General features: G+C 39.0%; 11 protein-coding genes and 1 long non-coding RNA gene across 23 annotated transcripts; 2 read left to right on the top strand and 10 right to left on the bottom strand.

Moving 5' to 3' along the window:
• The first annotated feature begins 1,753 nt into the window (after positions 1 to 1,753).
• On the top strand, positions 1,754 to 7,653 carry LOC122660574 (kinesin-like protein KIN-14R). 4 transcript variants are annotated; one of them, XM_043855943.1, is made up of 20 exons: positions 1,754 to 2,131; positions 2,434 to 2,732; positions 2,834 to 3,005; positions 3,091 to 3,161; positions 3,277 to 3,460; positions 3,766 to 3,875; positions 3,988 to 4,087; positions 4,170 to 4,256; positions 4,371 to 4,547; positions 4,629 to 4,902; positions 5,096 to 5,257; positions 5,348 to 5,563; positions 5,654 to 5,691; positions 5,824 to 5,987; positions 6,117 to 6,368; positions 6,465 to 6,530; positions 6,640 to 6,714; positions 6,806 to 6,874; positions 7,089 to 7,104; positions 7,147 to 7,653. In XM_043855943.1, the coding sequence occupies exons 1-20, from the start codon at positions 1,891 to 1,893 to the stop codon at positions 7,617 to 7,619; spliced, it is 3,246 nt and encodes a 1,081-aa protein (XP_043711878.1). In that variant the 5' UTR covers positions 1,754 to 1,890; the 3' UTR covers positions 7,620 to 7,653. The 4 variants fall into 4 exon arrangements, with proteins under 4 accessions (XP_043711878.1, XP_043711876.1, XP_043711877.1 ...); XM_043855941.1 differs by having other exon boundaries at positions 2,437 to 2,732; positions 7,089 to 7,653; XM_043855942.1 differs by having other exon boundaries at positions 3,280 to 3,460; positions 7,089 to 7,653.
• Positions 7,654 to 13,024: 5,371 nt separating this feature from the next.
• On the bottom strand, positions 13,025 to 14,465 carry LOC122658181 (dof zinc finger protein DOF5.7-like). Its single transcript, XM_043853092.1, has 2 exons — positions 13,345 to 14,465; positions 13,025 to 13,039 (listed from the first exon to the last, which is right to left on the bottom strand). Coding segments are annotated over exons 1-2 (1,122 nt in total). The 3' UTR covers positions 13,025 to 13,038.
• Positions 14,466 to 20,229: 5,764 nt separating this feature from the next.
• On the bottom strand, positions 20,230 to 39,893 carry LOC122660573 (E3 ubiquitin-protein ligase UPL2-like). The gene is made up of 17 exons (XM_043855939.1): positions 39,720 to 39,893; positions 39,425 to 39,548; positions 35,861 to 35,956; positions 35,572 to 35,778; positions 28,914 to 35,484; positions 27,724 to 28,820; positions 27,331 to 27,636; positions 27,015 to 27,222; positions 26,399 to 26,667; positions 26,005 to 26,294; positions 23,043 to 24,159; positions 22,812 to 22,958; positions 22,135 to 22,215; positions 21,828 to 22,053; positions 21,557 to 21,696; positions 20,717 to 20,823; positions 20,230 to 20,384 (listed from the first exon to the last, which is right to left on the bottom strand). Exons 2-17 carry the CDS (start codon positions 39,518 to 39,520, stop codon positions 20,282 to 20,284), a joined length of 11,061 nt encoding a protein of 3,686 aa, XP_043711874.1. The 5' UTR covers positions 39,521 to 39,548; positions 39,720 to 39,893; the 3' UTR covers positions 20,230 to 20,281.
• Positions 39,894 to 46,117: 6,224 nt separating this feature from the next.
• On the bottom strand, positions 46,118 to 47,241 carry LOC122659835 (probable myosin-binding protein 5). Its single transcript, XM_043854975.1, has one exon. It carries the CDS (start codon positions 47,086 to 47,088, stop codon positions 46,189 to 46,191), a length of 900 nt encoding a protein of 299 aa, XP_043710910.1. The 5' UTR covers positions 47,089 to 47,241; the 3' UTR covers positions 46,118 to 46,188.
• A 4,888-nt stretch (positions 47,242 to 52,129) lies between these two features.
• LOC122660522 (probable mannitol dehydrogenase) lies at positions 52,130 to 76,970 on the bottom strand. 7 transcript variants are annotated; one of them, XM_043855865.1, is made up of 6 exons: positions 76,950 to 76,970; positions 54,513 to 54,622; positions 53,966 to 54,079; positions 52,944 to 53,460; positions 52,718 to 52,871; positions 52,130 to 52,566 (listed from the first exon to the last, which is right to left on the bottom strand). In XM_043855865.1, exons 2-6 carry the CDS (start codon positions 54,608 to 54,610, stop codon positions 52,367 to 52,369), a joined length of 1,083 nt encoding a protein of 360 aa, XP_043711800.1. In that variant the 5' UTR covers positions 54,611 to 54,622; positions 76,950 to 76,970; the 3' UTR covers positions 52,130 to 52,366. The 7 variants fall into 7 exon arrangements, with proteins under 7 accessions (XP_043711800.1, XP_043711795.1, XP_043711797.1 ...); XM_043855860.1 differs by lacking the exon at positions 76,950 to 76,970 and adding an exon at positions 73,038 to 73,070; XM_043855862.1 differs by lacking the exon at positions 76,950 to 76,970 and adding an exon at positions 73,031 to 73,060 and having other exon boundaries at positions 54,513 to 54,625.
• On the bottom strand, positions 61,911 to 73,060 carry LOC122660523 (probable mannitol dehydrogenase). 2 transcript variants are annotated; one of them, XM_043855867.1, is made up of 6 exons: positions 73,031 to 73,060; positions 63,704 to 63,816; positions 63,343 to 63,456; positions 62,656 to 63,169; positions 62,411 to 62,564; positions 61,911 to 62,264 (listed from the first exon to the last, which is right to left on the bottom strand). In XM_043855867.1, exons 2-6 carry the CDS (start codon positions 63,799 to 63,801, stop codon positions 62,065 to 62,067), a joined length of 1,080 nt encoding a protein of 359 aa, XP_043711802.1. In that variant the 5' UTR covers positions 63,802 to 63,816; positions 73,031 to 73,060; the 3' UTR covers positions 61,911 to 62,064. The 2 variants fall into 2 exon arrangements, with proteins under 2 accessions (XP_043711802.1, XP_043711801.1); XM_043855866.1 differs by having other exon boundaries at positions 63,704 to 63,813; positions 73,036 to 73,060.
• On the top strand, positions 68,092 to 80,429 carry LOC122660525. Its single transcript, XR_006332705.1, has 3 exons — positions 68,092 to 68,205; positions 76,271 to 76,277; positions 80,365 to 80,429. It is a non-coding gene; the product is annotated as an uncharacterized LOC122660525 (long non-coding RNA).
• On the bottom strand, positions 68,195 to 75,911 carry LOC122660519 (probable mannitol dehydrogenase). The gene is made up of 6 exons (XM_043855855.1): positions 75,856 to 75,911; positions 70,975 to 71,073; positions 70,219 to 70,332; positions 69,286 to 69,799; positions 68,553 to 68,706; positions 68,195 to 68,418 (listed from the first exon to the last, which is right to left on the bottom strand). The coding sequence occupies exons 2-6, from the start codon at positions 71,070 to 71,072 to the stop codon at positions 68,216 to 68,218; spliced, it is 1,083 nt and encodes a 360-aa protein (XP_043711790.1). The 5' UTR covers position 71,073; positions 75,856 to 75,911; the 3' UTR covers positions 68,195 to 68,215.
• On the bottom strand, positions 73,166 to 75,905 carry LOC122660521 (probable mannitol dehydrogenase). The gene is made up of 5 exons (XM_043855858.1): positions 75,759 to 75,905; positions 75,458 to 75,571; positions 74,672 to 75,185; positions 73,497 to 73,650; positions 73,166 to 73,371 (listed from the first exon to the last, which is right to left on the bottom strand). Exons 1-5 carry the CDS (start codon positions 75,854 to 75,856, stop codon positions 73,169 to 73,171), a joined length of 1,083 nt encoding a protein of 360 aa, XP_043711793.1. The 5' UTR covers positions 75,857 to 75,905; the 3' UTR covers positions 73,166 to 73,168.
• Positions 80,328 to 82,006, bottom strand: LOC122660520 (probable mannitol dehydrogenase). The gene is made up of 5 exons (XM_043855856.1): positions 81,881 to 82,006; positions 81,648 to 81,761; positions 81,036 to 81,549; positions 80,664 to 80,817; positions 80,328 to 80,568 (listed from the first exon to the last, which is right to left on the bottom strand). Exons 1-5 carry the CDS (start codon positions 81,976 to 81,978, stop codon positions 80,366 to 80,368), a joined length of 1,083 nt encoding a protein of 360 aa, XP_043711791.1. The 5' UTR covers positions 81,979 to 82,006; the 3' UTR covers positions 80,328 to 80,365.
• Positions 82,007 to 90,033: 8,027 nt separating this feature from the next.
• On the bottom strand, positions 90,034 to 97,628 carry LOC122657529 (probable rhamnogalacturonate lyase B). Its single transcript, XM_043852258.1, has 17 exons — positions 97,551 to 97,628; positions 97,326 to 97,435; positions 97,101 to 97,176; positions 95,252 to 95,373; positions 95,107 to 95,163; positions 94,869 to 94,988; positions 94,644 to 94,763; positions 94,181 to 94,316; positions 93,571 to 93,741; positions 92,649 to 92,804; positions 92,341 to 92,447; positions 92,146 to 92,236; positions 91,915 to 92,056; positions 91,376 to 91,532; positions 91,118 to 91,264; positions 90,442 to 90,574; positions 90,034 to 90,334 (listed from the first exon to the last, which is right to left on the bottom strand). The coding sequence occupies exons 1-17, from the start codon at positions 97,596 to 97,598 to the stop codon at positions 90,098 to 90,100; spliced, it is 2,130 nt and encodes a 709-aa protein (XP_043708193.1). The 5' UTR covers positions 97,599 to 97,628; the 3' UTR covers positions 90,034 to 90,097.
• A 6,344-nt stretch (positions 97,629 to 103,972) lies between these two features.
• Positions 103,973 to 113,498, bottom strand: LOC122657548 (XIAP-associated factor 1-like). 2 transcript variants are annotated; one of them, XM_043852282.1, is made up of 6 exons: positions 113,336 to 113,498; positions 112,396 to 112,531; positions 108,835 to 108,972; positions 108,579 to 108,700; positions 104,614 to 104,795; positions 103,973 to 104,252 (listed from the first exon to the last, which is right to left on the bottom strand). In XM_043852282.1, the coding sequence occupies exons 1-5, from the start codon at positions 113,434 to 113,436 to the stop codon at positions 104,630 to 104,632; spliced, it is 663 nt and encodes a 220-aa protein (XP_043708217.1). In that variant the 5' UTR covers positions 113,437 to 113,498; the 3' UTR covers positions 103,973 to 104,252; positions 104,614 to 104,629. The 2 variants fall into 2 exon arrangements, with proteins under 2 accessions (XP_043708217.1, XP_043708218.1); XM_043852283.1 differs by having other exon boundaries at positions 103,973 to 104,311; positions 104,619 to 104,795.
• Between the last annotated feature and the right edge of the window lie 13,402 nt (positions 113,499 to 126,900).

Here is a 126,900-nt window from a genome sequence, read left to right as displayed (position 1 = left end):
TAGCCCTAATTCACCACCATGTGAATCTAGATTGGTCCCATACATGGACCGGTTGATGTAGATCGGTCAGAATCGGGATCAGTCTCGGTCCATTCTGATCCTAATTGGTCAATCCGATCCTGATATCCAAAATCACTACCCCAATCCGTAGGAAGACCTGTGTAGACTATTTTTTTGTTTTTTCGGTGTAGTAGGCCTGGCTAGAATCAGCCTATGCTCTTACTGGTTTTGTTAGCCAACAACTGTCCAGCAGGAGCGTGTAACATGTAGTGTTGTTATATCCTCAACTTAAAGCCGTTGAGATGGAATCTTCTATCATCACCAAGATGGTACACGATCAGGATTGCGACTCTTATTGTGTGATTTTTATGTAAGTCCCCTTTGTTACCCACCTATTTCATATTGCAGGACCATCGTAGCCCCCGTTCCAGCATATTTGATATAAATGGGGTATCGTGTAACCCCGCCATCAAATGGGTTCGGGTTCTTTTAGACCAATTCATACAAACGCAGTGGTCTAGAATATCCCAATTCTTTTTTTTTTTTCATTTTTTTTTTTTTGGTAAATAGAATATCTCATTTTTTTTTTTAAACTATTCATTCATGTGCGTCCAACGCAAACAAAAGAAATCAAGATACATAAAACAGATAGAGAGCATGATAAACACAAAGTATGGATATACAATATCCAAAACCAATGAGCGAAAATTGACCTGATCTCAAATGTCATTGACTGGTTCATCCAGACTGGGGGATGGATCACAACTACTTCCCTAGATAAAAAGTTATAGACATAGCTAAAATTGAACGCATGCACATGCGTGCCAATAGAGGGAGCCCCATACGTGGCAAACATGGTTAATAAAATGCAGTTTCAGGGTTACATCATTTGTGGCTCCGGATTTTTTTTTTTGTAATCTATGGCACTAAAATTAAAACTCCCCCAATAAGCAATGGCATAAGAAGAGGTACTTGATATTATCTACCCCCTCAGGTTTCTCAAGGTGTTAATTCAGATACCATGCGCTCGACACACATAAATAAATAGTCTTTCTTCATACCAAAAAAAAAAAAAATTTTTTTGGTGATGATGATCTAGAAGTATGAAATTCTTAGAAATTAAATTAATTTTTCAATTACCTAAAACCATCGTGCTTGACACCTTAAATTTTAGGACAGAGAAATGTCAAAGTCAAGACCACTACCACTAGTGAATTTTCATAAGGCTCCATTTGGTTGCAAGGAGAGGAAAGGGAAAGGAAGTAAAATTAGTTTAAAAAAAATTGTAATAATGATCTCAACCTACCTAAAACTCACATCATATTTGGTAATTTTTCTTTTCATGTGTAATATATTTTTTTGATTTTCAAATAAATTTTTTTTTTTATTGCAATGTAAAATAAAATTGAAAAATAAATTTAAAATGTTTTTAAATCATGATAACAATTACAAAAATAATATTGATTTGATTCCACTTCCTTTCCCTATATTTCACAGAAGTCTTTGAAGGTTCAAGGGTCATCAAAGATACCCTAGTCCCATTCCTACCAAATCGTCCAAAGAGTTCCCCTTACTACTGCTGCTGCACACGCTACCGCTTATAATGGATACTAAAAAAAGTCACCAAGACTAGGTATGTAATAAATGACGCTACGCCACCAAAAGACCAATTAACGGTCCAATGCTCAACGGTCATATAAAATTTGAAATTTGAACACTCTCAAGACCATAACGAAAGAAAAAAGGGAAAAGGAAAAGAAAATGCGATTATCAGCTTCTACTCTTTCCTAAGCCTAACACGATAATCTTGCAGGACAATACATCCGCGCCATTGCCGAATTTCAAGATCTTGACGTTTTCAGAGTTCAGATTAGCCGAGAGGTCAGCCCAATGGAAGAAATGCGAGCCTACACATCGCATCGCGATCCAGAGGCCCCAATTTCCTTATCTAGGGATCTCGATCGTGAGCAAGAACTACCTATGGTTAACTCCTCGTTTGGAAACGATGATGAACCTTCCAGTGCTGGAACTCAAAATTGCAGTGTTGATGATGCAGATCCGGTAGATTCAATGCTCTGTTTTTGGGGTTCAAGGCTTGTCCACGTGGGGCTTGAGCGGGTTAACTGCACAGGTTAGTTTATGGTTTCTTAGTCTATATTTTGGGAACTAAGATTTTGAATGAGTTTTCCCCATCTTGGGTTTCCAGATTTGCTCAGTCCTGGTTCAGGATTTATGGGTTAATGGTATTGTTTTAGTGTTTCTTATCCTGGTTATCTCCAGCCATCTCCCTCTCTCTTATTGATGGCACTGCCCATATAAACACGTGGAAACCAGACCTAAGCATTTCTGAGACTGCAATTTGATCCGTCTTTCATAACTTGGATTACTAGTTAGAGAGAATTAAGTGTTTATTTTACATTTCTCTTGTACCAGAAGATTTTGTGATGTTTGTGAATGCTGGTGGTGGGACATTAAGGGAAGAAGATGCCAATAACATATTCAAGCCAGACATCTGCTTCCAAGGAGGGGATGATTTTGGGACAGAAGAGAGTATAATAGATGGGGGAGACTATCCGTCAATTTACCAGTCTGCACGGCTTGGAAATTTCTGTTACCGTTTTGACAATCTTCCACCTGGAGATTATTTTGTTGATCTACATTTTGCGGAGATTATAAACACAAATGGACCTCAAGGAATGAGAGTTTTCAATGTCTATGTGCAGGAAGAGAAGGCAAGATACATTCAACCAAAGAAAGATTTACTGAAAATATCCATACTTCCATAAATCCATTGATCAGTTTGTGAACTTCCCATATTGTGTGTATGTGACAGGTTCTATCTGAACTTGATATCTATTCCATTGTTGGATCCAATAGACCATTGCAGCTGGTTGATGCCAAGGTCTCTGTGGGTGAGGATGCTGCAATTGTAATAAGGTTCGAAGGAGTTCATGGAAGCCCACTGGTTAGTGGGATATGCATTAGGAGAGCACCAAAATCATCTGGTACTTATTTTTCCTATAAAATTTATTATTGACAGATCCTAATTCTTCTAAAACTTAGTTCAGGTCTGTTGCAAAATGAATGCAGATAGTCAGGAGAAATCTGAGCACCTCATCTGCAAGAACTGTGCTGCTGATATTGAAGTTCCTTCAGATCAGGTCAGTTGTCAACTCAACATACTTGATACAAATTAGAAATTTGAAGTTTCTGAAATGTTTGTATCTCTATTATTTTTATCTATTTTTGTGGATTATAATAGTTATTGTATTGCAGAAGAAACTTATTCGGATGAAATCTACTACCAAGTATGAGAAAAAGATAGAAGAATTGACTACCCAATGCAAGCTCAAGACAAATGAGTGCTATGAGGCTTGGATGTCTCTGACAGCTGCAAATGACCAGCTACAGAAGGTTAGGATGGAGCTTGACAATAAGTGCTTCCAAACTCTCTCCTTAGGTAAGGGCTTTTCCACAAGTTGTTTGTATTTGTCATGTGGAAAATAAAGATGGTGTAACAGTGTGTCTACATCTAAAGAGTTTTATTGTCAAAAAATCAACTTAAATGGTGATCATAATAGTTGATTATCTAATTATAATCTATATTTTCAGGTGATATGAAAAAAAAAATGAGTCATTAAGCGTAAAAATCTGTAACTAAAATGTTAATATGTTCATGCTAATTCTTACACATGTTGTCTATCAATTGGCAACTGAGATTTTCTATTTTTTGAAATATCCTCATTGTGTTTTCTATACTTCTAGACCAAGCTATGAAAAAGCAAGGGACAGAACTGAGGGATGTTTGTAGTAGATATGAACAAGATAAGAAGTTCTGGATTGCTGCTGTTAATGATTTAGAAGGAAAATTAAAGGTGAAACAATTATCTTTACAGAACGCCTACAGAAATCATCTCTCTATGTACCTATTTTTAGATCAATTCAGAACTCATTTTGCACAAGGTAATTTACTATTTTCATTTGCAGATTCTGAAACAGGACCATTCTAAACTCTCCTGTGAAGCTCATGAGTGTGCTGATTCAATTCCGGAATTGAATCAAATGGTCTTTGCAGTTCGGGCTTTGGGTAAGTTGGATTCTGCTTCTAATTGAAAATTGGTAATGGAACTTTTCTGCATGTTATGATCCTACATCAAATATCTTTACAGTTGCACAGTGTGAGGATCTTAAAGTGAAGTACAGTGAAGAGCAGGTACAGAGAAAAAAGCTCTTCAACCAAATTCAAGATGCAAAAGGTATGCTTTCTTGATCTTTAACCCTTTTTCTATAGTAGGTGGGGTTCCCTGCTTTACTTCCCGCCAGAGAATTGGAATGAATCTCACTTTTTTCCCGTGCCAACTACATTTCAGGGAATATTAGGGTCTTCTGCCGGTGCCGTCCATTAAGTAAGGCGGAAGTTTCTGCAGGATATGCAACGGTTGCAGACTTTGATGCAGCTAAGGATGGAGAATTAGGGATTTTGACTGGTGGTGCTGCGAAGAAGACCTTCAAATTTGACAGAGTTTATACACCAAAGGATGATCAGGGTATCTACATCTTGTGATTAATAGTGGCTTTAAAAAACACATCCGAAGATTATTAATGTTGGTTTTCTTTGACAACAACAGCTGCTGTGTTTGCGGATGCCTCACCTTTGGTGACTTCAGTGTTAGATGGATACAATGTATGTATATTTGCATATGGGCAAACAGGGACAGGAAAGACTTTTACAATGGAGGGTATCGAGCTGAACCGAGGAGTCAATTACAGGACTCTGGATCAGTTGTTCAAAATAGCCAAAGAAAGGAATGAGACTTTTACATACAACATATCTGTTAGTGTGCTTGAAGTCTACAATGAGCAGATCAGGGACTTGCTTGCCACATCACCAACATCCAAAAAGTAAGATCAAGATCAAATAGTCAGGTTTTCATGTAATTATTTAGGTGGTCTTCATTCAGTTGGTATATTATTGTGTTTAAACCATATGGAGTCATGATATTGTTTGAGTGAGTGGGCAACAAGACTCTTTCAGCGGGGTGGGGGAGATGGGCCAAATCATGGATATTGAGAATTTTGTTTACACTATGTTTAGGTTGGAGATACGGCAAGCTTCTGAAGGGGTTCATCATGTTCCAGGAATTGTGGAAGCCAAGGTTGAGAATATAAAGGAGGTCTGGGATGTGCTGCAGGCTGGAAGTAATGCTAGAGCTGTTGGATCCAACAATGTCAATGAGCATAGCAGTCGCTCCCATTGGTTGGTGTCCTGTCAGATTTCTTCTGGTTTTGATTAGTTATGAAATAAAGTAGCTTCTTTGTCTTGTTTTTTCTTTTTTACTTTTTTCAGCATGCTTTGTATAATGGTAAGAGCAAAGAATCTGTTGAATGGGGAGTCTACCAAGAGCAAGCTTTGGCTTGTGGACTTAGCTGGCAGTGAAAGGCTTGCAAAAACCGATGTACAAGGTGAGCGGCTCAAGGAAGCTCAGAATATCAACAGATCACTTTCAGCCCTTGGGGATGTCATATCTGCTCTAGCAACCAAAAACAGTCATATTCCATATAGGTAATACTGATCTTGCTTGTATGGCCAGACTAATCCAAAGCCTTGCCATTGTGTACTGATTCTGTCCTTAACTCCTTGGGACTTTTGCAGGAATTCCAAATTGACGCATCTGCTCCAAGATTCATTAGGTAAAGTGTTTATTTTGGGTTGAGATTTTGTATCAGCTAGATCTGTCGTATTGTGTCGGGTGCATCTATTTTCTATGAAAAATCTTTTATCAACCACTTAAATATATCTTTAAAATGACTTACAAATTACAGGGGGTGAATCCAAAACTCTGATGTTTGTGCAAATAAGCCCTTCAGAATACGACTTAGGCGAGACTCTAAGTTCATTGAATTTTGCAACTCGGGTTCGGGGGATTGAGTTGGGTCCTGCAAAGAAGCAGATTGACGCGGGTGAACTTCAAAAGTTGAAAATGTTGGTATGTGTCAATGTGGTTAACTATGATGCCCTTAATATATTCTCCTTTTTAATTTCAGATCACTTTCTTACATTGACAAGCCAAGTGCTGCCTAGTTAGTTACTTATTCTTTAAAAAAATTCCTTGTAGCTTGAAAAAGCAAAGCAGGAATCTAGATCAAAAGATGATTCACTGCGGAAGTTGCAAGATGACATTCAAAACTTGGAAAATAAGGCTACAAGCAAAGATCACCTTTGCAAAAGCCAACACGAAAAAGTAAAAGAACTTGAAAACCAGCTTGAGTTGAAGATAGAGTTACACAGCCAGATGGAGAAGCAATGTCGGCATCTTGTAGAGATAATGAAGGGAAGTGAAGAAACTTGCATGGCCCTTCAACAAAAGGTTGCTCTTCAAAAGAGAGTTTTTTGAGTTTCTTTTTATGTTTATGAAATAAAGCAGCTATCTCTGATATTTGACTTCTTTTGTAATATTTACAAGGTTAAGGAGCTTGAAAACAAGTTGAAAGAGAGAGAGCGCATGGAGTCCCTCAGTCTTCAACAGAAGGTTTTTGTATTAGCATTCCCCTACTAACTAAATTGTCCCCAGAATTAAACACAAGAGAAGATAACAATCATATAAATTATTATTAATGGAGTTTTCTGGGTTTACACAGGTCAAAGACCTTGAAGACAAGCTCAAAGAGAGAGACCTTCAGTTTGAATCCAATTCTATGACCCTTAGAAGAAAGGTTGTTGTAACTAGAGAAGGCATTTGTACTCTGACCAGCTAAAGGGATGCTACAAATTACTAATTTTTGTTCTGCCATGTTACCCACCCAGGTCAAGGAATTGGAGAGCAAGCTGAGAGAGCAAGAACAAAACTCAGAGTCTGTTTACCTTCAGCAGAAGGTGAATGTTTTTTCTAGTGATTCTTTTTTACTTGGACTTTTTACAAGAATGTACCTGAAAAATGGAACTCTTGAGCAATTAAAAATTGGGATGGGAAGTGCATTGTCAAGGGGGATTGGATGGAGGAGTCTTTGAGTTGGAACTCAAAGCTGATGCCTGTATATGAACATAAGAGAAGCTACTATGCTAACTTCAACTTTAAATGTTATGGCAGGTTAAGGAGGTTGAAGACAAATTGAAAGAGCGAGAACAACAAGTGGAGTCTATGATATACAAACTGAAAGAACGAGAACAACAAGTGGAGTCTATGCTACTACTAAGTTCAACAAGTAAGTCAGGAGCAGCTAGCCCAAACCAAGGAAAAGCCATGTCCAGAGAGGAATCCATGTGTGAAACTGATCCCATGATTCTAAGGAGCTCAAGTTCAATCAATCGCGCAATGAATCAGGAGTCTGTTTTGCTACGCGGCACTGAATCTCTCCGTGAGATTAGAAGGAAAAGAGATATCAGAAGTGGTGAAACGGAAAATATTTACTTCCAACCAAATCCTTCACTTGAGAAGAAGATAGTGCCAACAGTGGTTGGCAGAGTTAGAAAAATTGATCCAGTTAAACCATTGACAAGAGTTGTAAGAACAACCAAACCAGTTAATACTGCTCCAAAGATGTTTTCTCATGGCAGGATCAACAGAGATCAGGTCCAAGGAATCAAGGAGAAAGATAAGACAAGGGGATGGTCAAGATAGCGAAACAAAAGAAGTCAAAGCAAGTGAAGCAGGTGGTGGCAATGCTTTTGCTTCTAGTATGAGCAGCAGTGCTTGGTGTATTCTGGTGCTGGGAAAACACTGGCATCAATTGTTTTTGCTGCTATAATCTGTTTCTACTTTGATTTTTCTTCTTTGTTTAGATCCTAACCTGCCGTGATATTGAAAGGCCCTTGTATATGTATTTCAATTCAAATTGGAAAATCTTTATTTTCCATTTTCATATTAAGTTACTTTCTCCCTGTGTATGTGTAAATGGTATCGGAGCAGTTTCTGGAAATGTACCACATGAAACAGAGATATCTTGAGCACTTTGTGTCTGGACTGAGGAGATGTGAGATGCTAGTGATTGATGCATGCATATGATTCTTGAAAGTTCTCACAGTTTAATTTGAATCTAAAATGAGTTTTATAACTCAATATTGAGAATAGATGAACTAAAATCATGGTGATGAAAGACCCAGTTTGGCATCTCAATAATCTGTGTGTGTTATATTTCTTTTGTATCAAACAAGTAAATCATTGTGGTGGCCTCGTTTGGGGGGATAAGTCCAGATCAGACATCCAGCGATACAAGGGAGAGGGGGGTTAGGCATGGACTGTGAGAACATAATCTGATTTCTATGAATCCACAGAAAATTACAAAGTAATAGCAAGAACACTGAATAACCACTTTCACTCAGAGACATAAGAACTGTCGTCAATCATAAAAATGACTAAATTAATAAGGGAAGAGTTAGAAAAAAACCTCGCAGTTCAAAGTCCCAACACCTCTCTAGCCCAAATTTTCTTAGAAAAGTCACAAGCAAAGCAGATATACCATAGAGAGATGGTTTTAGAAAGAATCAATGAGCAAAGAGAAGGTGAGGTTTATTATGAACGCTAACCGGTCGTTTAGCCTTGCACCAGTGCGGAGCCAATGAGAATACATACAAAGGAATTGGTTTGGTTAGGATTTTCGATTTCACTAGGGGTTGATCGCGACCGTTTAGCATTCTTTTGTCCTTTCATCCCATTGTTTTATTAAGGGTTGGCGAGACACTGGATCTGGAGAAAATATTTGGGGAATGGGCCTGGGCCCTTGGACCAATTTAAACTATTATGTCCATGTAAGGAACTGAAGAGTAGACATTAAGAAGAAGCAGCGTGGGACTTGTTTGGAAGTTGGAAATTTGGAACTAAAGAGTGAAATAAGAAGAAGCGGAAGATAAGGAGATATGGCAGGAGGCATTTTCGTCGTTGTGGGCTGTCTCTGTCTCTTCCTCTACCGTTGAAACTCGTCATCATCACTTCACGAACACCACCAAAAATCAAACCAGGAAACGGAAACTACAGTTACATCACCACCACCATCACCACCACCATCTCTCTCTCTCGTGCTCGCCTATCTACTAAAAATTTCTTCTCAACTGCGACTAAACGACACAGAGAAAGAAGAGAGAGAGAGGCTGAGGAGGTCGATGCCTGTTTCTCACAAACTCTTTTTGATTCAAGTCAAGGCAACCACGCTTAGACACAAAAAGCGCCTTGGGTGCCTGGAAACTGCATTACCCCCACGTAAAAGCAAAATTTCCAGGCCCAAGACGCATTTTGTGTCTAGGTGTGGTCGCCACGTCTTGTGCACGACCGATTGGGTAGTGTTCTATCACCCTTTAAAAAATTAATAAAATTTAAAAAAAAAAAAAAAAGGCTACTTGATTGTGTGGCCAGTGTGGCTCTTGCACCTAGATATAGTTTCACCCTGCATCCATGGAAACGCGAAAATCTTGTTTAAATCAATGCTTGCATGCATTCTCCCATTGACTAACTTGTGCATGCAGGCTCTAGAGGCCCAGGCAGCGTTCTCTCGGAACAATATTAGTACCAAAACTGATAAAAACCATTTTTTTGGGGAGTAAGAATTTAACTAAAACCATTTGAAAACCGCTTAATTGGAACCAATTATTAATTATTTTTTATTTGGGATATTGAAACTGAATACTACTTGGTCATGTGGCTCGTGGCCAGTACGGGGGCCAATGCGGGAGCGAATGCTCATGCATCTAACATGGGGTGGGGGAGGTCATTTCTCTACTTAATATGTGCATAGAGATTTCATTTTGTGCAATTAATGATACCATAAATGGCTACCCTTTTAGGATCACACCATATGATATGATCCTAACCACTGATTTGCTCCTAATAAAGGCTTTTCTTATTTAAAGGAATGTTTGGTTAAAACTGTAGTGTTGGTTTTCTTTAATTGCACAATTAGCCACTTTGGCCCATGTTTTAGAAAAATCCCATATATGTTGGAGCCCATGTACATGTTACTTATTGGTCCCCTGTGCAGACGCTACACGACCAGACAGCTTTGTCTTGCCCTAATTTATTAACCTGCTTCTTGATGCATACAAATTAGAATACTCAATTAATCATATGAAATATCAAATTCAAAAAAACCAAAAGAAAAAAGGGGAAAATCTAATTTTAAAATATGGGGGTTTTATGGTTTCTGTTAATTTTCTTTTAAGTTTTTGATGGTTAATTTGGTGGTTGTAATATTATGTATCATGAGGTTCTCATAGTTTGATCATTGACACTTTGACCAGAGGTATTATCTCCCGAAAAAGATCCTGTTAATCTGGGTAGCATGCAGCCGTGTGCAGCACCTGAGATGAGGCGGGCTCATTGACCACCTTACCCCTGTTCGGACAAGGTGATTGGGCACAAGTAAGACGGTAAATGCGTATCGCCTCATCTCAGGTGCTGCACATGCAGCACTGCTGCCCGGACAAAACCCCCCTCTTCTTTGCTCAACAAAACTTTCTTCCTCAAGTAACCCCCACCCACACAAATCCTTTACGTAAATCACGCGTTCATCTCTCTCTCTCTCTCTCGCTGTGTGTGTCTCTTCCTAACCTTTAACTTCAATAATAGCGTGCTGTACGACTTTCCCATTATCAAAGAAAGTTTCAATATTAGAAAACTGACCATTTTTCCAGTGTTTTCCACAGGAATTTAGAAAAGAAAAGACAGAGAGTATTAGTTTCTGGGGACAGCTAAACATGTAACATAAGTCCCATTGCCTCTGAGAGTGAGAGAGAGAGATGAATACGTTGTTTGTTACCTAGTCATGCACCTCACATAGTACATGGGTGTGAGACCCATCACCCAAAGGAGAAGAAGTTAGACACATGCAATGCAGGAGAGAATAAAAGAGCTGAAGTAGCTTAATTTGGTAGTAAAACAGTCTACATTGATCGAGAAAAAGATAAAAAGAACCCAACAACAAGAGGAACTAAACCGTGATTTGAGACTTCTTGTGTGTTTCTTGGTGTTAATTTGTTTCCATGTTAATAAACAAAAAAAGGGATCAGAAAATTCTTAAAACAAAAAAGCTAAAACCTTTCCTAGGATCCGCTTAATCATCACAACCATCACCAACAAGCCAACCACCGCGACCACCACCAAACAAAAAGAACAAAATAATAAAAAGTAAGTAGTAGTACCTACCTGAGGAGATGCATGCGAGAATGAAGAATTCACACCATTAATATCCTTTTAAGTCCTTTTGTATCATTGTATGTAGGGGAAATATCATCTCCCTCCTCTCTAAGTATCCATAATATCAATCCAATCCCAAAGTTTTGAATAATGATAATATCCTCTCCTACTTTCCCAAGATTATATCAACCGTACCTTAACCGTTAAAAAATGCCATTAAGTGATGATGTGGCATGTACAAAATTTGTAAAACCCCAAAATACCCTTAACCCAACCCAACCCTAACCTAACCTAACATTCTCTCTCCTCTCTCACTCCTCCCTATCCCTCGTTCGTCGGAGAAGAAAGAAAGAAAGAGAAACGAGGGATGGGAAGGAGTGAGAGAGGAGAGAGAATATTAGGTTAGGGTTAGGTTGGTTTGGGTTAAGGGTATTTTGGGGTTTTATAAATTTTGTACATGCCACATCATCACTTCATGACCTTTTTTCATGGTTAGGGTACGGTTGATAGAATCTTAGAAAAGTAGGGGAGGGGATTATCATTATTCAAAATTTGAGGATTGAATTGATATTATGGATACTTAGAAGGGAGGGAGATGATATTTCCCCTTGTATATATGTATGTGTGTGTATGTATGTATGTATGTATGTATGTATGTATGAGAAAGTCAATTGAGAGAGTGAAAAAGTAAACAAAACTTACGATCCAGATCTTCTAAGGCGTAGGTTGCCCGTCCTACCGTGCTGCACAGACATAAGGCAGTGTGCAATGACCATCTTACCCCTGCCCGAGCACCTTGTCTGAGCTGGATAAGGCGGTCAATACACGCCACCTTGTATCTGCACAGCACAGGCAATTCAGAGCAGCATGCCGTAAAAGATTTGTGTTCTTTTTTGGGTTCCTCAATCTCACCACTGTTTTCGATCAGCACGTACGTACGACTCTCTCTCTTCTCGGTGGAGGAGACAGTAGATACGTTACTATCTTATCTATCTATCGCAGCAGCCACAGTACCAGTAGTAGTATTACTACTCATTCTCAGAGAGCGAGCGAGAGATGCTTCATGCTGCTGCTATTACTGGCCACCACTGCAAAGCTCTTTGCTGGATGCCCTTTCAGATCTCAAAAGAAAAAACATGTTGAGGCCATGCAGTAGTAATAGCACTAAACAAGCCCATGACTCTCTTTCCCTTCCTCTCTCTCTCTCTCTCTCCTCCGTAATAATTAGTTGCAGTGTAATATGATTTGGTGTCTGTGTCAAAGATAACCCCCTTTGTTTTAAGACTGTTTTGAATGCAATTCCTGTCAAACGCTCAACATTTGAATCAAGGAATAATAGAGAGAGACAAGAATCGGGTGTGCATGCTTCTTGGCAGGACTAGGGTCTAGGCCTAATCAGGTGCCGTTTTGGACGGACTGAGGTAGATGAAGAGTCCTGAGCCCCTGACCCACCCACAAGGAGGGAGAGAGAGAGAGAGAGAGAGAGAGAGAGAGAGAGAGGGTTTTCTGAAAGACTGAACATAAAACAAATCAAAGATAGAAACAGATGACATGACATGACATTAAACCTATTCAACTTTTTTTTGAAAAAAAAGGTCTCGATTCCATAACGGATGATGAAACATTACTGCAGATCCTAAAAACAGATTTCTTCCTCACAGAAACGTCTGTGAATACTGAGTAATCTAAGATGAGTTATTGAGGTTTCACATTCAATACCACCTTCATATCTGTTCCTCCCCCTATAATATTTGTATCGATTCATACTACCATATTGTAAGAACGAAGGAGAGAGAGCAAAACTACAGTTTAATTACATATTTCTACTTTAAACCTGAATTTCATTATTTCAAGTTCTACCATTAACACCATACACAGCAATCTCTCTCTCTCTCTCTCTCTCTCTCTCTCTCTCTCTGCTTCTTTATAGGAACTGGGGGAAAAAAGAAGAAGAAAAAGAAGACAGAGAAACATACATTAACAAATAAGTAGAATATAGTAAACTACAATTCCATCAGTCCATTACTCACCTTCCCAATCCCTCTTTCCACTACTTAATAAAATAAGATCAAATAGACCTTCAGAAAAAAAGTTAGAACAAAAGAAGAAAAGAATATTATCTTTCATGGGTTTCCTTTGACTTTTTTTTTTTTTGGTGGAGGGGGGGGGGGGTGGTTCTTTTCAGTTTCTTATATCTTTGGTATCTCTCTCCATCCTCTACTAGGGCAACTCACTATACTGATGCAAATCCGTCCACGCTTGAATTCCATTCCAGTTGCTCGTATTATCGTTTTCGTTGCTTCCACTGTTGTTGTTCTTCGTGGTGGTAGTGGAGGTTGGAGTACTGTAAGAGTTCTCAAAGAACCACTCGGTAGTGGTTGTCGTGGTACCACCACTCATACCTCTTTCCTTGTTCGTGGGATTATTAATGGCTGAAACCTCTTGTTTTGAGATCCCGAGATTCTGAAATGAAATGGGCTCTGGTTTTTGTGTCTGGATTTCAGGTACAACATTTACAGGAAGAGCTGAAACGCCTTCTCCATCTTTAGGCGATTCTCCACTGAAAAGCATAGCTAATCTCTGTTGCTGTAATTTCCAGTGGAGATCTTGATTGATACAACTCAAAGACTCAATCGAAGATGCGAGTCTACTGTGAACATTCATCGAATTGGAACCCATTTCCCTAATCCCACCTTCGGATTTGAAATCTCCATCCCCAATCCCAATCGGATAGCTGCTTAGGTTAAAACCCATCAAAGACCCAGAAGTAGCTGTGGCGGCAGCAGCAGCATCATCGATATCGAAACAGGAAGGATTAATGGTTGCATTTGCTGCAGCAGCAGCAGCAGCAACTGATGATGGTAAGTCTCCCCCCAAAGAGACGAAGTGATGATTGTTATTAGTATTATAAACAGGGGAAGAATGAAGTATGGAGAAAGGGAGCCCACCACCACCCATACCAACACCACCAAGTTGGAAATCCATGGCTGGAGAAAGTCCCTGAAAGAGCTTAAATCCACCGGAGTGAGATGATGTGGCGGAATCCTTTGAATCACCACAAGAAAGCCTAGCAGTCGATTTAGTACTCCTCTTGTTCTTGCGACAACCGCCGCCGATAGGAACGTTTCGTAGAGCGCCTCCTTTGGTCCAGTACCTCCTGCAAGTCTTGCAGAAATGCCGTGGCTGTGTGAGGCTGTAATTGTTGTAATAGCAGAATTTGGTGTTGGGCGAATCACATCTAGGGCATTTCATGGGTGGCTCCGGTGGTTTCACGGATACTGTCTTCCGGCCTCCACCGGATATCTGGTTATCGTCACTCGTCGGAATATTATCTGCCGACATAATTCCACCTCTAATTCTATACTTTCTACTGAGGAGGGTGGAGGAGGAGGGGAGAGGTTAGAGGAGATGAAGAAGGTTAAGTAGAACCAGAAGGGAAGAGAAGCAGAAAACAGAAGGCACAGAGAAGTGGTGGGATTAGGCTGTCCAATACCAGTGTCGTCTGGAAGAAGCAAAGAGAAAGCTAATCAATTCAATTCAATTCAATAGGTCTCCTGCATGTGGCTGAGAGGTAAAGGGTTGTTGATGGCTGCCTGTGATCTCCATCAAAGAGGGGCTTTGAAATTGACAAAAACCAAAAAATTATATATATTTTTTGCTTTAAGAGATTGTCTAGCTCTCATAGAATACATAAAGACAAAAGAGGAACAGCAGAGAGAGAGAGAGAGAGAGAGAGAGAGAGAGAGATATGCCTGGATTATTATCTGATCATGCACTGGCGGCATAACAGATCAGAATCATAACAAAATAAATAGGCTATATAAATGGATGAGTGTATGATTAACAAAACCAGATTTGAGATAGTTTCTTTGATCTATTGATAAATGAAGAGAAACCAATCAAATCACACCTAATGCATCTCCTAAATCTATCATTTTTATACTACATAAAAAGGGCAACATGCATACATGCATGGTTGCAGCTATGTTCCTGCTGCCCCAATTGTAAGTGTCGATTTAGAATCTAGAAGGGTATTTTGAAAAATACAAAAACCTAAGAAGGTATTTGTGAACTTAAATGAAAAAGGGATTATTCCAATTTTGCGCCTACGATTGGGGGTAGGAGAAACATGGTTATAAAACATGGTACTGGTGCCCATATTGGTCTCCGTTGATATCGATACAAATACAATATGGATCGAGTCCTATCGGGGATCCAATCTCAACAAATCACTTTTTTTTATCTAAAAAATCATTTTTGGGTGTTTCACCAATATTTGTATCGATCTGATGTTGGTAGGATCAAGTGTGATACATCAACAACAATAACAGTAACAACAAAGCTTTATCCCAATTAAATGGGGTCGATTACATGGATCTGAAAAAAGCCAAAGAATATAAAAAAAACAAGTATACAGAAAAGGACTACAACAACTCAGCGATTACCCACCAAAATGGGGTCGGCTACATGATCCTTGTCCTCTTATTAATTATATTACAAATCATAATTGAAACAAGACCTAAACTATACATGTCTTTCCTCACTATACTACTCCTACGGCCGATACACCAACACGGGTACCATATTTTAGAACCAAGACTTAATTAATGACTTAAAAATTCAAATCAAGGGGGTAATGACTAATGAGGAGATTTAAAGCATATTGGATAGAATAATAGCATTGATGAATGGAAGATAGCATTGATGAATGGAAGAATGAGGATTGATGAGATGGATGGATGTGGTTTTCAATGGATACAAGATGGTCAGTAGAGGATCAGAAGAGAGGCAGACAGAAGCCACTACTGACAGAGAATAGTAGAAGCAGGATGTACTACGTACTACTATTACTAAGTAGACTAAAGTAGTAGAGGGAGAGGGGGACTGGAGAAGGGAGAGGGGTTTCACAATGAGGGAACAGCAACAGTACTGTCACTGAGCTTTGTCTAATCTTCTTCTCTGTTACGTCTCTTTTAACATTTGGAACCCTCCTGTCCTCCACAATTACTTACAAGTTCGACCCCAGAAACAAACAGACAGTAACAACAAACAAAAAGGAATTCTTCAAACCACACCCCCCACCAAAGAAAAAAGTATTAAAACTTAGATAATACCATTTTGACTCTTTCTCTCTAACAAGGAAGTTTAGTGGGCAAAGTATAGTAAAGGGTAGTTCATAGAGTGGATGAGTAGGTGGGATCCAGATCTTCTACGGTGTGCGGGGTGCGTGCCCTGCCATGCTTTGCAGACACAAGGCGACATGCATTGATTGCCTTACCTTTGCCCGAATGCCTTGCCCGAGCAAGAGTAAAATAGACATTGTGCACGGCCTTGTGTCTGTGCAGCACAGACAAGACAGGGCAGCACGCCGTAGGAGATATGTGTTGGAGTAGGTGGGGTATGATTTTGGAAGCATATTTGGATCTCGATCAGTTCATTTCTAAATTAGGTCTAGGTTTAGTCATTCAAAGCTAGAGAGTAACGAAGACTACATGAGAATAAACAAGAGTTAGAGGGGGGGGGGGCGTGAGAGATGGATGCAGGGAAATTAATGGAGGGCTTGATTAGATTAATTGTTTACTTTATTTTAGAAATGAAGAAATAGAAAGAGGAGGGGAGAGGAGCACTTCTAAAAACGGAAGTCTTAATGGTCCTGATCATCCTCCATTTAATTTCCCTTTATATTTGTCTTGGCTTTTAAGGTCTTAAACTCATGTATCTGTAGAGAGAGAAAGGATCTGTGAGAAGCCAATATATTGCAGAAGTAGCCAATAAGAGTAGAATGAAGCAGAGTTGGATGTAGATGGTTCAGGGTGCATCCGTCGTCGTCCTGCTCTAGTAGTACTCACTGCTCACACCACCAAGGAGGGCAAGTCTCTCTCACTTTTGTCACATGCATGCATGCATGACAGATAGACTGACCGTTCATCTTCAATTGGTTATTAATTAATGAGCAAACACTAAGGGAGAGAGAGAGAGAGAGAGAGAGAGAGGACCTCCCCAACCCCAAGGGAGTCTTCTGATTGCATGACCTCCTGGGTGATTACACTTCTTAACTGGACTCCATGTTAAGAACTGTAATCACCAAAACGTATAGGTATAGTAACTCGATCAAGACTCTCTCTCTCTCTCTCTCTCAATCAACCTAGCTATCGTGAATCGTGATAGTTCTTTCTTCCAGTCCATTGACTCTCTGTGTATGAGATATGAGAGAGAGCGAGAGAAATGGAGAGAGAGAGAAGGAAGATGGACCCGTGAAGGTGGAGGGATAATGGATGGATTCCCGTGAGATCATAACCAGAAAACACCTGACTAGTATCACGAATTCACGATTCAATACTAAAATTCACAACAACTTGATCGAAAGCGTTTTGCTTGCTTGCTTGGAGTTTGGCATAGCGAGTATGCGGTGGGATCTTAAGCTTTCCATAGAATACAAGTTTCAGGTGAAAAGGACGTTGTGCCCTTGTGTCGATCTGCGTCTTTCTCTTTCTGTACAACATTTAAAGAAGGGTATTAGGGTAACATGACAGATAAGTTGTCAATTTAGGATCAGAACCGAGAACTAGGGGTGTCAATGGGTCGGGTTGGGCCTGCCCTGCCCTAAACCCTGACCCGACCCTGCCAGGGTTGGGCCGGGTTGGGTCGGTCTTGATTTATGGCACCGTCCATGTGTCTCATTAGACCATGTTTTTGTAACATAAGATCTCAACCTGTGGGATAGCTAATGAATATGTTGAAAAAAACAGCGTGTGTATAGACTCTCTCTACAATTGTAACGGTGTCCCCTCAATAGGCCTAGAAGCTTATAGGGGCTACAACTAAATAACAATCATGTCAGTGACTCTTTTTATGGCCCTGATCAAAATAGTAGATGATCTACTTTTTTTATGGGTTCCCACTTCATGATGATGATAAAGCTAGTAGTTATCTCTCTACAATTTTCTTCTGTTTTTTGTTCCTGTTTTTTTTTTTTGTTAAAAAAAAACTTATATTAAGTATGTAATATATATATATATAATTAATACAGGGTCGGGTCGGGCCGGGCCGGACTAGGCCTAGGATCTAAACCCTGACCCGACCCAACCTTGCCAAGGTCAAACTATAACTAAACCCAAACCCGCCCTCAGGGTTGAAAAATCAAGGTTGGGCCTGGGCTGGGCTCAGGGCGGATTCGGACGGGTTCGGCCAGCCGGGCTTTATTGACACCCCTACGAGAACCCGACCGGAACCCGACCCGCCCATTCCAGAACTGCTAGACCCGATATACATTGTGTAGAAGCCTTGAATTTGGAACCTGTTTCTGTTGGGAGTTTCAGATAGAATAGTGATATTGGCTGAGTGCTTCCTGGCTGAGGTTATCAAATGGCCTATATTATATTCTCATAGAGTTGGCTTGACAAACCTGCCGAAGATCAGCATATAGTAATAATCAGCTGCAATGAACTACAGTCGCAAAATACAAGATCTCATCTCCAAGCCATAAACCATGATTCAGCTATCATCCGTCTTTTTTATTTATCTTCTACATATATTCTTTATATCTATATATGCTTTTATCCCATTTTATATCTAAAAGATCCATTTCTTTTTTTGCTTTGATTTGGGATATTTGATTATCTTTATGCTTAATGAAAAAATGAAAATGACAAATGCAAGATGCACAACCCAGAACATCACATCAGGAGAATCTCAATTAAATGGGATCTACTACATAGATCCTTGCCCTCTAATAGACTCTATCCAAAGTCATACTTAATAAAAGACCTAGACTATACATGTCATTTCTCACCACTTCTCCTATAATCATGTTATTCCTAATCCTAACTAACTCTTTTTTCTTCCTTTCATATTTTTGGGTAACTACGATGGGTTTGAGATACGACTTAAGAGACGCATTTTGACGTTGATTGGTTCCTATATAAGGATGTAAACGGATCAAATTTGATTAGATAGTGGCATTATCATATTCTTATTCGATCATATTCGGACGAATTCGGATAATATCGTATTAGTTTTTGGACAGATTTGGATAATTTTCAGATAGTGATTTTTTGAATAAAATTTCTCCTAAATGGATAATAACGTAAACCGAATATGAATTTTCGACTATCCATTGCTAACTTTACCTTTTTGTTGACAAGGGTTAAGGTTATGACTTGAGAGTTCAACAACTATCCTTCTACTCTTCTAATCCTTAATCTCATATGCTTAAAACAGTATGCCATATATACCATCACCCGAACATTGGTCGATGATAACCTACTTGTCTTATGTTAGTAACTGGAGTAAAATCATTGAATTAAACAAAATCAGATTCCATTATGTGAAGAACGAACTGCTCTTTAGACAAAATTTCTTTTAGCTACAGAAATGCCATTTCATTATCATAGAATCTCATGTCCTTTCTGTAATATATATTCACTTGAATTCAGTTTCTACACCCTTCCCCTACTTGTTTCAAACTGAAATTGGACCAAATTTAACAAATAGGACAACTATGGAACTCGGTCTTCTATCAATATTGACTCACCAATCTCTCCCAATGTTAAATAGTTTTAACCATCCAAAATGGGGAAATTTCTCAAACTTCAAAATGTTTTCAATTTCAGTTTGTTAACCGTCAGTAAGAACACGAGGCCCATTAAATTGCCACAGCAATAGGGAGCCTGGCTGCTCAGTTGTTAGATCATCCACTGTAGTCCGTCTTCACTCATGCCTGCTTGCTCAGTAAAATCGTTTATGTCATCTGTACTCTGTTTGCATTCTCGGAATATATTTCAGGTCAAGAATGCATTCTGAAAATGATTCTCTGTTTTGTCACTTCAAAATACATAATAGATGCAGAATCTATTCTAAGAACCAAACAAGAGCCTTCATCCCCAAATTTGGTACGACTATCAACAAGATTAATACACTCCAGGAAGCATAACAATAGGAGAAATGGTACATTGGCGAATACAAAACCGCCAAAAGCATTACCAAAGTAATTAATAAATACACAAGAAGAAAAAAATACTGTACAATTAAATTAACACTTATCAGCTCTATTTGCTCTTACCCTTCCCCCCCCCCCCCCAATTCTCCCCCTTTTTTTCTCCTTTTCTTTTCTATGTAAACACAATATATCTACAGGACACATTGATACCCAAATGTTCTCAACCAAACCCAAACCCTTCGTTGGCCTCATGAATTGCCAGAAGTAGTCTCCCCTCCAGATGTTGTTTAGATGGATACTCTGGTAGGTCTAATTGGTTGAAACTGCAGTGACCACAGAAAATACAGCAGTTAAGTCATCAAAAGTAGACTGTCTGAAGCATCTTATAAAACAAAAGTCATCACCTAGGCATGCACATTAATGTGGCCCATTTGTCATATGAGCAAGGTTTTAAGAATCAGAATCAGACCGGATTCTGGTCGAATTGGATCCTGATTCAAAAAATAGGCTTTTTTTAGGGTTCAGGCAGATTCCACTTGCTTGAACCTTGAGTGTGGGGTGTGGGCATGTTTACATGCATGCATGAGACAGGAATATACATTTAAAATTGATTGCTCAACTACACTTTACACAAAACTTGAAGAGGAATGATTACCATGTATGAGCTGAAGGCAAGTGGTCAGGGCTCCCGTAAGCTTTATGAATTTGAAATCTTTGCGAGCCTGAAATTCCTTGAAGTGCACTGAAACCTTCTAAGGGCACCTGCAAGGAATTGTACCATTAGCTACTTGTGCAGTGAATCATTACTGGCAAGGAATAAAAAATTGGCATGGTAAACCTTGGGTTTCAATATGAAATAAGGTTACAATACGGACAAAGCTACGTCTCAGACGTATTTGTAAACTTTCAAGCATGTATCCTATATTTGTTGTTGTGTTCGCCAGAAAGCGAGGAAATTATTGCTAAAGCAAAGGGAAATTTTTATTATAATTATTTTTTTCCCCTTTTAGTAAATATACATATTAAATGTGAGACTCGAGGACAATATAAAACAGGTCAACGGGCATGCTCAGAAAGAGCTTACAAAAAATTATCAAGCCAGAAGAAAAAAATGATATAAATCATTTCTCCACCCCCCCCCCTCCCCCTCCCCCTCCCCCTTTTTTTTGTAACCTTCTGAGGGCTATTGTTTCTCTTTTATTTCTGTTGCTTATTTGTGCTGTTTCATTGTATTTTTTGGGTACCATTTGTATCTTATCAATCACCTTTAATGCTCGAAATTGGTAATACGAATAGAAAATCCATCACCCAAACAGTATCACAACAGTAGTTTATTGCCAAATGCAGAACCTAGAAATCATATGCATTAATGGGCTAGACATACCATGGGAGAACTACCCTCATAGGACTTATTTCAAGAAATTGATTGCTCACTAAAACAGTGGCCATTTATAAGGACTGCTACAGGTATAGAGTTTCCAGACAACAAAGGTACCTTTGAGGTGCCAGTCACAAACTGTAAGAGACGAGCCTTATCCTCCTTGCTGAAACCCTGAACAACCTCCCAAAACCACTGAATAACAGGAGATGCAGCACTGTATCCAGAATACTCAGTATTTGCCCGTAGGTCATCCACTGAAAGAAATGAAGCAGAAAAAACATAGGAATAGCACTCATTAGTTCTCAAGGGTATTGATGGAGAGGATGGTCCACAAAATTGACATTATATCCAGCATGAGTACTAAATTGGCAATTAAGGAACTCACAGTCTATATCTGGAAGCCCACTTATCAATAACTCCAGTTCTTTATCATTAAAAATAGATATTAGATCCCGAGGTATCAGTTCACTGAAACCTTCCAAAAATGCATTGATTTGAGGACGAATAGCCGTGGTCAACCGATGTTCAGCAACAAGACCGACATATTCATGCTTGTTCTCCTCGGTAACTCGAATATTCCGACCACCGGGGATCAGCTCACAGTCAGTGACCTGAAATTTCATCATGACTGAGATTGACTATGGAGTATTATATCATTAAATAAGGTTTCAGAGACAGGTGGCAGCAATTACCTCTGCCCTTTCATACAATATCAACTTCTCCTCGTCAGCATCAATGCTGAAAGTAAGGTCTAAAACATCACTTATATCATTCTGCAGAAGTTAAGCAGAAAATTAATATGTGCCCAGCAAAGAAATACATGTGCGTGGACATGTACATATATACATAAATACAAAGGTGACCGCATGCATGCACATTTAAATACACAGCAAGTATATTAGACGGCTAATCTAGCTTGTCGGCACCTAGATAGATAGGGCACTATCTCCACTGGTCTGTTCAAAATTTTGGAACCAAATCCAATCTTATTCCCCGATCCTCGTCCCCCAACTGAGCAAAAACAATTGCAGCAGCTTTTCTCTCCCCCACCCCACCCCCCGCTGGATAGGCAATTTTTTCTTTGTATTTTCATCCATCTATTTGTTTTCAACACTTTTTTATTAGGATATAAAGCTTCATATCCAACCACATGGCCAACTCCATTTTGTCAAAGGTCTGAAACTTAACAAGATGAATAGAAGACCCAGTACCCTATTTCTATATAAAATTTAGGCCCCACTTGATCTGCCCAGATTCTAGGGCAGTGCAATAAGTCCTGAGCAGGCAGACTAGGAAATCAGTTCGGCATGCACAAAAACGTGTGTGTGTGTGTGTGTGTGTGTGAGAGAGAGAGAGAGATGCAACACACCTCAAGCATCCACTTCAGGTTTTTGAAGTAATCAGGATCTATGGCTTCAATGTCATGATATGTTACTTTAACCCCAAGGATATGCTTGTAAAAAGATCGAGTGAAATGGACATCCAGAAGTTGACCATCAAATTGAGCTTTACCAACCTGCAACACATAGAAGAAATAAGTGCAAAAAATATAATTAAGTAATAAAAAACAACAGGAACCAGTAGAGGAGAAATCACACACCACTCGCCCAACAAACTTGAAATATGAGAGATGCTCTGTTTGGTAGACAGAGTTGGGATTTGGCTGAAATGTTGATTCATTGCCCACTGTTGTAAAAAGTAGTGCTCCTTTGTCAAATATAACCCTAGACAACAACTGATACCATTCCCTTGTCAGTCCACCAGCATCAATACCTTCCTCCCCTTGAAAATGAACAGTTAACCTCCCCTTCAAGTCTTGAGTTGAACGCATGCGCAGTTGGTTATATGAATCTTCAAGAATGTATGCTCTCCTTACTGATATTCTCAAAGGACTATGATGATGATCATGCTGATGCTTTATCTTGGACCGGAAGTGAGCACGCTTATTATCAAAATCAATGAAGCGTGGAACCTTCAGCATGAGAGAAAATGACTTCTCAAGCAAACCAGGGTTCTGCCTGATGAAAGCATTTAATAGCTTCCTATGCTTATCTGAGAACTTGACAAAAGCAACATGTTTTTCATCAACTTTTGCAAGGGAACATGAAGTCTTCTGTTGGGCAGCAGATGAAGCATCTTCAACATCAGAAGTTGCAGCAATGCTGAAGTCATGACCAGCACCAGACTGGGCAGGATGCAACTTCTCACAAGTCACAAAGAAAGATTCTACATATGGCAAGATGTTTTGGGTACCCGCAGGAAGTGGAGGCATTACACCAGTGGCTGTGGATGTGATGGTTGTAGATGATGCAGACAGATCAGTTACTGAATCTGAATAACTCTCAATTTTGGCTATGCAAGTGCTCAACTCCAGCCACAAGGGCTCCAAGGCAGCATTAATTTCCCCTACCTGACAGAGAGGATCATTTTGCTCCCTTTTAGAAGGGGTTTGTTGATCCTTCTCTTTCTCATGTAGGGATGAAATAAGAGAGCTTAATGCCTGCAGAACCCGCAGGATTGCAGTCCCACTAGTAGAAGTTGTACTCAAGAGTGTATTTTCTGCTTCTCCAAATACACGCAACTCATCCATTGCAAATCTACTTAATTGTTGAACAGAATCAGCTAGCTCAGTAATAAATAAATGACAATGAGTTGGCGCAATAGCCACCAACTTTCTTAATACCTCAGCGACAAGAACATAAGCATTATCTGACAATCTGAGAAGAAAGAAATGTCAAACTACCATTTAGCTTGCAATTCAAAACTCAAGAGAAATAGCTTCAACATAACTATGACGAAAAATTAATGCAACCTAAGATAGCAGAACCATCATATACATCTGTGAAAAGATCTATGGAGCCTAGGAGAACGAGTGAAGCATGCTAATCCAGTCAAGTAAACAATGAAACAGATCAAAAACAAATAAATGAACAAGTTTATTTGTGAAACCTGAGAAAGTCAAATAGAAAGGTTCAAATTCACGACAGTAAGAATTCTAAGTATAAGCATTGTAAAATGACTACAATAAAAAAAAAAAAGGAACACAGCAGAAAGTTCATAACTATCCAACCAATTAAAATAATGCACAAAAGGTACATCTGCTTCTGTTGCTGTGGTACAAATTTGCAAAGAAACAAAGTTTCAGTGAAGTGGGGAGAGAAAGATTAAAGGCACCCTAGTATTTAGGTTAGATTATATAACCATTTTTAGACATTGGAAGTTAATCCAACATTTTGCACTATTTTTGTCAAGAAATTAGTACATATTAATCATTCAATCCTCCATGTTACTTTCTGAATTGGAAAGCATTGTTTAGGGCAATACCATTACTTTCTTCTTCTTCCATTGCTTAAGGTAATGGCTTTGACGGTGATAGTTCAAAATCCAAATATTACTAGAGGAGGTATTTGGAGGTTCAAATAAGGGTTAGAGGAAGTTTTTTTGGGTTATGCCATAATTTCAACCAGAACATATTCCAATACAGCTATCAAATTGTTCAAGGTCAAATCATTTTGACAGGATGATGAGGGCGCTTCTGATACACTTACCACGTGTGTCTTATGCATGAACATAGTTGGATAATTTCTTAAGAGATTAAAAACAAAAAATCAACTCTTTCAAAGTTGAGATATCAGAATTCAGAAGAAAGCTATCTCAGAACATATGATGTAATTATTTGCACAGTATACAACAAACAAGACAATGATCTGTTGCATAATTAAGAACTTGAAAACCATTAGGATTCATTAAACATGCATGTATAACACTTTAATGAATTGCATAAAAGTTTTTCTTATTGCTTACGTTGTCAAATCACTGATTATACTCCTACATATATTGATAATTGGGTTTACTCCGAAAGAGAAATATGTCTCATGCATGAACATAGTTGAATAATTTCTTAAGAGACCAAAAAAAGAGTCTTGGAAAGTTAAGATATCAGAATTCAGAAGAAAGTAAAACCAGGGCAACATATGACGTAATTTTTTGCAGTGTTAAACAGTATAGCGTAGTCTTTTCTGTTATGTCTTCATCATTTGGTTGGGTTCACCACTTGTCACTTGTAATTATGTTAGACTGTCTCTGTCCTTGTAATTTTCTATTTATCAAGTTATAATTATGTGGACCTAGGCTTATGGTGGCCTCTTCTGAATCAGCTCTAGGGTTTCTCTTCCCCCCATCGAGTTCTCTTTGCCCTCTCTCTTCCTTTCTTCTTCCCTCTCTTCTTCTTCCTCTTTACACTTGTAGGTACTGTTTTCGTGGTTCTTATATCGTTGTACACAGTCCACAAGAAACAAGACAAAGATCTGTCGCATAATTAAGAACTTGAAAACCATGAAGATGATACATCAGGCATGCATGTCTAAAACTTTAATGAATTGGATACAAGTTTAAATTGATACAGCATCCATAAATCAACTATATTGAAAAAATACAGCCAATCTTACCAAGCTAAAAAAGGATTTGAGTAAATAAGGGTAAACCAACCATTAAACTAATCCAAAGAAAGGCTCACATTCTAAAAACTGAATGAATTAGAGGTTGATAAAAGTTACACATACCCCTCCCGTGCAAGCAAAGAGCATAGGAGCTTAAGTTCTGCTCGTGGTAGGCTGAATAATAGAGCTTGAGTATCACATTCATTACTTGTACCAGAACCTGAGGATTTGAGGCATTCATCAGTCTTGGATGATATAACATCACCAACAGAAGATGAACCACCAGTGACATTTAGCTCAGCTTCTTGCATCTGAGAACCAGATGCATGCTCTACAGGTGATTCCCCAGACTTGTTGGATGAATTGGAGTTGTTTTCAGCATTATCAATGACTACGTCCAAAAGATTTAGCAACTGAAACAGGAAAGTAAAGAACTCACTAATATTTGAAACAAAATTCAGGAGCCCTTAAAAAAAATCAAGTAAATAAATAAACACCAAAATCAAGTGAGCATTACCTGTTCAAGATGAGCAATGCTTCTCAAATAAAGTGGTTGATTCAAGAGACTTAGAAGTAAGACAATGGAGAAATCTCCATTTTGATGTTGCTTGCTTTCAATTTCATCCCTCATAACAGCTTTTCCACGAGCCTGTTCAGAGCTATCCGACTCATTAACCGGTGGCTGTGGAAGCTCAAGCTGAAGCAGAAGCTTTGCAACAAAAAGATGGTTCCGAGCCAAGTAAGTCAGAGTTTCCAGAACACGCCGAGACACCAGGGGAGGGACACCTAGACAAGAACAAGAGGAGAGTAGTAAGTGTATCAGTTACTATTGCTAGATGTTCCTCTTGCTTGCCAATCCCCACACCTAATAGCATAACCTCATCATATATTATATACATTATTAACATCTACACATAAAAATTAAAGAAAAAGATCAGATATAGCTTGTAGAACGAAAATGGCAATTAATGAACCTTCCAAGGTACTTGCTAAAATGAACCCTGTAAAAATATTCAAAAATACTTCACGATTCCCGAAAACCCCAAAAAGAACAGGAATAAACACAAAGAGAGATGAATGAGGGGAAGAGGGGGAAATCGAAAGAGTCCTACAGGACCAGAGTAAAACTTTACCATCCAGATACTGAGGACGAGAATACATAACATGACTCTGGCAAGCATAAAGCCGATAGGATGGCTCTGCAGTACTGCTCAAATGATTGACGGACCCCCGCATATCAAGCATCAGCATATCCATCAGAATTTGCACCAGAGTGGTCCTTGTTTCATGATGAGCACAGAGATTCAGGAGAAGCCTCTGTAATTGGCCCTTATACAATGGCTGCATAAATTTACGCATCAATGTATCATAGATCAGAAAACAAGTGTTGCTTCACTGTGTGAACACATGAGAGTGTGTGTGAAAGCAAGAGAGAGAATATCCGATAACCTGAACCACACGAAGCAATCGAATCATGGCTTTTAGAGCTTCTGTATCCACCAGAGGAGCACCATCAGCTTCAAGTAGTTTACCTCCCATTGATCTACGCGAAGCAATTCCTCCTCCAGCTCTGTCAAGAGAGGCTCCAACAGCTTCACCACGTCTGGAGGATTCACCTCTCCGACTTCTAGGGTACATGCCAAAAAGAGTACGACTATGATACCGATGTGCAAACCTCTCACGCAACATGTTTGCTTCTGCTACAAGAGCTGGTGTTAAATTGGCCAGAATAGCATCGGAGGATGTTAAGAGCACCTGAGAATGCAAAATATGTTACTAATCGTACCAAGAAACAAACTCTTCAAAATTTTGCAAATTGCAGCGGAATAAATAATACGCAACCTCTTCTCGTAAGTCTGAAGGGAATGTTGCAATTATTGAGACAGCATCCATTTCAACCGGTTGCCCTTCCAATTCCTGCGACTGTTGTAGTCTCTGAGCTTGTTGTTGCGCTAGAACTTCTGCTCTGATATCTGAGGGAAGCGCTGCAAGGAATTCAGGATCAATATCTCCAGCAGACTGAGGTTGATCATTTGAAGGCTGTGCTGCTTGACCCTGTTGAGCTGAAAGTACTTCAGCACGCAAATCCTCAGGAAGAGCATCCAGGAAAGCAGGGTCAATTGATCCAGACTCAGCTTCCCGGTTGATCTGCTGCTCATCAGGACCACTCTGATCTGCTCCTTCACCAGGATTTTCTGACACTTCAGTAACACTCTGAAGAGATAAATCTCGGCAGCTCACTGGATTGGAATTTCCCAACGATATATTTGTTCTTCTAACTCGAGTTGATTGGAGATCACCTAAAGGCAGTCTATCCGTTGAGGCTTGCCTTTCTCCCCCATCATCATGGCCATCAGCACTTCCTATTTCCACCTCCAAGCTTCGAAGGCTTTCCCCCAAAGTTGCACCACTTCCACTGCTTTCTTGGCTCACTGCTTCAACATCCCGCACAACTACATCATTGTGCTCATACTGCATGTCAACAGCTTGAGTATGTGCACTTGATCCCTCCCTTCCATGAAAATCATTTGCTGTTGATCTGCCATCAGAATTTTCTATACCATCCACTCCTGTGGAATCAGATGGCAGTGCAGAAATGCTACCATTGTTTACAATTGTCTCTACAGGTGCATCTGTCCTTACTCCTGTTTCAGATTCTTCTAGATGACTTGGCTCCCCTTCACCTTGAGGTTCCGCCGTAGTTGTATTCTGATCCGAAGGTTTATCAGATGTAGGCCGTCTCAACTGGGAGACAAGCAACTCTTCTAGGCCTTGGGGTATTGCAGTTGCACTTGATCCACCACGCTGCTGGCTATCATCTACCCACATGTTAAAACGATGTCCATGCCGTCCATTCCTAAGTGACCGGAAAATAGTGTCTAACCTTGATGATGAGTTGTCCAAGTTTCTATCAGAGAAGACCATATCAGCCGAACTCTCTGAAAAATTTTACAGTTGATTATCAGTATAATTCAAATATTGGAGGATCAATTACAGAATCTGAAACCAGACCACGGAAATCAACTACTCACCTGATTGTCTAGGAGGCGCTGGATGCAGTACAGAAGGTGGCTCCATCAGAAGAGGATGCTGGGAAGGAACACCATGGTCTGCAGATCTTCCTAGAAGATTGTATATTGATGTTGTACGCCCTTGGCGCCTTGATCCAAAAACTTCAACAGGCATCACATGGAGAGTATCATTAGGAAAACTATTTTCTCTGCCAAAAACTTCAATGTGATCAAAAACATTTATTCCATTAATGCCCTCCTCTAGCCTCAGAATAACTCCTTCGTCATCCTCATCTTCTTCATCCTCTTCCTCTAACACATCTTCATCAAACTCATCTTCATCAATCTCATGATCATCCTGATCAGTGTCCTCCTGCGACATATGATGAACTTCATCCTCCTCCAGATCATTATGCTCCTCATCCTCTTCATCTTCATCTTCATCACCTTCGTCTCCATCATCCCCAGACATCTCTTCGTCATCATCTTCATCACCAATATTAGCTGGCACATTGTGAGAGAATTCGAATCTTATCGCCACAGAATCCATTCCATTTTCAATACCCCCAGCCTCCTCGGAATTTTCATTCATATAATCGTCTTCAGCTCCAGGAGCAAAACCACCATCCATATCCCGATCATGCTCCATATCATCTCTAATTGACTCTGAGCTGCCAGAGGCTTGGACTGTTGTAAAAGGTTCAATTTGGTCAATAACTGCTTCACTACGATCAGGCTGGGAATTAGTTTCCAAAGACTGAAATCTATCACCCCCAGTATCAGTTCTTCCAGGTTGGCTCTGCTCAGGAGGCTTATAAGTGTTCTCGCCCTTTCCTGAATTAGGATCAGCAGAAATGGCATGTTCTTTTGTAACTGCCTCCAGAGCCTTGACTAGTCCAGTAACAACTTTAGGAGAATCAGCATGATCCAGGTCCAAAACTTCGAGAATTCGAGTCAGAGACAGAACCAATCCAACATCTAGAAAAGTTGCTGAAGCTTCTGCTGAAATATATGCCCCAGTGGGAGACCGAGCAGCTAAGACATCATTGAGCAGATCAATAAAAGCATGAATATTGCCATCTGGTGGCCTGAAACCATTAGACGAATCAACAAAGTCATTGAGGACATGGCTAATCTCGGTAAAAACCCTTCTCCGCGCCTCTGTAGAGCGAACACAGGATGCAACCAAGAACTGGCTCGCCCTTGTTGCTAGTTTCTGCCTCCAATCACCATCTACTTTCTTTTCCTTCTTATGATTTCCAGAGTACGGTAGGAACTTCTGAAGAATATGATGAAATATTCCGCCACTGTAGTTCCCACTAGTACCCCTCTGGGGAGGACCTCTACAGCTACTGACTTCAGCATCTCTTCGGAGAAGGATATGAACAGATGAAGCATAAGTAAGCATTATCTCAGTCAAAAGCTTTAAAATGAAAACAGTTTTCGCAAGAGATGCAGAAGTTTCCTGGTTATTGGTTTCACTCTCTTCAGAAACAGTAGCAATGGCTTTCCCCTTGCCCTTATTTGCAGCACCATCAATGTCCATGTCTGCTATTGATGGCCCATCTACCACACCATCATCTCTCTGTGAAGGAACAAAGGTTATCACAGAATCTAACAGAAGCTCAATTACACTTATAAAACTCTGAGGAGATTTCCGATGGACTTTGGCACTCTTGGAATTTGAATCTGACAATTTGCCTTGCGCAGGAGCCACTGAGTTTGCATCACCCAAAGAGGTCTTCCCATCGGCAAGCTGGTGCTTGTCTTTCTCCGATGCCTTCTCCTTCTCTTTCTCCTTGGACTTATCTTTCTCACGATCTTTCAAGAGTATAACATATGGCCTTTCACCAACCATTTCAATTTGACACACAGACTGAGCAGCTCGCATGAAGACCACTGGATCCCTAGAGATGACAGAGGCCAGATTTAGAAGGAAATTGCGTGGAGTAAGCCTTCCATTAGAGTGCCTATTAGTGGCAGATACAAGGCTGTGTCTGATCTCAGATTCCATTGCTTGCTGTAGAGTATGGGGATCTTCAAGAATATGACGAACTATAGTAGCAGCAACATTGTCAAATCCAGAAAACAGGCTAGTTGTTGGCAAAGACAATAGAGATGGCAAACCACCAGCATCAAGGAAAGCAACAGCAACAGAATGAGTTCTTGTAAGCGTAGCACATAACTGAAGGACAACATGCATCGTCTCAGAAGGTAGCTGATTCTTTATACATCTACATGCAATCTCAATAAGTTGCTTCTGGTCATGCTCATCTATATATCGTGACATTAACCCAAAGGTAGACTGCAAGTTGTTCTGCTTATCCTCATCAATGGTTACACTAGCCTGCTGGTTACTAACATCATCTATTTTCAACTGCTCAGAAATATCTGGATTTAGTTTCGGATCCAACTGCAGCAGTCTATCAATTGCAAGAAAAGCTGTGGTCACCCACTTTGGAACTTGGCCTTTATGTCCATCATGCATACTAGGATCCCACTGAGAAAGCAAATCAGAAGCAATCTTAATCAGCCCATTTTGGAAGGCAGCTTCTTGAGCCGCTGTATCTTCATGAAGAACTAGCGCCAGCACATGAAACAGAGCAGATAGCATGCAACTGTTTCCACTATCCAAAATTGAACTGCAAACCCTAACATGTTCAATGACAAAGGAAATAACTTTCGACCTGTATTGACCATCATTTTGGGAGCATAACATCACAAGCAGGTCCCTAACTGGAAAAGCTAGCTGCTCCTTCATCTGCAGAAGCCTGGTAGATGTCATTAACAAATCGTCAACAGGGGGAAGCTGGACAATTTCTTCTTCCTGATCTAGGTTACTTGCATTTCCATCAACTTCATCTTTCTGGGATGTCCCAGAGTTGCCTAGGGACATGGCAAGAGCTCGGGCAAGCTCATCATCTTCTTGGGCTTCCTCTGGATGTGAGAATAGCCACTCCATTGCCATTTCCACACTATTTGCTCCCACTTGCCTCAAAGCTTCTTCAGCCCTAGACCTTGAAAAGCCCATCTCTACAATCGTTGAAATAACAGATTCATTTAGAGGAGGGCCTATCATACGGGCTCCACTGTTGTTATTTACATTTTTCACTTCAACTCCATAATAGACATGCCGCATGATAGAGATAACTGTTGTGATAAACTCGTAACTACACTCGGTAAATTGAGGATGAGTCCAAATGGGAAGCACCGTCTTCAGTACCTTGGACTGCAGAACCTTTACAAATGCTTCAGCATCTCGAGGAAAAGGAACATTTCCATTTGTGAGAGGCTGACCAAGCAAGTGTTTTGTAAAAGGAGAGATGATAAAAGATGAAGTCACTAGGTGGTCCATTAGTGTACCATAGCTAGCCAAGGGCCCATAAATCCATGAATTATCTGTTTCTTCTTTCTCACCTTGCACCGAACTCCCGTCATCAGTGTCCATAGGGGATGCAGGTGCTCTATTAACTGTAAAAAGCAACTGACTGGTAGCTTCGAAAGTGGTCAGGACTGCTTGAACAACCTCGTGCCCATAAAAGCAATTCAACAATATAGGATTGCAGGAATCAGGTCTGTCCAGTAGAATGTTGTCAATGAAATCAATGACCTTACCAAAGTACCGACACTTTGATGATATAGGTGTCTCTGAACCAGAAGAGTCTGTGTATCCTCCAAAATTCAAATGGTCCAATATAATGGAGGAAAAAGTAGAAACCACAGATTTTGCTGCTGGAGACACATTCATAGTATCATCCCGTCGACGTGAAGGAAGCAACATTACTTTTCCCAACTCCAAAAATAGATAGCTAATATGAAAAGCAAGTGATCTCATCATATCGCTGCAGGATGAATAGTAAGTTCTCTGGGTATCGCCTTCCATTGAACTTACAGGCCCTGAAGCATCAGAAGAACCAGAACCATGCAAGTGCTGACTAGATCCAAGCCGCAGGTTTGATGGACCATCCATAACAAGTCTCGGCTGAACTCCAGCAGCACGACCAAGATCACGGTAAAGGCTTATAAGATCAAAAAACTGGGATTCAACACTCCATCCTGACATCCTTCGTCTCAGCAATGGATCAAGAAACTGCCTAAATGAGTTGAACCTTTGCTCTTCAGTATCACCAGCATTTGAGTCCGATTTCTGTGGATCTGAACTAGGACCAGAACTGGAACCTTTATCTCCTACGTCCAGCTTGGCATCTTCAAGGAGAGAAATCTGCCATAGAAGTTCCCGGTGCACACGCCCAATATCTTCCAAGACATCCTCACTACCATTTCCAAATTCCGCAAGCAATGCAGTCACCCAACGATTATCTTTAGAGGCAGCAAGAAACAAAAGGAACTCAACAACAAAAAGTGAGGAAAAGATTCCCTTATCTGGTGTAATCCTCGGATCCAGCAAAAATGAACCGGTCACTGAATTGAATCCGTCTAAAGTTTTCTTCAAACGATCCCTTAGAGAAGAACAAAAGGCACGTGCCAGTACAGCAGAGTGATGCTGAGTAAAACCCTTAAACACAACTGTGCTATGCAAAGCAATTGACATCCCTTCAGATGATTGTGCAATGCTAGGCCGCAACAGAAGCTTCATTAAAGCTTCAATTCCCTTCTTTTCCACAAATAACCTGCAAGTTTCAGAATTTTCCATTGTTCTGTGAACCAGTACCATCACATGATAGATACAGAGTTGAACAAAACGCTCGTTACTGATGCCATTAGCTGCCACATCTATTGCACTCACCAGACAGCCATGCCCCTCTTGCGCTCTATCTTCAGAATCAGTTTCCATTGCAGTACCACTGTCCACTTTCCCTGACAACCCTGAGCCCACATCATCACCCATGGAAGCAAGCTTATGAATAATTTCAATGATAATATCCACCCCGGTACTTCTCAATGAGGATACATGTCGCAGAAGCTCCTCCACAGCATTTGCCAAAGGGACAACACCTTCATTCATTGCAACCACGTACTTTCTACTCGTGAAAATGTCTGCAAGGAAATGTAAGGCCATGGTTTCCTTTACAGCCTCTAAGCCTTTCGCATTAAGACAAATGGCACCAAGACCACTGGGAATGCATGTAATAGCTTTTGAAGAAGGGAGTATTCCAGCCACCACTGATGATAGAAATGCATCTGGAAGACCGAATTCATGCAAAGACGAAAAACAAGTAGGGTCTTTGTGGATAATCTCACTCATAACAGTCACTGCAGAAAAATATATATCACCACCAAACTTCTCTACATTGCCAAATATCAATGAAAGAGAGGCAGGCAAGGAATTATCATGTGTGTTCTGGGACCTTGAAGTATTTGCAGGGGCATAAGTAGCAGACCCAAGTGCCTTCAACAAAGCCTTGATAAGCCGCTTCTGGGAGTATAACCGATCATCGTCATATCTTGACTGGTCTCCAATGGCCATTGAATTTCCATCTGCACCAGCCAGACCGATAACTCTATGAACTTCTGTCTGTAATCTCTGAGCCAGAAGTTCTACTCCCCCCAGATCTTTGAACAGGGTCACAGCTGCATTACTATAGTCCATGAGCTTCTGTAGAGTTTTTACGGCAAAGCAGACAAGATGCATATGGGCTGATTTAACATCCTGTAGCAGAGGCAAGAGGGTCGGAACCATGCCTGATCCCCTAATAGCACTTCCAGAACTTGAAGAAGATATCACATGGAGCAGATAAAACTGTAGAAGAGCTTCAACAAAGGAAAGAGATGATGGATCACTAGATCTATTCAGTGCAGAGACCGCCTTCTGGAGTGCATTCAGCAGAATCATTCGGTTGCCCCCGGCAGAAATGATGCTTGATCCACTTAATATCCGTGCACGTTCATGAGATGAAGAATATGCAGCCAACTGTGCACTCAGTGCAAGCATTGCAAGTGTTTTAATGCTTCCTGGAATAGATTCTTCAGAGCGGACAATCCTAATTAACTCATTCGTATACTCTGGTTCATTGGAAAAAAAAGAGACAAGTTCATCATGAGCATCATTGGACTGGACAAGCACAATGAATGCAAGAAGGCAAATTCTACTGTACAGCCTGCAGGTTCTTGGGGATCGGAAGGCACGAGCAAATCTAATTCTTGTCAGCAATGAGAACCTGTGCTCTGGAGGTACATCATATTGCTCAATGCACTGTTTCAGAAATAATAGATCATCCTCCTTCTGCAGATGCATGTCTGGGATGTGTATAACACGCAAGTTGGATGGTATATTCCTTGAACTACTTCCCTCAACATTCTGGGAATCAACCCCATGAAATTCAAAATAAAGGGTCGACCCTAACCGATAGTGAGATTTGTCATATTCATTCTCTATATCAGATGGGAACAAAGAAAGCCCTTCATCTTGGATTCTCTCATTAGCCATGACACATGAATATAAACCCAAGCCTTCTTCTTTGCTCCCCCATCCTTGTGCTAGAGACAAGAGACAACTGTTTACCGAGCCACATCCAATCAACTTCCCACTCACATGTAGCTTGGAAGGATTAATTTTCACCAAAGAGGCAAGGGTTTCCAAAGTAGCTATGAGAATTTCAGGATCTGTGGATGCAAATAGGAGCTTGAAATGCTGTCAGGAAAAATAAGATTAAAGACACATTAGAAAAAACAAAAAATACATTCCTGATTGAACAATTTATAGTATCAGGCAGCATACCTCCAGGCCACTAAATGAACTCTTGTTATGGCAATTCTCCAATATTATTTGCATGACTCTTAGAATTTGTAGGACAGCATGTTTCGGGAACACGCCATCATCCTCTGAAATAATATCTGACAAGAGTAGATCTTTCCTACAAGAAATGTATGTCTTGAAATATGTATCAAAATGGAGAAAAAGCGGTCGCCAGTGGTGGAAATTTCCCTGAAAGAAAGGCAGAGAATACATGAATAAAAAATAAAAAGGTAAGGAGATTGCACGAGCAGTATGAGTAACGTGTTATCACCTTATTGTACTCCCAACGAAAACCTGAAAGAGGTATTGCAATATCATGTAATGGACTCTTGATCACCTTGTCAATAAATGCTTTGACTTTAGGAGGCTGCAAAACCGACAAAATAATCAGTACTACTACTTTCTTCCAACCCCACCTTGAAAAAAAAAACACAAACTGGTGGAGTGCTGGTTAAGGAAGAAGAGGAAAGGAGTCTTAGTGTTGCAGGGGAGTACAGGAAATCACAAAAGAGGGGGGGGGGGGGGGAAGAAGACACTCGCACACGCTCAGAGTCATGCAGGCTCTCAAACACAATCAACTCAAATCATCTTTCCAATCTATTCAACGATGGGGAATTACACCATATATAAAGAGAAATAAAAGACTCCTAAAAATAAAGACCAACTCTCTAACTAGGAAACTTATTCAAATAAGTAAACTAAGAACAATTGGGAAACCAAATATCCTAAGTAGCTAGCTTCTAAAATAAACTAAAAAGACATTATTTCCCCAAATAACATAAATTCCTAAAATCCTACTAGATCCAAAAACTCAAATTGGACCCGGTTCATCTCCATCTGGATTACCAAATGATCCATTGCCACTATTTGTTGTTCTAGTTGAGATTGTATCACTAGTGCTGCCTCTTTTGGCTTGGAACAAACATCATCAACTAACCCATGAAGAATGAATGTCTAGCGCATGTGAAAAGGATGTAGGATGCACAAGTTTCCGTCACGATCAATAATGCCTTTTCGTTCTTCCAACCATTCTCAACCCAATTTAATAATACGCTGAGGAGAATCAAATACTTCACAATATGCACCGTCACAATACTGAGAAACGGATAATTCGACGAATACATAATCCTCAAGAGTAAATAATGATCTGGTCATTCTTTGATAACATATCAACCACAGATCGCGATACGGAATTGTCACTTTGCCCTTCATCAATAAATAACATAGCAAGCTTTCCATTGGACGATCAAACTCTAAACTTGAACACAAAAGAATCCATCGGAATCTTAAATCAAGGAGTTAATGGCAAATCCCGTAAATAAAGAGAAGTTTATGAAACTAGTGGCACAACTGTAATTATGGGAAGTGCAACGAACACACAAGGGGACGACGCAGTATCAAGTATAAAGTAAAGGGGAAACCGGGAAGTGAGTAGAAAAACGGATATAACAGAATAAATATAAATCTGAGAGGCAATTTGGGCAAAAGGAGAAAAGATAAAAGAGACGATGTGGGGAGTGGGGAGGGATTCGTATATTACATTACCAACAGTAGGTAGAGTCTCCTATTTGGGGTTTTCTACTTGAAAGGAGAAACCAGCGAAGGAGCCAGCGAGGAAGATGTGTCGGAGCCGACCTCTGGTAAGCGAGGGTGACGCTGGAGATGGAGTTCGAGATCAACAATGGGGCTTCCAAGTGCATAAATCAGGTACACTGGAGTGCTGGTAATCGAACTGCAGTCACGAAACCAGGTAAGGCTCGATGCGATTTCCACTGCTAAAATTCTTCTCTCTCGATTCTTGATTCTCGATTCTCGATTCTTTTTTTTATATTGGCGGTAACCCTAGAAGGGAAACCGACTGATATCATGTTTGAGAGAGAAAGATGAGGGACAGTGGGGTTGTTGTAACTGTGGAAAAGGGAGGGGAAAAGGAATGTAACGGAGGGGTGGATTTTTTCTGCGGGAGATGGTAAAGAAAGAGGACTGTTGCAGTGTTTTTTTTTTAACGGAAATGCTGTGGGGTGGGAAACTGGAATGGAAAGAATGGGTGGGGAAAGGTTAGTGGGAGTTGCTGCGGGAAGGAGATGAGAAGGGGTTGGGGTTTTGATTCGATTTCGGTTTTCAACAGATTCATTTTTTTTTTCAATGCTGGTAACTTACGGCAGAAACAGAACGGGAAAAGATTTGGGGAAGAAGAAGAATAGGATGAGAGAGATTGATAGGAAGGGAATGATAGAGGTTGATGGGGAAGGAGATGGATCCTTCGGCTCTGATAGGAAACCTGAGAGGGATCTCATTGTTGAAGGGAAGGAGAGGAAATCATATAAGAAAGGGGGGTGGAAGAAGAAACTCGCAGATGCTCACAGCCACGCAGGCTCTCACACACAATCAACTTAAATCATCTTTTCAATCTATTCAACAATGGGGAATTACACCATATATAAAGAAAAATAAAAGACCCCTAAACATAAAGACTAACTCTCTAACTAGGAAACTTATTCAAATAAGTAAACTAAGAACATTTGGCAAATCAAATACCCTACGTAGCTAGCTTCTAAATTAAACAGAATAAAATAAACTAAAAGACATTATTTCCCCAAATAACATAAATTCCTAAAATCCTAATAGATCCAAAAACTCAAACTGGACCCGGTTCATCTCCATCTAGATACCCAAATGGATTTGGGTCGGTCCAAGGTAGTGCACCTGCATCACAAACTCAATATTCATGTCAAGACAACTCTAAATAGAATAATAAACCCCCAAGAACAACACCTTATGATATTAAAATTATAATAACAGTTCAATTTATTTTCATTGTTCATCCTTATATGACTTACAACTCTATGCAAAATCACATCTCTGAAATTACTAAATCAGGTGAAATGTACTAGCTATTTTAGATCCTACAAAATGTCACATAAGAAATATCATCCTCACTCCGCATTTTAAAACCCCAAGAAGCTTCTGTACCCCGCTAACAGAAGCATTTTGCAGACTCTCTGCAGATCCTAGTTCACCACATTAGTTGTCTGGATAAAATTTTCCGAATTTATTGCTCAGGCATTTGATATTCACAGAAAAAGGATGATAACCTAAGAGTACAAATATGGAATGTCCCAAAAATAACAATTCTAACACATGGTCACCAAAAACAAAGCTTAGATTTCATCACTTGTTTTATTTATGCATCTGAGAGTCGTTCCAGCTTTTATGACTCCTCACAGTAGAACTTGAGTTGACCTCCATCTTAAAACTTGCTAGATGTCTTTCCTCCCTCGGATTGAAAACTCTAAGAATAATGACATAAACCAAGTTCTCCTCTTGTACGCATCACTCCCAAAACAATAGTCAAAGCATTTTAACGATTTTCTAACTTTCTTATTGATTGAAACAACTTTGGAACATAACAAAAATGGTCGCAAAGACCAAGCCACATTCTGTAAGCTATTAAGTGCAAACTAAAGCATGTTGCTACGTCAGATTGGCCTAAACAAAGTAGCCTGAAACCAAATCCTCTAAAAGAGAAACTGCACCATCAACGAACTTCTGTTCGATTGTTTGAAAAAAAAGAGATAGAAAGAATAAACTAAGAAAGCTACTAGTTAGATGACTAAACAGTGTCTGTCTTTCGGAATGAGAACAAACAAAAACTGGAAAATATAAAATGAGGCACAAAGAGATAAACACTCCTATCCAAAAAACAACTGGAAATCTAAGTTAAAACCAAAACATACACTTAACCATAATAATTAAGGACTCCGATAAACCCTAGCACAGAAACAGAGATGAATCGCATTCAAATAAGAGAGAAAGCGTGGAAATCAAAACTCACAGGTTCAGACTCCAGTTTGAGTGAAGGACCAGCTGCTCCTTCCCCGGTCAATAGATGCCGCAGCCGCAACGGCAAAGTCGATCTTAGGGTTGCCATTTCAACACAACTTCTCTACTTCCAGAGACTGCAACAGATTAGGAACAAAGAATAAGATAAACAGAAACCCAAAATATGAGCTCAGATTGCATAAACAAAACCGAAAGCAACTCTCAATGAAATAAATTTTGCGATTAAGAAGACGAATTCTTCGAAAGAAAAATGAATAAAAAGTTATAAACAAGAGGTTGCGTCATACCAAAGACGAAGAAATAGAGACGAGAGGTGGATGCATACACATCCGACGTACCAAACATCCAAGAAACAGAAGAGAAAGCGAGAGAGAGAGAGAGAGCCGAAACCCCAGAGCAGAGAGCGTAAGGGCCTTTTTGCTTTTTTTGTGTTTTTTTTTTAACCCCTCGTAAGAGTCCTACTGGGATAGCTGAGAAAAAAGCTAAAACGGAAAATAGGAAAATGGGAAAATGTTAAACGAGGCTCTTACGTCTTATGCGCGGGGTGCATTGTGCGCACTACTCCTCGTTCCATAGGTGGGACCTATCAAGTGTAATCGGACACGTGGCAGGCATCGGGATTCAACTACTCACTATTTGATAGGTCCCACTAGTAGAACGTTTATCAACGTTCCATATGGCTTCGTTTCTTTGCCACATTTCAGTATAACCGACTTAAGTCTTTAGGTCTAAGGAAGCCGTTGTTGATGACTGTAGTCGTTAGCACGTGTGACTCTATGGGACTAGCCCCGTGGGTGTATGGAAGCCATCTGTTTGGCGCCTCATTGTAGCAAAGTTGCTACCAGTGTTGGAGGGGACATGAGATTCTGCCTCAGGAAGCGAGGTCTTGTGATCAAATCTTCACCGCTGCATAATTTCTTGGAACCACCTGCCTGAGGCTCACTAGGGTCCAGAAGCTCCTGATTCGTGCGTGGCGCGGGGGTCATGTACGAGCCCAGGGGGGATTTAGTCGGCCTAAAATTGGATACCCCTCCTGTCTCCCAAACAAACAAAAAAACAGTTGCTACCGGTGCATCTTCCATCAGCTCTTTGGTCTTTATGTCTTAGATTTGTGGTTTTTGACATTTTAAAAATAAACACAAATAATCATAATTCACAAAATAAAAATAATAAATCAAAATTTTTTAATTTAAAAAAGTAATAATACTACAAATTAAAAAGCACAATTAAAAAACCATAAAGTTGATACAATCTTAGCACTAGAACTTGGTCAATACCAAGAATTCATGTATAAATGTGTTTGGATTTGTCACCATATAATATGAAGGAAGAAAAAAAAGAAGCAAATTTTATAATTAATTACCGATCATGTTTTGATTATTCATAAATTTATGGGATCAATAACAGTTAATTAAATGGGTGCAATGTATGAAATCTATTACAAACGGATGGAGATACTAATAGGACGTTAATTAAAATATGTTAGGTAACTTAATTCGAGATCGAGATTCTGGTGTTAGTTTTTTACTAAGGGTTCTATGTGGTATGGCACCCAATCAATGCTGACACCTTAGGATAAATCATTTGATCAATATAATTCCGAACAATGCATAATAAATTGTTCATTTTTACCTATAATCCTTTATGATAAAGGCAAGCGATACGAGTTCCTTCTTTTCCAGGAATTAAAAAGAATAAACAAAACTTAATGGGTAATACAAATATAAAAAAACAAATTTGGGTAAAAATTGTTTTTTCACTTCACACTTTTTTTTTTGGGGTAAACTTTTCATTTCACACTTTAAAGTTTAAAACATGTATGCTCATTAATGATTCATATATGATCATAAGCTCGTCATATATATGATCCCAATTGTACTTCATGTCCAACTTGACATAATCATATGGGGCTCACGTTTTTGCAACAAACATGCAACTACATATATATACTAGATGTAAAAAAATATGAAGCACAAGGGCCATGCACGCAGCAGCCAACGAGAGCACATGTTAGCATCTCGGGAATGAGATTTCCACCTTTTTATCGGGGTATTGTGTCTGTGTGGCCCCTATGTCCCTCATCGAGAACTTTTCTCCAAAAAAATATATATAGATACTAGATTTATTTTTTTTATTTAATATTATTTAATTGTTTTGGACCAAAATGGTGATGTGAGCATTGTTACCCTAGTTTGACATAATTTTCGACTCGATATTTGTCATGTTGCTGATGTGGAAACTATTACCTGTATGGATATGTAGAATCTACTTTGGATTAGCCACATGTCCATTTAACAACAGCTCCCTGGCGTAGTTGTTGGTGAGCTGTTACCTTCCCCCCTGCTTTTTATTTTCTTTCAATCTTATTTTGATCGCCCATTTTTTCCCCACTTGTAAATATCCATAATTTTATAGGTAATTAAGGAATATCATGGCCTCCTTGTACACTAAATTTGAGCTTGAATAATGTATGTTAAATGAGAGAGAGAGGATGGGGTTGGTTGTAGAAAGACCAATAGAAAGAAGTGTGGAAGAAATAGAATGTGAACGAATTAATAACTAGTGACAACTAAGAGTATGACATTTCCAGCGTATGTATGGGGAAAAGAAGGGAGGGGAGGATCGATCCCGGATCCTTTCTAGTATGATAGTGACCCAACATGCATCCAACAATTACACAGCACTTGGGTGCATGCCCCGTGCTTCCCAGCCATCATATGCGCATTAGGCGCATTGACACGCAGGAGAGGATCTCCATTCGAGGAGGATAGGTTCAATTTTTAACCACAATGCCATCAAGATAGACTACCTTCTCTTTAATACATATTCGATATGGATTAGAAGCCAGTCTATTGATCTGTTCGAGCACAAGAACCTTGATTATTTGTCAAATTAAAACTCAATCAGAGTTAACCACGTGAAAATATAAAACTATTAGATTCAATGCATTTTGGAAAACCAATGAACACCTAAAAATAGAAGCTAAAAGAAACTAAGACATGAGATAAATGATTGCGTTTTATTTTGAAAATTGGCATGTGACCATCTAGATTTTGCCCTTTATTTTAACGGTTGGTTTGCTATATCAAGCTTTCATGGGTGGATCAGCATCACGTACAATAATTCTATGAACCGCCCCTTTCACCAACATTGAGTGAAGCATAAAGTCTATGAGACAATCCGTTTGTAGGGATTTGGGTCCTCTGTAGCGAGATAGGGTTTGTAGCGTACCATCCGATGGCCCACAGTGTTCGGGCACGCAGCCCAACATATAAGCGGGGTGTTGGGCAGCGTGCCCAAGCACTGTGGGCGGTTGGATGTGCGTTACACTCCCTATCGTGCTACAGAGGAGCCCAACACCTATTTGTAATGCCATTTCATCGCCTCTTTTAGGGACTTTTGATTCGATGAAATCCAATCCAAAGCAGGGGTCATCATGATTTCCCTAGACATGTGCCTCTGGTTATGTTTTTTGTAAGAAGAGTACAGGGAAAAAAAAAGTGAAATTAAATCAAAATTAAAATGAAAATTTTTGTAATCATTACATAATATGATTGTGAAACTAATTCCAAAACATTTCAAATCAGTTTATTAAATCTCCCTATAATTTACCATCAATTTCCTTGGATCTAAAAAAGAAAAATACAGATTCTATTTGAAATTTAATTATCATATGGAGAAGGTATTGGTACATGGTAGATTCCGTGCATCAATGCATTCAATAAGGGGTTGGGGGGCTTTATGGTCATTTTGGATGGGCATTTATGCCCATCTGACGGTATAAAAATCTGACGGTACTTTATACAGGCCGTGTACATGCACGACCATGTATCAAAACTTTTTCCTTATCATATTTAGTAAGAATTTAAAATCGTTACACAATCGCAATTACAAAAGCTTCTTCTTTCTCTATTAAACTGAATCCACATCCTTTCCCTACCCTTTATTGGAACCAGAATGAGCCTTAATATATTGCTGCTCGACAACCATCACCTTAATTTCAACGCATGGAGGTTCGTCCCAGTCTTGATGGGCTTGGGTCTGAGTTCTGAATTCCCTTGTAAAGTAAAGTGAGCTCAAATTTGAAAAGCATGAACTCTCACATGGGTTTTGCTCTGAGCTATCCGAAATGTATAGGCAAAATAAGAAGGTTCAAGCAATTTATCTTTTCAGTTGTGTATTGAGCTGCAAGTTGATACTCTGAACAGTCACATTTGTATCTTGATATAGACCAACATTGAGAAGTTTAAGTTATTTCTCTCTGTATTTGTCTGAAGCAAATGCCTGAAGACAATTTTCGTGGCTGAGCAAAGTTTAATCTAAATCAAGGATCAAATCTGAAGACAACTGCTTGGTCAGTTGATTGATGCCTTGCCGACAGAGTGCAGGCTCTTAGGAGGTCACGGGTTTGACTCTCCTGTCTTCACCTTGTGCCATAAGATACTCCTCCCCCCACCATCACCATCTGTCTTGTAGCTGTAGTTAAAGTCCTATTGAGAAGTTAGATAGATAGACACACACACACAAAAGAAAAGAGGAACAAATTTTGAGTTCCTGTGGTTGGCACATTAAAGCCGAGCTTAACTGAGCCACCAGAAGGAACCATAGAAACATTGTTAGCTGAGCTCAATTCTGACTGATTACAAGACATCACATCTACCAGAGGTTTATGATATGAAAGGAGTCAATATATACCAAACAGACAACTCATTTCTCAAGGTATATTAAGAAATTATATTTGTTTAATTGATTTTTCTTACCAATTGGATTCTGGCAGATCTAGCTAGACCCATAACTTTGACGGTTTATCAGACAAATTAGTTTAATAGAGCTGTCTAGAACTGGGGTAACTCCTAGTTTAATAGTAGGAGCATTGAAACCTCCTCCCCCACCCCCCCCAAAACACACACACACACACAAGTAAACGAAGACCCAGAAGACAGAAAAAATAAATCTAAGCCCTTAACCACCACCATAGGAAACCATAAAACCTGGAAGCAAATTCAGTAAGAAAAAACTGACTCATCAATCTTCCTGAACTAATCTCCGCAAAATGTGGACCAATCCATTCCTTGTTTGATATCTGAATTCTTTTACACCAGTAATCCAAATAACCAGAACACCTCCAATTCATCTAATAAACCTGGCACCACCACATTCTCCTAAAGATTTTTCCCTCCCTCCCCAACAGTCAAGTAGATCAAGATCAACAACAACTCTTTTGTTTGGACTTCATCATCAAACAACAGTCTCTTCCCCATAAAAGAAGTAATGCTAATCTAGTCCAGGAACATGGTGCAACTGTAAACCCCACTGATAAAACATTGAACCCTACTTTGAAATACATGAGTAAAGAATCTGCACCCCCTTCCCCAAAGGGAATTTCCAAGAATATTCCTCATAAAAATACAGCCAGATTCTCCATATTTTATTAGAATTAGCTAGCCCAAGCTATCCAAATGTCATAGCCCGGCCCCAAATTATAATATCATGACCACTAAAAATAGGAATTTTCTGCAATACAAAGCAACATGCACGGGTTAAATAATTATGGTGACTGCAGGAGAGAGAACATTCAGTCCAAGGGAGGGAGTGAAGCTACAAGGATACCATTTATACCATGAAAATTGGACATTGATACAGATGTTATCAATGGTCATGGGAGACAATATTTTGTCTTTTCATCTTGTATCCAATGGACTTCCAAGTAATTTTGCTATTGAACATGAAATGCATATTTCAAGCATATCAGAGCAATTATACTTCATGTCAAGAAGGAAATTACATAGAATTAATTCTGTAGCTTCTTCTGCGAGTGTGGACTCACTGGTATGAAATCTCAATGACACCTACTAATCACAAATTGTTTCTACAATCAACATGCAGTGCAGAGATGACAAGATTATGTTTTACAAGGCCAAAAGTAATCCAGATGGCACTTGTGCCAAGGATTGGATCGTTGGAACTAAACAACACAACCGAGGTCATATTTTCCACTGCTGCCTTGGATATATTACAGGACCATGTGTTGCTTCTTCAGTCATCTCAAAGCTCAGTTGGCTTCTGGGTATGATTATTTTTTATACAGATATATTTCTAAGTCAGAATCTAGTTGAAACTTGAAATATCTTAGCTGCCATGAATTGATAAAATGGTTCACCAGACACATTTAATCTCTCTGAATAACCTCTCAAATTATGTAAAAAATTTACATAAGCTCCCTTTTTTTTAGAGGGGGGGGGGGAGGGGATTGATTTTTGCCCCTGTTAGGTAACAGGGTGGGGGAAATTTATTTGCAGAGCCCTTTTTAAAAAAAAAAAAATCATAGAAGGCTCACCATATGGGCCCAACAATTTTCAATTCCTCTCACCAACATCAATATGTAACAAGATCACAAGAAGTTTGATGTCCAATGGAAAATCTGAACCTTTTGGATGTTCAATGGAAAATTTGCCATTACTGTGTCCATTGAAGTGGGCCAGAAATTTCCAAGAAGAATTCATGGAGAGTGAGTGTGATTTAGTTTAGTCTGCCCCGGCTCAAAGACTACCAATCCATTGAAAGCTGATGGTATGAATTTCTCAGAGTTCAAACTTATCCACCAGATTATGTCATAACAAGCATGAGCAGATGCCCAAAAAAAAATGTGTATTTGACTGATAATCAACCCTTGCAGTACATAAGATTTTGTCTAATTCATCTATCTAAATTCTGAACTCTAAAGGTAACAAAGGGAATTTACAGGAAGAACAGAGCTTACATGAGTGATGAATCCATTTCAAGAGAACTAACTAAAATATCCCCGATGCCATCTTCGACAGCAGAAAAAGAACTGTGAGTAAACAAAGACTGATCAATTCCATCAGTTTGATCCCCTTTGTCGGCATTCCGATACTGCTTTAGTCTTTGCCTACACAAGTTCAATTGATTCTCTAGGAGGCTTCTATCTGATTCATGTTTCAGTAGAATCCATCGAAGACTTTGGATTACTTCCAGGTCATAGAGCTGCTTCTGTTCAGCCAACCTGCGATATTGGTTGGCCTGCATTTCTACTAAACTCTTCTCAGTCTGAAGGCGTTGGATCATTGCCATTGCTTCCTCGGCTGCAGATGCCGCTGCTGTTCTCTCTTTCTCCAGCTCTAAATAAACAGCATTGGCACGATCCCTTTCAATCCTAACTAATCTCTTAAATGCGGGTGCGTCTTCTTCAGAACCTCCTTCTTCTGATTCAGATTCTGAACATGACTCCCTTACTATTACGTCTTTAGAATTACTTAAAAGCGTTCTGTTTTTGGATACAGAAGACGAATTCGAATCCTCCAAAAATCTACGAACATCAACAACACTTGTTGAACAAAACCCATTGATGAGAACATTTGATTTCCCCATTATTTCAGAGAGCAACCGGACCAAAAAACCCCTGCCGTAGAACCCAAGTCGCAAAACTTTCACAGCCAAACCAAACATAATAAGAATCGCCAACCAATTACACAATGCTTTGAAAAACCCAAAAACAGATAACTCAAACCCAAAATCGGTATTACGAGATGAAGGATTCAAACACGAGACATTTTCCATCATCAGAAATCTCGAGAAAATGCTCAATAGTCTCTGAACGTAGCAATAATAAAAACAACAACAGCCCAGAATATGCATGTGGTAGTGGTAGGGTTTCAGCAGGCGTTTAGCTTCTTCACACAAATTCTTTGCTGCTTAACTCCTCAATCTATCGAGAGGGACTGGAAGAAATTGGATTGGTATGCATTACTTCTGTGAGGACGAGAGAGAGGAAGAGGAAGAGGGAGAGGGAGAAGATAAAAGGTCGCGGTAGGATCGAGGCCGGATAGGGCTGTTCAGGCTTTCGAAGTTGATAACTGAAAATTTTTGAGAGGATTATCACACTCTAACCCCACTTGCCATTTTTATTCATTCTCAAGTTATTCTTTCCTTTTTCGGACATGGCTGTTGATAGTGAAAGCCAATTGTCCTTGTTCTCTAGTTTCCTTCCTTTTTCGTCTGCGTAAATGGGTCGCGGCCCGGCCCGATCACCAACATTGGGTCAGTCCGTGCAGGTTGAACAAATCACTGCTATGGAGTTGTACACTTGTACCCTAGTTAAAACCATACTTGAAAAACATGGTGTTGGTGGGATTAAAATCCTCTGCAGTGTGGGCATCTGACGGTGTACTACAGTGCGACTCTAAGAGCTCGATATGTGGAAGAAGCTTCATCCAACGGTGCGCGCTTGATGTAAGGTAGTTTTTTTTTTCTTTTATTTCTTTTTGAGTTCAGCACCGTAGGATGTCACGTCTTCCATGTGTCGGGCTCTCAGGCCCGCACTGCAGAGGATTTTTTTTTTCCGGTGTTAGTGATTTGGGCAAGTCAAATTTGGTCAAGTCGAATCATTTTTTATAGGGAGAGAGGGTTCTTTAATTGACAATGTGGTCCCTGTGTTAGGGAGGGGGTAATCATTACGCTCGCAAATGGGAGCATCAACATGAATAGGATTTTTGTATTTCATGAGCGGTGTGATAGTCATTTTGCCCTGTGCTGTGTTTGAACATGGAAGCCACGTTGCCCTGTGCTGTGTTTGAACATGGAAGCCACGTTGCCGGATAGTGTATTCCCCCCCCCCCCCCTTTTTTTTTAATATATATGTCTTTCTTCTTTTCCTTCTCAAGATAGGGACTCATGAAGCAATGGTTCTTTTCACAAGTGAGAAGGAAAAAAGTTTCATTTAAAATAGTATGGGACTTGTTGAGACCAAAGTAGTGAACTAAGAAGTTGTAATATTCTTTTAAGGGTAATTTACACATACCACCCCTGAGGTTTGATGAAAGAATAATTTTACCCCTCAGTTTTGAAAAATTCTGCGTACCCCCTTGAGGTTTGTAAACAGTAACAAATAAGCTCATTCCGTCAGTTCATGACTAACAATGTTACAAATAAGAGGTGAACTGATAAAATTACTCTTGCAAGAAAAGAAAAAAAAAAAACCTGCAACTCATCTGCAGGTATCCCAGATAACCCAGATGCCAAAAGCCCTGAAATCCATAACGCCTTTCATGACTTTGAAGTAAAAGAAGGGTTTGTGAGCCATAATATAGTACGGTGAACACCCCGTGGAGAAGGAAAACTGTCTCTGTCAACCCGTTCATCTTTCCCGATTTTTTTGCGAAGAAGAGATCGTGAAGCGGTTTTCTCCATCAATCTGTTCGTCTTTTCTTTGCATAGAAGATTTTTTTGCTTAGAGGAGATTGGCACAGGAGATAGTTTATCGATTTGGCTAGATCTCGGTGTGGATGAGCTTTGTTTCTTGGGATTCTATGTCGTATGCAAACTCTGATCAACCCTATAAGTTTTTCGAAGAGAGTTTTTCTGATTACATATCTTTTTCCACCGGCGATTTTCGTTCGATCTGTTCGCCAGAGTCAATATCGATGTGTTGCTGCGGTTTCTATCTCCGAGAAGTATTGGACGTCATTGTACTTTTTTCTTCAATCGTTGTTGGAAAATTGAAAAAGAAAAAATATCAGAAGAAAATATTGATGTTAATACTTGTACTTGTAATTTTCTCTCAAAATTTGAATGAAATATTCTTTTCTCTGTGCGATTTCTTCTTTTGAGTATTTAGAATTGACAACAGGAATTTAGAGAAACTATCAAACGAAGAAATATTAATAGAACCAAATATGGCTGGTGTGTATTACAAGTCTAAGAGTGAAAGAGATTATTCTTGGATTCCCATATTAGGGAATTTCATATCTGTTGCGGATTTAAAGTCTGCAATATTTGAATCCAATTGTTTGGCGTGGAGGAATTCTGTTCTCATTCTCGAAAACCCCAACGATAACGAAGGTTTGCGCTTTCTTTTTGCTAAAATCTGTTGATTAATTTATACATTTGATCTTCTAGTATTTATGGAGTACATAGGTTCTACACTGGTGATGTTTATGCAGGAATGATGTTGAACGAAGGTAGGTCTTCCGATGTCCACCGACAACATCGCCATCATTCCCTTGCTCTGAGTCAGTGAGTAAATTACAAGAGTTGCAGAGTTTTTTTTTTTCTTTTCTTTTCTTGCAAGGGTAATTTTGTCGGTTCACCTCTTATTTTTAACACTGTTAGTCATGAATTGACGGAATGGGCTTATTTGTTACTATTTGCAAACCTCAGGGGGTTACGCAGAATTTTTCAAAACTGGGGGGTAAAATTATCCTTTCGTCAAATCTCAGGGGTGGTATGTGTAAATTACCCTTCTTTTAATTACCCCTTGTCTTATTTAATGTAGGAGTAAAACAGAATTTTTAAAAAATTGAAGTTTTTTAATGTAGTATTTATGTGAAATGACATGATTTACCCTCACTAAAAGAAAAATGTGTTATACTAAAAAGGGTATAAAAAAAAAGTAAAGTTATTACATTTTTTTTCTTCAATCTTGATTACAACAAGATTTTCCCTAAAAAAACAAAAATGATTAATTTTACATGGTATTCCTTATTTTCCATTCATTATATTTTACATCATAGAATTTTTCTAACAACTAAAATTTTATAATTTAAACTTCTTTTAAAAAAAAAACAAAATATTGAATCAATCAAAATGGTAGAGATTTCAACCTATACTTGCGAGTAAAGTAGAAACACACCAACCACTATGCCAATAAAAACAGTAACAGCTTCAATTCCCTATCAGTCTACGTGCCAAGAGAAAAAAGGGGGCAAGAAATTCAGTGCCATATGAAACAGGAAGAAAGGAATTCTTTTGAGGTTAGATCCTTCTCACCCCAACCCTCCTTCCCAAAACATATTTATGGGGAGATTCCAATGAAGAATTACTTGCTGTAAATACTTTTCTAAAAAAGAAAGCCAAATTATAAGTTCAACTCAAACGCATGAAATGATGATGCTCAAATGTACAGGCAATTTATTGGAATTCCCATCTAACCCTGTTATGACGACTCTCTTGTACCATGTTAAATATAGGTGGATCAACCCAAAAGCTTAAGTCATTAGCTAGAGATGGCCGAAGGATACATGAAGACAACACATATACCGAACTTAACCGATATGGGATTATACCTCTTTAAGTCTATAACTCCTAAAATCTCAACACAATATATTTCAGTACGTGCAAACTCTTGTATTTCAATTCGACGATCCAAGATACACTAGGAACAATACATATCCATAGACATGTTGTAAAGCACAACACCTGCATAACCTTCCAAGTCCTCACCTTTGGAGTTTGAAGAATGCAATACGTATCCTCGAAATGTTTGGCTGTATTTTTTACTGTCTCATTTAATTTCTGAGCCGTTTTAAATATATCATACTGAACAAAGAGTTTTTTGCCATTCTCATTTTAACTATGGGAATAAAGTGGCCGGATTCAAGTTTGCATCTCTCAACCTGGACTAGTCTTTGCATTAGGATTTACGTGAATCAAAGCAAAAGTCTTGAGGGATACATATTAGAGACTGAAATTGCTGAAATTAAGGGCAATGGCATGCTGCTTAAAACATGTTTGATAAGAATGATTTTACCCCCTGAAGATAGAACTTTTGGCCTTCCAACTTTCCTCAATATTTTCAGCAAGATCCAGAATTACTCCTAGCAAGCACATCCTTTGAAGATTGGAGCTCCTAAGTAAAACAAAGAGAGCTTTTTTTCTTGGAAGAATGGATTCAAGAGTCGAAATCAGATCAACCGATCTGGATTGGAGTTGATCGACCCCCTCCAAAATCTACGGTTAGGGCAGATTTCATTTAGTTTTGGCCAATTCCTAACCGATTTTGGCTAATTCCGATCCAATCAAGATCAGAATCAGCTGGAACCGATCCAGATCCCAATTCCACCTTTTAAAACCTTGGTTAGAAGCCTGTGCTGTGCTGTGCTGTGCTGAATGATGACAGAACTCCTTTCATTTTGGGCATTTTGGGATAGGGAGATTATACTCCGGAGGCCAGAAGCAAGGACCTTATGCCACAAAGTTTGAGATGAATGTGGGGTGGATGGCCAAAGCCCAAAATTTATTTATGGAGCCATCTTGCTGGCTTTTCCACATAAATAACCTATCTACACACACAAATCTTCTAAATTTTTGTGGTAGAAAAGAAATGCACGTTCATGATGTAGAGACCTTAATTACCCAGTGTACCAGAGTAAAAGGTAATCATGGCTGCACCCCTCAATGCAAGATCTGACGAGAGCCAACTAAGTGCAAAAATCAACTTAACCTACCTAATGACCCATAGCGACAATACCCCTCAATCCCAAAAGAGATACTTAATAGAGAGCTCAAGTGCCTCTATATAAAATGGTTTATTGCCTATGTGGAATGCAAGAAGACGACGGCATCAACCCTACAAGCCTATGCTTCAGGGTGAACCCAAGAGCCTAACCCCTCATTCCTGCCATGTAGCGCACTCACTGCATCAAAAGAAATACGTGTGATGAACCTTCTTTAGGGTTACATAGTTATTGATGCAGTGGGTGTGCTCCATGACCAGGAATCAGGAAGCGGGTTTAGTCCCAAATCCATCAGGTAGTGTGCTATTAGGCTTATGACCTCGAAGGGACCTCTCTACCTTGAAGCTTAGGTTATTGGATTGGATTGGGTTGGACACCACCATTTATTATATAAGATGCGTAACATCATTCTCTTTATTGACAAAGTATTTGGAGACACTATCTCTAAGCTCAAAATATCAATAAATTGGAAATGCCAAGACTTTTCATAAGATGAGATCTCAGACAAAAATTATTACATCTCATGTATAACCATAAACAAAAAGCATTAAATCTCACTAATACTTTTAAGAACATCTACACAATTGACTAGCATGATGATCCATCCACAAGTCATACACAGCTACAGAGTGCTCAATTGGATTAATTTCAAACTTGCAAGACATTGATTTTGTGTGGATTATCTAACAAGTTAAGGTATTAGCCACATCAATGACAAATCGATACTTGACGTCACCTCTTGCAAGTCTTTCCATGGCAGTGTTCACATAGTCCATCGAGATAACCTCTATATCTGCTGTTATATTGTGTTTTCCTGCAAAATCTACCATCTCCTGAGTCTCTTTCAATCCCCCAATTCCACTGCCGGCCACAAGCTTCCTCCCTACCAAATTATAATCACAAGAAAGAAAATTCTTGAATTGAGCATGTAAGTAGTAAATTTAAGCACGGAACACTTGTTTTAAGACTCATGTTTCTGTGTCAGACCAATGGAATATTAATGCAGGTTAGATAGAGATAACTTCAAATCTTACCCATTAGCAAAGGGAAGATTGGCAGCTCAAGTGGCTTATCTGGGGCACCAACCATAATCAGCTTTCCATTAGTCTTCAGTAGTTCAATCAATGGTTGCAGAGGGTGAACAGCTGAGACCGTGTCGATGATACCATCCAGAGTACCCATTGCGGCCTAAAATCAAACATCAATCAGGCATGAAAATACATGATTGATCAATCAAAGGCTTTCGTCTATTTCATTTACCTGCATTTGAACAGGGTCGCGGCTAACCAAGAATGAGTCGGCACCGAGTCGCTCAAGAGCTTCCTTCTCCTTACTAGCCGAGGTGCTGATCACCGTAATCTTAAGTCCAAAAGCCTTACCAAACTTGACGGCCATATGACCAAGACCACCAAGACCAACCACACCCAGGTGCTTTCCAGGTTCAGTATTAAAGCCAAAATACTTCAAAGGACTGTAAACTGTAATCCCAGCACACAGTAATGGTGCAGCAGCATCAAGAGGCAGGTTGTCGGGGAAACGAAGCACGTAGTGATGGTCGACAACGACCTTATCAGAGAACCCACCAAAGGTTATTGAGCCATCGTAGTAGACAGAATTGTATGTGAGGATACCTTTGGGGCAGTAATTCTCTAAGTCCTGCGCGCAGTTGTCGCAGGAGAGACATGATCCGACCATGCACCCAACGCCAACCTTATCTCCCACTTTGAATTTAGTTACATCACGCCCAACCTCTGTCACCACGCCAGTAATCTCGTGCCTGCACGGGCAAGTAGACAAACGCAGCAACAAATTATTGCTTTAAGTTTGACAGTATGGATTTAGTTCACGGTACGTATCGGTTGCTATCGTATCAGTGGGCCATATTTGGGCCGGTTCAAAGAGCTTAAGCCCACCTACTTTCGAAGCCAATATCTCTGGACCCTATGAGTCACATGATACGGTACAGTAAGGATAAATGCTAATCTGTAGGTGGTCTAAAAACTTGGAATCGGACATGGGATTGGCCTCCATCAATTATGATTCACTTTGGAATTTGAAATCGGAATTGATCTTAGAATTGGAATCCAAAAGAAGCAAAGGTTTCCATAATTTTTTTGAAGTTTGATTTAAATGACATGTAGATCTTGCTACAAGAGGTAAAAAAAAGTTCTACAAAAAAAAAAGGAAAAGAAAAGAGTAAAAAAGGGATAAAAAATAAGTTCAATGATCCGATTCCTGAAACCATGGAATCGTGAGTAGAGTTATTCTATTTGTATACGTACCCAGGAACCATAGGATAAATAGCAGTTCCCCATTCATTCTTAACATTGTGGATGTCAGAATGACAGATCCCACAATACAGTATCTTGATGGTTACATCCTTATCGCCATTATCTCTGCAACTCAAAAACACAGAAAACCTAGCAATTCATATCATCTGCAACTATTCAATTAAACAAAATATGGGAGAATGTTCTCTGTGCCGCGGGGCAGGCTGTACCCAGAGTCACATGGGATGGGTGCAATGATCACTCTATCCCCCTAAGTGGTAGGCCTATGTGTCTAGGCGCAGCCTGGCTACAGCACGGAGAACATGAGCCCACAAAATATATAGAAAAAGAGACGATGTGGTCGGGTAGATTAATAATAAATCCTTAATTAGACAAAGGAAATACCCAGATATATGATAACAAATTTCCTAAGAAAGGGCAAGCCCCAAAGATGATTTATAATAAGTGATCAAAGGGGATTTTAGGATTTTTAGCCACAATAAGAGCAAATGAAACGTAGCAGAATATTGGACAGAAGAAGAAGAAAGTGAAAATTAACCTTCTCGAGAACTTAAAGGGAGAAAGGACTCCAGAAGGATCTCTGGCTACCCATCCCACGGCCTTTTGTGGATGTTCCTCCTCTGGTGTTTTTGGCATTTTCACAGTTCACAGTTCACAGTTTACACAAAAAGAGAGAAAGAAAGAGACAGAGAGAGAGAGAGAGAGAGTGGTGTGTGTTGTGAACTTGGGGATATGAAGCAAGATAGGCAGAGGATGATGAGGGTATATATAGAAGAAAAGAAAGCAAACTGCAGAGTCGCTTTACCACGGAAGTTGTGTGGGAGTGCTTTGGCTTAGTCTACCCTTAGGCTATATCAATCGTCATCACTTACCACACAGTTTTAAGTATCAGTATCCGATCAGTGTATCGGTGTCAGTGGTGACTGTTATCGATATCGATACTGATACCGGGTGGAACAATTTTTATATCGGGGTAAAATAATCTACATTTAATTCGGCCGGTATAGAAGATTCAAAATCGATACCATTACCGATATCTTGATTTACAACCTTTGTATCACCCTTGTCATATGAATCTGATGTTAAGTCAAGGTTAGCGGCTGTAGTTAATTTGCAGCTATTTCCGACCTTGACTTTCTTCCCCTTATTCATCAAGCAATTTAATAAAGAATTCACTTGCTCTCCACGCATACATATGAGAGGCAGCCACCTCGCCCTTTATTGCCATTTACAAGGTGGGGGATATTTATGAGAATAAAAGAAACACGTGGTTGACTCTCACATACCTCGTAGGATTTGGATCCTCTACGGTACAGCTACGCGTCTTATCTTGCCTGTGCTGCGCAGATACATAGCTGCTCGTAAAGACTGCCTTACCCGTGCTTGAGTGGGGGTAAGGCAGTCTTTGTGCGAGGCCATGTGTCTGTGAAGAACAGGCATGATGGGCAGCTGCGCCGTTGAAGATCTGAATCCTACCTTGTAAACCCTGGTAAACCCCACTTTCTTAATCCTACACTTCTTTACTCACTAATCTAATCTCCCTTCTTCTGAAAATTCACCTAATGATTGGTTGCAGTGGCCTCCACCATCTTGGTCTGATTTGTTAGTCTCCCAGCTCTTGTGGTGAATATGGACTCTAACTCAAGTTCATCTCTCCTACGTCTCTCGATGTGGGGTAAGGCAGTCTTTGTGTGCGGCCATGTGTCTGTGCAGTACAAGTAGGACGGGCAGCTGCGCCTTGAAGATCTGAATCCGACCTCGTATACCTCGGTAAACCCCACTTTCTTAATCCTACACTTCTTCTTTACTCACTAATCTAATCTCCCTTCTTCTGAAAATTCACCTAATGATGGGTTGCTGTGGCCTCCACCATCTTGGTCTGATTTGTTACTCTCCCAGCTCTTGCGGTGAATATGGACTCTAACTCAAGTTCATCTCTCTTACGTCTCTCGATGTTTAACTTTTGGCATATCTCATCTGCAATGTGGACTACCGTTGCGATGGGATTTTTCATTGGCTAGAAGTCTCTGGAAGAATTGTAAGAAAGTACGAAATGGCTAGGAGTGCGAAGGTCATTTTGCATGTTCCTGTGTTAGGATGCAGAAACGACGTGTCCGGCATGACCTCGTGACGTTTTTTTTCCCTTTTATTTAAATTACAATCTCTTTAAATTGCTTGAACCTATAATTTCTGGTCCGATATGAACTTTTTTGGGATGTGTCCATGTGTGTCCGATAAGAGTTCATGTATGTTCGATAAGAGTTCATATCTTTGAACTCGTAATTATATGCTCCATAAAAGTTCATGTATGTCTCTTTAACTCGTCACTCTCATTGGTTACGGATGAGAGTGAGGAGTTGTTGTGCCGGATCGAGCTTTTACCATTGGATGATGCATCTTCTATGTGTCAAGCTCTCAGGCTCGAACTATAGGGCACCGCAAGATTAAGGCACTGCAGAGGATTTTTTTTCCTATTGTGCCCCACTTCTCTTACCCCTATCAGGTCCTTCGCCAAGAGGAAGAAGTCTACTTCTATTTTTCCTGTCCGTTGGAGCTAGGGATGTAAATGGATAACTGAAATCCGAATCCGAATCTGCATCCGTATTCGTTTAGGGGCATCCGTATTCATTTAGAGATATCCAGAAAATAATCCGAATACTCCGATTAAAATCCGTCCGAAAAAAAATCCGAATACTTAATAATAAAAAATTAAGTAAATAATGATTTTGAGAGTTTTTGAAGATTAAACAAGTTCTAGAATATGATGAAAAGAGAATCATGATCTAAGAGATATGGATTGAGAGTGAATTGTATCTGCTAAGGGGAGAAAGGTCCGGGTTACACAAGGCAGAGATGTAAACGGATGGTCGAAAATCCGAATCCGAATCCGAATCCGTTTAGAGGTATCCGTATTCGGCCAGAAAATATCCAGCTCCGATCATATCCGATCCGTTTACATCCCTATTTGGAGCCTTTTTCTGATGAGATAGCTCTTTATCACTTCTTCGAAAGGGACCCCAGAAACGTTAAGTCATGAAGAAGATAATGTAGATCCAAACAAGGAATTTTCCTTTGTTCATATGACTAATTGGCATCCTTTCTCGTCTACCTACCTTATCAAGATTGGTGTGACTGTTCCTGAAAAAGTTGATGTTCTAGAGGGTTAACCCCTCTTTGATTAGCCTGCTTGGCAATTGTATTGTTTCTTGCTTCTTTTTTTTGTTGGATTTATATATTTCCGTTCATCTAAAAAAGAACAGTGACGATGGACCAAAAAGCTTTGTGCCTTGTGGTTTGATCATGCATAGCAAATGGGATTGGTAGACTATGATGACACTACTACCTTGCATGGTTCTAGGTTTTGCCCTCGACCGATCTATATTGGTATTGGCTGACACCGATATCAATACTTGGTCGATATTGAATTCAGTGCATGGTATGGACACATGATATAATGGTTCAAATACCCTATTGTGTCGGTATATTTGAGGATAAAATTCTCTAAAATATCCGATATCAACCTATACCATCTCTGTATCTTATCCGATACTGATACTTAATACCGACCTACCAATATCCGATACCTAGCTAAAACCATGCTACCTTGGCCCACCGTTACAATCGTGGGTGAAGAGAAACTTCCTCCTTAGTCAGATCATACATCTGAGAATAATGCAAAACCCACTCAATATTCCAAAAAGAGAGAAGAACTTGAGAAGGGGATCGTGACTTCAAAAGGATTATTGAATTGAAGTAAAATTGGGGTAAGGTAGATGGACTTCATCAAAAAGCCACAAATAAAGAATAAGTACTACCAATTAAGCTTTTTTTCTCACATGAGATTGAAAAAAATTAAATAGGTTATCTGTGGTCAGTTATTGGTGATGCCAATACTGAGCTGGTCGGTAGTGCTGGCCATCAAAGTCTACCAATCCCATTTGTTATACATGATTATACCTACAAATCATCTTGTCACATTTTACTTTTTGACGAATTATTATTGTCACAAATGTTTGTTTTTTTTTCAAAAAAGAAAAAGAAAAAAAAATATACCCAAAAGCATGAGGCTCAGGTCACGGGTCTAAAGAGGATCATAGTATAAGTAATAAGTAGTCTTACCCCTATTTTTGGAGATAGGCTATTTTCAGATTTGAACCCATGACCAATTGGTCATAATTGAGCAACCTTACCGTTGCACCAAAGCCTGCAAAACATAAGAATTTCTATCATGTAAAAAATGATATGATCATTCATACCCCAAACTCTTATTCATGTAAGGTGTAGATTACTTCTTACATTTGTTTCGTGTGATAAATATATTAATAGGTTACTTGGTGAAAAGGAAAGGTACTCTAGGTATTTAAAAATATGAGGAGAGAAAGAGATGTAAAAGTTTAAAAGCAAAAAGTATCAAAAAAGAAGTTTAAAGTAGGAGAGTTTTAATAAATATAAGTTAGGTGTTGAACAGTCATAGTAATTGCCCCAAGAGAAAAATGGTTCAGCTTTATATTTGATTAGACTTTCACTGACCTCCTCCACATCACTTGCTGTTGGAATTGGGCTCGGCACCTATGGGATGACACTTAGGGCCTTATAAGTTTTTTTTTTTTTTGGGGAGTGGAACTTAGGGCCCTATACGTTGAAACTAGAATGTGACAGATGGTCACTTCACTTGTTTTTAATCCATAAAAGGATTAAGGGATTGGATTTGGATCCACTTCCACCACCTAAATGTGAAAATGAGAAGTAATAAACAGAGCATTAGCCCAAAATGGAACATGAAACCACTCCCCCCCAAAGCCCAAATTAATGGATTTGAGAATATTATCAAAACGACACGACAAGATAGGTCTTGTTGAAGTGGAAGACATGGTGACCCGGTTTACCTACTAACCCGGCCACATATTCTACCCACCCCCCCCCCCCCCCAAAAAAAAAAAAAATACTAGCCCACATATTAAATTTTTAAGGGAAAAGAAAAAAAGAGATTGTCTCCACCTTGTTTGCGTACATGAATAAGAAATGTTGCTATTGGCATTTTACTTATTGATACTTAGTAGGGTTAATCTTGGTGTAATCATGTATGATGACAATACGGTGTCATCGTCCAATGTGGCACTGACACAAGTGACAACCTCTATTTAAACGATACAAAACATCATTACTAAGACTAAATATTTTGCTACAAAAAATTATCTCATATTGCACGGGTCCGAAAGGACAAAGCTGTCTTAATGCCAATCTCAGTGTAATCAACCGTGGTTTTATTAAATCTTCTGACCAATTTTATTTTGGTAGATCTGTCCAGACCATAACTTTGATGGTTCATTGGACGGTTCGGGCTCCTCTCTAGTGCCCAATGCCCCAGTGAGTACTCAGGCATACATCCCGACACCGATCATGCCAGCCCAGCCTTTGGATGCCTGCTGGAGAGGAATCGCATCGGACATATCAGTTTTATAGAACCAGGGTAACAACTCCTATAATGTAAGGAAAAGCTTAATTTTATATTAGGAACATGCTAAACCAATCCAATCCATTCCTTGTTTGATATCTAAACTCTCTTACATCGGTAATCCCAAGACCCAATCAACAATTTTCAATTCCATTCCACAACATAAATATCTAACAAGATCACAATAATTAGTTTGATGTCCTAACTCCTCTCCATGGTATCTGAATCTTTTGGATGTTCAATGGAAAATCTGCCATTACTGGGTCCATTCAAGTGCGCCAGAAATTTTCAAGAGGATTTCATGGAGAAGGTGAATCTAGTCGAGTTCTGAAGAGAATACGATGAAGAGGTGTTGCAAAATGGTAATGAATCAGTAATTGATTCGTTACCAGTGCCTTGTATTTATGTAACCCTTTTACAGAGTTTGTTATACAACTGTACATAAGAACAGGTTGTAACAATAAAAGAGAATCTCAGATTGAGGAATAATATCTGAGAGTGACAAGGCATTTATGTTAAAATGTTCAGCCTTGTAGGAGAGATAGTATGTTGACTCTGCTGTGATGTGGCATAGCTGTGTTTATCAAGTTCAAAGGCTATCCAATCCTTCGAAAGCTATTGGTATGAATTTCTCTCAAATGAGTTCAAACTTATCCAAGATTGAGTGCCTAGACTAGATTCAAAAGGCAAATCTGAAAGTTTACCACTTAACAGAGGACTGGAACCAATTCCACTTTGGCAAGCGATTATTGAATTACAGCAGATGAGCAAGGAACATTTATATCATAGCAACTAGCAAGCATGAGCAGAAAAGCATCAATCAGAAGATCAAAAAAAAAAAATAAAAATTTATTGACTGATAATCAACCCTTACAGCACATAAGATTTTGTCCAATTGATCTATTTAAATTCTAAAGGTAACAAAGGAAATTTACAGCAAGAACAAAACTTACATGAGTGCTGAATCCATTTTAAGAGAACTAAGATTTTTTTTTGGCTAAAGAAAGAACTAACTAACATATCGGTTATGTCGTCTTCAACAGCAGAAAAAAAACTGTTAATAAATAAAGACTGTTCGATCAATACCATCCATTTGATCCCCTTTGCCAGCATTCAGATTTTGCTTCTCTAATAATAACCCATAGCGACAATAGCCCTCAATCCCATAAGAGATACTTTATAGAGAGCTCAAGTCAGGATAAAATGGACTTTTGCCTACTTGAAAATTGAAATGCAAGAAGAAATACTTCAACTGCTCCTTTTTAAACAAGGGATGTGGTGTGCAATCTTCTTTATACAACTTGAAATTTTGATTAGCTAGTGGTGATGTATATTCTCTAGGTTTGTAGTTATTGATACAGTGAGTGCGCTCTGTGGCTGGAAATTCGAAGGTTTAGTCCTACATCGATCGGGTAGTGTACAACTGTTAGGTTTATAACCTTCCAAAGACCTCTCCAACCTAAAGCTCGGGCTTTGTTTTTCACCCTTATGGTCAATTTGTATTAATTCAGATGTGAGAAGTACAATCAAGTTTATAACAAAGTCAAGAAAAGAAATAATGAGGAAGAGTTGGTGGGTTGCAATGTCTACGTAGTTGGTGGTTGTGCATATACAATGTCAAAGAGGTTACAAATGGAGGAGAGTGGTGGCTGGAATCTTGATCATTAGGTTTTCCATGCTCTAATCTTCTTTTTCGTAGCCTCTTCTTTATCAGTTATTATATATGAAGTATAACATCATAAATGTGGATGGCGCCAGAAGTGGGAACCCGGGTTAAAGTGGTGGGGGTGGGGTAATCCGTGATCAAGCTGGTGACCTGATTTCGGCCTTTGGAAATTTTTATGGCCACTGTTCCAACACTGAAGCGGAGATGAAGGCGTTAATGGATGGTCTCCGGTTATGTGAGGCCATGGGTACACTAGTTGCCATGTCAACTCGGATTCCTTGTCCATTGTGCAGGTCGTTACTTCAAGAAACTGCACGATGTGGAAGTGCTGGTACTGGTACTTTGAGGTGATGCACTTGGTGGATCAGTTGAATGCGAATGTGATGTTTTCCTACAAAGAGAGTAACAGGGCGGCAGACTTTCTTGCCAAAAGGGCATGTGAGACTAAATGCAACTGCTTTTTCCAGTCGATAGGGGAGGTTCCCCTTGCCCTCTCTCGCATCTTTAGAGAGGACAAGGCGGGCCTCCCAAGTTTTCATTTCTAGTTTTGTTTTGTTGGGTGTTCAGGTTTCTTGGGCTAGGTAAGGTTACCTGTTGGAGTGACATGAGAGTGCTTTCATTGTACCTTGGGTCTGGGGTAAGGCGGGTCATGTACCCCGTGTAACTCTTATTTTTGCTCTGTTTTTAATAATATCCTAGGGGCCTCCCCGGGTCCCAGATAATATTCAGGGTAAAAATCTCAGGATTTTAAAACTAGAGCCAAGCCAAGATATTGTTCATACGATGAAATCTCAGACAAAAATCACTACATCTTATGTATAAACGTAAGCAAACAGCATTAAATCTCACCAATACCTTTAAAAACATCTAAACAAGTGATTAGCATCATGAACCACAATTCTGTACAAATACAGAGTTTTTAATTGGATTAATTTCAAACTTGCAGAACATTGATTTTGTGCGGATTAGCTAACAAGTTAAGGTATTTGCCACATCAATGACAAATCGGTACTTGACGTCACCTTTTGCAAGTCGTTCCATGGCAGTGTTCACATAGTCCATAGGGATAACCTCTATATCTGCTGTTATATTTTGCTTTCCTGCAAAATCTACCATCTCCTGAGTTTCTTTCAATCCCCCAATTCCACTGCCGGCCACAAGCTTCCTCCCTACCAAATCAAAATCACAATGAGAGCAAATTCTAAAATTGAGCACATAACATGTAAATATAAGCATGGACGACTACTTTAAAACTCATGTATCTGTGTGACTGATACCAATGGAACATTAATGTCAATACAGGTTCAAATCTTACCCATTAACAAAGGGAAGATTGGCAGCTCTAGTGGCTTATCTGGGGCACCAACCATAATCAGCTTGCCATTAGTCTTCAGTAGATTAATCAATGGCTGCAGAGGGTGAACAGCTGAGACTGTGTCGATGATACCATCCAGGGTACCCATTGCGGCCTAAAATCAAACATCAATAAGGCATGACAAATACATGATCAATCCCACTTCACTAAAGCTAAAAGCAACAACTTTCCTCCATTTTACTTACCTGCATTTGATCAGGGTCATGGCTAATCAAGAATGAGTCGGCACCGAGTCGCTCAAGCGCGTCCTTCTCCTTACTAGCCGACGTGCTGATCACCGTAACCTTGAGTCCGAAAGCCTTACCAAACTTGACAGCCATATGACCAAGTCCACCAAGACCAACCACACCCAGGTGCTTTCCAGGTTCATTAAACCCAAAATACTTCATGGGACTGTAAACTGTAATACCAGCACACAGTAATGGTGCAGCAGCATCTAAGGGCAGGTTGTCGGGGAAACGAAGCACATAGTTATGGTCGACGACGACCTTATCAGAGAACCCACCAAAGGTAATTGAGCCGTCGTAGTAGGCAGAATTGTATGTAAGGATACCTTTGTGGCAGTAATTCTCCAAGTCCTGGGCGCAGTTGTCGCAAGAACGACATGACCCGATCATGCACCCAACGCCAACCTTATCTCCCACTCTGAATTTGGTTACATTACGCCCAACCTCTGTCACCACACCCGCAATTTCGTACCTGCAGCAGCAACAGAATTTCTTGGTTTGAAAAATCGGATCAAATCCGGCCGATACGGATTGGAATCGGTTGAGACGATCCGGATTAGACCGATCCTGTGCGGGAAAATGGAAAAAAATTTGCGAAAATTGGGGAAGAAAAGAATGATAGAAACTGAGTATGATTGTACTTACCCAGGGACCATAGGATAGAGAGAAGTTCCCCATTCATTCTTAAGATTGTGAAGGTCGGTATGACCGATCCCACAATACAGTATCTTGATGGTTACATCGTTGTCGCCATTATCTCTGCAACTCAAAACATAGAAACCCAAGCATCATCTTCAACTACTCGATTAAACAAAGCGAAAAAGAGACGATTTTGGTAGATTAGATATTAAGAAAAGGGGTACCCAAATAAGAATTTCCTAAGAAAGGGCAAGTTTCAAAGATAATTTATAATCGGTGATCAGGGGATTTAACCCCAATGAGAGCAAATGAAAAGTAGCACACAGAAGCAGAAACAACAAAAGGGAGAAAGAAAGCGAAAGGTCACCTCCTTGAAAACTTAAAGGGCGAAAGGACTCCAGAAGGATCTCTGGCTGCCCATCCCACGGCTTTTTGTGGATGTTCCTCCTCTGCGGATTTTGCCATTTTCACAGTTCACAGTTCACAGTTCACAGTTCACAGTTCACTTCAGAGAGAGAGAGAGAGAGTTTAACACTTTAACTAGATGTAAAATGAAGTTGACATTGGGAATTGGATCACATGGGCTTAAATTTATTAGCACGTTGGGAATAGCAGCACTTAGAGTTAATTATATTGAACTGCCTAGGGGTGAGAGTGAGATAGGCTGGGTTTTTCGATCTCTGAGTCCTTTTAGCTCAGTTCAAGCCCAACCCGGGTCAACTGACCAAGGCCCAACTCTGTCGGGCTCAGCCCAATTCAGGCTAGTCCAGATTAATCCTGATCAGGTCAGGTTAGAACGGATTGACCCTGATTGACCCTAATTTTACTAGAGTTGCTTTTCTTTTTTGTTATTGTTGTCCTTATATGTCATAAAAAAAACATATCATCAACATCAATCATTTTTGAAAATAATCTTAATAACTTAAAAGCCTTAAACGTAATATGTAATATATATATATAATAATGTTAAAATCAGGGTCAGGCTAGGTTAGGCTTAACATGAGGAGGATTCAGCTCAGATCCAAATCGATCGAACTTCAGGCCTAAAAATCGTAGCCTATGCCCACCGTATGGCGTATGGGTTGATAAGTCCAACCTAGGTCCTGTTTGAGCACAGGGTAGGCTCTGATTCACGAGGCCAAACTTACACCCCAAAACTACCCAACATGCCATGTGAAGAAGGCAGGGCCTCATTGAATTGTGTAATTGTGTAGCCATGTTGGTGAGATTTGAGAGTTTAGTTTCACATCGATCAAATGTGAGAGATGGAACAAAGACACAGTACTATAAAATAGAGACCATGACCCTTTATTCAATAGTTCATTCCACACACAATCTTTGATTGAAAAAAAAAAAAAAACCAACAATAATATAATAAAAAAGTGAAACCGTTAAGTGCCCTAACATGTTTCAAGTTAACATGACAATACTCGAACTAAGAAGAAACAATGACACAGAATGACATTAAAAATTTAAAACAACAAATGAAAGGGAAAACAAAATGTAAGGCATTAACAAGCCTAGCTAATCCAACATGAAAAAATGACTTATTTATCTAGCGTCCGTTTTAAAATTTTCTCATTTATTTTGGAGGTTAACAAGATAGGTTATTTGCGCACAAGTAGTCAAGTATAGCCTTAGTGAAGGTGGTTTGCTTTACAAAATTGTTGATAATTTAATACATAAATAAGAATTTTCATCGTCATTCATATAGAGGATAACACCTTGGATTATTTCATCAATCTAATATACTCTTGCCGTTTTTGATGCATTGAATTAAATTTTGCTTAGGATAGGATTCTCTGAGCAAGCAACATAGAGGAGCACACCAACGAAGTTCAACAACATATTTATAGTAAATTGAAGGACAACGATATCATTTTATGTGAAGAGAAGAGAGACTAACATAGAGGTGCTAGTGTTCCATACTTCAGTGGCTTAGAGAATCTTTTCTCATTATGCTTTATACTAAGTAGAAATATTGATTCGATCTGCCAGCAAGTTTGGCTTGGGGGTGGTTCTGGCCAAACAAAGAATACTGCCTTAATTTCTTGGGATCAATGTTGCTGGCCCAAATATTCGGGCAGTCTTGGTTTCCGCAGGGCCAAAAATCACAATAAGGCTCTTCTAACCAAGTTGGGTTGGCGATTACTAACCGACCATTCCTCTTTATGGGCCAAGATTCTCAAAGCAAAGTACTTCTCAAAGTTTTCCTTCTTTGATCCTAGGACCAGGCTCCGAAAAAGGGTCTTGGACCTGGAACAGTATCATCTGTATGGCTAAAACACTTGACAAAACGATTATTAGGAACATAGGGAATGGAGAAACTTATTTTTTCTAGACTGAAAAATGGGTACCCTCGGTACCTCAGGTTCTCTCCTCTGCATCTCTATTGCCTTTAACCCCCACATGCTACTCTACCAAGACCGCTGATTTTATTGTCCATTCAAATTGGAACCATGCTCTTTTGACACAATGGTTGCCTGATTCTGTTTATTCTAAAGTTCGGTTGATTAATACCTTTGATTCTCCTGATTGCTGGTGGTGCATTACCTCCAAAACTGGTATACTCTCCACCACCAAACTGGTTGCTAAAATGATTATTTCTAATGATTGCACCCCCAACCCTCTAATTAAATCTTGGTGGAATTTCTTTTGAAAACTCACAATCCACCCAAAGTTTAAAGTTTTTTTCTGGCGTTTGCTTAATGCAGGAATTCCCATCAAGGCTACTCTTTCAAAATGGATCCAGATTGAATCCTCCTGCGTTTTTTGTGGCAACTGCGTCGAATCTTCATGGCATTTCTTTGTCTTGCGATTGGGCCAAACACATTTGGGCTGCTGGACCTTTAGGCCTCAGAACAGAATATCGAAAGTTTCCAAGTCTCACGGACATGTATGTTGCTTTTCTTTACAAATATGCACTAGGCAAACAAACTTTAAGATGGTTCTTTAGTGTTTTTATGATAACTTGTTATTTTATCTGGACTGCCAGAAACCGGGTGGTAACTTCTTCATCCAAGCCTGATCCCCACTGGGTTCTACATGCCGTAAATAAATGGATTTCATATCTAGATTTATCCTCTCCCTCTACCCCCCCCCCCCCAATGTGTTTCTCCTCCCCCTCCGGATGACTATATTTCCCAATCTTCTAACCGCCTTCCTGTGCTTGATTTTCCTGTTTTAATATGTGTAGGATACAATAGTTCTGAATTGACTAATGCGGGCTGGGCATTTATCATTATATTACATGGATGCGTGTTGTTTTTTGAAGCAGGACATGTAACTCCCAAAAATGACTTGGAGCCAGACCTGCTTTGTATAAAATAGGGATTAATCTGTGCTAAGAGAATGGGGTTAGATGTAAAGGAAATCTGGGTCTCTAACCAACTCGTTACTGAGATTTTTCCATCCCCGACCAACAAACCATGGCCTTGGGCTATGATTGCAGACCTCCTGTTCATAGTAGATATTGCTCCTACGGTTACCTACTATTGTAAAAATACTGAATCTGTCCGTTATGTCAAAAAAATAGCTAAAGCCGGGCAATGTCAACACTATGTACATTTCTCTACTGGTTAAGGAGTACTCAATAATATTGTGTACTTCATAAAAATTGTATGTGACGATGTCGGTGGCATTTGATTTTCGTAACCTTGTACGAGTTCCACCATGAAACAACTTTGATAGGGTTCAAATTTTGGGTATAAGTTGGCTTCACATTCCCCTATTTATTTATCAATTTCAACTCCACTCAGTCATAGTTGGCCCATAGCAAGATGAACCATTATTAATTTAGAGCTACAAAGAAGATGTACGGAATTAATGAGGGGACCAAACATGGGAAGGGAAGGTGTAACATCACATGGAAAAGTAAATGATTAAATTTGAGATTGATATTGGACATGTTTACAATCTTGAGCATTCCCACATATCAAATGGCCAAATTCGTCATCTTACTCTCCAAGGGATAGAATGATTGCCATCGATCAACATTTGATATCATGTATGGGGAGATTCTTTTATATTGTAAATAAGAGAGGGATAAGTATACCGTAATGCTAGCTTCCTATGTATGTCTTTCTCTCTCTTCCACCTTTTGAAATAACTCCTTTATCCCCTAAAAAGAGAGAGAAAAAGATAGACACATACAATATACCGCTAACATACCCAACCTTTGTTTACCAAAAAAAAAAACATACCCAACCTTTTCCCATTATAAATTTATAACACTCATAAGATTTTTGAACCTTAGCATAGTGTGGTGAATGTTTCAATCTGATGGAAGAAAATTTTGTCCTTTATTTACTTTCCAAAAAGAGAAGAAAAATCACTATGGCCCCATAGACGACCTAAGCTCTATGACCGGCCCAAAAACACTAACTCCAACTACTTGGGAGTTGGCAGTTGAGAGGTGAGAGGTGAGAGGTGAGAGGTGAGAGTTGAGAGTTGAGAGTTGAGAGTGGAGAGTGGAGGGTTGAGAGTTGAGAGTTGAGAGTTGAGAGTTGAGCAGACTAGACTTTCCTAAATAAACAATGTTATATGTGGGGCACAGCACAAGAGTAAGAAAACACAAAACCCCCACCAAAAAGACGACATATATGGTTTTCTAAACTTCAGAGGATCACATGCTTCACATCACATGTCTAAAGTAAAACAAAACTTATAAAATAAAACAGGAGATTGTTCACGAGGAACCAAAAAAAAAACAAAACACACACACTTGAAAAAAAGTCAAAAAAGGTTTCAAGACCACCCAACATTTTATTTGTGCATGTCCATCCTCTTCTTCAATACTTCAATTCCAGGTCACAAACCATTGCTGCAAAAATGAACAATTCAGAAAGAAGACCAATGGAAGGCAACTGGGTCTAAAAGCCTAAGCGGGGGTCATGGTTTTTCCAATATCGAGAACGAATCGGTATTTCACGTCGGCCTTGACAAGCCGCTCCATGGCGGTGTTGACGTAATCGACTGGAATGAGTTCAATGTCCGCAGTTATGTTGTGTTTTGCTGCAAAATCTATCATCTCCTGCGTTTCCTTCATTCCTCCAATGCAGCTTCCTGCCACCATCTTCCTCCCTGTTTTATAGAAAAACAAGGCAGACGATGAAGCCAAAAAATATTATTAATTTGGACTTCTAATGAGTATATATTTACTATTAATACAAATTAAAGATCTATACAGCTGTCGTATTAGTAGTACTACCACTCACCCATGAGCAGAGGGAAGACCGGCAGCTGGAGTGGCCGCTCCGGTGCACCCACCATAACGAGCTTCCCATTCGTCTTAAGCAGAGCCATCAATGGCAGGAGAGGGTGATCAGCAGAGACTGTGTCAATGATACCATCCATTGTGCCTGTGGCAGCCTACACATGAAAACTTCTCTTGAAACAACCCCATTCATACGACACATGTTAATTCACCACAAAGTTGATGTCGGAACTCCTCTCAGGTTCCCTGTCCGGTCAGGTTCGTAGGTTCCTCTTATAGGGGATCGGAAATGACGACCTCACCCCCTATTTGAACCCCTGCCCGAACACACTGACCAGGAGGGGTGAGGTCGTCATTTCTGTCCTCCCTATGAGACGAACCTACGAACCTGACGGGGACAGGAACCTGAGAGGAGAAAGATTCGTTGATGTCACCCGTTAAAAATGGGTCAGGACGATAGGACCAACTTGGTTTGTGTTGTCTTGGCTCAAGTTTGCAGTGGTTTAGAAAGTTTTCCACTACCAATGGAATAGGTTCTCCCACAGGAAAAGTCAAATATACCCATCATCCCCGTAGTGTAGTTAAAGTCTAATCTCCTTCACAGTTGGTGAAAGGAAACTGAAATTGGGTCTAATTTTTTTCTTTTTTAAATAAAGTGGTTCTTTACCAAGTTTAGTTAATTGTCTTAGTCGGAGGAGAAGGGTTAAGGCAAGCAATTCAAGGTTCCAAATTACCTGCATCTGTTCCTGGTCACGACTGATCAAGAAGGCATCGGCACCGAGACGCTCGAGTGCTTCCTGCTTCTTGCCAATACTGGTACTGATGACTGTAATCTTCATTCCAAGAGCTTTCCCAAATTTGACAGCCACATGGCCAAGTCCACCAAGTCCTACCACACCCAAGTGCATACCGGGAGAGCAGAGTCCGTAATACTTCATGGGGCTGTAGACAGTGATGCCGGCACATAACAGAGGCGCACCACCCTCGAGTGGCATGTTCTCGGGCATCCGGACGATGTAGCGCTCGTTGGCGACCATCAAGTCAGAGTAGCCACCGTAGGTCTTAGTACCGTCTACGTTGATCCAGTTATAGGTTTGGATGCTCTTGGGGCAGTAATTCTCGAGATCGTTCTTGCAGTTGTCGCAGGAGTGACAAGCTCCAACCAGGCACCCAACGCCCACTTTGTCACCCACTTTGTATTTCTTTACCTTGCTTCCCACCTCCGTCACTACGCCCACGATCTCGTGTCTGCGCATAAGATCGGCATTCCGGCCAAAAGAATTTATTTGTTCGGTTTTAGACACTCACTAACAAAATTTGAATAGGGCTGGACCGTTTGGGTTGGCCTGAACCAGTGGCATCAGCCCTGCTGCGGCTGGGTCGAGCCGGGGCAACCATGAGGAACTGAATATTTCAAAGGTCACATCCTTACGAAGTTTCAGGAGACAGACCAATTGGCAATTAAAAGCCAATATACGTGGCAGGATCGTAGCCACAAATCAAGGAAATAGATTCTGTGGTCTTGGAGGCCAGATGGGGAATAATAAAGGCTCACGTGCTTGTGACCGTACGTGCATGCCATTGTTGTTGTGTGCTCTACACTCTACAGCATTTTAATGGAAAGAAGAAATGAAGAAAGGTTGTTTTAATTTAATTAGTTGTGTTACCCAGGGAGCAATGGATAGGTAGAAAATCCCCATTCGTTCTTGACGCAGTGAACATCGGAGTGACAGATCCCACAGTAGAGAACTTTGAAGGATACGTCTTCGTCTCCCGTTGCCCTAAACAAAATCAAACACATCAATAAAACCCACAGATTTAAAAATCGATGAATGAAATAAAGGTTCAAGAGTCGGTGGCAGTTGTAGTAAATGTTCACAATTAATTTTTTCTGAAAATCATTAATTGCATTAATTAACTGCTGCAAAAAAAAATAAACTCTTCACTGTACTCTCTTTCTCTGATTCAAAATCATGAACAGAGAGAGGAAAGGACTCTGAAGAGGATTAGAAAACAGTTCTAGGTTTTCTACCTCGTTCATAAAAAAGAAAAATGTTAAGTTTTCGATTAGCAGATTTTAGATGGAAAACACCAGAAAAAGAAAGAAATTTGCGAGTGGAATGAAAAGAAACCCTTTTTCTATGTTCCTCTATAACAGAAAAGAGAGATAAGCCAAAAAAGAAAGAAAGATACAAAGATTTGATCAAAATCACAGTGATTGATCTACAGATCGTCAAGCAAGGATGGAGAAAAATTAGAAATAAATCACGACAGCCAGAGCAATCTTTTAATTCGACTAACGATTTGCAAGATCTATAACGAAATAATGGAGAAAGAAATGCAGCATAGTCATTCATCACATTAAAATCAAAACAATAAAGAAAACTTTTCTGTAAAATTTAAAGAGGAAAGAAGAGATCTACCTCCGAGAGAATTTAAAAGGAGAGAGGACTCCAGAAGAATCTCTCGCTGCCCAGCCAAAAGCCTTTCGAGGGTGCTCTTCCTCTGGTGATTTCGACATTCTCTTCTAGTCTTCTTCACAAAAACCAAGAAAAAACGAGAACTAATTTCCTCTACTAACCCTAGAGTTGAGAAACAGAAGGACTTAAGGAGAGAGTAGTACACGGATTCTCTCGTGAGTCCTGAGCCTGCTTTATAAAGAACCCTTGCGCGAGGGATAAGGAAGGAAAAATCCCGAACCTTATTTGTGATTCATCTGACGTAGGCGGTGAGCTAAGGATCGAAAGAAAAATTAAAAGTCCAACAGAAGTTTTCGTCTCACCACTAAAATCCGGCTTCACTTCAAGAATGTTAGAGGACCACATAAACCAGAAAACAGAGAGTCAGTCAGAGTAGGGATTTTACCAAAAAAATAAAGTAGGGCAAAGCATGCAGTGCAAACTGCCAAAAGCATTTCTAATAGACACCGTAGGTTCCTAATGTTGGACAACAGATAGTTGGAGAACTGTTGCCACATGTAATTACCGGTCAATTGAGATGGTTGATGAGCGTTAATCATTGTAACAGGCATTATGGGTCATATGTTAAACACTTAAATGTATAACTATTTTTAGAATTATGATCATTAAATGTAAAAGTTGGTTGAACGGAATATCTATGAGGTAACATTGTAATAGTACCAGTGGTTGAACCACCTTGGTAGCTACCAATATTTACGACATCAATAGCTGAGGTTAGTGGTGGAGTTGTAGCGGCATTGAAGGCCCAAGCTCAAAATTTTCATCATTAAATAAGATGATTTGGGGATTTGAGACGAATTTTCCAAATGTTCAACAATTAAAAACCCAATTTTTCACAAAAACAAATAAAAAAGAGAGATAAAAGCCAATAAGGAAATGCTTAAACCAGTATTGCTAGGATTCATTTAAGATGCATATTTAACCTTAATTAATGCTTTATAATTAATTACTTATAAAAATCAATGTCAGTTTTTTTTATATATATATTTTTTATTTTCATTTAAACTTTCATTCTTTTCTTCCTCTGGGTGTAACCAAACCGCTTTAAATACCCACCTGATATCGACTCATAATAAATACGGTATGAGATTGAGCCATATCATATCGATATTGATGATATCATACACGATAAATCACTATGATGGTCACGCCATATCGCCATCGATGTCATGTCCCAACATTGCGATTTTCTGATATCCAATTGTGATATAGATATTTTATGGACCCTTTTTTTCTTCCTTTTTTGTGTAACTGAATCCACTTTTCAGTACCGATCTGATTTTAACTCATTATCGATATAATAAAAGACCGATCCATATCATATCGTTATATATAGGGATGTAAATGGATCGGATACGAATCGGATGTGATCGGAGTCGGATATTTCCTGGTCGAATACGGATACCTCTAAACGGATTCGGATTCGGATTCAGATTCGGATTCGGATTTTTGACCATCCGTTTACATCTCTGCCTTGTGTGACCCGGACCTTTCTCCCCTTAGCAGATACTATTTACTCTCAATCCATATCTCTTAGATCATGATTCTCTTTTCATCATATTCTAGAACTTGTTTAATCTTCAAAAACTCTCAAAATCATTATTTACTTAATTTTTTATTATTAACTATTCGAATTTTTTTTCAGGCAGATTTTAATCGAAGTATTCGGATTATTTTTCGGATATCTCTAAACGAATACGGATGCCCCTAAACAAATACGGATATGGATTCGGATTCGAATTTCAATTATCCATTTACATCCCTAGTTATATATGATACCATACGCAATATATCGCTATAGTGATGACGTAATATCATGGATTGCATCATATCGTGATCCTGCGTCATGGCGTAATCAGAGATATGATGTGATCATCATAGCGATATGGCATATCATCCTTCTGCCGATATCGAATTTTTTACGATTCCAAAAAATAATAAGAGTTAATAAAAAATAAAAAGTACAACAAATTGATAATTTTTGCATAGAAAATGGAAAAGAGAGAGAGAGAGAGAGAGAGAGAGAGAGCACATAAGAGGGATCAGCCCTTCATCTCTCCAGTACATATGTCAGATTCAGTGATCATGAGATGGATAGACCTCAGAAAGGATCGATGGAAGGCAACTGGCTCTAAGCCTAAGCGGGGGTCATGGTTTTTCCAACATCAAGAACAAATCGGTATTTCACGTCGGCCTTAACAAGGCGCTCCATGGCGGTGTTGAGGTAGTCGACTGGAATGAGCTCAATGTCTGCAGTTATGTTGTGTTTTGCTGCAAAATCTATCATCTCCTGCGTCTCCTTCATTCCACCAATGCAGCTTCCTGCCACCAACTTCCTCCCTGTTTATATATAGAAAAACAAGGCAGACGATGAAGCAAAAAAGATTATTAGTTTGGACTTATAATCAGTATATATTTACTATTAATACAAAAATCTATACAGATGTCGTATTAGTAGTACTCACCCATGAGCAGAGGGAAAACCGGCAGCTGGAGTGGCCGCTCCGGTGCACCCACCATAACGAGCTTCCCATTCGATTTAAGCAGAACCATCAATGGCAGGAGAGGGTGTTCAGCAGAGACTGTGTCAATGATACCATCCATTGTTCCTGTGGCAGCCTACACAAGCAAAGGGAAGTTTAAAATCCATTTAATAATAAAAAAGATTCTATTTGTTACTTTTGGGTATGAAACTTCAACTGGCCCATTTGGATTGAGGGCACAAACCCTGGGACCATGTAAGGGACCTAGCTCTCCTTCAGTTGTGGCGGGAGCTGGAGGATGCAGCCTAGCAAAAGCGGATCTTTATCCTCTCAATTTACCTGCCCGTACTTGATGTCAAGTACATCTAATAGAGGGGGCAAAAATGATTATCCTACCCCTGCCCGAACACATTGTCCAAGATGGGGTCCACCTCCCTCTATTATATGTACTTGACAGCAAGTATAGGCAGGCAAATTGAGAGGATAAAAATTCATAAAAACAAAGGGAGGGGGGTTGGTCATTTTATAGGTGGGGCCTACCTATGAAATGACCCAAAAGCCCTTGTTTTTGCTAGCCTACCACGACTGGAGGAGAGCCGAATACCCGTATAAGACCCCATAATCCATGGGGAAAGCCTGACAAAATCAAGAGTTGAATCAATCAGGGATAAAACTTATGCTGTTTGTTATGCATTCTAAGCGTAGATTTTGGACTTGAATACGTTCTGAAACAAAAGAAAAAGAAGAATAAAATTTCAGAATGCATTCTAAACTTAGAATCTCTTATGAGAATGTACACCAAACACAACCTAAGACTCATTGATTGCAAGTAAAAGAAAATAAAAAAGGACTAATGTTCTCTGTGCCACAGCACATCCTGTGCCCAGACACATGAGTCTGTCTTTCAGGGGGCATGGTGGTCATTTCGTCCAACCCATGTTTCTAGGTGCAGCTTGCACCCTCGACACGGAGATTTGATCTTAAAAAAAAATGGATATTTTTTTCTTTTGGAAGCAAAGCATTTTTACAAAAACTGGGACCCACAAGAATCAGTGTAGTGGTCCCGGTCCAGTGGGAAATGTATCTTTACCAAGTTTAGTTAATTGTCTTAGTTGGAGACGAAGGGTAAAGGCAAGCAATTCAAGGTTCCAAATTACCTGCATCTGTTGCTGGTCACGACTGACCAAGAAGGCATCGGCACCGAGACGCTCAAGGGCTTCCTGCTTCTTGCCAATGCTAGTGCTGATGACAGTGATCTTCATCCCAAGAGCTTTGCCAAATTTGACAGCAACATGGCCAAGCCCACCAAGTCCAACCACACCCAAGTGCATACCGGGAGAGCAGAGTCCGTAATACTTCATGGGGCTGTAGACGGTGATGCCGGCACATAACAGAGGCGCACCACCCTCGAGTGGCATGTTCTCGGGCATCCGGACGATGTAGCGCTCGTTGGCGACCATCAAGTCAGAGTAGCCACCGTAGGTCTTAGTACCATCTATATTGATCGAGTTATAGGTTTGGATGCTCTTGGGGCAGTAATTCTCGAGATCGTTCGTGCAGTTGTCGCAGGAGTGACAAGCTCCAACCAGGCACCCAACGCCCACTTTGTCACCCACTTTGTATTTCTTTACCTTGCTTCCCACCTCCGTCACTACGCCCACGATCTCGTGCCTGCGCATAAGATAAGATCGGCATTGCGGTCAAAAGAATTTATTGATCGGCTAAATCAGGCAAATTGGTTCAGTTTTAGACACTCATTGGTCCACTATCAAAATTCAAAATTTGAGTCAGAATAGTAATAAGGCTTGATCGGTTCGGGTTGATTTGGCTTTAAGAATGTAAACGGATCGGATGTGATGGAAACCAGATATTTCCTAGCCAAATACGAATACCTCTAAACGGTTTGGATGCGATTGAATTCAAATTTAATGAGTTGTTGTTACCCGGGGAGCAATGGATAGGTAGAAATTCCCCATTCGTTCTTAATGCAATGAAGGTCGGAGTGGCAGATCCCACAGTAGAGCACTTTGAAGGTCACGTCTTCGTCTCCCGTTGCCCTAAACAATTAAAATCAATTAAACTCATCAATAAAACTCACAACCAGAGCAATCTTTTAGTTGGACTAACGATTTTGCAAGATCGATCTATAACGAAATGAAGATCGAATAGTCATTCATCACATTATAACCAAACAATAAAGTGAATCTTTGCTGTCAATTTTTAAAGAGGAAAGAAGAGATCTACCTTCGAGAGAATTTAAAAGGGGAGAGGACTCCAGAAGAATCTCTGGCTGCCCAGCCGAAGGCCTTTCGGGGGTGCTCTTCCTCCGGTGATTTCGACATTCTCTGTTTTTCTCTTCAAGTCTTTTTCACAAAAATCCAGAAAAACGATGGAAGCGATTTCGTTAAGATAAAAACGAGAACTAATTTCGTCTACTAACCCTAGAGTTGAGAAACAGAAAGGAGAGAAACGTATGGGATGCTCTCGTGAGTCCTGAGCCTGCTTTATATAGAGAAGGCTTGCGCGAGGGATAAGGAAAAATCCCGAACCTCATTTGTGATTCATCTGACGTAGTCGATGAGCTTTTTTTTTTTTTTTTTTTGGGGTAAAGACGTAGGCTATTAGCCAAGGACAAAAACAAAAACAAAAAATCAAAAAAGTCCAACAGAAATTTTCGTCTAACTACTCACTAAAATCTGGCTTCACTCAAGGACTAAGAACTGAAAAGACACACGTCAAAGAAGTAAGAAATAAAGTTTTAAAGTTTTTATTTTGTAGGACCACGTGGACCAGAACAACAAAGAGAGTCAAGGTTGTGCAAAGCATGCAGTTCAAACTGCCACAAACATTTCTATATTTGGACAATTTGATAGTCGGAAAAATTACAAAATTACTTATAGTTGGCGGTTTTCATGCAACGGCCGCATAAGGCGGGAAGTGAGTTACTATGCATCAAATTGGAAGAGGATCGGTCTTTTAAGATAGGAAATTTATATGAAATTAGAGTAGGGAATTTGGGGAGGGTCATAATGTTTTCAGCCTTATCCTTGCTTTACCCATCAATAAAAGTTGGATTTTTGCCTTTTAAAATGAGGGTGGGGCGGTCATTTTGTCACATGTTGTGCAATTTGGAATCAAAATCCATAACCATTCAAGAATAAAAAGACCTTACCCTTGTTTCCCCATCAACAAGGATGGGATTTTTGCCTTTTACAAGGGTAGGGTGGGACGGACATTTCACCCCATGTTGTTTCTGGGCGCTTGAACTATGCTTCGGACAGAGTCCTTTTCCCCTATCCTTACATAGTTCACGTATTTTGTGACGGTGCAATTTGGAACCAGAACCCATAACCATCCAAGAATTAAAAGGTCAATTTTTCACCTAGAAAAAGATAAAAAGAGTTAAAAAACCAATAAGGAAATAGAAAGGAATTGGAGAGAGAGAGAGAGAGAGAGTTGGACCAACCCTAGATACTCTCTAGTACAAATGTCAGATCCTAGTGATCATTAGATGGAGAGACCTCACTGGGATCTGAGATCCCAAGCCACTGCCGTGTTGGAGAGGATCCAATTTCAAAAGAAAAGAATAAAAAAAATTTTAAAAAATTTGAATTTAAAGAGACAGATGGACACATAAATTAATCATTGCACCATCATAATTTTTGTCTCATTATGTTTTTTATTTTCTTAGCATCCAAACATAGCTTTAAATGTTCCATAACCACTAAGCAATCGGAATTAGATCGTCCCATTATTAAACGGGATTGGATCTTAAATTTTAAACCGTTAAAAAAAAAGGACGATTGGGATGATTGTTAGAAGAGAAAGGAGGAAAGTTCTACAATCGGGGCTGGTTTGGATCGTAGGTAATGGCAGCAACATCAACAGTAGTTGGCTTCCTACAACTTCCATTCTGCAAATCATTCATACAGAATCCAAAGCTCATTCTACTTCGCTGGTTTCGGATCTAATCAACCATTAGAACCGGGTTTGGCGTGAGGACATGCTATTGGCTCTGTTTCATCTTGAGGATGTTGCAGCAATTTTTTTGGTAGAAAGAGTATTATATTATTTATCGTGTAGAACACACAGGTTGTGAAGTAGAAACAAACTCCATAAACCATGGATTGGAATTAGGTCAAATAGTCGAACGCGTTACTAACCGGACCCTCCTTACCAGGGAGTCAACAAAACTATTTATCTCCCTTAGAACATAAGCAAAAGAACAAGATACAAAAGATGAAGATAATAAAAGAATATCTTCCCGAATAGGCAACACCTCTATCGTAATCGGTCTGCCACGATGTTGTAGAAAATTGACAAATATGGGGAGCAGCAATTAAACGCATAAAATTGGCCAATTTGATAGATCTGATTTACAAATATGGGGAGCCAGCCCTGGTAGAATCTGCTTACCATATACTTACTAACATAGCAGAGCAGCGTCATCCTCCACGTGTAGCATTCCTCGTCAAATACCAGATTTAGTTAGAGAGGGTCTTCTCCAAGGAATCTTCCAAGGTGTGGACAACATCATTGTGAAATCAATTGCAAGTAACTAATTGACTACATTTCCTCAAAGCGTATGTCTCCTCAAGTTGAAGTAACAAACATCAAACTTGATATAAAGTACTTGTCCTCCTTTGTATCCTGTTCCTCATTCCTAGAGAGATTGACATCATTTCCGATTCTTTGGCTCGGAGGGGTCATATCTATAGTGTGTAGGACATCTTGGTCCATATCCTCTCTTTGGGTGTCTGATCTTATAATCTCGGCACCTTGCATTAGTCACGCTTCAACAAATAGATCTCCTTTTATAAATAAATAAATAAAAAGGGACGATTTGAACCCTCATGATAGAATCATAGTTTTAGGCACCGTTGGGTATCATTTCTTCGAGATGCTACGGGTAGTATTTTTATCTGCTTCATTTTCTGTCCGTTCCATTTCCCCAAGTGCCTCTAATAGAGGGGGGTGGATCCCACTCAGGCAGTATATTGTGGCAAGGGTAGGTTAATCATTTCTGCCCCCTTTATTAGAAGAACTTGAGAAAATAGACCTGCCCAAAAAATAGAACAAATAAGGCATTTCATTTCTATTACATGTGAAAAGTACACAAGGGTTCGACATAGTAGTGACGTAGGATTGTCAATGGGCTGGGTGGGCCCAATATAACTCATTGGGGATTGGGGAGCCCACCATGTAGCTGGGTCTTCTTGGCATGTCTTTATTTTGGACTTTTGGGCCATGTTCAGTTTAGTTTGGGATTGGTCATTATGACCCAACCGGCAATCCCATGACGGGCTAAAGTAAAATCAGCCACCTAAATTCGGCTGTTTTTGACCTTTTGGTGTTGTTTTTTTGTGCTAGTGGAACGAAAAAACGGAATGTATTGTTTGGTATCACCAGTCAGGTTTTTGGTTTTATAAAAATAGCGCGGCCTCAAATATATGTTTGCATTATTTTTTTCAAAACATGTTATACCATGGTTTTCAAATTATAAAACCATTTTGTGTGAAACAATGGGGTTGAATTAAAACATTTGTTCTCAATAAAACTTATCGCAAGGCTCGAACGAAGAAAAGAGAAGAGTTTACCTACAACTCTCCATCGTCTTCTGCTACTGCAAGCTACCTCTTGAATATTAGAGATTGTATTGGTCACTATCGATACCAATTCGACATTGATGGATCTGACTGTATTAGTCCAAATTGGGTCTGAATACAAAAAAAAAAGAGAAGTCATTTTTTTTGTTTGGTTTTTATCATATTCCCGAATTGTATTGGACTTGTATCAGTATCAAATACCATTGATATCGATATATATCCGAGATGCAATGGAGATTTTTTGTGGGCCATGATGGAGAAAGAATCTTTACCAAAAAAAAAAACCCAAAGAGAAAGAATCTTTTATCCACCAATAGGCATTAGGTGACTTTATGATTGCACTTCGAGTTCCATGATTAAACTCCTGCTGCCCATTATATGTGGTCAAAACTACCCAATCTAATCCAAAGTTCTATGATTAAACTCCATGATTGCACCAAGAGGTTCTCTCTGTCTCCTCCGCTTTCTCTCTTTGCACTTTTCCAATTCCCTGTTCATCGGTTTCCTCAGCCGAGCGAGACCCATATTTAGTTTGAATAATTTGATTAAACAACAAATTAGGTGAATATTTTCATAGACTGAAATTTATTTTGAATAGTTTTACAATTTTTCTGAAAAAAAATTCCAACCATTTCAGAGTTAAGGAGACTTTCACTTTGCAAATAACAGATATATATATTATATAAGATAAAGTTCTCTGCACTCTGGTGGTGCACATGGGAGTGGACGAAATGATCCAAACCCCACTCATGTTGGACCTTTATCGTCCCCAGTATTACTATGGGTGCTGTGTGCATCATGCGGTGCAACACCGCCCATGTGTATACAGTGGGGCTCACTGTGCACACATGGGCGGTGCTGCACCGTACGATGCGCACAGCAACCCCCTAGTACTGGGGGCGATAATTTTCCACTCTTGTTCCACCTCATATGTCTGGATGTAGGACGTGCGCCTATATTATATATATGATGTAGGCCACAGAACTAAGAAATTATCATTATTTCATCAATAAAAAACTTCCCAACTCCACTCCGAGTCAACCCACGGAGTATCATATCATTGTACTCACATAAGATCTACCTTTATACATAAAACAGGAAATTGCTCGCATGAATGCAAAGAACACAACAATTCCAAAGTCAAATTAAAGGGACTGAGAGATCGATCCAGGTTGATTCCAATCGGATCGATCCCGATTCCGTGTCTTTTAAACCCTGGTGAATTAAAGGCAATTGGCTCTAAGCCTAAGCAGGGGTCAAGGTGTTTCCAATATCGAGAACGAATCGGTACTTCACATCGGCCTTGACAAGTCGTTCCATGGCAGTGTTGAGGTAGTCCACCGGAATGAGATCAATGTCTGCAGTTATGTTATGTTTTGCAGCAAAATCGATCATCTCCTGCGTCTCCTTCATTCCTCCAATGCCGCTTCCTGCTACCATCTTCCTCCCTGTTTTTTATATAGAAAAAACCAGAACAGACAATGAGACAAAAAGATTATAAATTGGACTTATTAATTAATAGAGATCTCTATACAGTACTCACCCATGAGCAGAGGGAAGACTGGCAGCTGGAGTGGGTGCTCCGGTGCACCCACCATAACGAGCTTCCCATTTGTCTTAAGTAGATTTATCAATGGCAAGAGAGGGTGTTCAGCAGAGACTGTGTCGATGATACCATCCATTGTACCTGTGGCAGCCTACATACGCAAAGGCCGCACCACCATAAATTGAAGTTAACATCATTCAAGAATTGATTTGGACAAATGGGATAAACTGTTATGCGCGGTAGAATTGATTTAACGTGTTCTATTAGCTCTAGAATTTTTAACATATTAATGAAATACCTAAAACCATATGAATCAGAAATTGACAAGGTTCCACGCGGTTGACAGAAAAAATAGTCCCACATCATTACCTGCATCTGTTCCTGGTCACGACTAACCAAGAAGGCATCGGCACCGAGACGTTCGAGAGCTTCCTGCTTCTTGCCAGTACTGGTGCTGATGACAGTGATCTTCATTCCAAGTGCTTTGCCGAATTTGACAGCCACATGGCCAAGCCCACCAAGACCTACTACACCCAAGTGCATGCCCGGGGAGCAGAGTCCGTAATATTTCATGGGGCTGTAGACAGTGATGCCGGCACACAACAGCGGCGCACTGGCGTCGAGCGGTATGTTCTCAGCCATCCGTATGATGTAGCGCTCGCTGGCGACCATGAAGTCGGAGTAGCCACCGTAGGTCTTAGTACCATCGAAGTTAGTCGAGTTATAGGTTTGAATCATGTTGGGACAGTAATTCTCAAGATCGTTCTTGCAGCTATCGCAGGAGTGACAAGCTCCAACCATGCACCCAACCCCCACTTTGTCGCCAACTTTGTATTTCGTTACCTTGCTCCCTACTTCCGTCACCACGCCGACGATCTCGTGCCTGCGCATTCGATAAGCATCCCAGTTAAGAGAAACAAATGGTTCCCATTACAAGAAAGACTAAGAATCGATCGAATCTATTGGAGAGGTAGGTTATACCCGGGAACCAGAGGATAGGTAGAAATTCCCCATTCGTTCTTAACGCAGTGAAGGTCGGAGTGGCAGATCCCACAGTAGAGCACTTTGAAGGTCACGTCGTCATCTTCCGTTGCTCTAAACCAAATCAAATCAAACCAAACCAAACCAAACACATCAATAAACGGAGAAATAGTAAAGAGAAAAAATTTGGTGTAACTTTAAAGAGATCTAGAAATGAAGAGATATCTATTTACCTCCGGGAGAATTTAAATGGAGAGAGGACTCCAGAAGGATCTCTGGCTGCCCAGCCAAAGGCCTTTCGCGGGTGCTCTTCCTCTGCTGATTTCGACATTCTTTAAAAACCCAAAAACGATCGAAACGATTTCGTTGAGACAAAAAATGAGTACTAATTTCCTATACTCACCTCAGAGTTTACAAACAGAAATGAGTGAGGAGTGTCTGAAAAATGCTCTCGCCTTTATATAGAACTCACACGCAACTGACAATTTAAATTCCTTATTTCCGAAACACATTAATTTTTTCACTCGTCTGACGTAGGCAGTGATCTAAGAGGGAAGTTGGGGTGAAATGACGTAGGCGGTGATCTAAGAGGGAAGTTGTGGTGAAACGAAAAAAAAGCTAATAGAATTTTAAAACTTATGTCAGCTAGCTTGACTACAACGATGTAGTTTTAAACTGTTTTTTCTTTTATACGAACGATGTACTTTTAAATCGAAGAGTGAGTTGCGCTGGAGAATGAGTGGAATCGAATCCCCTCTTCCTTTCTTTCCGGTATTTTCTTACAAGAAATTTGTTTTTTTTTATGGCTGGAATAAAATTTCCAAATATCCCAAGAAATTTTTTAAAATTAACCCAGAATCTTCCATAGACTAAGTGCATAATCAAACCAGAGGAAAAATGGACATATAAAAGAAATTCATACAAAATCTTGATGATTTTCTTTTCTTTTCTTTTCTATCCATCTCTAAACAACCAAACTCAACCCATTAGAAAAGAAAAGGGATAAAAATCCTTTCCAATTCTTTAATCTGGCAATACCTGAGAATGCTAGCACAAACAGATCTAATGGCCAAGAATGGTTTGCACTATTTCATGAAACTCTACCCGTTTAGGCAACCGGGTCCTGTCAACCTGAGTAGGTAAACCCAAAAACGCAGCAAAAAGGAAACACTCGGTTTCGGTTCATCTTCTTCCTTTCTTCCCACCATTGGAGAGCTGCAGAGGTTACACCAGATCTACTTTCCTTCTTATTTTTCTGCAAAGCTCCTCCTCCTCCTTGTCCTCAACAGGGGATCTGCTTGGTGAACCAGTGCATTTCTAATTTTTTCTTGGCGTCGTAGACACCAGAGACAGGAAAAGAGGAAAAGAGCAGATTGTTCTTGATTGCGGGAAGAGGAAGTTCAAAAGCTTATTTTGGAGGGTTCGAGCAGAGATTCGAAGGCAAGTGAAGGGAAAATCGAAGCAGAGGCTCAGTTTCCACTATGACCCTTTCAGCTATGCACTCAACTTTGATAATGGCGGTTCGGGTTTTTTCTGTTAAAATCTAAAGCAACAACAACAAGGGCATTTAGGTTCCTTGTCCTCATTTTTTTTATTCTTCTTATTCTTTTATGTTCTTGCATGTAATTTTGCTCTGTTACTGAAAATAGTATGGAACAGATCAAAACCCAGTTCAGCAATGCAGAAATGGAGATGGGTTTTCTAGCCTTTTTCAAAGAAATGTCATTCTAAGCTTGAAAACCGTTATCCCCAGCAGTGCTTCACCAATGTGGATTGATGGATTATATCTCTCTGAGCAGATGGAATTTTAATCTTTTGTATAAGTTTTGAAAGAAACGCTTTGTTTCTCTGCTCAAATTTTTAGGTTTTCGTCTTTCTACGTTTTGGGGTTTACCTACTCGGGTTGAAAGGATCCTGTTGCCAAAACGGGTAGAGTTTCATGAAATGGTGCAAACCACTCTTGACCATTAGATCTGTTTGTGCCACATGTTGCACAGTGAGGATAGCATTGCCGGGTATTGCCAGATTAAAGAATTGGAGAAGATTTTTATTCCTAGAAAAGAGCTTCTCCAGATACGAGAAATGATTTTTGTCCAAGAGGTTAGTAGTCTACCACCCACCATCTGTTTCCTCCAATACTAGGTGTGAACCTGCTAGGACCAGCTGGATTCAGTCCTAGCTTAATTGGTCCCCATCAAGTTAAGGTCTTGTATTGTCTTCTCCCATTAAGGTACTCAAGTCTAGTATGGACACATTTCTATTCAGTTGGTTGATTACCGGTCTGTAATCAAGCTCAAGGTAATTGATCTATAATTGGGCTTTAAACTAACTAATTACTTGATTGGACTATAAATGGTCCTTAATTGGCTATAATTGAATAAATGGGCTTAAACAGGTTAATCAGCTATAAATTGTCGATTATTGATCTATCACAGTAGTCAGTAGGTCCCGATCAGGGAACCATTGGGCTACTACCTTGTATTAACAAAGCCTGATTATTAATTGTTGCGACAAGATTTGACCCGAACTCTCCTGTGGTCGAGTTGACCTGCACAGAAGAACATAAGAGGCTAAGGAGTGCCGGCCTGAGCCGACGGAATAGCTCCGATGCCTAAGTCAGACCTCTTGCAACAGATAATCTCAAGTAGAGAAAATGAGAAGTCAAGTCTCTTCTTACCTGGGCTTGGAGTTGCTATTTATAGAGTTTGGATGATAGATCGGTGTAGGCTTTTCATCGGTGCTAGACCGTGTTTTGGTCTCCCATTTGTATAGGTGGAGGTCTTCTGGTGCGGACACCTGTCACAGAGAGTCATATGAAAGGCATGACCTTGGGTCATGCAAGATGCATGATGTGGGTGAAGTGATTCTGTCCTTAGCTTGATTGTCAGCTTAGGTGGGTCTGGCGTCGGGTCGGCATAGCATCGGGTCGGCCTAGAATCTAATAGTTGTAATGAGCTAGATGGATGATCTGAAGGTCGGCTCAGGTCAGATCGGGTCAGCCCGGCATTTGACTGGTATGATGACTTGGATGGATAATTAGATGGTCGACTTAGGTCAGATTGGGTCGGCCCAACATTTGACAGGTATGATGAGCTGGATGGATGCTCAGCTCGGGTCGACCTCAAATCTGATGTTTTCCACATATCATCCTTTCACTGGTCGATAGTAATTTGGTTCATCATTAATCAATCTGTACTTGGTTTAGATTGGATTATTGTTGCGGACCAACTTTTGATACCCCTCTTTATACACAACATAGCCTTGTAATTTTAGACTATCGATCGTATCTTTCTAAAGATCAATTTGGGAATACAAGAGGAACCCTCCTTAACCTATCAGTTTTATTGGTTAATCCCTCCTTAACCTATCAGTCTCGTTACTAAAAATGGAACTATTTTGGGAATTGATTTTGGAACAGATTACTAAATGGGATGAAATGGTTTTAGTACAAATTTTAGAAATAAAATCAATAACATTATAATGGGTTCCTTAATATTGCGGAAACCATCCATTCTCAACCCGAGAGAAAGAGAGAACAGAGAATATAACAAAAATCACATAAATTGAAAGTGACTTATCATTATATTACAACAAGATTTTTCCATTAATTTTTGGGTACCATTGAAACAAGTCACTCCACTAACTATTGAATCAACCAACTCCACTAACTTTCAGAGTTATCATTTTAATTATGCAATTTAATTGAATGAATTTAGCTATTTTGTCCTATTGAAAATGGAGTGGGAAAGAAGGGGGGGGGGAAATCTTATCCATGATGTTGAAATGGATGGAGATTGAAACCATTAAAAAGAGGAAAAGAAGGAAAGTGATCAATTATGCTTTCCAAGTGGTAGAATAAGTTTGATTTTAAAAAATGGGTCTATGGTTACAACAGTTTTGTCTTTTGTTGCCACACCCAGTGACAAGAAGTTTATCCTCAAAAATTGCAAATTTTGTTGGATTGTGTTTAATTTTCACTTTTCCTTCACACATGGTAGAGAAAATCTCTTAATCCATGATTTTGTTGGTTAAATATTAGAATTCTAAGAATAATGACAATAATTGAGTTGAAAAAATAATAATACCTCGATGATTAGATTCTCTTTCGTCATTTGTTTGCAAAAAACTAGATATGCGTTATGTGAGACATTAAGGACGTGCGTGTCACGTTATTTTTTCCCAACATGGGAAGGAACATCATTGGGTCCACATAGAGGACCAAAGATTGGAGCAGTTAGATTTCGACAAAACAAATCAAGAAAAGAATCCTTCATTTCCTATACAAACAAAAGAATTCGGATATTGATATAATTTATCTCATTCTTCTATGAATACGTTTTTTTTTATATTCTTTGGATCTGCCATTGAAAAATAAGGAAGATCGCTATATCTCCCGAGCCAAGTGAATCATGCATGAAGGAGTCAGATGCTTCTTTTATTCTTTTTTCTAGCACAGGTGAACCATCCTAGACTTGAATCAGAGACCTCGCCCGTAAAGTAAATCATCGCACCTATGATCCAACTAATTGAGAGAAAATCAATAGATTCTTTTTCGCGTTGATTACGTAAGACATGTATTGTTTGAAATGGACAGCTCTTTGGGAACTCAGACTCTTAAATAAGTCCAAAAACAATCTCCAACATCTATTTGTGACTCATTGGACGACAGTGGTGAGCTAAGACGAAAACAAAAAAGGAAGAAGCTTTTTCTTCTTGCTCAAGTCATTTCGTTGTGGATGACAGAAGATATACCTTGAATTAATGTTATAAAAGCGACTCTAGTCAAAGCTGCTCTCTTCTCTCCTTTTATATAAATAAAAGGTAGTAGAGGAGGTACGTCCAACCATAAGAAAACATAATTTTTGTGACTCATCGGATGTAGTGAGCTATGAAGGGGGGAAAAAATGAGAATTTTTCTAGTCCGTGAAGAAGGGGTTATAAGAATTGTTTAATCCTATATCTTGTTTTGCATTCTTCTTGCTCAAGTCTTTTCTTCGAACGAGAAATTTATTCATTGAGTCTTAGGGAGAACGAATGCTAATTGGTGTTGTGTGTAGAGGTGTACTTGTGCTTAGAATGTGAAAAGACTACAATACCTCTGGACCTTTCCATCCTTCCAAGGGGTACAATGGTCTTTTCATATCAAACTATGTCTAAGGCCCTAGACGCAGGTACAAGTCCACACATAACACCAATTAATGTTCCTTTTCCCTAATCTTTAATAGAGTTCTTGAATTCATGTAATAAAAGCGGACTCTCTAGTCAAAGGTGCTCTCTTCCCCTGTGTTCTTAACAAGACTTATCAATGGCAGGAAAGGATGTTCGGGGAGAAGGCCGGTGTCAATGATACCATCCATTGTGGCTGTGGCAGACTACACATGCAAATTAAGGAAGCACCAAATTAGGAAGTTAGCATCATTCATGGATCAAGAGATTTTTATTACAAACAACGAAGAATCCATGGGCCCCCATCCTTTGGGCTATGGGTGGATGGACAAACTCCTAGCCCATGTAAGACCAGAAACCCATAGGGCCAGGAAAGACTGAGGCCCATGAGAAAATCGGGAGATTGAGTAGTCAGGCTTCCTGCTGACAGCTGACCAAGAAGTCTTTTGTACCTACACGTGCCAGAGCTTCCTGCTTCTTGCAAAGGCTGGTACTGATGACAGTGACCTTCTGGCAAATTTGAGAGACACATGGCCAAGCCCACCAAGACCTTCCACGCCCAAGTGCATGCTAAGGGAATCTTTATCCCCTCAATTTACCTACCCCTCAATTTCCTCAATCCCATCTTATAGGTGGTGGAAATGATCACCCTACCCCCAGTCCAAACACATTGTCCGATGGGGTCCACCTCCATCTATTTGAGGGAATTGAAGAAATTGACAGGCAAACAAATTGAGGTGATAATTTTTTATGCCGGGGGAGCAGAGTCTGTGGTAGATGGATTTGGGATTGATTGTTCTTCCGAGCAGAGAGGACTTGAGGTGGATAGAAAGATACGCAAGGTGGGGTAGTCGCTTAGGAGCCGGGTGGTCTACAATCAGGGATCAATGCATGTATGAACCCAAATAAAATCCCAAAAATCTATAGCAGGTTTGAATGGAAAATTATCTCCTCCAGTTCCTGCCTGGCCCAGTTCCCTAGTGCCTCTAATAAGGAAGGAGGTGTACCCCACCCTGGCAGAGTGTTCGGACAAAGATAGGATGGGTACATTTTGAGTTATGACCCTGCACCATTGTGATGAGAGTTTCCCATATGGTTCAGTTTGGTTTTAACCGGTTTCGCTTCGCAATGCCCCAATCCAATGCCGATCCGATAAAACTTGATTTGAGTTGAGTCGATCTGGTTTCATCTGTTCAGTTCAGATTTTAACAGTGAAAGGTTATTTCGGTTTCTTTATTATTGTGAAGGCACGCCGTTTGAACTCAGAGCCGAGTTTGTGTACTGTGTACGTGCACAGCACAGCCTTATCCAATTGACTTTTGGCAAGCCTTATCGCTTGACACATAGAAAAGAAAAAGAAAGAAAAATAAATAAAAAATGAAGAATCCAAAATCCATAGCTGTAGTAGCTTCGTGGGTTTCTATAAATCCAACACGTGGGAACGTACATATTTGCATGGTATCCACTTGCAGAAACGAGCGTGAGTTTCATTTTTCTTACGTCACTTGTGTGAGTTTCCCGAGAGATGACTACTTTGCACAGTTCGCAGTCATCACTCATCATTATTGACTCATCCGTAATATTACGAAGAATCTGGATAAGGAAGTGAGCAAACAAGAAAGAAAGAAAGAAGCAGCAGAGGGAGATGTCGGCGATGGATGGAATGAAAAAAGGATGGATCTCTTTCACCACTTCCTTACAAGAAGGTTTCCGATATTTCAAGGCCTCCCTTATCGGCCAGGTAGCATTTATATGTTGTTCCCTAACTCTTTAATTAAGTTTTAGATTGAAAAAGAAAGAGAAACCTGTTTTAATTTGGGTGGATTAATTGGAAGAACACACCGGAATTTAATTGCTACGTACAAGTGCTCTCTCTCCAATTTTTTATTTCTAAACTGAGTAAAATCCCACTTTCTCATTACCGATTTTGCTAGTGGGCACTTCCTTTTCTTGTCTTTTTTTCACCCGGCCCCCAAATCCTAATCTATATCTTGTGGTTTTCACATGGAAAATTAATAAATGAGCCGAAATGGGAAAACAAAATGAGGGAATTGCAGAAATCCCTTTTTATCTTCATTCGGATCAAAGAAGAGTTTTCTGTTTCTATTTCTGACATTGGCCTCTTGAATTGAGAGAAAACTAGATACTCCAAATGAGCATATATATATATATAAAGTCTTATATTATTGATTCCCTCTTTTCCTTTCCTTTCCTTTCCTTTCCTTTCCTTTCAGAACATTTATATTTATATGTAGGTGAAAAAGATGTCTGCAAAAGATGAGAAGGAAGCCAGTGAAGCTGATTTGCAGACTGCGAAGATGCAAGTTGAAGCTACAGACGCCGCTGAGGAGACCAAAAAACGACTGGGCTTGTAATTAATTAAACTGTGTTACTTTACTAGAATGTGATCCAATCATTTTCTATCTTCTCTCTCTACCTCTCTATTGTCTCACATACTACTACTACTACTCAATCCCTTGATAGACATTTAGCCTTTTATATAGACTCCTCAGACTCCACTTCTTTCAGTCACTTGAAAGACTACATCTCCTTTGAAGACTGGTCCAGATAAAAGATACAAACCCAACATACATTTTATACACTAATTATTTTCTTTTATCCAAACAACCATTAGGAAAACTAGGAATATGGAAACAGAGAGAGAGAGAGAGAGAGAAAAGTTGGAGGGTCTCCACAGTCCACCTCCTCAGGTATATGAAGGCAACCAAGAATCAGAATAAATCAATGTGAGCTTATAATTCTATAATTTCAAACATGTCATCAATTTCCTTCACGTGTGGCGTGGACAGACAAATTAGAGGGTAGGGGGCTGGGCTTTCATGTTTTAACCCTTTTAGGTGGAGATAGATCCTCAAATATATAACTAAAACCAAGAACAAATCAATGTAGGAATATAACTCTATAGTTCCTAACATCTCAACACTACATGCCTTAAAAAGTGTAATTTTTTTTTATCAAATACTGTCTTATAAACAACAAGGGGGGTGGAATGATAAGAATCAATGCAGAAGAAATTTTATTGATTGAAAAAAGGAAAATCCATGGACAAATAACATTAGGTATCATCATATCTCTGCTAGACATGGGGTTTGGGTCTCAACTCTCCATGTTTGGCTGGTTCTAGTTGTAACTGCCTTCTTTGTTTCCCTTTCGGCCTTGATAATTGAAAAGGAAATATAAAAAATGAAATACAAAGCAAGGGGGATGTGGAAGACTATACAGATGAATATATGACCAACATCTGTTTTAAGTACTGGAACTAGCTAGCTAGAGGGCCCTTCCAATCGTATATAATCATACATGACTCCTTGAAAAGGGCTTAAATGTCTTGATTGAGTCAAGAAGATTACATTTTCTCCAATGACAAGCCAATCACTCTGTATCTCAATGTTGTAAAGCCAATATAGTCCATGGATTCCATGTCTTGCGATTGCATTGTCTCTCCCTATCAGCTTAGTTGTGAAGTGTGGGGGATCCACATCAGGAATGTTGAACCGAACCTTGGAGCCAAAAACATAAACAAATTAAAAGGGTCAGCAAAAAACCCATTTAGCTCCAAGTGCAAAATAAATTTTAAGCTTTGTAATTAACTCTTTAGATTTAGTACCTGCAGTTCACAATTTGAAGCTGAAGCGAGTGCTAACTGCAACATATAAGTTTTGTTTAGGTTTCTGTCCATGTTGTCAAGCTGGAATATAATCCTCCATGTGGTTGATTGGAACGTGTTGTTACCAATGTTCCTATATTTAGAGGGCAAACAAGGTTAGTTTAGGGTTATTAGTTAGGTTCCAACCTGGTACTTCAGCCTATGTTTGAGTAATCGGAATCTGTAATGGATGAATGAACAAATTTAAATTGGAATTGACCACGTGTGATCTCGATTCCAGGTGATTCCTGCAACCCTCTTTGGAGTCGCACATCATTTTGGGATGTAGTTTTATCATTTTAGTCAGTAAAATAGCAGAAAATTAATGAAACTTGCCTCTTACAGGAAAATTCTCAAGTTCATTGCATAAAAACCTCCAAAAAAAGCACAGATTTCATATGTTTTATTCTAATTTCTATGGGTTTCGATCAATTTTGATAAATTTCGGAATCGATGGAGGCTGACCTTACATCGGATTCCAGGTTCTTAAACCTTGCATCAGCCAAAAGCAAGGTTTATAAATGGAGGCTGACCTTACATCAGCCAAAGCAAGGCAAGAAAAGAGAGAGCAAAGAAATGACAATGCGAAGCTAAGCTGTACAAAGTAGGTTTATAAATGTCCAGAATTTATACTTACCTGTTAAAATGTGCGAAGAACCAGTCCTTGCTGTAGTCACTCAGACCCACAGTATACACGAGGTCTTGAAGAGGATACAATTCTGCATACCTTTCCCACAGTCCATATTGCCTAAATTTATCAACAGGTGCTGCAACTTTATCATTGCTGCAATCCAATTTTGAAGATCCAAATGGTTATATGTACTTAAGCTGCAATTACACAGACTTACTACATTCCTAACAAAATCATGGGCTATATCGAAATGAAGAAACAAACCTGGTTGGATTACTGAGGTAAAGTCTATTTATATATTCTGGTTTAGGGTCAGGCACATAAAATTCGGCCGCAGAACGATCAGGAATTCCTATCTCCCACAAGGTTGGACCATGTCTTGGTGGTTCATATATGATATGACCCAGACTTAAGTTGGATCCTGCATTTAGATGTTCACAGTGTTAGCAGGAGTTGTTAACCATAGATGAATACTTGTTTGTTTCAGTTTCCAACCCAGTAGGGTGAAAGATATAGATATTGCTGTTCTAGTTCATCAGAATGGAGAGCAACCCATACTATGGTTTTAAGTATATCAGCAAATCAGCTTATAGGTTACAGATATCGATATGAATCAGTTGTATCGGTCAAAAAGTGGTTTATTTTCCAAATTGATGTCTGATACTGGTTGGTCTGATCTGTATTGTATCGGTTTCAGCCAAGACCGATATGGACACTGATACCGATACCTATACCTTAGCACTTATATAGACAATACAGAACAAGAAGAAGAAGAAGAAATTCATAGAATATGGGGTTAAGACCTGGGTTGATGGTAATATTAACATCATATTTGTAATCTCCTATAAAACCAGGCATCCATCCGTAAAGATTATAATCTCCAGGCCGAACATCATTTATTAAGAAAGATCCATCAGAATCAGCTCTAGTCCAAAACTGGTAACCCTGTTAACAAAATGGCATTTAGGATTTAGGGGTATAGCTATTATATTAGCTCAATTTGCTTAAGCCATATTAGTGTTCAAAAAACTCACCTTGTGTTCTGTTTGCCAAGATCCAGCATCTCCAGGTGGAGCCAACCCCAAGTAAGCAGAGTCGGCAGGGATATCTTCTTCTTCAACGAACCTAAACAGTGAAATGGCAGAGGAAACTTTTACTTGAGTAAAATTTGGCATTTGGCAATGGTTGGAAAAATAACATGTGGAAGAAGAGACTAGAGGGACCTCCACCTGTCTCGGATAAATAATTGACCAGTAACAATACCGCGTTGATCGTAAGAAAGGAAGTCATCAGAAGCTGGGAAACTGTATGGCCAGTTTTGTACTTCTGTCAACATCTAATGAGCAACTACTATAAGAGAATAGTAAATAGCAACAGAGACAATGTAGTTTAAGATAGCATAACAGAAGAAGAGAAATGCTAGGCGTCAGATCAGAAAACAAGAGGTGCTAACGCTACATTTCTTCAGAGGAATACTTTCAAACAGATGGAAGGAGAGGGAGGGGAGGGGAAATGGGTAATGATTGAGAAATCGAACCTGATTTTTTGCATCATCCCAAAGTGAAAGGACATGCTCGTCATCAAAGGCTGAGTTTAGATAAATGTAAACAGGGCCAAAAACCTTTTTCCAATGCTCTCGATCTCGTACCTTCATTGATAGATCCTCCCCAGCGTAGTGAAGACTAATAAACATCTGCAACATCATGGCAAGCAACCGGAGTGAATACTTGATTAATTTACTGTTGCAAAGAAAACAATGAAGCAACAAATTACTGGGCTGGAACTTGATAGTTAGTACTGAGAGCATGAACATCAATTACTGAGCTTGTAATTGTATTTTTTTTTTTTCCCAACACAAGTTCAAGAGCAATGCAAACAACAGCTTGGCCGGTTGGTTGGTTGGTTGGTGGCTTATCAGTTGCGAATCGCGTATGCCCCCTCCCCCCACGAGGTAAAGGAACCAACTCTCCTGATTTGCATATTTGTGCCGGAAAATACACCCCTAGGTAGTGGTCAGATATTTCTCTTGTAGGGTACACACAGAGTTCTAGCTTTCGGTATAACGCTTACCATACCAACAATTCCAGCTGATCTTGATCGATTTCGGGGCCGATTCTGTCAGAATTTAAGAAAAAAAAATAAATGGAAGCCAATTCTGTTTACTTGATCCTTGATCCCAAGACTTCATTTGTCATTGCAGGTAGTAGAGGCCCTACGGAGGCACCTGCTGCTATTGATAAGGTTGTCAATTTGCTGAAAATTGTTTGATTTTTCAATCCAATAAGCCATGTACGACTCAGCCCAATTGCCAACAAAATATGGGCCGATTATGTCCGATGAGATGATGGCCCATTTAGATTGGACCCTAACCACCTAAAACTATTTTGATAAGAGTACCAGGTAGGGAATAGCTGACTTTGAATAAAACTTGGGCTGGGCTTAAATATGGATGGACTTACCGAGAGAGTTGTAGGGCCCACATGGGAGGTAAGGTCCTGCTTAACAGGCCCACCTGTACGGAACTCGTCGCTGGGATTGATCATCCAGAATCCAATGGGAGGGTCGAAGCTGATCCAACCATGGACCCTACTCTCTTGATTTTCACATGAATACTGGTACTTGTCATCCACCTGTGCATAATCATATAATTAAGGATGTTAATTTCAAATCAAAATTGTTTATCAGAAGCGTTAAATGATTATTATTTAGTTATGGAAAGTCGATTTTAAACCCATAAATCGAATAAAACCAATTTAATTTATTGATTAACCAAATCATTAAACCGAATAAAACCGACCGACGACAAACCACATTATAACGATTAAATCAAATAATCGAACTGATTAAACTAATACTAACAGAATTATAAAAAAATAAAAACAAAAGTGAACCGAAAAGAAACTGTATAATTGGAATCAATTACAAACCGAGTAGTAATTGGTTATGATTTGAAAACAGAAAATCGATTCGGTTTCCATTTCTATTAATTTATAACATGAATCTAACCAAACCAATTAAATTCTTATGATATAACATGAGAAACCCAAGTAAAATAGTAATGGCGATTACCTCTCCCTTGAGTTCGGGATTGGTTGGATTGGTCAAGATAACCGCTTCCGGGTAAGCTAAGGGTTGACCGGTCGCCCTGTCTTCCGGCATGGGCATGATCCGTTGCCTGTGGTCCGATATGGCCATGTAGTGAAACCTAAAATAACTCATTTCAAATATCACATTAGTGTTTGCCCAATTTAAATTTCCAAGAAAACGAAAATTGAATTACTGAAAGGATGATCCTGTAACAGGTCATTTTAGGAATAAACAATTCCTGTCAAAATGGAGCAGAATCGGTTTCCTGGCCGTTTCGAATTAATCGATTCATACTGAATTTTTATGGATGAGTTTTCTTTTATCAATGGACGACGATAGGGTATTTTAGACAATCGACAATAGAAGCAAGAGTTGGTGACAACATTGGTATTCCCAAAATCGAATCAGAGAAAGGAATTTTATAAGTAATTTAAGTTTTTCTTACCAGTCTTTCCTGAGTTTGAAAGCAATTCTGGTTTCTTCCATGTTAAAATCGGGCCATCCTTCTAGATGCTTGTAAATCGCATATGAGTAGAAACCAGAGCTAGCTTGCAGCATCACAAACCTGTACGTAAATTATTCACAGAGTGAACTACTTCAATTGTCAAATACACAAGAAGAAGAAGAGGAAACTGAGGAGATATTATTTAAGGGACCTCCAAGTACACACCTTTTGTCTATATTTAAGGGAACAGATTTGTCTCCAACAGAGTAATCCCAAGTTGTTGTGAATGAAAGCTCAATTTGATTTTCATCTTCCATTATAACTTTGAAACTTGTCCCCAGTATCCTATGTGTAATGGTTGCCTCATGTATCAATAATTTCTAAATCTGTTTAGGTAAATTGACAAATTTATTTACAATAAAGCTTATTCGTTTCCAAAAGAATCTAAAGATATAAAACTTACTTATTGAAGGTTCCTTTGCCAGAAGAGTTAGCCGGATTCCACACAAGATCCCAATAGCTGATGGGTATAGAATTAGTTCCAAAAAGAGATTTAAAATTTGAATTAGAAATAAAAATACAACAATGAAGTGCATATACATATGTACCCTCTATTATCTTCTTCGTTGCGATACTCCAGTAAATTATTAGTGCCATTGTAGCTTATGTTAGTAACACTTCCTTGTGGGTTAGATAAGGTCACTTGGAGGAGACCATTGTCCATCACTACCTGCAAATTCATCATCTGATCACCATTCCATTTTCGGGATAATTCATCAAAAATCATAATCCATTTCTACGATATTGGTGGACATGGTTTTAAAAATCAGACCAGAAAACAAACCCAAAATGAGTTCCAAATCCAGTTTAAGACAATGGCTGGAAAAGCCCACTTTGCATGTGATAATGGTAGAGATCATCATGGGCTTGATTAGAGTTGAATCTACACATCTGGCTTTAGAGTGCAAGTTGGGCCAATTTCGGGCTGGGCCTTACCCACATTGCTCATGTATAAGGTGGAGGTATGATATTTCTACCAAAAAAAAAAAAAGGTGGAGGTATGGTATTAGTAGCATGGTTTGAGGAATAGGAATCGAATCAGCCAGATTGGCCAATACGTATTGGTATCAATGGAGACCGATACCAATTTCTGGTTGATCCTGTATTGGTATCACTATGGACAAGGGTAAAAATGTAAAAAAATAATCTTTTTTTTTTTTTTTGGGGTGTGGAAAACAGGGGTAAATCTGATTGATATGAACCGATCCGGATCGGTATTGGCCAATACAGATACCAATTACTAAAACCCTGATTACTAAAGGATGTCAATCCGTTGGTTTAGGCAGGTTTTGGTTTGGTTTCACCGGTTTCTATGTAGAATGGATAAATCCAAAACCAATCCGATAAAGTTGCATCGGCATTGATTCAATTTCGTTTTTAGTCTGATTTAAGTTCGGTTTCTTATAGATTCTCTAATCGGTGTTTTAGTAATCGATATAAGTTGATATGATACTAATCTGGACTGGCCTGTGTCGGTCCAAATCGGATGATTTGACCCCTAAATTTCAAGAAAAAATTATTACATTTATATTTTTACCCTTCGTCAGTACCTCTGGATTGGTATCATATCAGTTAGGAATGGGTATCAGTATCTACCAATACTATGCATCGGTCTCTAACTCTCTATTGATACTGACACGAATCACTGATCCGATACCGATTCCTTGAACCATGCTCATATTCCCTGACTACTGTGGTCGATCGAATCGTTATCCTCTCTGAGAAGACGGTCTTTGTCAGACGCATTGTGCGATCGCAGAGGCCATGTGGCACAACCGGTCCCACGTGGTGCACATGGCCTCTGCAACCACCGCACGATGTAGTACAGCACCGTGCTGTAATAGGAGAGGATAAAAATTCGTTATCGATCTAGCAGACAAGAGAATTAGAACACTTCACACAATATGACGTGGGACCCACATTACACAGTGTGGGTCCCAGATATGGGAAACTCACCTCCCACACGGTTGGATCCCATTTTACAAGTCGAGCAACAACACCCCCAAACAAAACCCAGAAGTGGGACCACAATGCACCTAGGTGGTCCCAGTTGCACGCTTACTTCACCGGAACACCACAGGTACACGGTTTATTATTCCCTAATTGACCACCTGTCGTGCAACCATTGGTTCTGGTTAATCCTCCAGTTCAGGCCAATAAGGACCAGGGTTAGGCGAGCGGCGAAGGACTTGGGAGAACCCACCAGACTTACTTGGATGACCAATTCACTCTCAAATTGACAGAGTTGACACCATTTGGGGGTGAATTGGTCATTCCGCTGTTTGTAATTGAACTCTTACCATTTCTTCTGGTTCAAGTTTCAAACCCAGAAAAGATGAAAAAAGAAAGAAAATAAAAATTAGAAAGAAAAATTGCAGAGGGTTAAATGGTTAATACATATCGATCTTGTATCAATAATCGCAGCTGAGAAGACGACGGAGGTTCTTCGCCATTGCTGCTTTTAGGAATGGACCTGCAAATTGAAAAAGAAAAGAAACGTATTTTCTCAGTTCTGATTCTCTGAACTTCTGAAAGAACGATTTCAGAAAAACAAACTAAGAAGCCAACATAACTCTAATTTTTCTCCGTAGAAATGAGCTAAAAATTCTGAAATAGCTTCACCTTCTCAGTTCTGATTTTTTAGTACAATCAACCAGCAGGAACAGTTGAACAAGCAATCCCAAACAAAGGAAGAAGTTTTGCCTCCAAGACACCTTCTTCATGTGGATAACCTACACAGGAAAATCTAAAATGCATGAGCTCTGCGACTATTTTTAAAACTTAAAATGGAGAAGAAAGACTGATTGAGAGTTCAAAAGGAACAAGAAGAAGAATTGATAGACAAACCTTGCAAATGCGGCTTCCACTTACTTTTCCTTCTTTCTTCTTCTGCATCTATGAACGAGTTAATTGTACTTTGTTAGCAGAAAAGAGCGGTTTTGAAGAAAATTAAAAAAGCGAGCGTTTAAATAGTTACATTGGGAGAGACTAGAGAGTGATAAGTGATAACGAATCTCCCCTTCTTTACCCCCAAAAAAAAAAAAAAAAATCTCCCCTTCTCCCTAGAAGTCATAAAAGCAGAAAAGTGTTTAAATCTCCCTCTATTTAATGTATGGCTTCAATGCAGTAAATCCCAAAAAGGCGAAATGCCATTGTTAACCCTTCACCATAGCTTACATCTTCAGATTGGGAACTGTTAATGGCAATTCCCAAACTCAAATCGTATTCTGTTTGATCGATTATGGTTATGTGAGTGATTATGATAGTGTTTTGGGAAATAGGAGACGATAATTATCGCTTAATTATCAACAGTAAGAGATACAGAGGTCAAGGACCAAGGATTTGGGTCTATATAACAGATAACCAGGTAGGGAGTAATTAACAATCAGAGATCGGACGGCTAGCAAGACCCATATCTGTTCCTTTTTTGTGGGGTCCACTCAGGACTTCCCAAAATTCATATTCTCTAAAAAGGTCAAAAAAAAAACCTTGTGGGCCCGGGCTTCCGCTACAGGCCAAATACCCGTGAAACCTGGTACCTAAGTGCGCCTTTACAAATTACCTGTGAAGTGGAGCTGGTGTCACGACTCCTAAGCACTGTTTAAAAAATTAGAATCGGATTGGTCGAATCGGACTCAATGGTGACTGATCTTGATTCTGAATGTTTCAGATTCAAATTCTAGGTTTTTTGGGATCGATATCGGTCGATAAAATCCCATCCGAATCTAAATCAATAGAATTGATTTGACCTTGGTTTCAGAGTTTTTAATTTTTATTTTTTTTTATGAAAGTGTAATAACACAAACCACACATTAATTCTAAAAGATTAATCGATTTTTAGGACCATAGAATGACGGATATATACAACACACAATACACCACATCACATACACACTGACACACACCCGATGTAAAACTAAACCCATCACCCATGCCCCCAACACACACACAATGCAACTTTTTGAGATCTTAATCCTTGCTTCTCACCTTATCCAATCAAGGATTCTTTGAATTACTCGGTTTAGCTTAGGGGTGTCCAAGTCGAATTATCTCTTTAGCCATTTTGAAGTTTTTTAAGGGATGGGGAGTTGGGCTCAAGTTCACGTATGTGAACGTACAAAAATGGCTCACAGCCATCAAGATGGAATCCACCCCATGTAGATCCCATGAGGTGGATTTGATCTTGACGATTGAACCATTCTCGTATGCTTACGTATGTGAACGTGAACTGAACTCAGGGAGGAGGGGGGGGGTGTTAGACTTTTTCTTGGTCAGGTCCAACCTTTCACCCAAATGCACACCACGATGTGGCGCAATCAATATGATCAATTCTGATCAATATTTGGATTATCTTTGACGACAGTTGTTAGCGTAGCTGGCTTGCTGCTAGTGCAGTAGAGCCTAAGCCCTTAGGAAGTTTCAAGTTCGATGTCCTCCTATTCCTCGAGACCAATAAGATGAAAGTATTGACAAATTCATAGGTTTTTTTTTTTGTTCTTCAAAATTTCATCTGATACTGAACTGATATGTCATGATACCAAATCAATACGGATGTACCAGTATCGGTATCGGCGGAGACTGCCTCCGATGTCGATACCACCAACATTGATTGGGTAGGAGATTACCTTGTAGAGAATGCCACAAGAAGGATAGCATCAACAAAAGAAAAAGAAAGTTATCCAGTGTAATACAAATTTCATGGTAGAACAAAATGAAATAATACTAAGAATATAAAAGGAAATGAAAGTTTTCAAGTGAGGGTATGTTTGGTTCAGATTCTAAAACAAAAAAAAAAAAAAAAAAAAAAAAAAAAAAATTCTATGATGCTAACCAATTCCAGAATTGCATTTGGAAAACATCAATGATGCTCTCTGTGATTCTCATGGCCAAAATTGGAGAATCATGTTTCATAGCATATTGATTCTGAGATGTAATTCTCAACTTGAGAGAGAGAGAGAGAGAGAGAGAGAGAGAGAGAGAGAGAGTTTTTACCTGTAGGAACTCTCCGTTGTCAGCGAGGGAGAACAAGTCAGCATGAAATCCCCGTCGCCGGAGAAGAAATCGCTTTGTCACGTTTTGGCTTTCGCCAATAAGTCCCTTTCGGATGCTTGTTGCAGAAAGCTAAAAAGAAATATTGGAGAGAGCTCGAGCTAAAATCGGATGATCTTAGCTCCAACCCTCTTCCATTGATGTGATCAGGTGCTGGGTAACTAACCTTCCATATTTAACGTTCTTCAAAAAAACGAAGTTAAGTTTACAAAGAAATCCAACTCCTCAAAAATAGGAAGGTAAGTTAGTAAACATTTGAGGCTGTCATTTGCAATTGATTTTCTTTGATGTCCCAATTAAAATCGGAACTAAGAATCTCTTAAAATAAGATCATCCAATTTTAGTTCGAGCTCTTTTCGACAATTTTTAAAATGAAAAATGATAATTTTGCCTTTCCATTTTGCGTGTGAATTTAATTAACGGCTTTAGCACATAAACCCAGCTTAGAGTTTTGATTATGGGATTCCAGCCTCTCCATTCAATAAAACACCCAAAACTTCTGAATCCATCTGAAGTCCAATTCTCAAAATTCGTCGTCCATATGTAAAGCCCCTTCTAAACAGAATTATGATTCAGGATTGCTCAGTATCAGAATCTAATCTCAACATCAAGGTATCAGTATTGTATCGGCAATATCGGCATCTTGGAAGACTGATATCGATCTGTGATATCGGCAGATACATGGTCTTGTTTTGAAATTTCATACGATAATGAACTGATACGCCTGATACCAGACCATTATAGATATATATCGGTATCGGTGAAGACCAATATGGCCTCCAATGCCTATAGCCTTGGTTTTGCACTAGAAATTGTTAGGGTTCTACCTAGAAGGCGAAAAAGACAGTCTTACATCGGATATAAATAGAGAATGTAGGAGAAGAAGTGTATATTTAATTGGGCACCGTCTCCTTAGTAGCTAAATTTTGAAGATAAGTTCTACCTTAATCCCCTGACAAGTGATTTCAAAGAGAAAAGTAAAAGAAGTGCATCCTAGATAATTTTAACCCTTCATGCCTAAAATGTCACATAATGTGTTAAGGAGGGTTGGTGGGGTTGTGAACATCTCTTATTTATTTATGGGAGAATGTTCTCTGTGCCGCAATGCAGCCTATGCCCAGGCACATGGGTAGTCTGTACAGGGGAGCAGGGTGGTCATTGCGCCTACCCCCATGTGCTTGGGCGCAAGCTGCGCTACGGCACGGAGAACAACACCCCTTTATTTATAATTTATATTGAAAAATAGAACAAAAAACCTAATTTACGGGAAATTTATCCGCTGCTTTGCCCATAAATTTCCCAATTTACGAATGTCAAGTTTCTTGATTGATTGCTGATTTTGCTTTTCTTATCTTTTCTCTTGTCTTGTGATTCCAAACTTCTTGTGTACGTTCTCTTCTTCCCCCACTACAGTATTCTTTATGCCAAACGTTTAGAATATTAAAACCCTTTTCGTCACAAATGTTATAATTGACTGATTAGCGTTTTGCTTTTATTTTCTTTAGTATAATACCATTCTTTGAAACCTTTCTCTATCTCTTTCTGTGATCAAGTTATCGGTATTGTATCGGTCATATTGATTGATACATATCAGTATATTGAAGACCGTTATTGGTACAATATTAATACCGATCAGTAGCATCGGCTGATACATATATATTTCTTTAATTCCGTCATATCCTTAACTGTTGCATAATCATTTTAAAAAACTCATCCGATCCTAAACCGATACAGTCCGATATCAAATCGATACATACAATCGATATCAATATCACTAGAGACCGATACGACCTCCAATAACGTTACCTCTCTCTCTCTCTCTCTCTCTCTCTCTCTCTCTCTAAACATTATCAAATCTGCATTCTCCAACAACTTTGGCTGCCAAAGAGGTTTACAAATGTTTCAACTATTGAGATAAAATATCACATTTCTTGACTGATCGACAAGCCTTCTGCTTTTCTTTTTCCTGACACATTTAGGTGGAAATGGAATACCACTCTTTCATCTTTGATGCGTTTGTTTTCTTCTTTCCCAATTCCCATGCTTAGACAACCTAAGACAGTAAGACTAACGATACCCTGGTGGCCTTGAATGTTTGATAATAGAAAAATGCCGACCTTCATTATATATATGTATACTCTATGTCAGCCTGAGCGCTTTAAAGCATCTCTCCTCAGTCCTAAATGTGACAAAAAGGAGAAAACCACTTGGGCACAGGACAATGAAGCACCTAATATATGTGCACTAAGAGACACACTGCCCATAACCTCTTATCTCCACTGGGAGTTGCCAAGAGAGAAATATAATAGCCACTTCGGCCCTGTAAAGTGTAGGCCATCAGTGCACGTCAAAGGCACAAAATGTTCACCACCTCCTAGATCCTCACTTTCATTCAACACGTGAGTGCCATAGACACCATGGATGTTTCGGTCACCACTCCATCACTTTTGTGAATTCATCCACCAAACATGCTCCGTTTGGTTGCAACTAATAAGGGAAAGTAAAGAGATCAAGAAACCAAACCATATTTCAGGGACTTTAACCCAACCTCAATCATGAAAACAATCCAGATATGGGAAAGAGAACTAAATATCTTTACTGAACCCATAGTTACAAGTATTTAGGACCAACAGGAACTCCTACCCCCGGCCCCGCGGGCCTACCAACTACCATCACTTGATCAACTTATCATTATCATTGATGGAAGCTACATAAAATTATGGGCAAGAGATCGTTGCTTGATCTTGTAGTGCCTGCATCAGTGTGGAAGCAATGAGACTGCATGTAGGAGTATAAACAGGGATACAATTTTTTATTTCATAAGGGATTAGAAAATTTATATATATATATATTTTTTTTAGACAATATTTTTGTGCACTACTATGTCTGGACATAGGAGCTACTCGACCAAGTAGCATTCTTTGCTGGATGAATTCAAAAAATGGAAAATTTTAAAATAATTACCTCACAATCTCATATGGTTGTATAACTAACTCTAAAATATTTAAAATCCATTTGATTTAAGAGTAAAAAATTATTATATCTGAAAAACATAAGGGAAAAAGAAGGTTGTCAGACCACATGACACTTGTGTCTCCTAGACACAAGAATGGTGAATAAAAAATTTCACCCCTATTGGATACCGTGCACACTCTCATTGACCCTGCGCTAGTTCAACCCACGCTTGACAACGATCCTCCTCTCAAAATATAATTACCAAATATGATAGGATAATACAATCATGATTACAAAACTTTTTTTTTTCTTGTAACTTTCTTTCCCTTCACTTTTACTTGCACTTAGATGGAGTCGTATTTAGACCCTTCTAAGCCAATGTAGTCACAAATGTTCCCTTGAAAAGTGCTGCTCCTATATGATTGAGTTAAATAGATGGTATAGTCTACTTGCACAACTTTTGACACTTCACCAGTTCAACCCAGAATAGGGTTAATCCTTTTCCTTAAAAAAATAAAAAGAGAGAGTCCTCTAGCAAGCAGCATATAGAAAACGGTTTTATGAATAAGAGGCAGATAGATCATCTCATGTGAGTATGTATACAAGGGTAGGCCTTGGTGGAACAATAAAGGTTGCTCTATTGTGACCAAGTAATCACTGATTCATGTCTGGAAACAGTTTCTCTGCAAAAGCAAGGGTAACACTACGTACATTATGACCCACAATTGCAGGAGCCTCATGTACTGGATATGCCCTAGAGAGAGAGAGAGAGGTGCTAAAGTACCTCCGCCTCTTGCTCAGAGAACTTGTCTCAGAATAAAATTCCTAAAACTCTACCTCTTGGATTTTATTCCAAAGCATACAAATTCCCACCATTTTGAATCCCTCTTTTAAATCTGTCATGAATGCACTTGGATCTTAATTTTTGGCAAATTTCCCTTCGTTTCTTGAGTAAAATAGCTGAAACCCAATGACATCTCCTGTAGCCAGATCTACGAGTGTTCTGAATAAAAAAACTCCAACAATAATCACAGATCTCAAGAAATCTTTGCTTCTTCCTGATTCCAATTTCTAGGATTCAGGCCGATTCCAGCAATTCTGGGTTGATTCAAATCCGGTTTGGATCAGAATTGGTGGAGGTGTCCAATTTCGGGTAATTTGAGATCATGCTCCTTTCAGGTTTTGCTGTCAATATGCAACCATGCCTGACCTATTTCTTTTGGTTGCCTTTTAAGCTGTACCATAACCTGTTGTAATCCTATTAGTTTATTTGCAAAACCAAATAAAATCATTTATTTGTTTGATTTATATTTTAGCATACCTATATACAACTAGTATAAATTATCCAATTCTTTTCTATCAAATATGTGAAGCATACGATTTGCATTAGTTGTATATCACTAAGAAATATAAACATATATATATACTCTTGAGGTGCTCTGGAACTTGGTGAATGTCAAAACTTTGTGCTCATGCTTCTCTCGTTTCTGCTCTTGCTCTACACTTCGGGCACTTGGATCTGAGGGATCTTTTTATCCCATCTAAAATTCATTGTTTTTCAGTTGCCAAAAACATAAGAGTTAGAGAAATCAACCCTTGTTTACCTGCACGAATAAGGGCAAAAACATCTTCGTATTTCTTTGCCAGAAAGTAACATTAAATAAACCATGCGTAGCTAACTCACTGAAATGTCTGCAACTTTGGGCAGAAACTGCATGCAGATTAAAAAAGTGATATCAACTCATACTGAAATGCCATTTATATATGTGTGTATGTATGCCTATGTGTTTGAGTGAGTGGGTGTCCGTCAACATATTACATAATCTCCAACAAGTTCATACAATTGAACTATTAATTGGAACCATTACGGACATGTATAAACAGAATATATCACTTAAAAAGAAATCATACCTTTAAGAACATTACTGAAGTTCATGGTTTTCAACTTTTCTCTGGAAGAAAAATGATCCAAGTAGAACAGCAATGCCAGTTATTGCAATTGTGAACAGTAGATGTCTCCTTGGTAAATCATGTGGTTGCCTTCTGTGAGCACCTTGCTGTCTTTCATATGCACTCGTGGATGTTTCCCTTCACATTTCACAATAAATTGTCAAGGTTAGAATCAAGACCAGGGTTCCAGATAGCCATATAATTTCCAGTAATAACTTGAGACTATGCTAAGATCTTGACATGAAAGAAAATACAAAGTCTTGTAAACTGGCATGGATGTGACCCAAACCAAGTTTGACTGCAAGTTGGATCACAGTAAATGCGGTTTCTGAAAAACTTCACAGGTGGTTTGCAAAGGTGATGGTAAGATCATTTCAAGTTTCACATGAATCATTAAGGTTAAAATCAGGTGTAGGGTTACAGAGAGTCAAATAATTTCCAGTAACAACTTACAGAGTAAGCTAAGAGATTGACACAAGGAAAACAGAGAGGTTGTACACAGGGAAGGGCCAAAATGCTTCAGAATGTCAGCTCCAAACCAAGTTAGATAATAGCTGAGTCACAGTTAATGGGGTTTCTATACAATATTTCCTATTGGTGGTTAGGAGGGTTGGAAGTTCACCTGCAGAAAGAATCCAGTCAAAAAGAGACATGGATGCTACAAGCCTACAACAGTGAAGCTACATATCTGTAAATACAACTCAGAATATGCACCACTTTGTGACAATAGACGGAATATATCAAGAATTAGATAGTTCAATCTAGTGACACAAAATGTAATGTAAACCAGTCTTTTATAGTTATCAAGAAAATAGAGTAGGAAAAATATATGAAAAGGAACGGGTGCTTGCTACTGGATTGACTTCTATGAGTATGCCAACAACTGCATAGCACAAGTTTCACATTTCTTCTCACCATCATAAAGCATCTATGTCATGGAACCTACTTTTCAATTAAAAATGTTATGTCTGTGATACTTTCATAGAATACATTTGGTATGAAATGGAAAAACAATTGAGAATTCAGATATCTGTTTGTTTGCAATTGGTTTTCTTACAAACAATTTTAATATAGGCAATAAGCAGTTTAGGACTAGGAAAAATATTATGAGAAAAGACAAACCATTCATGCTGAATTTTGACTACGATGCAATCATGTCACACTGGAAGAGAAAAACAAGAGATGATTCTAATGGATTCTATTCCTAACCTGATGGTCTTGCTCAAGACAGACTGCCCCCCTTAATACATAAAAGATGAAGAAAAAAAGCCACTTTACAAAGAAAAAGAAATGGAACAAACGTAAATCAAAATAAAACAAGGATGAAATAGTCTTATTAAGAAATTTCATGTGACTTCTTTCCATAGAGGGGGAACATCACTGTTCAAAATAGCTTAGAAGGATGCAAAGGTAGGGAAAATAATACTACTAATAATAACAATAAAAGAGGATCCTCTCTCTTGGAATCAATGGAGAAGAGAGGGGGGGGGGGGGGGCTATAAAACAAGACCACCATGGTTTTTTTTTCCACCAAAACCAAGTGCTTGCAGCCTCTCACCATACAATCTTCTCCTTCAGTATCAACTCTCAGACAATATGATGCAGATCAGAGGAGGTACTCCTTGAAGTACCAATGCAGGAACCGTCCTAAAAACCAAGCCTACTGTTGATAAAAAGTGGCCCATGGTTCCTTAGAACCAGTTTTGGTTCAACTGAACCAGATTCTGATTAAGGCCAAGCCATATGGCTCTGGTGTTAGCTGGTTCACTCAAAACCTAACGCAGATAAATAAGTCACCTAAGGGGCTTATTTTACTGGAAATAAGCTTTGGGTTGGGTTATGTAGGTGTTGGGCCTTAAATCTCTTGGGTTTTCTTTGTAATGAACCAATTTAATGGGTCTAAAATATGGGTAGAAAGTAGGAAAACGGGATTTACCTCATTAGTTTAGTTAGAGTACTGTTTTGCATCAGTTTCTTTCATTATTTTAGTTTCCTAGTCAGTTTGTGTTACCTTATTAGTTAAGGATTGGGTTAGGCCTTTCCTTTTTAGTGTTCGAGTCTATTTTTGAGTCTTCTATATAAGTTTGTAAGTTTGTAAGGGGCTACAGCCTTGTAAACAAATTCGATTAATGAGTGGAAAAAAAATCATAGCTTTGTGCTTGCTCTGTGAGAAGTGTGGTGAGATGCCATTGTTGAGAGACCAAAATATAGGGAGAGGGCATGGGTGAGAGACCAGAGTCTGAGAAAGACTACCCTATTGTCTTCTTCCCTTCTTCAATTTCTTGATTTTATTTTATTGTTATGAAATTTCCTGCAAATCTGAGAACCGATCGAAGTACTTATTGTTGCTGGACCTGAAGTTTGCAATCCTCTTGTGGACTGGTTATCACTAGTGACTGGTCTACATTATTAGGAATCAGAGCCATGGAGGGACCACAGATGGAGTCAATGGTTGCTGAATTCTACTTCCCATTGAAGGATGATTGTGCAAGTTGGATTTGACATCTCTATCAAACTTGTGGACAAGTTTTTATTCAAGCAGCGGAGAATTGATGCAGATAAATCGCCTAAAGGGCTTATTTTATTGGATTAAGGTTAGAGTTGGGTTATGTAGGTGTTGGGCCTTTGATCCCATTGGTTTTGTTTGTAGTGAGTCAGTTTAATGGGCCTGAAATATGGGTAGAAAGTAGGAAAGCGGGATTTACTTCATTAGTTTAGTTAGAGCCTTGTTTTGAGTCAGTTTCTTTCATTATTTTAGTTTCTTAGTCAGTTTATGTTACCTTATTAGTTAAGGATTGGGTTAGCCCTTTCGGTTTTAGTGTTTGAGTCTTCTATATAAGTTTGTAAGGGGCTACAGCCTTGTACACGAATTTGATTAATGAGACAAAGCAAAAAAAACATAGCTTTAGCTTTGTGCTTTGCTCTGCAAGAGAATATGGTGAGATGCCTTTGTTGAGAGACCCGAATTTGAGAGGGACTATCCTATCTTCTTCTTCCCTTCTTCGATTTCTTTTTTTTTTTTAATTTTTAATTTTTCTGTTCTGAAAATTTCCTGCAAATCTGAGAACCAATCGAAGCATTTATTGTTGCTGAACCTGAAGTTTGCGATCCTCTTGTGGACTGGTTATAACTTCTGACTGGTCTCCACTAAAACCAATCGTGGGGCTTATTAGATTAGGACTTTAATTGTGTACTTTATCTTGTTTGCTTGTAAGAGTCAGTTTCTATTTAGATAAGATAGAGTCCTAGTCTAGTTAGGACACCTTATTCCCAGCTTGTGTGGAGGGTGCTTCTTATTCTGTTTTCACTTCTTTTCTTTCTTTTTTTGAGTGTTTCAGTCTAGACAGAACAAAAATCGAGAAGAAAATTCCTCCTTCAATACCATAGTTGTCATGGCGTCACCTAGGTGACCGCCTTGGCATCCAGGCGCCTTGACAAACTAGTGTCGCCTAGGCGGGTGTTTTGGTCGCCCTGCATCCAGACCCCTTCCAACGCCTTGGTTCGCCTAGACGCCATGACAACTATGTTTCAATATTGTTCAAACAAGCAGTTTTGATCATGGTTTTTTATTTCAAACAAGAACAGCATTAAACTCTGTCATACTACTTGATGTCCAAAAAAATGGTCATATTAGTATATTACACAATATATGACTGCATTCAAATCCAGAAAAACATCATACAGATGAAAGAATTGTGATTTCTAGGAGCAATGAGACCAAACAGTAAAAGCATCTAAAATAGAGTTCTTCCACAGGAAATTAAGTGTCAGAAGCATCTGAATTACACAGACCTAAAAATACTGCCTGGTGAACTGTAAAAGATTATCTAGACAAATGGTGAGTTTCGCCGAAAATTGGAGGAGAAATGCAGAACACTTGCTTAATATTTAAACGTGATAGATAGATTATAATTTATCTACCTTGAAGGCCCTGCCGCAATATCTGGACTACCAGGACAACTGTTTTCATGGTCAAGTCGTTCACGCAGCCTAATATATTTGCTACACAGATGACATAATTCGGTTCGATTCCCACATACTTCCTGGAATTACAAGCAATGCACATTACAGCAACAAATGGAGCCAATCTATACCCACTAAAATGTTCTTATAACAGCTCAAAATCAACAACAGAATATGCCCTAATTTCAATTCAAAATCAATAACAAATTACTACCTGATGCTTGAAGAGATCCACTGCAGGCAATGGAAACTCACAGTATTCACAAGTTACAATCCTTTGAGGGCAGTTTTCACCCGTATGGACTGCTAAAATATCTCGATCTACTATCTCACTGCAGAGTGAACAAGCTACCTGCTCCCATAAAAATTTCAATCACAAAAATATAAATGAAAATTCTTACCATTTCAAATAACCAAAATCAAAGAAATATTTCACACTTTCCCATTTTAAACACATATTCAACATACATATTTTAAAAAATGTCCTTCATCAGGATCAGAATTTTTAATTAAGGTAGGAAACTATTTATTTTTCCACCAAAAAAAAAACAGTCAGATTGCAATCCAAGCTATCAAATGCACATTAACTAATGCAAAGTAATTCCACCAAGTTGTGGCTAATTTTCTGAAGCATGATAAAAAATAGAATAAATGTTAATTTTGCAAAATCAAAAAAATTAGGGAAAATTACGCGTACACCCCCTGTACTTTGCCTAAAACATTAATAAACCCGAGGTTTTCAATATCCACCTTGTACACCCCCTTAATTTATAAGAAAACACAAAACTAACAGTCCGTTTAGGTGATTATGTGGGATATAATTTGCACTTAAAATGACACTTATACCCTCATATGTCTGAGTCTCCTCCCCCACCCAGGCAGCCGGCAACCGACCTTCTTCTCCCTCTTCGGCCCTGCAACTCTCTCCTCTTCCCCCTGACCCCTCTCAGTTTCTCTCACTCTCCCACCAACGAAAGCAGAACCGGCATTCCTTTCATCACCAAGCAGGCGTACAAGGAGGCCATCAGAATCCAATCCAGTTCATCCGCCGCCCGTCAGGGTTTGGATCATCCCTTTCATCACCACCATTCTGATGACAGAGCTGATATAGGAGATCGTCTATAGGACCCCACCACTACCGATTCCTAGCAGAGCTCCCCTGCAGTGGTTGTCGTGACTAGTCTCGGCCAGAGCTGCTCCATCCTCAACCTCCAGTCACGTTTCGAGATGTATGGCAGCATCTCTCGCCTTTGCACTGATCATGGTGGCCTCGGCTTCATCACCCGCTGCTGCCACCATCAGCACTTCCCTTGATCCCTCTTTCCCCATCACCGTCGATTCCCGAAAGGTAACAGGCACCCTAATACTTTTCCCCGTTTTCCATTCCCATATCAAAGCTTGATCTTGCTCCGTTGGAGTTAGACTGTGGAGGAGGTCGTTTTTACTGGACTCACCCGGCCCTCACTGAGATTCCGTATTATCTGAAACTCTCAATCCGCTATTGTAACCAAACTTGGGAATGTCAAATCATGCTGCCAATTTCTTCAAATTTGGGGAAAATGGCACATTTAGGTTTAAGCCTTTAACCAGAGACTGGGTTACCCATCTCTGCTGGATATTGGGCGGCATTCGCAACTAAACTTGTCGATCTCTTTTGTATTAGGCAATGGTTGAACTCCAAGGGCTGATGGGTGAGGTTTGGGGAAGACAATGGTCATTGGTGGGCATAAGTGTCATTTTAAGTGCAAATTCTATCCCACGTAATCATTTAACAGCCCTTACCTAACGGACTGTTAATTTTGTGTTTTTTTTTTATACATCGAGGGGGTGTACAAGGTGGATATTGGAAACCTCGGGGTTATTAATGTTTTAGGCAAAGTACAGGGGGTAAACGTGTAATTTTCCCAAAACATTATGACCATCTGGAAATGGTTTCAAGATATTGCAGAGAACCAGAATTGATATTCGGCATCACACAAGGCGTATCCAATTATGACCAACATATGTTCACCATGCTTTTGATATAGGATAAGCGTGAATACCAAGACAACAAATAAATTAAGAATCCAAGATGATAATCAAGATTAAAAAATCTAAAATACTAACAATTTGCAGAAAATTAAGATTCAACCCCCACCCCTGGAATGCAACTCGAGATTATTAAATGACAACCAAATGCAGCGAAATATTGATCTCCTACAAACTTGTGAATGAATCTAATGAACTAAGGATTACTCAAATTGGACAAGATCTGATACCCTTTCTTGGCCAGTTGACCAGAGGATTCTGTGGATGAGAAAAACCATTCAGAATGAAGAACACCTCCACATGATGCCAGATCCATAGTAAAATTGCAAATTATTCACGCACATATGAAAATTTAAAATAATGTGCCACACTGCCTAATTACAGTGGTACAGAATATTTTGCACACTTTATATCAAGGCCATTTATTTCGGAACTTTTACCATATTATTCCTTTTTTCTGTATTTTTTGTTGTGTTTGTATTTTATTTGAAAATCATTAATTTACATAAATATCCAATTCTCCTACTTCCAACTCCATCATCTAAACCCTCCTAATACTTCCCCTCCCAACATATCTATGGACCCCTCCATTCCATCTCCAACTTCCAACCTCCAAATCTGGTCCCCTTCCAAAAGTAGTTGCCCAGCCCAATACAGTTGCACCCCTAATGTAGAAGTCAGTTCAACTAAGAACAACTCTACAGTAGGATCAATGATAGGCCAACATTAGGTTCCGGCAACAATGATCTCTAGTTGAATGATGAACAAATCAGTAGTATTTTCCAGTTTATAGATCTTCTAACCAGCAGCAACAATGAAGCTTCGATTGTAACTTAGAAGATTAACTCACAGCACAATATAATAGAAAGTAAGAACAAACAGAAAAATAGAGAAGGGGAAGAAGAAGGGATAGAAGGGTAGAATGGCTATCTCAGCCTTGGCCTCTCACCCACAGCTATTTCAGCAGTTGAAACAAAGATCTCAAGCAAGCAATTGCAACTTCATTGATTTTTTAAACTGTTTAAAATTACAACTGATGGCCCCTTTATATAGATTGGTCAGGCTTCTTAAAAAATAGAAAGTTGAAATTTAGAAACTTACAACCAAAAAGGAAAGAACACAAATTAGAAAGTATTCAAAATAGGAAACTACTTTCCTAACTAGGACTTGCTAAACTAAAGACTTACTAAAAACTAACTTGCTTGCTTGTTGAACAATCAACATAGGAACTAAAAAGAGAAGCAAATCAGCCTTCTAGAAGCTGTAGCTGATCTCCCATCCTTGCTGCTAACTTGGTTTCTAAATAAGACAAAATAGGGAACAGATTTGGTCTTCAACTTGGGTCTTCTAGAAGGATTCCCACCTAGGCAATATGGCTGTGTCACCATTCACATGAACAGTAACTCGGGTACTGTTCACATGAACAGTAACTCGTGAATAGTAACTTTGTTTTGAATTTGATTTGTGTCCTCTTCTTCACACTTCGATCTACATCAGCAACGGCTTCCACCCTGTAGCTCACACGATAATTTTTTCCAAAACAATGTACAACATATCAAATTTTTCATAAGGAACAATAAATAGTAAAAGTTCACTTTTCAAGTATGAAATGACCTTTGCCAGTTGGTCACAAATAAAAACCATTCTACCATGCAAAATAATAATGAAATGTAGAAGGGTCAACAAAACATATATTTAGAAAATTAATACCATTAAGTTCCAATGAAAAGAGAACTCCTTGACATACCGGAGCATGGGCATTTAAGTAATGCTCCTCGGCATGAATTTTTGGAACCATATCTCCACAAACTTTGCATCTCTCCAGGTTCCGCGAGCAGTGTGCATAATGTAAATCAATGTTAGGAGCCGGGATAGCTCTATCACTACAAACAGAAGAAGTCATCAACTATCTGCAGATTTCTCAAATTAGGCCATCAAAAGAGAGGTTCAGATATAAACTTCTTTTTTTAACAGTTCAGATATCAATATTACATAGCCTAGGACTAGTAACAAGTTTGGCTTTGAGTAGAGCTGAATGGAGAAAAAGGATCCACGTAGCCGGCCCCATTTAGTTGGGATAAGGTTGAGTTGAGTTGAGATATCAATGTTACATGAACATATAAAAGCTAGTAAATAATAACTTAAAAGCTATTGGACATATGCCTAACAATTATGAACATGGACTAATAAAGATATTTTCTACCAAACAAAAAAGACTAATAAAGATATTTAAATTGCAGAAACAAGGGCAAGTTTTATAAAATAAGTCTTAGCTATCAACATGATAGTCTCCAAACTTATAGCCCTTCAAAAGCTGCTTTGGCTGCATGATAATAAACCCCAAAATCCAAAAAATATAGAGTAACAGAAGCATATAACCACAACTCATTCAATACTGGTGCATGCAATCCAAAAATCTAAATTGGAATTTCAGGAAACATAGAAGCCAATGCTCTGGATGAAGGGCAACAAATTAGAACTCAAGGTAGTATTCGTCTACAAAATTTGTACACCCACGCAGGAAAACCGGGGCGGGGGGAGGTAGGGAGGTTCTACAACAAGAAGCACGAAGATCATATGAGGAGGTTAAAATAGGAAAGAAAATAATTGTGGAATAAACAAACAACTAAAGATAACTCAAAGTTTCAGGAGAATTGAGCAGATGTCGCACCAGAACATTCGCTTACCAGTGAGCGCAAATGCTCGTGGCCTGTTCAGAAGGGATCGCCATAAGACCTTCACAAACCCGATTAGATAAGTGACCTTCGATCAAAATCCCCTGTAGCATGAACCGATTTTCCGTCAGAAATTTAAGAGAGAAGGCAATGAATCGATAAATAATCACCTCACCTAGATGAACGACAAGAAGTAGCAGATCTAACAACAATATAATGTAATTCTTCCTTGAAATCACCTAATCCTTCGGCACGGATGCTTCGTCAGCTCAGTCGACGCCTTCCGGTTGCGGAAACGAGTCTTTCAGACCCGAAACGAGACTCCCGACCCTCGAATTCGTCGGCAATCTACGGTATTTTTGCTTACGACTAGGACCTAGATCTGAGGCGATAGACCCTATACCGAAAGCTTCTGATTTGGAATAATTTTCTCCTTCGATCTCAAGAATGCATGGTTTCTTTGAAACACCTCATTGGCTTATTGTACGATAATACCGATTTCCAACGAATCATTATCCTCTGCTGTTACAGCACGGTGCTGTACTGCATCGTGCGGCGCTACAGAAACCATGTGGTACAGTGGGCCCCACATGGCCTCTGCAGCGCCGCACGATGCAGAACAGCACCGTGCAGTTACAGCATAGGATAAAAATTGGCTTCCAACCTACGCATGTGCTTTGTTGGATGATGAGTGTGTTGGAATTTTTATCCATTGCTATGCCATCGTGCGGCGCAGCAGAAGCCATGTGTGCACAGTGGGGCCATGGCTGCTGCTGCGCCGCATGATGGCACAGCAGCGGATAAATGTCCGAGTGTGTTGACTGTTGAGGTTGGTTTGGATTTTGAAAGGTGAAGATTGAAGATGGGCACACCTTGGGCCGGATATTTTTGAATAGGCCCATGATGAGATCTTGTAAAATTAGTTCAAATTCAGGCCCAAATTAATTTATTGCCCGGGCCATGAACTGATGAGCACTTCTAGGTTGCCCATTTGAGGATGAAACATTCTAATCCTCAAGCCTTTGCAGCTCTCACACACGCACACGGAGTACATTATATATTCTAGGTATCATCCTGGACCTTTTCACCTTTCCGGGGGTGTGGTGGTCCTTTTGTGCCGGACTGTGTCTGGACACAAATACACGCCTCCATACAGCACCAGTTAGCATTCTTTTTCCCTAAAAATATTTAACCAAGTTTCATAATCTTCATGTATTATTACTCGTGTTTTGGAAATTGTTTGTGTTGACCTTTAATTGACAGCTTGCATGTGTTGTTTGTACAACTAAACAAAGATTAATTATTACTTGTTACAGTTTTTTCTTGGCTCTCTTGTTTTTATTTTTTTATTTTTTTTGTGGAGAGAAAGAGATAATTGATGAAAATTTTGCCATATCATCATGATAGTTACCACAAGTGGCAGTATTGGAGATTACTTTTTCTTTTTTATGAATGAAAAAATATATTAAAAACTAAGAAAAGAGAATAGGATCAAAGTCTTTATTCAGATTATAGTCTTAATCCTAGCTGTTCTGGCTTTCACGGCCAACCCACAAGCAACCAAAATTTAAAGTCTAACCATCTTTAAACATAGTGCATATCCGAATGTAACGGAGAAAAGAAGTCCCAAGGCCAGTCTGATGATTCTGATCTCGTGTCGCTGTTCAGTCAATCCACCATTTCCTTGCAGACTATTTAGTATGTCATCTTAACTCCAATGGACCTTACAATCCTTGTTGCATTTCCCTAATTTCCGTATCTATTATATGTTCCACAATAAAATGATGGTAAAAAATACAAATGAGGCCCAACCCGCCTCTCATATAGATGGCTCAAAAAACTACTATCACAAGTAGGGATAAATTGATCCTCAGATGATGAGCTTCGATAATCTAACAGGGAGAAATACAATAACCTTGACCTAATTTAGTATGATTTCTATTTTTATTTCGGATTGATTTTTATGAAATAATCAACAAATACATTTTGGGTAAAGAAATTGAAACTATTTGGTTGCATCAATCTGAAATTTTAAGAATAAGAAATCTATTTGGTAGTACAATTTTGGAGAATAGATTTTCTATGTTTATTTGGAAGAGGATGGTGGTGGTAGGGTGGTAGCGGCGGTGGTGATTAGACCAAGAGATGTTGAAGGGTGATTTTTCATTTTTTTAACATGAAATTACTGGTTTCCCAATCAAATTATGTGCTCATTAGAGAAAGAGTGAATGTAATTTTAATTTTGAGATTGAAAGAGTTTCTCACCTAATAACTACTCTCAACCTCTTATTTCTCTCTTAATGTATATATTTCTTTTGGGGTTAAGAAATCACTTTCTGGTGGTGTAGCGCCTGCACCAATGCGAGTGGGGATCTACCTGAATGAGATTTTTTATTTCATTGGAATTGAATGGTAAATTCACGGGGTCCTGTGTCTGGGCACAAGAATCACACAACCAATTCATGTTTTTTTTCCTTTTTTTTTTAGATTAATTAAAAAATATATATTTAATTTATAACTGAGAGGAAAGGAAGGGGCCTGGCATTCCAAAAGTGCAATCATAACGTCAAATAACCTTAGATGAAGAAGAGATTCTCTCTCCCCCCGAGTGACACCATGTTCTTTCCACAAATCATTTCGATCCTAAGATACATCTCAATTGTATATAAGTACGAGACCACACTAGCTAATGAACTCATCACCTTCTTGACCGTCCTACACGGCTACACTATTTCGAACTCCCATTGATACCTTCGTAATTCAATCCCTACTAGGTCTTAAGTTTCTCTACTATAAATGTCTAAACTCGAATCTAAATCCACACATAGTTGTTAAGGCGCCCAGGCGAACCAAAGCGATTGAGGAGGTTAAAAACCAAGTCAGCACAACAAGGCGACAATAGAATTCAAGGTGAGAGCAAGGCGTCACCTAAGCGACGCCTTGACAACTATGAATCCACATATTATGACACATTCATTCTTCCACTTGCCATCCCTCCATGACACCACTCACTAAAAACACTTACGTTAATTATGGATCTCTCAGTCTCATGGACGCCTTGTATATGATGGAAAAGATTTTGCTGCTACAAGTGATGTTCCTGCTACCTTGCTAGTAGCCAAGGAAATGGAATAATTCACTTCTCCTTTGGGTTTATAATACCCTCCTAGGTTTTAGTATTTTCTAAAATACCCTTTAAGATCTCATTTCCTTGGCTGCCAATAGGATAGTAGGAACATTCCTCCTAAAAGTGAAGCAGCAAATAACAACAACTGCTTAGCACAGTTGGTGAGCTGTGGTGCACTTCATGCCCATGCTCACTAGGAGATCTCGAGTTTGAGTCTCTTAGCTGTTACCTTACCCTTTCCCTAGTCCCCCCCCCCTCCTGTCGCATGGTTCTTGTGCCCAGACACAAGAACCATGATTTTGCTGCTACAAGTGATGTTCCTGCTACCTTGCTAGTAGCCAAGGAAATGGAATAATTCACATCTCCTTTGGGTTTATAAATACCCTCCTAGGTTTTAGTATTTTCTAAAATACCCTTTAAGATCTCATTTCCTTGGCTGCCAACAAGATAGCAGGAACATTCCTCCTAAAAATGAGGCAGCAAATAACAACAACTGCTTAACACAGTTGGTGAGTTGTGGTGCACTTCATGCCCATGCTCACTAGGAGATCTCGAGTTCGAGTCTCCTAGTTGTTACCTTACCCTTTCCCTAGTTCCCCCCCCCCTCCTGTCACATGGTTCTTATGCCCAAACACAAGATGGCATGGACCATATTGGAAACTAGAGGGAGTAGGTTTTAGATAATCCGAAAGTGCATGCACTCACCTAAATTAATGTAGTACTTAGAAAATGTTCTAAAATCAGAAAGATTGCAAATATTTTAGGGATGAGTGAAGAGGATGGCTCAGATTCACATATGAGAACCATCTTGTATGCCTTTTAGATGCATAGATGGAATCCACTTCACATGAGTGAGTAGTGATACAGTGAGAAAGTGAGATTTTTAGGGACGAAGAGAGAGTGAGTTTCCCAAGGAGGTTGCTAATGAGGGGAGTAATCCAGTAATCACATATTAGAGATAGAATATATAACCAAATAAATGGGGCTAGCTCCAGATTGTCTATATGCAAATTTTATAACCAAATTAAATCACATAATCTTCCCTCCTTGTATTGGCATGCACCTTTGTATTGAAATACATTCTCTATAGTACATGTCTTGATGATGTGCACCCTCTTAATAATCCAAAGTTTCTAAATCGTTATCGTATCACTTGGTCAATTCTGATAAGACTTAGATTTGACATACGGAACGTTGAAGTCTATTTCTCCACAAAATTTGGGCTTTATTCAACATGTCACGTGAACCATGATAGATATTATAATGCACCCAAATAAACTTCTCTAGATAGGCTAACCAATTTGTCTCCTATTTTTTTTTTTTTTGCTTATTGTACAAAAGATCCCCATTGAAGTAATCAATAAGAAATGTATAATTTAAAATGTAAAAACCCATAAAACATTTGTGCAGGCACTGCATCTGTTCATTTGAATATATAAATTATATTTATATAGAATATAAAAACTTTATATTATAATTTGTATGTCACTTATAATATTTTGTACTAATCTCTTCAAGTGGGAACATCACTTAATCAACATAGGTTGCAACTAGGGCAATACTTACTAGATCATTTAGATTTGTAGAACGAATATTATGCAGCAATTTTGAAAGTTAAGGGAAACAACTTTGACTCTAGTATAGTTTATCATATCAATCTTATAGATAAATATAAAATTAGAATTGTGCTTCGGAAATGACATAGGAGCTCCAATTATAGAGGCTAATGGTTGCTTGTGTGCTTAAACTTCAGAAACACATGAAGTCATTGGTCCATTTTCCATTTTTATATTAGTAAACCATTAACAATTAGAGTTAAATTTTAATCCAACATATTTTGACCCATACTTCGGATAAGGGAAAGAGCATTCCTCTTTTAATGGGTGAAACAAACCCTACATCCACTTTGCAAGTTGGGCTCATTGTTTTTGTGCAGAAATGATGCCTACATTGTTTGATGATTTGACCGTTAAGTCCTTGTACTAAATTCTCCCCCCCCCCAAAAAAAAATCCCTTTATTGGGTGTATTGCATCAAGGGACAATATAGGTATTTTCTAAAGGCCATCGATGGAACACCATGGATGTACGTTAGATTTAGAGAGATTCAGGGGTTTCCGTTATAGCAGAATGTGAGAGAAAGATCATTTATATTGATATTGACGACAGATACACTCGATCGAATTGAAACATTCTATTGGTGATACAACTACAAGAGCGGCGTTCTACCAACTGAGCTATATCCCTAGCTTTATCAAGAAAAAAAACTATACCCCCAAGCCAAGTGGGGGCATTCAATCTCAAGCAAAAGATAAAGCTACACCTCGATATAATCCCTCATTAATAATTATTGCTCACATTGTTCTTAAATCACTACCTTTTCTCAAGTATAGAATGTTGCTTGAAATGGAAAAAGATACTTGTGAAAATGTTTTAAGTCAAGCAGAAAAAGTGCAAGCAAACAGCCAAAGCAATAGGAATATTTAATCCTCCCCACAACTTTATGCAAGGTTTTAAATTTGAAATCGGTTACGGGATTGACCTCAGAATCAGTCAACTCGGTCGAACTTAGTATGCATAGAATCAGGTTTAATCCTATTACAACTCAAGAGATAGACATCAATGAAATGATAAGGTTGTTCCATTTCGACCTAGTGATCGGATGTTCAAATTAAAAAACAATCTCTCCACAAAACTAGAGTAAGACTATATATGTTGAGCCTCCCAAAAGCCAAGGAGTGGTGGGAACCTGGGAATAATTATCACCTCCAATCTGTGGGCACCTCCAATTCCTCTAATAGGGGGGAGTGGACTCTATCTTGGGCAGTGTTTTTGGACAGGGGTAGGATGGCCATTTTCATCTCCATTTGAGGAATTAGAGGAATTGGAGAAGGCAGCGAATTGAAGGGGATAACAATTTGAAACCTAGTGTTCTAGGTATACTCATTTTTTCTCTAGGCTCACCTAAGGAAGGTTTCTCACCCATTTTTTCTCTAGGCTCACCTAAGGCAGGTTTCTCAAATAACCCTTCTGCAACTGCAAACATGTTCTGACTGTAACTATAACAGCAGACCAAAAAAGGGTGTTCTTTTAATGGATACAATCATGCAACAAGCCACATATTCCTTGAATTTTTTTATGTAATCCATTTCCATGTTTGATCATTTTCTTATCTTTTGTGTTTATCTGTTAAGATTCCATATGTGATCTTTCAGTGCGCAAAAGATGCTTAAAAAGGGGCGTGGATTTAACGCCCAACTCCTTGTCATGGGCTATATTAATACACAAGTGGGATTATTCTCTAAAAGGTACAAGATCGCCTAATTAAGATATCTTTAGTTTTATGTTCTTCTTTGTAGTTGTTGTCCATTTATATAAAAAACATACCATAAAATGATAAAATCCATACTCACATGAAGCCAAAAGGGCATATAGTGTATCAAATTAAACAACCACAAGTTGGGGTTTATTCCAGTTCCATGAGCATATGCTGATATGCATGTGGGGAAGGGAAGAAGGACCCACAAGTCTTAGGTATTGGTATCGGTATCAGTATTGACATTAGTATCGGTATTAGTATAAATACATATATCGGCCTTAGCCGATGATATCAATACAGATCGTTTGTATTAAAATGGATCGAACATTTTACTTTTCTCTATATTGATACCATTGTTATTGTGTATTGGTATCAGGTACTGATGATATTGATATGTATTTGGCAATGTGATTCTGATGCCTTCAACCATGGCATTATCAAATTGACAATTAATCCAATGGAGCGACGACTAGTACAAAGGTTTTAAAAAATGGAACCAGAGTTTAAATTGATAGTAATATAGTTCCATTGCGACCAAGCAATTATGGTTTCAAATAAGAAAACAACCATTCTACAAAACGAGGATGAAACTATATATATGACCCTCCTCAAACCCTGTAATTACGAGAACCTTGTGCACTAGATACACCCTTTTTTCATCGATCCGATATCCGATTCGTAAAACCGTGCTAGTAAAGTAGTAATGGACATGCCCTACCCAAAAATTAAAAAAAGCCATGCCCTCCTCCTTGGGGGAAAAAGCCAAAAATCCAGGTAGAATAAAAAATGGTAGAGTCAGGTATTTAAATGGGTGTGATGAATCATAAAAGGGAAATCTATCTACCTATTTGGGATATCTTAAAAGAAGGTGACTTCAGTGGAAGTTCGGACCTTTTATCGGTCTCCGTTACCAATATCATTTGGCGATGATTGACACTTGGCCGAGCTCTTCTTAGAATAGTTGTCAACTTGTATTTATTTGAACTTTATTTAATCACCAGATCTATCCGCTTATTTTTAGATTTGGGGAAATGGGTCCCAACGGTCCTACCTTTTGGATTCTTTTGAGCGAAACATGGAATCTCATTGGCTGATGGAAATTACGTTCACGTGGTTTCCGCCAATCAAAAGTTACACGATTACCAAACACTAAATTATGTGAAGACTTTGGAAGTCACCATAAAATTGAAAAAATATTCTGAGTGTTCCCTCGTATATATAAGTGGTATCATGACGATAAAGATAGTGACCCGTGCAATTCCAAGTTTCCAAGTGGAAACTTGCACCCTTTTCTATTTCTATTTCTATTTCTATTTCTATTTCTATTTCTATTTCTGGTAACTCACACGCTTGACCTGTTCAAGTGTAAGCTTTTTTTTTGATAAAATTGTTTAAGTGTAAGCTTGCTTCCCATTGGCCAAAGTTCGATAAAAGTGTCCCAAGGTTGCCATCGATTGGCGGATTTGATCTCTGCAACCTTCACGTGCTTTCCAAGCAATCGAGTCTCTCCACGCGTCTGTGGAATCCCACGCCAGAGGGGCTCAAAAGAGAATTTAATGAGCTCCATTATTGAACACAGAGAGAGAGAGAGATAAAAAAAAACACATCTGAGCTCTCTTTCAACTTTCCAATTTTTAAGGTTATCTCCGACTACCAAGGAACGGGGACAGCACCGTCTTCAAGGAAATATTGGAACTTGATTTCTCTTCTACTTTGTTGAAGTTGAATTAAGATAAAGCCCCAAAACCATTAAGGCATTAACATTAGCCAATAGCTTAGTTAAGCCATTTCTTAATTATAATTAACAATATTAAAGAAGCCTTCAATTTCCAAGGAGTTCTGTTCAAGGAAACCACTTGTGTTTATGATAGTAAAATACAATTTTTGAATGTGATCACCTACTGGTTTTAAGAAAATTAATTGACTTCTAGTACGGATTAAGTGAACTAGTAAGTAAAATAATTCGAAGCTAATTGAGACTTTTTTTTTTAATAAATATCATCAATAGCTAGTATAGCTTTGTTTTTGTTGTTCTATGTCTTACGTGTTAAAATGAGGATGGACATGAGTCTTTCAAATTCCACATTGAGAAGCCCTGTTACTTTCTTAGGAGCGATCGAGTGACTGATCGAGTTACAATATTCTTACTAGATGTAGACTTTGGATCTTCAATGAGGTAAGTCCATGAGATGTTTCTACCTTCCATTTGTGATGCCACTTTCGTTGTTTTATAGTTAGGTTTTAATGTGAAAAGATTTTTGTGGTGTTATGAGGTTTCAACCATAGTCTTTTAAGGTATGATTGCCTAAATTGTTTTTCTCATCTTTTATCTATATGTAGATCTAGTCTTAATCGAAAGTTAAATAAAATTTTTTTTTTGAAAGGGGTCATGCATGCTTGTTTAAAAGTATATATATATATATTCGAATACCCATTCACCCGTGTTCCCCACAATAAGTAGGAATAAGGGAATGTCCACATCAGCTTGGCGAGTACTTTGCTTTGTTTGTGCTCATCACCCTCCTAAACTTTATGGTAGGTACTATAATGACATTGTTAATTTACTAGTGTGCAATATCCTAACAACATAATACTAATTATTATTATTATTATTACTATTACTATTATTATAATCATAATAATGATGATGATGATAAAGCAATGGTAATAATATGTACAATTACATTAATAACAACACAATGTCATAGGAACATCAAACTCATGAACCCTTGAGGCACTTAGCATAAAATACTACAAGCCTTGGTAACTTATTATTTAAATTTTTTTTTTAGCATTTTTACATCAAATAAAATTAATGTAACTATATAAAATTAAATTTCCTTTCAAACAGATAGGTATCAGAAGAAAAAACACCATTATATGAATTGTACTAGTCGTATTTAAATTTAACCGTCTTTAATAGTGATAGCTGTTATAACGTGGGCTAAAATCATGCAACACCACCTCATACATTGTATATAATATAATCTAGTATATTTTAATAATTTTGATATAATATAATATAACATTAAATAAAAAAATTATGGTTTAGCTTAGAGTGCACCACCTTCCACGGCATAAGGTCTGGGGGATGCTAGGTGATTGCGACATGTGGTAGGCCCTAATCATATTCTAGACAACTGGGTATAACTAAGATTTACAAAATCCATGTAGCAAATCCAAACAAGATATCATGGTTTCATATCAGTATATAAACATGACCAATTAGCTGTTTGAATATAATTGGACAGTTAGATGTAACTAAAAAAATTACTTTGTTTAACTAATCATCATGCTTGCTTAAATCTCATTATAATATTTAAATTAATACTTTCAAAGTATTTTTAGTCTTTTCATAAATTTTCTTGTACTCCTAAATGGAAAAATTCAAACCTTCAACTTTATTACTATGTTTAGGTGCTAATTTATTGCTTTTGTGATATATCATATTTGTTAACTATGCTTAGGTGCTAATTTAATCTTAGGGTTCCTAACATTTTTAAGCTCTTTTGAACTCATTGATCTCCGACTTAAATGGATTGACTATCCATTATTTTCTTTTAATCTAATAATTTTGATTCAGTGGACGTAAGAGATGATAAAAAAAAAAAAAGATTTTATTAGTTATTCATACATACATGTTTTAGAGCACAACTCCTCTCCAGTTACTTGAAAATACCGGTGAAATAAAACAGAGGGAAAAGCTTCGGGGCCCAATGGATCCTATACAATAAACTCCCCACCCCTACTTTGTTGCACAAATATTTCAAGTGACTGAAGAGGATATGGAGATAGTTAATATGGTAAGTACTAGGTGGGAGAGGATTTCGAAATAGTTAATATGGTAAATACTATGTGGGAGAAAAACCTGTTTCCGCACTTTGATAGTTATTAAATAGGGAAAAACTATTATAAATATATTAGCCTGTCTAATTCTGTTTTTGGTTTACTTAGTACAAAAGATTGCCTTCTATTCACTTTGTTGTTCCAGAAGAGGGAATCCCATTTGTGTATGTGGCTAAACTAATAAATAGTTTTTATTTTCAATACTTTCTCCAATGAAAGTGGGTGTTTATTTATATAAATTGAAGGGTGGGGGTGGGGGTCGGAGAGAGATAGATAATAGTTTCTCATTTAGGCTAGTAGAAGTCATTATTACTAAACTAAAATAATTTATGTTTTGGAATTTCTTGATGGGTAGATGGTTGACACAGTTCCAGTCTTGCCTCCTTAAAACCAGTGGAAGCGAGAGAAAACTGGAGATGGCCTTTACAAAATGCACGATCTTCGTATTTGCCCAATTTGGAAACCTCATTCGCCAGCAAAACCTTTTTTCATCTCTTTCCTCTTCGCTTGTCGAAGCACGTTTTCCGACGCGTGGCGTTTTCAAATTCCTTGGACGTTCTTGCCCCCCCGCATAACCTACTTGTTTTTTTGGTTTTTACAGTTTCTGACCGAGTTAACGAACTCTAATGCCTGGGAGATCGGGAACACCCGATCTGCCATTATCGATAAATTATTTGACGTTTGAGTCTCCATTTTGTCCCCGTATAATTATTAAATGACTAATGCATCCTTTCCTTTGCTTTGCCTTTTCTTTTTTTTTTTTTCCTTGTTAACGTTAATAATGTGTGCAAAATTATTAAATTTATTCTGCAATGAAGGGCTATAGTAAAATTTATATTTTTGCCTCAAATTTTAAAGGAGGTGAAAGAGGACAACACCCTTATTAATTGATAGGTGAAGAGAATATAAGCAACTGCCATTATGCATTCTTAGAATAACTCAAAAAAGCATAATTAGAGTATGCTTTTGATGTAAATTCATCCTAGGCTAGCTGTTATTGTGGCCTCCCATGGTTAATGGTGCTACTAATAAGTTAATGTAGAAGGTTCACGTACTACTCCTAGGGAAATTACAAGATTCATATGTTAGCACATAAGGTGGGGAAGTCAATTGGCCTTAGGAAGATACAAAAGGCCAAGAGGGTGTCCTCTCAAGGGCACTTGGATCCACACTACTCTCATAACCTTGAGATTTGCACTAATTGTATCTTTATTCTAATATCGATAAGATGATCTTAAGGGAGTTAAATACGAGTTGCATTAACTTTCACTCTTTGTGTAAATGCATGTTTGGCAAAGCTTCTCTAGCTTAGATTGTTGAAATTTTTTATGGCTTCTTAAAATATGAGAATCATGCTTAGTGGGTTCTATGACATTTTTAGTTGTTCTCAATACCTCATTTAGAGTTTGAATAGTGAGGAACTGGCTCTTCCTTATTTACTAGATAAGTCCATTGAAAGAAATGAGAGAAGAGCCGCAATGGCGAACAAATTTCCTTGGCCACAATAGTCATAGTTAAGATTGGTTTTTTTTTAAATTTTTTGTCAAGAATGCTCTATTTACTCAGCAAGGCCACCACGGACTATTGGAGACAGAGTTGAAATACATCTTCGGAATGTGCTGGCACGATTGCACTTGATTTTAGAGCCATTCCCTAAATCTAGTCGCGAGGATGACCTCTTCAATCACTATAGAGGATCCTTGCACCATAGAAGAAATCGAGACCTTAACAATTTTTTTGCATTTTATGCTTGTGGATTAAAATTGACAGAATTTTATATTGTCATGAATGATGAATCAAAAAATTCTATGGTCGATGAAATAAATCATGAAAGCTAGAAAAATTCTTCAGATCTAGTCATACCATTACATTATATTGAATATAGACAATTCCAAAAAACTTTTCATACTAAAATATGAGCATAGTATGATTGTAGTCAGACAGGTAGACCCATCGTCTAGCAATTTAGGACATCTCTCTTTCAAGGAGACAACAGAGATTTGACTTCCCCGGGGATATTTGGATGATCTTTAAAAACAACTCAATTAAATCTTATATGTTTCAACATTTTTTAAGGGGCCTCCTAGTACTAAGTTTTGGGTTTAAATTTTTTTCTTCTTACTTATGCAATAATATTAATGACTTCAAAAAGGAAGGAAAATACATATCAGAGATTAAAAAAACAATTGAAATTATTTTCTTTTTCAACCCTTCTTCATTAAGCATCTAAACAAACTACATAGGGAGAATTTATTGTTACTATTAGAAAAAAAAAACACAAGGAGAATAGCATGACAAAAGATTTAAAATTTATATGGCATTAAGTTTTTAAATCATCTCGTGGTTTTCAATTTGGGATATGAGGATTGTGGCCTTATTCCACAATAGAATGCAAACATAGCTCTATCCTAATAGCGTAAGCATTATCTTAAATCTGAGTATATAATCAATAATCAAAATTATAGTATGGTCTTCCTTGCAGGCATCGACATTTGACAATTCAGCTGTCTGTGCCTAAATTTTTTTTTCTGGGAATATCGTAAGCATCATCTTAAATCTGAGTGTATAATCAATAATCAAAATTATAATATGGTCTTCCTTACAGGTTTCGACATCTGGCAATTCAGCTGTCTGTGCCTAAATATTTTTTTTTCTCGACAAGGGTTAGGCATGCCACCGACCTAACAGCAAGCATCATCTTATATCTAATCATCATCTTAAATCTGAGTGTATAATCAATAATCAAAATTATAATATGGTCTTCCCTACAGGTTTTGACATCTGGCAATCCAGGTATCTATGCCTAAATTTTTTTTTTCTCTATTATTATTTTTTCCTGGACAAGGGTTAGGCACGCCACCGGCCTGACAGCATGCCCAACCTTTTTTTTTTAGAATAAATAGACCCCAGAGAGAGTTGAACCCATGCTTTTTTAATTATGATGTGTCAGTCCTTGCCAATTGAACCCTTTAGGGTTAGATCCGGTTAAACTTGTTCCTATTGTTTTTACCTTTTTTTTCTTGGGGTGAGAGGGGGGGGGGGTTGTATGAGTTTGTTATAAAACCTAACAAATTAAGCCCTAGTTGATAGCTAGGGTTTCCTCATTTTATTGTTAACAATAAGAATTGAGAAGGCTTTTTTTTCTTATGTCGTTCTCTACCATTTTTTTTTTGATAGTGACAAAGACGTGCACCGGTGCAAGCTGCTAAACCGGGTTAGGGATGCATTTGTCATTCTGAAAAGTAAAGGGCAATTCCAATACCTGAGCTGGAAAGTACGACGTACGT

Source organism: Telopea speciosissima, chromosome 4 (assembly GCF_018873765.1).
Source record: "Telopea speciosissima isolate NSW1024214 ecotype Mountain lineage chromosome 4, Tspe_v1, whole genome shotgun sequence".
In the NCBI taxonomy this organism is placed as follows: Eukaryota; Viridiplantae; Streptophyta; class Magnoliopsida; order Proteales; family Proteaceae; genus Telopea; species Telopea speciosissima.
The sequence above is the reverse complement of the archived record's forward strand: the minus strand, read 5'-3'. Positions and strand labels throughout refer to the sequence as shown.

What these genes read in the sequence shown, in the direction of transcription:
- LOC122660574 (XM_043855940.1), top strand. Translation starts at nt 1,891, where the DNA reads ATGGAAGAAATGCGAGCCTACACATCGCATCGCGATCCAGAGGCCCCA. An exon ending in CCAAATTCAAGATGCAAAAG is followed by an intron (nt 4,257 to 4,370) that starts GTATGCTTTCTT and finishes ACTACATTTCAG; the next exon opens with GGAATATTAGGGTCTTCTGC. An exon ending in CTATGACCCTTAGAAGAAAG is followed by an intron (nt 6,715 to 6,805) that starts GTTGTTGTAACT and finishes TTACCCACCCAG; the next exon opens with GTCAAGGAATTGGAGAGCAA.
- LOC122658181 (XM_043853092.1), bottom strand. Translation starts at nt 14,465, where the DNA reads ATGTCGGCAGATAATATTCCGACGAGTGACGATAACCAGATATCCGGT.
- LOC122660573 (XM_043855939.1), bottom strand. Translation starts at nt 39,520, where the DNA reads ATGGCAACCCTAAGATCGACTTTGCCGTTGCGGCTGCGGCATCTATTG. An exon ending in TCAAGTTTGTTGGGCGAGTG is followed by an intron (nt 22,959 to 23,042) that starts GTGTGTGATTTC and finishes TATGTGTTGCAG; the next exon opens with GTTGGTAAAGCTCAATTTGA. An exon ending in TTGCCTTCAGCTCATACATG is followed by an intron (nt 20,385 to 20,716) that starts GTAATCATTCCT and finishes TGGTCACTGCAG; the next exon opens with TTTCAACCAATTAGACCTAC.
- LOC122659835 (XM_043854975.1), bottom strand. Translation starts at nt 47,088, where the DNA reads ATGCATATTCTGGGCTGTTGTTGTTTTTATTATTGCTACGTTCAGAGA.
- LOC122660522 (XM_043855865.1), bottom strand. Translation starts at nt 54,610, where the DNA reads ATGCCAAAAACACCAGAGGAGGAACATCCACAAAAGGCCGTGGGATGG. An exon ending in CCCTTTAAGTTCTCGAGAAG is followed by an intron (nt 54,080 to 54,512) that starts GTTAATTTTCAC and finishes TTTGAGTTGCAG; the next exon opens with AGATAATGGCGATAAGGATG. An exon ending in GCGACCCTGTTCAAATGCAG is followed by an intron (nt 52,872 to 52,943) that starts GTAAATGAAATA and finishes GTTTGATTTTAG; the next exon opens with GCCGCAATGGGTACTCTGGA.
- LOC122660523 (XM_043855867.1), bottom strand. Translation starts at nt 63,801, where the DNA reads ATGGCAAAATCCGCAGAGGAGGAACATCCACAAAAAGCCGTGGGATGG. An exon ending in CTCTATCCTATGGTCCCTGG is followed by an intron (nt 63,170 to 63,342) that starts GTAAGTACAATC and finishes TTGCTGCTGCAG; the next exon opens with GTACGAAATTGCGGGTGTGG. An exon ending in ATGACCCTGATCAAATGCAG is followed by an intron (nt 62,565 to 62,655) that starts GTAAGTAAAATG and finishes GTTTGATTTTAG; the next exon opens with GCCGCAATGGGTACCCTGGA.
- LOC122660519 (XM_043855855.1), bottom strand. Translation starts at nt 71,072, where the DNA reads ATGTCGAAATCACCAGAGGAAGAGCACCCTCGAAAGGCTTTTGGCTGG. An exon ending in CCTTTTAAATTCTCTCGGAG is followed by an intron (nt 70,333 to 70,974) that starts GTAGATCTCTTC and finishes GATTTTGTTTAG; the next exon opens with GGCAACGGGAGACGAAGACG. An exon ending in ACCTATCCATTGCTCCCTGG is followed by an intron (nt 69,800 to 70,218) that starts GTAACACAACTA and finishes TCTTATGCGCAG; the next exon opens with ACACGAGATCGTGGGCGTAG.
- LOC122660521 (XM_043855858.1), bottom strand. Translation starts at nt 75,856, where the DNA reads ATGTCGAAATCACCGGAGGAAGAGCACCCCCGAAAGGCCTTCGGCTGG. An exon ending in CCTTTTAAATTCTCTCGAAG is followed by an intron (nt 75,572 to 75,758) that starts GTAGATCTCTTC and finishes TTAATTGTTTAG; the next exon opens with GGCAACGGGAGACGAAGACG. An exon ending in GGTTTTCCCTCTGCTCATGG is followed by an intron (nt 73,372 to 73,496) that starts GTGAGTACTACT and finishes ATATATAAACAG; the next exon opens with GGAGGAAGTTGGTGGCAGGA.
- LOC122660520 (XM_043855856.1), bottom strand. Translation starts at nt 81,978, where the DNA reads ATGTCGAAATCAGCAGAGGAAGAGCACCCGCGAAAGGCCTTTGGCTGG. An exon ending in ACCTATCCTCTGGTTCCCGG is followed by an intron (nt 81,550 to 81,647) that starts GTATAACCTACC and finishes TCGAATGCGCAG; the next exon opens with GCACGAGATCGTCGGCGTGG. An exon ending in GTGACCAGGAACAGATGCAG is followed by an intron (nt 80,818 to 81,035) that starts GTAATGATGTGG and finishes TTGCGTATGTAG; the next exon opens with GCTGCCACAGGTACAATGGA.
- LOC122657529 (XM_043852258.1), bottom strand. Translation starts at nt 97,598, where the DNA reads ATGCAGAAGAAGAAAGAAGGAAAAGTAAGTGGAAGCCGCATTTGCAAG. An exon ending in AACGAAGAAGATAATAGAGG is followed by an intron (nt 95,164 to 95,251) that starts GTACATATGTAT and finishes TATACCCATCAG; the next exon opens with CTATTGGGATCTTGTGTGGA. An exon ending in GGGATGATGCAAAAAATCAG is followed by an intron (nt 92,448 to 92,648) that starts GTTCGATTTCTC and finishes GTTGCTCATTAG; the next exon opens with ATGTTGACAGAAGTACAAAA.
- LOC122657548 (XM_043852282.1), bottom strand. Translation starts at nt 113,436, where the DNA reads ATGCTACAGGGGATTTTGATCGAAGGTCACTTATCTAATCGGGTTTGT. An exon ending in ACGAGCATTTGCGCTCACTG is followed by an intron (nt 112,532 to 113,335) that starts GTAAGCGAATGT and finishes TTCTGTTTGTAG; the next exon opens with TGATAGAGCTATCCCGGCTC. An exon ending in ACTTAAATGCCCATGCTCCG is followed by an intron (nt 108,973 to 112,395) that starts GTATGTCAAGGA and finishes TTATGGGAGCAG; the next exon opens with GTAGCTTGTTCACTCTGCAG.